Here is a 144,179-nt window from a genome sequence, read left to right on the forward strand (position 1 = left end):
CACGGAGCCCTTACACTCCCCGATCCCAGCAACCAATCCCACTGACCAAGCACCCATCCCAACAAAATCCCAGGGCACCCTTCCCCACAAGCTCAACCACTCCAGGCTCCCATTGAAACCAACAGCCTCCCCACAGGCCTGGCGTTACGTTGGACTTCAGCTGAAATTCCCAGCTGGAAACATTCAGCTTAGTATGTTTGTTTACAAAGAAGCAGGAGCAGAGCAACAAACCCAGCTGTAATCGTCACTTCTTAGAATATCAAGACCAATCTGTTCCAACAGCTGGGCACGTCTAGTGTAAACAGCCCAAGTCTGCGCGATTCTGGTTATCGAATCCCAGAGCCGTTGGAATTGTAGGCAACTGGAGCAGGATCACACCAACCACTGGATGTTAAGTACGTGAATGTGCCACTGTGTGCATGTTGGGGCTCCCTTGTGGATCCGATACACATCAGCCATGAAATGTGAGGTGCAGGTCCTCTCAGGCTAGTGGAAGATTTAGGCTAAGAACTCGTTATAATCATGCTGCTGTTTGTAGGATCTTCAAAAAGTATCTAATTAATTGGCTGCCCAGCCCATTACTTCATACTGAAATTATAAACCATTAAAAATCCTTTAGTTTAGGATCTAGATTGATTTTCTGGTGCGAGGATATGAGTAGAGTAATACAGTCATAGAGATGTACAGCATGGAAACAGACCCTTCGGTCCAACTCATCCATGCCAGCCAGATATCCTAAATTAATCTAGGCCTATTTGCCAGCATGTCGCCCATATCCCTCTAAACTCTTCCTATTAATGTACCTATCCAGATGCCTCGTAAATGTTGTAATTGTACCAGCCTCCATCACTTCCTCTGGCAGTTCATTCCATACAAGCAGCACCTTCCGTGTGAAAAAGTTGCCCCTTAGGTCCCTTTTAAATGTTTCCCATCTTACATTAAACTGGTGCCCGCTAGTTTTGAACATCCTTTACCCTGGGGAGAAGACTTTATCTATTTATCCTAACCAACTCTCTCACAATTTTATAAACCTTTATAGGTCACCCCTCAGCCTCTGTCACTCCAGCCGATTCAGCCTCTCCCTATACCTCAAACCCTCGAAACCTGGTAAATCTTTTTCTGTAGAGATAGTAGGAACCGCAGATGCTGGAGAACCTGAGATAACAAGGTGTAGAGCTGGATGAACACAGCAGGCCAAGCAGCATCAGAGGAGCAGGAAGGCTGACATTTCAGGACTAAACCCTTCTTCAGAAATCTTTTCTGCACCCTTTCATGTTTCACAACATCTTTCCTATAGCGGGGAGACCAGAATTGAACTGAGTGTTCCAAAAGTACTTGGGAATGAACAATTTCCCCAGTGTCAGAGATCACTGTGTACACTGTGCAACAGCCAATGCCAGAGTTCACTGTGTGTACTCAGTAGTTGATACTGCATGATAATGAGTGCCTGTGTTCACTATGTATACAATTATCCATACTGAACAAAACCAATGCCAGAGTTCACTGTCTATAGAGTCTACACTGTACAATAAGCAGTAATGTTCACTGTATGGATATAGTTGTCTGTACTGTACAATAGGCAGTGGCAGTGTTCTCCTTGTGTATACAGCCATCTATACTTCTGCCTCAAACTCTGCATAACATTTTGTCTCAACCCCTGTCTCAGAGCTCTTTCTTCCACTGGCAACAACCATCCCCAATCTTCCTGCTGGCTACCGCTGTTTGCCTTGTGTTGATCAGTGAGCCTGCCACATCATTACTGGAAGGATTGCAATCCAGAGGGCAAACACTTTGTGCAGTGGCAGAAGCAATGGCAACACACGTAAGAACTTTCTCACACAACAAGTGGTTAGGTTGGATTGTACTGTCCATAAGCATGGCCAAGGCAAGGAGGGCTGAAGTTTGGGAAAGAGAATTCACTCATTCTATGGAAAAAAAACATCTGCAGGGCTATAGGGAAAAGGTAGGGGCATAGGCACAATGGGATAAGTGGGTTCCTCCTGTGCTGTAATTGTTCTATAATATTAATTAGAAACTTATTTTGTCCAAACTTTCGATTCAAATCCAAGTCACAGAAATGAAAGTACAGCATGCAACTCAACACATCATTCAGTTCCCGATGTACCTTACTTAAATGGCCATTGTCATGGCAGATGGCAATGAAGCACTGATGCAATGAAATCATTTTCACATTGGCTCGGCAACAGACGCTGTTGTTTCTTTGTAGGTAAAGTGACCCTCAGTTATATTAGACAGTCATCTCAGGTGGGTACAATAGGTCCTATTAAGCAATTTCAAAGAACAGGGGGTGTACTCCCTAAACTGATGACATAGCCAAAATCCGCACCAACAGCCCTGCCGATGGGTTAAATAATCTTCCTTAGTTGGAGACATACCTAGCCAAAAGGAAGATGGATTGTGGTTGTTGGAGGTCTATCATCTCAGCTCCGAGATATATCAGCAGGAGTTCCTCAGGGTAGTATCTTTGGCCCAACCATCTTCAGCTGCTGCATCAATTGCCTTCCCTCCATCATAAGGTCAGAAGTGGGGGTGTTCGCCAATGATTACACAACGTTCAGCACCGTTTGTGACTCCTTAGATACTGAAGCAGTCCATTCCAAATGCAGCAAGACCCACAGAACATCTGGATTTGGGATGAGAAGTGCCAAGCAATGACAACCTCCAACCACAGAGAATGACATTCAACAGTGCTAGCATAGCTGAATCCTGGGAATTACTACTCGCCAGAATATCGACTGGATAAGCCCTAATAACGCAGTAGCTACAAGAGCAGGTCAGGCCAGGAATCTTGTGGCAAGCCCCTCACTTCCAAACTAAAGCCCACCCACCATTTATAAGGTGCAAGTCAGGATTGTGGCCGAATACTCCCCACCTGCCTGGATGGACACAGATCCAACAACACTTGAGAGGCTTTGATACCATACACACCAAATGGACTGCAGTGGTTCAAGTAGCAGCTCACCACCAGCTTCAAGTGCATGTAGGGATGGGCAATAAATGCTGGCCCGGCCAAAAACATCCACATAGTGTGAATGAACAAATAAAGCAACTTCATCACATTGCTGGTCATGGGAGCTTACTTTGTGCAAAAGGCTGCCATGCTTCCTACGTTACAAGTTTCCACACTCCAAAAGCAGCTGATTGGCTGTGAAATGGACTTTGTTTAGGAAAAGTGCTCCAGAAGTGCACGTTCTTTCTCTCATTTTCATTCTGTAGAGGAGCTTAATGAGAAAGTTGACCTTCCAATACCATCGTTTAAAAAAAAGTGTGGGGAAACGGAGCATGCTGTAACTAAACAACTTGCACCATCCACAAAGATAACAGCCCAATTAAAGGGATTCAGTGTGTTGCAAGGAAAGTGGGTTGGAGCCAAAGTGGAATAGTTAGGAATGGTGTAGCAAAGTTTATTTTGAGGTGAATCTTAAAGAGGCTGGTTACGAAAGAAACGAACAGGGAACTCAGTGATTGACTTCACATTCACGAGAATGAGGTAGGGCAAGGTGGAGTTTAAGTTAATACACGAGAAACAGGGAATGTTTAACAGATGACACAAAAATAAAACATAATAGCTCTTTTAAAGGGGAAACATTATCACCTTTTTTATTCTTTCATGGAATGTGAATATTGCAGGTAAAGCCTACAGTTTTTGCCCATCCCTAATTGCCCTTGAGCTCAGCAGCTTACTAGATTTTTCTGCAGAGGGCAGTTGAAAAATCAATATTCCTGTAGAGACACATGTAGGCCAGACCAGGTAAGGAGGGCAGATTTCCTTCCCTAAAGAACATTAAAGAACCATTCGGGTTTTTACAACAATCGAAGATGGTTCCATGGTCACCATGCTAAGGACTAGCTTTCAAATCCAGATCTATTCATTGAATTTAAACTCCCCCCCAATGCCATGGTGACCCTAACGCATTAGTCTGGGTCTCTCGATTACTCAGTGACATTACCATTACTCCGCCATCTTCCCATCTCAGATGTATTCAAAGTTTACCAGAAAGTGGCACCAGGCCCAACCAGGATGATTGTATCCTGAGGTCTGAAATAACCTCCTTGTAATGCTTGAATGTATGTCTACTCCATCCAGACACCCGCTGTTTAATTCTCTTTGGTACAACTTACTGCCTCATTGAAAGCAGTCCTTGTCAGATACACACCATCTCAGTGAACATGGTGTTTTAATCCTCCTGCAGCACTCTGCCTCCTCCAGCACCTCTCCTCGATTGTCCATTGGCTCGTCTTCCCTCTTGGCAATGCAGCCAGTACACCTCCAGGAGCTGTTTCTCTCCCAGCAACCCATTGCAATCAGCTACAGAGACAGCAGAGGTATCCTGGGATCTTGATCTTCATGTTCGATCTCAGGAACATCATTCACCATGATAGCATCAGCTTCTATCTTTAAATGCTGATCTAATCCTCACCACATCTCCGAGCTCCGCCTTAACTCTATCAGACTTACATTGTACAGTAAGACATGAAGACTTACTCTGACTGAGGTCATTGTTTTAGTTCTTTCACTGCCAAATCATTCATTATGGCTGAGCTCTTTTAACAACTTTCTTAACTCGGATGATTTCAAACCCCACATCCTGGGCCCATTATTAACTAGAAAAAAAATCTAGTAAGCTGATGAGTTAAGGGCAATTAGGAATGGGCGAAAAATATAGGCTTTACCTACGTCTAGGAATTAGGAATAGGAGTCAGCATTCAGCCCTTTGAGTCCACTCCACTATCTAATATGATTGTGATCTCAACTCCACTCTCCTGCCTGGTCTCCATAGCCCTTTATTCATCTTTTCATCAGAAACCCATCTATTTCTTTCTTGAATCTGTTGATAGATTCTGCCTCCACTGCGCTCTGGACAGTGAGTTCCACAGATTCACAACCCTCATCTCAGTGTTGAACCTACCTCCGCTCACTCTTTATCTATGACCTCTTGTTCGAGACTGTCCCACAAGGGGGAACATCAGTTCAATGTCCACCTTACCAAGCCCCTTTAATACTTTATATACCTCAAATTGGATCCCACATGCCTCATTCTTCTGAATTTCAGCTCCTACTAGCCCAACTGCTGCTCAATATGATAGCCCTTTCATCCCTGGAATGTGTCTGGTGTATCTCCTCTGAACTGCCTCCAATGCCACCACATCCTACCACAAGTAAGGAGACCAAAATTGGACACAATATTACAGATTATATAATTGTTACAACGCTTCTTTACTTTTACTCAGTGTCTAATATTACATGCTTTACTTCATTCTCATCTCTACAATCCATTTCTCCAAATTCTTGGTCAGTCGTAGTTTCATGATAACAATTCTTACCAGAGTCAGAAAGCGATGCAAAGTCCCACACCAGCGCATCTAATACAGAACTGCAGAAAAGCTACAAAAACCTCACCCCAAGACCAGGCCCCACTCATCCCCACCTTCTTGACCTGTCTGTCTTCTCTTCCAACACCCACTTGCTACCTACACGCACCTCGACTAGCTTCATCCCTCCCACCTACCCACCCCTCCCTTTTCACTGACCAACATCCATCCCAACTTCCTACCTACACTCACCTTTACTAGCTTCATCCCCACCTCCTTGACCTGTCTTCTCTCCATCTTACTGCCCCCCACCACCTCTCTATTTATTCCAGAGCCCCATTCCCCTCCTCCGTTTCTGAAGAAGGGTCCAGACCCGAAACGTCAGCTTTCCTGCTCCTGTGATGCTGCTCGGCCTGCTGTGTTCATCTAGCTCCTCACCTTGTTATCTTCAGATTCTCCAGCAGCTGCCGTTCCTAATATCTCAAAGGCAGCATTCTAATCTTTTGGATATTAAACTGCTATCCTTGATATCCTCACATGAAAGATCCCACTGGACAATGTATGTCTTCTTTTTTGCTAGCCTCCCATCTTCTACTGCAATCCTTAACATCTATATGTGCAATTACTGTACTGATCACTAACAGGCGCAATGGGACATTTCCAATAGTCTCTCTCCCTCTCATTTTCACTTTGACTATGCTGGACACAAATGTCTCACTTCCAATTCATATTGGTCATAGTTTAAAAAAACCACAGCAATTCACACAGCATCGGCCATTCACCCCATTGTGTCACTGTGCTAGCTCTGGATTCGTATTGGTAAAGGAAAGCAGTGAAAGTTTAAGGCGCGACAGCAAGCTGCTGGTTTTGGGTGCACTGCTCACATGGACACAGACAATGAATGGAATAATCTCCTTCTGTACAGTAATCATTGTGATCCCTGTGCCCACTTCCCATAGCCTGGCTACCTTAATGCCAAAATCTTCAATTCTTCCCTAAAATGATCTCAATTGCTGCCTGTGACAAAGCATTCAATTCTATGCACAAAATAATTTCTCCTAACACTTTTGATTCTTATTTCCAACTTTGGAAAATCATCGATCCCTACCCATTTTTAAAGTTTAGATGAAATTGCCCTAACTAACCTCTGGGACAATAGAGAAAGTCCCCTTCTCTCATCATTACCATTAGGATTATGTCAGGGTGGCTCAGAGGTTAGCACTGCTGCCTTACAGTGCCAGGGACCAGAGTTCGATCCCAGCTTTGGGTGACTAAGTGGAGTTTCCACAAACGCCCCCTGTCTGTGTGGGTTTCCTCCCACACACCAAAGATGTGCAGGGTAGGTGGATTGGCCAGGCTAAACAGCCCATAGTGTCTACGGTGGGAAAGGTAGGGACAGGATAGAGGTGGAGTCTGGGTGGGATGCTGTCTGGGCATTCAACGGCTCGTATGGCCTGCTCCTGCACTGTAGGGATTCTATGATTTCCTAACTGACCTGCTCAGATGTTATAACACCTCTGGAACAGGTGAAATGTGAACCTCAGGCCTGCTGGCTCAGAAGTCGGGTCATGATCACTGTGCCACAAAGAACCCTCGATGTTATGATGTTACCACCTGGTTCAAACTGAAGCCTTCGTGTGTGTGCGCGCGCTACGTGGTTACATGATAGTCTGTACATCATAGATTTGCCAATAGCTGAAAAAACTTGCGAAAAACAATATTAACTTGGTTAATGCTAAGACAGTTAAAATGCTTTAACTTAATACAGCAGTTTTCGAAAGCAAGCTTAGAAACACCTGGTTTATAATACCCATTGCAAACAACTGAATCAGAATCAGAACTTCCACTTGTTCCAACTTTACAAAGACACAAATGAGCATTGTTCACCTTTCATAACTAATTGTGGAAGTGACTTTTAAAGAAAACATTCCCAAGCTGCATGAAAGATGCCCCTGCCCGAGAACTGAAAGATTTATTTTAGTGCTTTGGCAGGCTAAATGGATGATGTTTTTGGTCCTTGGGAATGCCGTTCCTACTATCTCGGCAGTTGGAAACTGATGGTTGATTTTTGTTTTGAAGCTCAATAGCTCCCTCTAGTGTATAACTAATTAAAATCCATAAGACTGAAGAGGTCATTTGGCCCATCCAGCTTGCACTACAAAAAATGTTGCCCCCTGTGCTATCCATCACTAGGCCCATTGCCTTGACTGTTATGACATTTCAAGTGCTTATCCAAGTATTTTTAAAATGTTGTTAAGTTTCCTTCCTCCACAGCCCTCTAAACTACCTAGCTATCACTTGAAAATTATGGCACCTTGTCATTGATCCTTCGACTAAGGGAAAAGATCTGCCTTCCATTCACCCTGTGTGTGCCCCTCAATCTTATATACCTGCATTAGATCCTCCTTCAGCATTCCCTGCTCCAAATGTTTCTCTCTTCAACCTGCTGAGCACCTTGGGGTACAGGTTCATAATTCCTTGAATTAGTTGCAGGTAGCGAGGATAGCAAGGTTGGTGTTTGTTAGGCTTGCCTTTGTGGGTCAGCACATCGAGTGTAGGAGTTGGTACATCATGTCGCAGCTATACAGGACATTAGTTAGGCCACTATTGAAATACTGTACTGTATGTAATTCTGGTCACCCTGCTAGAGGAAGGATACTGTGAAACGTGAAATGGTTCAGAAAAGATTGAGCCAGGGGTTGGAGGGCTTGAGCTGAATAAGCTGGAGCTATTTTCTCTGGAGCCTCAGAGGCAGAGGGGTAACTTTATAAAGATTTTAAAATCATGAGGGACAGTGGTACGGTAGACAGACAAGGTATTTTACCCAGGGTGGTGAAATCCACAAGTAGAGGGAATAGGTTTAAGGTGAGAGGGGTAAGGTTTAAAAGGGAACTAAGGTGTAACTTTTTTGTGCAAGAGGTTGGAACGAGCTGCCGGAGGAAGTGGGTGAGGACTCGTACAATCACAGTATTTAAAAGGCATCTGGATGAGTACATGAATAAGAAGGGTTGAGAGGTATATGGGCCAAATGCTGGGAAATTTACTAGATTTACCTGGGATATCTGGGCGGCCTGGATGAGTTAGACCAAATGGTCTGTTTCCATGCCGTACATCACTAAAACTTATGCTCGAATGAAGTGACCAGATCCCCAAAATACTGTGCCACAAAACAAAATCAAGCTGAATAACTAGCACAAAGCAAGCCCCTCCTCATGACAGCATTTAGCACTGTCCCCAATCTTGTAATCCTCTTAAATAACCTAAATTAACAGGCCACGTCCTCTCACATATGTCCCGACGTGCTTCACAACCGATAAGGTACTTTTGATGCATATAGTCATCAGGGTGACCAATTGCAACTTTGGGGAACAGAGCCTCATCATTACAGCCGGGGGGCGGGGGGGAGGTTTGCAGGGGGATGCTATAAAAGACTTTGTAACAGTGTTGTGGTGGGTGACCAGACCGGCTTCTGATGGTGTCAGTTCATATCCAACTGCCTGGGCACCCAGACTTACCCAAAATCACCAACACGTCCCACACACAACAGATACACGCATCAGGCAGAAGAAATCTGGAAGAAAACAGCTCCTGACCCAGGATAAAAGGCTCACTTGTGGGGCAGGACAGTGGATCAAAAGTCCTGGACAATCTAGGACAGTGAGTCAGCTAGGTTACATAGCAGCCAATTTGAGTTTAGCAAGGGCTTTCAAACAATTAGGAAAGAAATAAACAACAATGTTGGTCAAAAACTAGGAAATATCCCCTTCCCCTGTTCATAGAAGCACCTTCATAATCTCTATTCAAAATGACAAAGAGAGCCTCAGATCAACAATGCCAGTAAAAGGAGGCACCCAGAGCACTGGAAGCTGAGGGATGACCTTGTAGAGGTTTATAAATTCATGAGGGGTAGCGATAGGATGAAAAGCCAAGGTCTTTCTCCCAGGATAGGAATTGAAAACCAGACGGCATAGGTTTAAGGTGCATGGGGAAAGATTTAAAAGGAATCCAGCATAATTTTTTCACACACAGGGTGGTAAGTGTACAGAACAAGCTGCCAGAAGAGGCAGGCATAATTACAAAACTTAAAAGGCATATGGATGGGTATGTGAATTGGAGAAGTTTATACTGATACAGGCCAAATGCTGGCAAATGGAAGTAGGTAAGATTGGGGTATCTAGCTGGCACTGACAGTCTGTTTCCATGCTGTATAACTAAGACTCAGCAATGCACTGGAGCATACTGTGGTCTCAAGCACGGGGTTTCTAACTCTGTCTTGGTTACATTAGTGAGGCTTGGCAGGTAGACATACACTCATCTTGTGGGACTGTGGACATTTAAACAGGACAGAGAGAGCGCGAGCGCGAGCGAGCGAGAGAGAGAGCGCGAGCGAGAGAGAGAGCGCGAGCGAGAGAGAGAGCGCGAGCGAGAGAGAGAGCGCGAGCGAGAGAGAGAGCGCGAGCGAGAGAGAGAGCGCGAGCGAGAGAGAGAGCGCGAGCGAGAGAGAGAGCACAATAATGGAAAAGTACACCTCAAAACAAAATAATGCTCCATATGAAAGAGTTAGTTTATTGGCCTTGAAGCTCCTTTCTAAGATATTGTTTCATGTGTAATATTGATGGAACATTTTGGTGTTTTAACTTTCATCCTCAAAATTCTACACAGGATAGAATAAACATAAAAGAGGTGCAGAATGTGTTAACCAATTCTCAAAACAAACCCATTATCTCATCCTTCAAATTGCTCATAGGTTGCCCCCAGTGGATCAGTTAACAAAACGACATGTCTGAGCTTCACAACAGAAGGTAGCAACTTTGATTCCTCACCCTATTTCAGTTCGGTGGTACAGGAGGAAAACCACCCTAGGTGCCTCAACTAGGTGTCAGGAAGCGAATCAAAAGTTAGGAAATAACTAAAAGGCTTGGTCAGAGGTGGTTTAAGAAGATAGAGCGCTTTATAAATAGAGGACCACTTTGAAAAAAGGAACACAAGAGTAAGGGGAAGATTGCTAAATGCTTCATTATTAAAATTACAAAAGGGAAAGGATAATCAAATGGCAGAAGAACACTGCTCAATGTTACAGGTACAAATGATGGAATGCAATTGCGAGATGTGCCTGAGGATAGTTATGAAGTCTTAAGAACGAAATGGAACAGTGCAGACAGTTTTAGCTCAGCCAGTGGTAATTTCCTACTGAACCTAAGGTCAAACCATACCCCTGACACTTACGTGCACACTTCAGAAAGAGGTGTTAAACTAGAGCCCCAGCTGGATCTTTCACATCCACCTGGAAACAGTGATATTACTTTAAAGAGCAAGGGAGTTATTCCTGGTGTTCTCATCATTTATCCAGACAGTATCATTGAGCAGTTTGTGGGACTTTTTGGTGCTGAAAAGAGCTGCAACATTTCCCAAGGTGGATTCCCCAAATGCTTCCTAACTCAAGGCTGTAAAAAGTTTACATGAATCTAAAGTCATTCAGTGAAAAAAAGGAATGTGTGCAGAAGGGGTTAAATGATAAGGAAAAGGAGAATTCTGTACATTATTAAGAGAAAGTAGTGATTAGGAGGCAGTTAAGTTTGTACCAGGGCTGAGAATCCCCATCAGTATTTGATGTCTTTTGGCTGAGAAGTACAACACAATTGGCAGTTAAAAGTTGGAATATTAAGTTATGGACTTCCAGACCTAGCTATATATAGGCAGTGAAGTTAACAGCAAATTCATCCCAGCTGAGAGTAAAAAGTAAAATAAGTAAAAGGAAGTTCTTTTTACTTGTAAAAAGAGCACTGATGCAACTTCGATTAAATAAAACAATGCCTTCACCAATCCTGCCACAAGGCAGAGTTAAAATTACAGGTACTTTCTCTTGAGACAGCTTTCTCACATGAACTCAGATTGTACTTTAGGAGTAAAAGAGACGGTAGTGAAGTTCGAAGTATATTGACGGTGGTGCACGCCACAAATTTATTGCAAATGGATCACAGCTTCTCACAAGAGAAGCAGGCCTTACTACAATAATGAAAAAGCCAGGGAGGGAAAGAAAGGGCAGATTCAGAAGATGAACAAAATTCAGGAACATTAAAAATACAAATCCGCTTGCGGAAACAGAACGGTGTTTTTAAAGTTTTAATCATACCTAACTTCCAGTCCGTAGAGAGACAGCAGAGTTTAAAACACATGGCAATAACTAACCCTCTGATTGGGATAAAGAGTGGAAGGTAGGGTCGAGAGAGTCTATTTTTCACAAAATTGAAGAGAATCCTACAGGCATCAAGCAGCTCAAGGAGCTTCAAATGCAATCATTAATTTGCTTTTTTAAAAAAAAAATCAACTTTCAACTAAATATACAAATCAAAAAAACCTCCCCAATACACCTTTCCGACACCTATAAAGATCTCCATCAACTCTCCAGGCTATTTTGCGACAGAACTGGGAGGAGTCCAGCTAACATACATTTTACTCGAAAGCTACAAATATTGTGCTCATCAAGGAAAGATGTAAACACAATGGCAGGGAATACAGTGTGTTTAACATTAGAACAAAACAGATTCTGATCAGACACAGCACAGTAAGATACTGATTGAGATTTCCATCCAGGCCTCTTTCATAATTTCACACAAGCACCAACAGTGCATTAAGAGTGATGCTTCCCACAATTCCTCCCTGTCCTGGCTTCTTAAGGTGGCTATCCAGTGGGCGAGGCCAGATTATTGCCCAGTAACTAATTTAACACTGAGCAGACTTTTCAAAGCTTAAGTCAGTGTTATAACCTTGCAACTGTGCAAGTGAATACTGAACATGCAGAGACATGGCTATTCAGAGAGGGTACTGCTTCATTGGCAGTCACATATTCAGAATAAATAGATTAACACTTAAAAGAAAATATAGTTGCCTGTAAATAGTTGGTATTAAAATAGACCATGATCTTAACTTTAAGGAACTTGGTCATTACTAAAGAAAATCCAGTAGGGGCTGATATCACCAGTGGAATGATCTATTATAATATTCCACAAGTGATTTTCAGACACACCATTAACCACTTTTGCAGACAGGGATAAAAGACCAGATATGAAAATTCAAAGTTTATAGTTATTTTGAGAAAATATTTAAAAATGGGGCACCATCCACAGATCTACCCTGTCTTGCCTGACCCATCTTCATACGACAGGATTTCCTTACCACCCACAAGGCTCCCACTGCTCCTGGATTCCCCAAACCCAAATATGTTTAAGTGGGAAGGCGAGGATGAATCAGGAATAGGTTTTGAAATTCTGTGGTATGAACTCTAACATGATGCATTTATCACAAATGCAAAAAACAATGATGCCTGACAATATCCTTTAGTTACACAGCAAACTCTTATAAGCTAGTGATGCTGCACTTATGACACCACAATGACCTGTTTAAATTATAAACACATGCCAGTGCTGACTTACAAGGGGAAAAGACCTATAACACCGATGAGGAAGGTATTTCAGCTCATCTTACTGCATCCATTCAGCAAAGCCTATTTTTCTGTGTCACTTCACAGTATATCTTCATGCCCTAAACGTTGAAGGTTCCTACTCTATCAGGGTTCCATTCCAAGATCTAACACTCAATCACAAAATCCACAGTATGCAAACAGGCCATTTGACCCAACAAGTCCACACTGCCCCACTGAAGAGCAGCCCACTCAGATCCACCCCCCTACACTTTCCTTGTAACTCTGTATTTCACCTAACTTACACACCCCTGGACGCTATGAACAATTTACCAATCGCCAATTTACCTAATCTGCACATCTCTGGACCATGGGCAGTAACCAGAGCACTCGGCTGAACCCATGCAGACATGGGGAGAATGTGCAAATTCCACAAACAGGTAGCCCCAACAGTGGGATCAAAACCGGGTACCCGGCGCTGTGAGACAGCAGCGCTAACCAGTGAGCCACCATGTTGCCCTCCAAGCACAAAGTACACAAGGGGTGCAATATAAAGAAAATTCAATGATCAGCACACAGAAAGGGCAAACAAAATCCCTGTGGCCCTGCAAGGTGCCCTTAATTAATCAAAGTCTCACTGGGCAGGGATGCATCTAGTCAGATGTTAATATCAGAACTCCTGCCATGTGCTCCCTCTGCAGGCCAAGAGGCATATAAACAGACATGTGTAAATATGGAAAACCTTAAAAGAAAAGCTGGGCCTAAACCAGGGATGGAAAAAAAAGCTCAAAGTCTTTTGCAAAATGGAAGAAAAAAAAAACAGGATTTTTTTTCTACATTAGCTTGATACACATGGTGGCAGCAGTGGAGTCTTTATGCTGGCTACCCAGAACAGATTATGAATTTCTCCAACAGCTCACTGCATTAAAGGACACACCTGTGATATGTTGAGACAGACTGAGATGCAAGATCAGAAGAGTTTTGCAGGTTGAAAACAACTTATATTCCAGGACATGCTTTTAATCCAGTTCCAATAGACAAAAGCATCTTGATGCCGATCAGCGCACGAGAGCCTGAGCTAGAACCTGCAGAAATGGATATCAAGAGAGTGGGGCTCAGGCTGACTCCAATACCAACCCTCCCCACCCCTCTTCCACCATTCACCATTCAGGCGTACATACACTTCAGTCACTTGGTACAGGTACAGGAGGGACCAGTCAGTCAGTGTCTTCTTGTGCCTGAGACAAACTGAACTCAAGAGCAAGATAAAACTACCACATGTACTGCATCAGACTCTGGCTTTCTATAAGCCACAAACACTTCTACAGACATGATATTAACACACACATTCAGCAAACATACATGTTTGTTTTAACCCCATGGTGAAAGCTTATGTTGTATGAGTCACAATCAGACAGATATCACATCATTGGCTAGTACATATATATTCATAGTTCATATTTATGCTGTTTGTGAGAATCAAAGCTACAAAGGATTTTTCTTTTAAACTGCTGTTTACAATCTGTGCATCTCATCTGCTGCCACTGTAAAAACGGAGCTCAGATCATCTTTTGTTTGCAAAACAAATGCAGAAAAAAAATTAAGATTGTCTATTAGTTTAAACAAAACAACAGTTCCAGCAAATAGTTTATCTATAAAACTATAGTATGTATAAGCACATAATCCCTTATTTTCTGATTAAACAGTCCAAATGGGTGTCCTATGTGCACAAGATAATGCGCTATAAAATTTGCCATTAGTCACCGTGTTGAAAAAGGTGGTGTATGTAAACCCCAAATTCATTTTTAAAAACAGTTTACTAGCCAAAGCAATCATGTAAAAAAACAACAGCTGAGGTATTTTTTTCATTAAAATACACATTATACAACATGGACTAGTGTATAGCTGTTTTAAAAACTTCAGTTTTCTGCATTTGTTTGTAAAACAAAACAAAATACTGGCAACCTTTGAATTCAAAAAGTCATGATCAATTTAATTTATTCAAAATAAATTAAAAAATACAGATAGGCACTGGTGCAACCCCTCAGGTTTTTTTCCTCTTAAAAACAAATCAGTTGGCACATTCATAGAAAACACTCAAGGAGAACTGAATAACTAGCACTCTAGCATGATGTAATAAAATACTTTTGTTTCCCCATAATTTGCCAGGGATGCAAGACACATGACCATGTCAGTACAATATGGTATCTGCACGAAATGAACATAAAGCAGGCAGTTTGGAGTGAGGACTTTTTTTTTGAAGAAATTGATTGATCCACGGCCTCTCCAGTTACTGCTCCTTCTTGCTTTCTTTCAAATCGTCCAAGGCTTCATCCAAAGACTCTTTGTCACAGAGGGCAGTCTTTTCTTCATACCTACATTTGAAACAAAATAGAAGTTAAATGCATTTGGAAGATTATCAAAAGCAATGCATGTAGTTTGAAAGCATTTCATTTTCTTTTTTCCCAATATTCTTTACAGCACTGGTTTCCAGGAGTTAAAATTACTGATGCAGTATGATCCCTAGTTATCCTAACTTTGTCTCTTCTGATGAAGTGCTTTGGCTTGCATTTTATAACTAGCTGCCCTGAATAACACACCAAGAATTGACCTGGAAGGAGGAACAACATGATGCTCAAAAGAAACTGATGTTATTAAAAAAGAACAAAACATAAGAAAAGAACTCTTCTCATTGAGGCTTTAAGTGCAGAGGTTGAGGATTTGATTTCTGTTTAGTATTCCACATTATCAAACCAGTTATGGAGCACCGACGTACATGTCTGAGCAGCCACGGGCTCAGGAAGGGAACAGGATACAAATGTGGGACCAAACTACTGCAGATGCTGGAATATGTGCTGAAAACATGAAATGCTGGAAATCACATCGGATCAGACAGCATCTGTGGAGACAGAACAAGCTAACATGTCAAATCTAGATGGCTCTTCAGATCTCTAATGACTTCCAGCATTTCATTTCCAGGATACAAATATGTTCTCTGTGACAAACGGAAAGAGATGAGATCAACATGTCAAATGAACCTCCTCCAATGTTCAATTTAGAGTTTACCTCTGAACCTGGATATTACTACTTATGATCATCACAAATTTCCTCCAGTAATCCTGCAGATATATCTATTCTGTATTTCTCTGTTCAACATTAGCCAATTTCTCCTTAAAAGACATCAATACCAAATGCTTTTACTGCCCTTTGGTTTGAATGTGAGTCTTTTAATCACAATCTTTGAGTAAAGTAGTTTGAGTAAATTTTGTTTTTGGATTTATTGGTCACTAATTAGTCAAAGTTGTTGGAAGATCCAATTGTGAAAAGTTCAGGGTTTCAATACGGTACAAACTGACACTCTCTCTCCCGACACCCCTTGAGCATGTTTTCCACCTTCAACTGCGTGAACAATTTTAAAAGCATTACAAAAATAGTGTTCACAGTGCGGATAAGGTTTGGGAAGTACAAGGTTTAAGATCTCCATCATTGAGCTCTCTGTAAGAAGGAGATACATTTGATTTTAAAAGGTAATTTACAAATGTAGCCATCAACTTTTCTGAAGGGGCAGGTTGGCAACAGGCGTAGGAGAGACAGATATGGGGAAGTTGAGATGCAAGTCTCAGGAAGATATAATTAGTGCTATTCAAAGAAGAGGCAAGTTTTCTCTAGTGTTCAGGCAATGGTTAGCCCTCACTGAACATCATCAAATGGTGTATACTTGAAACCATCTTAATGCTGTCTGTGGGACTTGGATGGTGGCAATGATAACTCTTTTTTGGACTCCTTCAGTAGAACTCCACAGGTCTTCACCAACCCTCACACAAGAAGCTCTCTCTCACTCATCTTTCACAGAAAAGTACAGCAGGCAAGGAGCCCATTTAGCCCATTATGTACTGGCAGCTGTTACAAATAACTAGCTAGTCAATGCCATTCCTCACACCTTGATAAACATTTGAAGGAGATGATTTTCAACTCCCTTCTAAATACTATTTCGAATCAGTTTTGACAAATCCTTCTAGAGTATGCTCCAGACCATAACATTCAGCAGAAAAGGAGTTCTGATCTCACCAAACATTCTTTTGTCCCATCATACTGACTTCTCTTTTCTGCTGCACACTGAATTGCTTCAGTCAATTCTACTTTGACATCATTGGACAAGAGGGCTTCATGCAAATAGCACACGGCGCAACAATCAAATGGGCTTTTTATTCCCCTCTCAGAGCAGCAAATGATTTACTGAGCAGACTGGTTACAAGTTCAATAAGTCAATGGTGGGAAGTATTAACAAAGGAACCACAAGAGATGGGATTCCTTTGATACTCAATGACAGTTTCAGTTAGTGGTTTGCTGTTTGCCCAAGGTAAACTATCCACATAAAGGCTATTGGTTTCACTTCAAGACAATGTCAAGTTACAAAGCCACAATGAGAAGACCACTATTACCTAGCAATCATGCAAATGTTAGATTTACACTGCTTTACTCCCCCAAGATAAGTCAAAAAGATTTTAATCCAATGGATGTTGTAAACAGCCTTTTCCTGAAAAAAAGTGTAACTAACGTTGTGCTAAGACACAGGTAAACAGCCAATAGGAAATGCTTAAAAAGACAGAGATAATGGGAACTGCAGATGCTGGAGAATTCCAAGACAATACAATGTGAGGCTGGATGAACACAGCAGGCCAAGCAGCATCCCAGGAGCACAAAAGCTGACGTTTCGGGCCTAGACCCTTCATCAGAGAGGGGGATGGGGAGAGGGAACTGGAATAAATAGGGAGAGAGGGGGAGGCGGACCGAAGATGGAGAGTAAAGAAGATAGGTGGAGAGAGTGTAGGTGGGGAGGTAGGGAGGGGATAGGTCAGTCCAGGGAAGACGGACAGGTCAAGGAGGTGGGATGAGGTTAGTAGGTAGCTGGGGGTGCGGCTTGGGGTGGGAGGAAGGGATGGGTGAGAGGAAGAACCAGTTAGGAAGGCAGAGACAGGTTGGACTGGTTTTGGGATGCAGTGGGTGGGGGGGGAAGAGCTGGGCTGGTTGTGTGGTGCAGTGGGGGGAGGGGACGAACTGGGCTGGTTTAGGGATGCAGTAGGAGAAGGGGAGATTTTGAAACTGGTGAAGTCCACATTGATACCATATGGCTGCAGGGTTCCCAGGCGGAATATGAGTTGCTGTTCCTGCAACCTTCGGGTGGCATCATTGTGGCACTGCAGGAGGCCCATGATGGACACGTCCTCTAGAGAATGGGAGGGGGAGTGGAAATGGTTTGCGACTGGGAAGTGCAGTTGTTTGTTGCGGACTGAGCGGAGGTGTTCTGCAAATGGGCCTCCTGCAGTGCCACAATGATGCCACCCGAAGGTTGCAGGAACAGCAACTCATATTCCGCCTGGGAACCCTGCAGCCATATGGTATCAATGTGGACTTCACCAGTTTCAAAATCTCCCCTTCTCCTACTGCATCCCTAAACCAGCCCAGTTCGTCCCCTCCCCCCACTGCACCACACAACCAGCCCAGCTCTTCCCCCCCCACCCACTGCATCCCAAAACCAGTCCAACCTGTCTCTGCCTCCCTAACCGGTTCTTCCTCTCACCCATCCCTTCCTCCCACCCCAAGCCGCACCCCCAGCTACCTACTAACCTCATCCCACCTCCTTGACCTGTCCGTCTTCCCTGGACTGACCTATCCCCTCCCTACCTCCCCACCTACACTCTCTCCACCTATCTTCTTTACTCTCCATCTTCGGTCCGCCTCCCCCTCTCTCCCTATTTATTCCAGTTCCCTCTCCCCATCCCCCTCTCTGATGAAGGGTCTAGGCCCAAAACGTCAGCTTTTGTGCTCCTGAGATGCTGCTTGGCCTGCTGTGTTCATCCAGCCTCACATTTTATTTGCTTAAAAAGACAGACCATTTCAGTTTCAACTCCCATCTTACATTTTAACCTGCTTATTCACAACCACTTGAATTGCTAATGAACCTTACTGTACATTCCCCACTTTCCTCAGTTGCATTTCAGCTAACATTTACAGCATTTGCTTTAGTGTCAGAAGTATCACTGTAGTGTCAATTTCTCAATGGTAACTGTGATACTGCTTGATGCTTAATGGCTTAAGGCTAGACTTGATTTTTTCTTTCAGTTAAGTGCTGCAGACAACGTATGCGTTGTTAACTGCTTGGGTATGAAAGCAAATAGTACAAGGAGACACCAACAAAACTGAAAATTTAAAAGTTGTCAAAGAGGATACAGCAATTAGATGACTCTGAAGGTGGATTTTTAAAAGCATGAAGATGAATGGAAGAAAGGTATTGATGAACGAAAGAATGAGCATGCACAATTGTGCAAGTGAGATGCAAATAGTCAAAAAATATCTGTGACCATCTTTTGGAGTTGAAACTTCAAAAGGCAGGAATGATCTTTGTAGCAGTGATGGGGAGTGAGAGTTTACAGACAAGGCGGGGAATGCAGGAGGGGCTGCGGGGAGGAGAGCAATGTAGAGCACACATGACCCCAGCTGACGGTACTACTGGGTAAGTCACCGATTTCAAAATGAAATCCAAGCTAATAAATCAAGTTCTTTTAAAGAAAACGATCTAATGTGGTCAATGACTGAAAGGTAGCTCACGGCTGCAGAACAAGAGAAGAGAAGAGGTTTATATCCCAGTGAGGAAGCAGGATTCTAGGAAGAGGATCAATCGACCACAGCTAACCAAGGAAAGAGGAGGGGGGATAAATGGCAAAAAGTAGAGGATTGGGAAAGTTTAAAAACAATTTTAAAAAATGATCAAAGAGAGAAAATAAACTAAGATTATCGAGCAAGTAGTATTAATATTAAACAAACGGTAAGAGCTGTTTTCTATATATTAAGAGGAAGGTCAAAGTGCACTCAGGCCCCTTAAAGATCAAAGCTGGGGAAGTAATCATTAGGAATCAGAAAATGGCAGAAAAGCTAACAGCTATCCAAAGATACCAAATAATTGGAGGAGCAGAGGAGGAGGAAATACAATAACATACCACTAGAGAAAAGGTGCTAGGGAAGCTAAAGATCTATATACGGATAAGTCCCTTAGATTTGATGGATGCATCCTAGAATTTTCAAGTAAGTAGCTCCAGTGATAGCGGTAATCTTTCAAGAATCTTTAGATTCTGCAAACATCCCAGTACAAAGGAAAACTGTCAATATAACACCTTTATTTAAAATGGGAGATAAAGAAGGTAACTATAGGCCTTTCTGAAGAAGGGTCCAGACTTCAAACATCAGCTTTCCTGCTCCTCGGATGCTGCTTGGCCTGCTGTGTTCATCCAGCTCTACACCTTGTTATCTTAAATTACAGGCCAGTTAGCTTAACATCTGGTTATTGGGGAATATGTTACAATCTATTTAATAATGCATAATACAGTCAAGCATAATCAGAATGGCTAAATGAAGGGGAAAATCATGATTGAGCCATTTATTGTAATTCTAATAAGGGGTAAAAAGCAGGCAAAAGGACAACCAGTACATATAATATATACAGATTCCCAAAAAGCATTTGATAAAGGTACTATACATGTAAGGCTAATTTGTCAGGTTAAGAGCTCAGTGATTGAGAGAGTGTATTAGCATGGATATGGGACTGTCTTCCATTGGGACGGAGGTGGGGGTGGGAGAGAAAAGGCATTTTCAGACTGGCAGCCTACAACAAGTGCCAAAAGGATCAATGCTGGGGCCACAACAGTTCACAAGATATATTAGTGAATTGTGAGAACAAAGTGAACGCACAAGAGTCAAGTTTGTGGCTAACACAAAAACAGATGGGAAGGCAAGTAGGGAGGCTGACAAAATAAGTTTACAAAGGGAGGTCAAAAAGGTAAAGTTGGGGGAAAAGGCTATTTGTCAGATGGGATGTGAGAAAATGTGAAGTTAAGTACTATGGCAGGAAGAGAAGGAGAGCTGAATATTATTTAAATGGAGGGAGATTACAGAAAGCTGTAGCACAGAGGGATTTGCGGATCTCTGAGCATGAATCACAAAATAACTAGCATTTAAGTTTTGTTGGTAACAAGGCAGGCAAATGGAATGTTAGCCTTTATTTTGAGGGGAATGCAATATAAGAATAGGAAACATTGCTAAAACTACACAATCTGTTAGACCACAACTGGAATACAGGGAGCAGTTTTGCTTCTTTTAAGGGAAGAATTATTTACTTGGTTAATCCTGGGCATGCAGGAATTTTCCTTGAGCAGGTAGAGTAGATTGGGCATGAATGCATTGTAGTTTAAAAAAAGGGTACTTTACTGAAATGTGTAAGATTTTTACAGGACATGATAGAGTGGATGTGGAGGGGTTGTTTCCTCTTTTATGGAGAGCCTAAGATCAAATGGTATAACTGTGGAGTAAGGGGTTGCCCATTTAGGATAGAGATGAGGAAGAATAGCTTCTCTCAGAAGTGTGGAGGTGGCAGTGGTCGTTGGGGGTGAAGAAGAGAACAGATGAGAACAAATTGGAAACTAAAAGACTTTTGCTCCATTCTGTTCTTTGTACTGGAACAATCCACAATTCATCACACTGTCAAGCTCTTCCATAATTCTACACTTTAGTGTTTCAAATATTAACCCCTTAAAAGATGTGACATCATCACTGTTTCAATCAATCCATCTTGCACAATAAAAAACAAAAGAACTGCGGAGGCTGTAAATCAGGAACAAAAACAAAGTTGCTGGAAAAATTCAGCAGGTCTGGCAGCATCTGTGAAGGGAAAAACAGAGTTAATGTTTTGGGTGTGGTGACCCTTCCTCAGAACAGTTCCAGACCCGAAACGTTAACTCTGTTTTTTCCTTCACTGATGCTGCCAGACCATCTTATGCGATATTGCATGATGTAGCAACCCTGTTTGTAAGGAAATTTGCCCTAATTGTTCTGCACAATTCTAACTCCTGAGCAACTGGAGACAAAAGGGACAGCAATTTCCATCACAGAAGATCACAAAGGATTATTAATTCACCCGGCTCCTTCACGTATTCCACATGACCCAAGGCTGGATCTGGTTGAAGTACAAGATAGAAAGATTTGGCAAGCAGACCCCCTCAGCTGGTTAACAAAGTGTGGAGCTGGATGAACACAGCATGCCAGGAACACAAAAGCTGACGTTTCAGACCTAGAGAAGGGTCTAGGCCCAAAATGTCAGCTTTTGTGCTCCTAAGATGCTGCTTGGTCTGCTGTGTTTATCCAGCTCCTCACTTAGCTATCTCAGATTCTGCAGCATCTGCAGGTCCCATTATCTCTAATACAATTCCGCCTCAGCAGGTTGGAAGGGTAACCTAGCAGGGAAGATGGTCAAACAACAATGAGTTTCTGGGCGAAATTCGATATGCACAGCAGTAATTCAACCCAAGGAGGAAGAAACATACTAAAGGGGAGGAGAAGGCAACCATGGATGAAGGGAATGGCAGAGACTGCATAAAAACAAAAGAAAAAGCGTACAATGTGGTGAAGATTAGTGGGAAGTCAGAGGATCGGAAAGCCTTTAAAAACTTGTAGAGGAGAACCAGAAGAGCATTAAGAGGGTAACGACTAGCTACTGATTTAAAAGAAGATTGCAAGAGTTTTTTTTGAAAAGATACATGAAGCAATACAGAGGCAACAGCAAATATTGGACCACTGTAAATTGAGGCTAGTAATGGAAAACAAAGAAATGGCAGAGAAACAGAATAGATACTTTGCATCAGTCTTCACGATAGAAGACACCAACAGCATACCAGAACTTCGAGAGAGTCAGGGGACAGAGGTGAATGCAGGTGGTGGTGCTGGGGGACGCTGAAAGGTCTGAAAGTGGATAAATCACCCAGACCAGATAGACTACCTCCCAGGGTCCTAAAGGAAATAGCTAGAGAGATTCTGGAGGTATTGGTGGTGATTTTTCAGGAGTCACTGAAGTCAAGGAGGGTCCAGAAGGCTGGAAAATGATAAACGCACTTCCCTGTTTAAGAAGGGAGAAAGGCAGAAGACGGGAACTTACAGACAGGTTAGCTTGGCCTCAGTTGCTGCTAAAGTTTTAAGAGTTCATTATTAAAGATTAGACTGCAGAGTACTTGGAAGCACATTAGTAAAACAGGGCTGAATCAGGACAGCTCAGTCAAGGTGAAATCATACCTGACAAATCAACAGTGGCATTGTGGTTAGCACTGCTGCCTCAGTGCCAGGGAGGTGGGTTTAATTCCACCCTCAGGCAACAATGTAGAGTTTTCACATTCTGCCCGTGTTTGTGGGGCTTTCCTCCAGGTGCTCCGGCTTCCTTCGAAAGGTACAACTATGTGCGGGTTAGGTGGATTAGCCGTGGGAAGTACAGGGAAAGGCAAAGGCCAGGGGGATGGGTCTGGGTGGGATGCTCTTTAGAGGATTGGTGTGAACTCGATGAGCCGAATGGCCTGCTTCCACATTGTAAGGATTGTCTGATTCTACAAAATCTAATAGAATTCTTAGAGGATATTACAAGAAAGTTAGACAAAGATCGACTTGGATTTACAGAAGGCCTTTGACAAGGTGCTGCACAGGAGGCTGCAAATAAGACAACAGCGCATGGTGTTAAGGCAAAGTACTGGTATGGATAGAGGGCTGACTGACTGGCAGAAGGCAGAGAGGTGATAAAGGGGTTTTTTTTCAGGATGACAGACACTGACTAAATGGATAACAGTGTGGAGGTGGGTGAACACTGCAGGTTTGCAGCAGAGGAGCAGGAAAGCTGACGTTTCAGGTCAGGACCCTTCTTCAGAAATGGAAGGGAGGAAGGGGGCTCAAATAAATGGGGGGGGTGCAACGATAGCTGGTAAATAGTGGAGCAGATAGATGGGAGAGAAGATGGACAGGTCAAGGAGGTGGGGTTGGTCAGTGAGGTGGGAGGAGCGATTGGTGGAAGAGAAGATGGATAGGTCAAGGAGGCGGGGACGTGGGGTGCTGGTCTTCAGATGAGGAGCGGCTGAGGACTCTGGGTCTGTACTCAAATGGAGTTTAGAGCAGCTGGTGGTAGTGGAGGAGTACCTGGCTGTGACTTACAGAATACTCAGAGGCTTGGATAGAGTGGATGCAGACAAGATGTTTCCAGTAAGAAGAGAGACCAGGGTCAGAGGACTGGCTCAGAATAAAGGGGTGACCCTTTTAAAACAGATATTAAGAGGATTTTCTTCATCCAGAGAGTGGTTAATCTGTAAAATTCACTGCTGCAGAAGGCTGTGGAGGCCAAGTCATTGATAATATCCAAGACAGAGATAGACAGGTTCTTCATTAGCAAGGGGATCAAGGGTTACGGGGAGAAACAATGAGAATGGGATTGAGGAATAGATCATCCATGATCAAATGGTGGAGCAGACTTGATCTTGGCATTTCTCTTCACGTTAGCAGAAAGTCCTGTAACCCTACACTCAAAGTTTATAACTATACAGTGTCCCTCAAAGGCAATACTTCTGCTTCACTAATTTTTCACTCGGAATTCATTTGAAAGGTCAAAAATTCCAGTTTTTCCAAACTCAACATAAAATCATTTCATGACAAAAAATGCACAAAGTCCAGTTAAATGCATGACCTGCTTTGCAAGTGCTGAATTAGTCAGTCTTGGTGTACGTTGAAATTAAGTCACAGAGCAAATTTCATAAAAAGTACACATGCTAGAAATTCAAACAGAAACAGAAAATGCTGGAAATACACAGTTGGCTGACAGCATCCATGATCAGAGAAAGAGATAACAATTTCACCAATGTTAATTACTTTGCCCATCACAGATGCCATAGAAGGGACTGGAGGCTGGCCCGCTGAATATGTTACAGTCTGAATTCGGGATATTTTGATTAAGAGAAACCAGGTTACGAGGAACAGGCAGGAGAGTCGAGTTAAGGTCACAATCAGATCAGAATGGCAGAGCAGACTGAATGGCCTGCTCATGCTATTTCTGATGATCTCATGCTCCCCAACCTGCTGAGAATTTCCAGCATTTCATTTTCATTGAGAACAACTTTGAAGTTCAATGCCATACACAGCTGGGGTCTCAATCATAACCCTGAATCTGGGGACAAAGAAAGTGGAGCACGTTTAAATCATTTCACTTCCTGGCATTGGCACGAACGGATTCAAATGGTCATCTGTCTACTTTTTCATACAAGAAAGACTCTTTGAAGACTAAAATAACTTTCTGCACCAGTGTATTAGCCGCAAAGCAGCAACAATAATTTCAAATTGAATAGGCACTTCACGGAAATAAAATTCGCAGTGTTATGGAATAGAGCAGGGAAATGGGATTACTGTATTGTTCTACTTGAACTGACGAAATGGCTTGTGTTGTAATGCCTCCCACTCTACTCAAACATCTACACGCAAGAGTATGTTCATTGCCATTGATCAGATGCATCGTTATAAGAACTGTTATGGATTCTGATGATCAAGTGATTTTCCATCTGCTGAAGATCAAATCCAACACTTACGGAGCAGACCCTATGGAGATGAACAGAAAGTGTCTGGAAAAAGAGACTTTTGGCACTGGTCAAGCACATGGTTATTTGGTATAAACTGAACACTGGCGTTTATAAAGACGGATTTAAAAACTTTCTACAATTAAACTAAATGCATCTGAATATTTCAAATTTTGATATTAATAGTACACCCAATTCCATTTTCAATGGCAGTTTTATCATTTCTAATTATTCAGCACATAGAACGGCCATTAGAGGTGTTGTGGCCTTGAAATGTCAGAGACTAAGGCAATGAAAAAGTTAAACACATCTTGAATCAGATAGATGAACCAAAGAAGGAGCGCAGACTATTGACTATGTTAGGTTCTCATCTAAAATATACAGCAGAGCTTAAAAGACAAAAAGGACTGCAGATGTTGGAAATCTGACAAAAACAAATAGCTGGAGAAACTCAGGAGATTCGGCAGCATCTGTGGAGAGAAAGCAGAGTTAATGTTTCAGGTCCAGTGACCCCTTTTCAGAATTGATTGTAGCTAGGAAAAGGTTGGTATATATGCTGAAGACAGTCACTGGAGTTGAGTTTTCCCTCAGCCAATAAATCCTCACCACTCTGGCTGACAGGGCCCTCAGCTTTGTCTGGCTCATTTCTCGCACTTCTACCCTCCCAGTTTCTCTTCCTTCCCACAATATTGAAAGGATACCCAGTCTTCAATTTCCAACATTCACGTCCAAAGGATCATTAGCTACCATTTCTGACTCGTGGAATGCCACCACCAGACACATTCCACTCCCTTCCTTTGTCAGTCTTCCACAGGGACCGTTCCCTCCAGGACACCTTGGTACACTCCTCCTCTTCCAGTCCCACGGCACCGTCCCAAGCAATTGCAGAAGGTGCAACTCCTGCCCATTTACTTCCTTTCTCCTCACCATCCAAGGCCCTAGATACACCTTCCAGGTGAAGCAGCAATTCACCTGCACTCCACTCAATCTAATCTACTGTATTCACTACACAATGTGGTGTCTACACTGGGAGATGGAACTAGGTGGCAGCTTTGTGGGACACCTATGTTCTATCCACAAAAATGACCCAAGCTTCCTACTGCCTGCCACTTCAACCTACCATTGGATTCCAGTAAAGCTTGGTGCAAGCTGGAATAACAATATTTCATTTTCTGTCTGGGGACCCTGAAGCCTTCAGGACTCTATGGAATACAATAATTTTAGGGCATGAGCACCTTTCTCCATATCCTTCCCTCAAGCCCATATACCAGGCCTTGCCATCACATGGGCTGATTTCACCATAGCCAACTTATTTTCACCCAGTAATGGTTCCCATTTGGGGCTTTTCTTTCTCCTGGCTCACCACTAGCCATTCCTGTGTCTGGCAAACTGTTGTTCTTACTCTCTCGGCTCCATTAACACCTAACATTTACTCCTTCCCCACGAGCTACCCCACCCCTCCAACCCCACCCTTATTCTCCTCTTCAGCATACATACCAGCATTTTCCTAGTTACAATTAGTCGAAGAAGGGTCACTGGACCTGAAACACTGATACTGCTTTCACTCCACAGATTCTGCCAAACCTGCCGAGTTTCTCCAGTGATTCGTTTTTGTGAAACAAGAGAGCTTATGGAAGTGGCTTGGTGAATATATGGTCTTTCACTTTCATGATCTGCTTGCAAAGTACTGGAGTCAACGTTAAAATAAAGCCAACCAGCCCAGTGGATGCACAGAGATGCCATGCTGAACAGTTAGCAACTGCGACACACACCACATGAGTAGAAGCACGGCAGCTAAGCTTTGCTAAGGGTCATGTTAACGACATGCATTTGAAGCTGCTCAGTAATGCATTAACAGGTCAACCTTCAATGAGAAATTTCTTAAAAACTGAAACTACGCACAAAGAGAAAAGGAAACAAACACACAGAAGTTAAATAGACTTGCTTTGCAGCAACATGCTGGAAATAATACACAGGCAAAGCTCAGCAAGAAGTCCGTGTACCTGACCCGTTGATGGCTCCTGAAGCCTGGTCACATGACTACATGGGGCTCGGGTTCGTCCGCCTGCGGCGGGGGGAGTTGGGCTTTTGCTGCATAGAGTTGACCAGACTAGCAGGGGAGCCCGAGACAGTGGGGAAGTGGGTGAGTCTTGGCGTGTGTGGCATGATCTCAGCTGAAGACTCGTAGCTGATAGAGTAACAGAAAGTGAAAGAGACAGGAATAGGGAAAGAAGAGAACAAATAAAAAGGTATGTTTAGTAAAGAAAGAGTGCACAAACAAACTTTTAAAAAAAGTAAATGCAAATGTGGAGATATCTCAAAACTCCCATCAATACAAACCTGGCATTAAGAATTCCTTTATAAATTTAGAACCAAGCAAAAATATACAGAAGGACTTTCCTTCATTTGAGGTTTCAAAACTTCCTTGTCTGAATAAGGACAGCCATGCATACAAATTTGTACTTAGTAACTGAATTTTCCATCCTGGAAATCAAAAATTATCCACCTTTTAGTTGGAATGGTGAACAAGTAAATTTCAAAGACTATCCTTCATTCCTTTTTTTGTTTACAGTCACAGATGTAGAAAGCTTTCTTTGAACTCCAATTTGCTACTGATTAGGCAAAAGTACAGTGAAAGCATAATAGCCACACAGGTCCATATAACGGGTCACTGACACATCAGTTATTGAATGGACCTGAAAACCAAATCTGTTTCTGAATAAGTCTCAAATCCTTTTGCCTACAGACTGGACTCCTCTGACAACCACATTAAGACCGATTTAACTAATTGGGCATAGAATAGATATACAATCAAACTTTCTCATCTGTAACAATAAATTGTTGAGGTTTTGCAATTTGGCAAGAAGGGAAGTGAAAAGTTCAAGTTTCTGATCCTGCTTACATTATTCAACAACCCTCGAGTGCATCTTTGCAGCCAGCATCAAGCTCGAGTTATGAAACCTCCCAGTGAATAATCAAGTTGAGATCATACAAACATGAAAAATCAGCTGTCTGGAGAAAGCAAAGGGAATGTAACTTTTTAAAAACTTATTCACAAGATGTGGGCATTTCCAGCTAGGCCAGCATTTATTGCCCACCTCTAACTGCCCAGAGGGCAGCTGAGAGTCAACTACAATGCTGTGGTTCAGGAGTCAGATGAAGGCCAGAGCAGGTAAGGATGGCAGTTTCATTGCTCAAGGGACATTAGTGAACCAGAAGCGTTTTTCCAACAATCAACAATTAGACTCTTTGTTCCAGATTTTTATTAGATTCTAATTCCACCATCTGCCACGGTAGGATTTGAAGCCAGGACCCCTGGACATCACCTGGGTTTCTGGATAAACAGACCAGTGATAATACCTTTAGGCCATTACCTCCTCACAAGGCAGTGTCTGTGCCTTACCACGTGTCAACACATTTCAGATCAGGAAGAATCAAATTCAGCAGAGACAAAAGGAGAACCCTCGTTTTGGAACTTGCTTCCCATGAGCACTTTACACCTTTTCATTACGTATCATTCTGCTCTTTGAAAATGTGCAAAAGAAAACATTTTCTAGACATCTGTCAAGCTAGTGTGTGAAAATAACATGGGCTAATAATAGTCTTTTATTGGGCAAGTTGAGGGGTGAAACAATAAAGGCCCCCCAGCTTCATTGAAACCAAACTCACCAACGTCGAGGCTTCACAAAGAAAACCTATCAGTCTTAATTTATCCATTATAAATCTATTGGAAACGCTGACTAGATACTGAGTGCTGCAACTGGATGATCAGCTTCTCTTTCCATTTTTATCTGCTCTTTGGAAGGGGTAGCAAGATATCCAACAGCTTAAGACAACAAACCAAATCAGTCAAGGTTAGGGAAAGCTCACCTATACAAGTGACATCCAAACAATTCCTTAATTAAAAATAGCTGACTTGTACGATTTTTCAGTACATCGCTTCACTTCATTTGTTTCCAAACTCTCCAAGGGAATGCTTCATCAGATGGGTTTGTCAGCCAATTGTTTAGGAGTGTTAAACCATGGATTTCCATAATTCCACAGAGCTCTAACTGGTGGGTTAAGCAGATAAAAGACTTACCGAATTTCCCACTACTCAAACTTTTGCCGGAAAATAAAGGTGTTTCTGGGATTGAACTGAAGTGGACATGGCCATGTTGCTTTCCACAATGGTTAAAAAATGACGATCCTATCCATACCTAGGTGAGACACGTGAACAGTGTCCATCTGGGCACAAAATCTGATTCCTCAAAAGAATATTGCACTAACAGTCAGCTCTTCAGATACCAGGAGAAAACATCAGAGTGCAATAAGATCTTGTTTAGATAGACCAATGGGCCAAGGAGTGGCAGGTGGCATTTAATTTAGATAAACGTGAGGTGCTGTATTTTGGAAAGGGCAAACAAGGACAGGACTTACACACTTAATGGCAAGGTCCTGGGGAGGGTTCCTGAACAGAGACCTTGGAGTGCAGGTACATAGCTCCTTGAAAGTGGAGTCACAGGTAGATAGGTTAGGTGAAGGCAGTGTTTGGTATGCTTCCCTTAATTGGTCATTGCATCAAGTATAGGAATTGGAGGGTCATGCTGCTGCTGTACAGGACATTGGTCAGGCCACTATTGCAATACTGCATGCAATTCTGGTCTCCCTGCTATAGGAAGGATGCTGTGAAATTTGAAAGGGTTCAGAAAGGATTTACAAAGATGTTGCCAGAGTTGGAAGGTTTGAGCTATAGGGAGAGGCTGAATGGGCCAGGGATATTTTCTCTGGAGTGTTGGGGCTGAGAGATGACCTTATAGATGTTTATAAAATCATGAGGGGCATAGATAGCCTATATAGATATGGTCTTTTCTGCAGGGTGGTGACATAGGTTTAAGGTGAGATGGGAAAAGATTTAAAAGGGACCTAAGGGGCGGCTTGTGTATGGAATGAGCTGCCAGAGGAAGTAGGTGGGTACAATTACGACGTTTAAAATGGGATCTGGATGGGTATGTAAATAGGAAGGGTTTAGAGGGATATGGGCCAAATGCTGACATGTGGGACTATATTTATTAAGGATATATGGTTGGCATGAACAAGTTAGATAAAGGGTCTGTTTCCATGCTGTACATCTCTATGACTGTCTGCAAGGAAGAAAGTTTGTCCTCTGAACCTATTCAGGTCAGTATAAACATTTCTGCTTTAAAATAACTTACCTCCCACAGCATTACAAAGCAAAACAGGATCAGTGCAGTGACAAAAGGTTCACATACATATACTAAATGATTTGCTGTGCAATGCCACAACCTGATTTGAGAGACAAAAAGGTTTGTCTGAAGTAGTGTGGTGGCAGAGAAGAACTGATTCAAGACTACATTTATATAGCATCTATCATGTAGAAATCAGCTCCTACCACCCTCCGGTGCCATATTTCAGAATTTAACACAAATAAAAACACTTCAATTCCTCTTAGTTCTTTTGCCAACTACAGTAAATCTCTGATCTCTGGCAACAGACCTTCTGCTCAAAGGGAACAGTTTCACCTTAATTGCTTGATTAAAACCCTTGGTTTCTTTGTGCTAAGGTCAACAATCGCAACTTTTGAAAAGTTTCCACCCAAATCAAATCAGCCACAACGACATCCCAGTGAACCAGCTTTTCCACCATCCCGAAAGCCTTAACATGCTTCCGAAAGTGTGGCACCCAATGTTATAAATAATACTCCAGCTGAGTTCTAACCAGGGATTTGTAAAGATTTAGCATGACTGGTTAAACGTTTGATGCCCCATTTACAAAGCCGAGTACCGTTACACTTTGCAGATTGGCCCAAATGTGAAAATAAACTTTTACTTTTAAACGTAGAGGCAGATTTTGGCATTTCTCTTTTGCCTTTTCCTGTAGATACTGAATATTGTTGTAGCCTGCTTTCACAGGTCCGTCTTTATACGAAGCCAAGTTACAAAGTGGTTATGACGGTCAATGGATAATAACTACAATTGGGAACACTGGCTCCTTTTTTTCCCACGTTAGAGTTAATTTTAGCATCTCAATTTATGTCTCAGCTGAAATTAGACAATGTAGTTGCCCAAAAATCATCTGGAATGCATGACTTAATATTTCAAAGGAGCAAGGTGAGTTTAACCATTTGATAGTCAAATACTTAGACTCTGGTATTCAATTTATTAAGAAATCAGCAAATTAAAATTAATCCCTATTATTGAACCGCAAGAAATGTAGAAATTCTTGCCATGTCCCATTCTAGGAAGGAAACTCCAGAAAGACATGCAAATAAATTAGATTACGCCAATTTTAAAACAAAAGTTGAGGATACCATATCAAAACACTCCCATCCAACAAAAGAAAAAAATTACATTGGCTTATTACTCAAAATCTCAACACATTCCAATGTATTTAATAGCCCGAATTATTTTTGATAAGTAGCTACATTTATGGGAAAGAGATATCAACGTGGAGACAGTCCAGTCTCAAAACAGAAGTGATAAATAACCAGTTAAACTATTATGGTGATGTTGGTTGAGGGATTAAAGCTGGCCAGGGCATCAGAAAACTTCATGAATCTTGAAATATCGCCAAAGGTCTTATATGACTGTAAAACTGACCTTACAGAGTCTTGGTTCAAGGTCTGACTCTCAAAAAAAAAGCCTTGAAAGGAGATGGGAGAGAAAAATTCTGAGCCACACAAGTTGTCAAGGGGTATCGACAAAGGGAATAGTTGATAATAACCGACAGTTTAACAGTGTTACAGAGGTTCAAAATTATGAACAACAGATTGAGAGAGAAAATAAACAAAGAATAATAAACACTCAGAATATAGTTCCACGTAGGGTAGAAGGACATGATAAAAATTCAGCATTGGCTGGTTGTGACTGGCAAAGAGAAGATACAAACAAGCCAGTTTTTAGAAAATAAATTAAAATAGTTGAACCAAATAATGTTCTCACATTTGAGGAATTAAAGCAAACCCCAGATATCAAATTAGACAAGATACAGTTATTCAAAAGTTACGCAGTCCACCACCTGTTCCGACAGGCTGGCCAAGTTGGCAAGTCATGCCGAGTTTGAAATATGGGTGTTACCAACAAATTTCTCAAAATAATCAGGATCCAAAAGTAATGTAGAGGAACCATATGTGAACGAAGGCGTATAATGGAAAAGGTGATTCCTCAAGATAGCTAAAATCACCAATCAATCCAAGTTAAAACTCAGAACCAAATGCAAGCAAACTACTTGGTTCTCACTTTTAAACCATGACTACAGAGTTTCTGGGTCAGTGATGCAGACTCCTGCTGACTTATAAACCCTGACTGTGATTTCAATTTCTCTCTTCCAAAGCAGAAAAAATATTTTGCTCAGCTGTTGCAATGCAGTTTGAGAACCAAAACAAAAGTGCCTTCTTGTTTTACATCTGCAAACAGCTGTATATTGAATTCCAGGTATTCACTACAGGATCAGAATATGGTTGCCTTCAGTGTGTGACTGTGTCTGTGGATTAATTAAACATCAAAGCAAAAAGCAGGTGCTCATTTGGCGTTAGAGCGCCTCGATTCCCTGGGAACACAAGAGTACAAATTTCTCCATGCAGCTGGCCTACTGAGTACTAATGATCAACAATCTAAGGAATTCTTTGCTGCTGTGGCCTTTCACATTATGTTAGACTGGCTCAATAGGCTATTAACTCTTACAGATTCACCCAGAGAATGATCTTCTCCTCTAAGTACCAAATGTCCTTTAAATCATATTACTTTATTTTTGTGGTACCGACTCACTGGAATATAAACTTCAAAAGGGAACAAGTAGCTCACAAAAGTGATTTTCATTCACACAAAGCCGTTACTGTATGTGCCAGCAATATGACCATGAGGATCCTGGCACCCAGATTGCTGAAATTTTTGTTTGGCATCTAAATGACCACACTTCCTGTGGACAAACTGCTGTAAGCTGATTAAGGTCAGGCAGGCAGAGAGGGAGCGGATGACCATTAGCCAGTCTAGAAAGTCCAGGCCAGTTCAGCAGAGTGCAGCAATCCCATTACACTCACGAGCCAGTTTTCCACTTTGATGGCCACCATGGCCCCAAGTTCAGAGACATGTAGCAAGGGGAAGCTTGCACTATAACAAGTGGGTCAGCTGTACAAGTCTCAGGGTGGGGAGGGGAGACAGTAATTCCAGAGTAAGGAAAGGTGGAACATTCAACCCTGGCACCAGGGAGGCAATGCCATAGACCAACTGCAGGAATTTTTTTTTGGGGGGGGGGGGGGTGTGGGGAAAGAAAGTGGGAGGAGGAAAAATCCAGAAGTCTTGGCCCACACTGGCAAACTGACATTGGTAGAAAGGAGGAACAAGGTTGAGAAAGTGGAATTATGGGACCTTGGCAAAAGATTGAAAAGGAGGATCTCTGAGGCAGTAATGTCAGAATTGCTCCCATATGATGTTCTCGCATGCATAGAAACTCAGGAGATTGAGCAAATGAACATATGGTTGCTAAAATGGTTCAGGAGACCACTTTAAATTGCTAGGATACTGGGATCTGTAGAAAGAGGGTGGATCACACCGTTGCAGGAATGTCCAACATTCAGGACTATGGGTCTAGTACTAGAAAGTGGGACTAGTGTAGATTTAGCATAATTTTGGTGGTACAGACTTGATGGGCCAAAGGGCTTCTTCTGTGTTGTATGTTTGTACGACTGGGACTAATATCTTTGTGGGCAGACTAGCTAGTACTTTTGTTGAAGGGTTAAAATAGGTTATCGGGGTGGGATCTCAAAAAGGGAATTCAGATAATATTGAAAAAAATGCTGGTTATGGGAAATGAAAAAGTTTTAAAATCAAAACCTGGAATTAATCTGGGTCAAATGATAGCAAGCACTAAAAAAGCAGAATTAAAAGCACTTCATCAGCAAGTACAAAGAATTCCACCAAGATAGGTGAACGACAGGACGCAACAGTGGCTCAGTGGGGTGCACTGCTGCTTCACAGTGCCAGGGACCCAAGTTGATACCACACTCAGGTGACTGTCCGTGTGGAATTTGCACATTCTCCTGTGCCTGAGAGAGTTTCCTCTGGGTGCTCTGGTTTCCTCCCACAGTCCAAAGATGTGCAAGTTAGGTGGATTGGCCATGCTAAATTTCCCACAGAGTTCAAGGATGGGTAGATTAGGTGGGATATAGGGAGGGGGGAAATGGATCTGGGTGACATGGTCTGAGGGTTGGTGTGGGCTTGTCAAGCCGAAGGGCAGGTTTCCACACTGTAGGGGTTCTATGATAGATATCTATCTATGATAGTACAAGAAGTAAAAGGGTAGGATTTAATTGTCATAACGGATATATGGTGACCAAGACAAGGAATGGACAATGAAAGAATACCTGACATTCAGGGGACATTGACATAAAAGGAAAAGGAGATGGGATACTAGTGATAATTAGAGACAGAATCAGTGTATTAGTGACAGAGGATCTCTGATCAGATCAGGAGGATTATAGAATCAGCTTCACTAGAGTTAAGAAATAACAAGGAGCAGCAAACATTAATTTATAGGCCTAACAGTAGGTTACTGTGTAGATCAGAATATCAGAGGTACACGTAGCAAAGGGACTGTAGTAATCATAGGTGACTGGAATTGACAAAATGGGCAAGTCTAAGGAGGACCAATGCCTTTCCTGGAATGTGGCTGTGACAGCTTTCAGGACCAAATGTTTCAGAACCAAAACGAGGCACAGGCTATTTTACAAACAGTATTATGCAATGACAATGCTAATTAATAATCTTGTTGCAAATGATCATTGAGGGAATGGTGACCATAGTATGACAGAACTTTCCATCAAAACGATGTGTGTCAATCTGACGCTCTATCTTAAATCTAAACAAGGGCAGTTATGAAGGCATGAGGAGGATGCTAGCTGTAATGGATGGTAAAAATACATTAAGGTTTGGCTGGCTTTTTTCTAAAAGAATTAATGCTTGGTTTTCAAAAATATACATTATTTTAAGGTAAAAATACCCAACAGGAAAAGTGCATGCGCCATGGTTAACAAACAAAGTTAAAGATTATTCAAAGAAGCTTATGTAATTCTGTCAAAAAAAGGAAGTTGCTTGAAGATTGAAAAATTTGAGCTCAGCAAAGGAAGGCCAAAAACCTGATAAAAGTGTAGGACTTGAATGTAAAACAGCAAGACAAGAAAGATTGTAGAAGCTTCCATAGGCACATAGGAGGAACAAATTAGCAAAGACAAATATGGGCACATTAAAAGCAGAAATAGGACCATTTGTAATAGGAAACATAGAAGTGGCAGAGAAACTAAAGTACTTGGCATCTGACAGAGGAAGATTCAAAAGTCTCTTTGAAATAACTAAGAGTCTAGTGAGGGTGGAGAACCAAAAAGAAATTATTATTAACAAGTAACATTGGAGAAATCAACAAGGCTGCAAACTGAGAGATCTTCGGACTTACTGACCTCTACTATAAAAGACATGTCTGCTAGATATTTAGAAATTAATTGCCTAATTGCAGAGTGTCGACATGCATTTATGAAGGGTAAATTATGTTCGCCAAACCTGAGCTTTCTTTTTGAGGAGTTACTAGTAGAGTCAATAAGGCAGAACCAATGGATTTGGTATATTCGAATTTGCAGAAGGCTTTTGATACAGTCCCCCACAGGAGGTTAGAAAACAAAACCAAAGCATATGGATTGGAGGTATTATACTAGTGTACAATGATGGTTACTTAATAATGATAAATTGCCATAGTCCCAGAGGACCAGAGGCTGTTCTCTCGTTAGAGATGACGGGTGGAGAGTTTAACCAGAGGGTCACCATATCTTAGGTACAGGATGAAGTTGAGAAGGTGGGACCTTCATGGTGACCTCAGCCAGCGTGGGAATTGTGCCCGTGCTGTTGGCATCAGTGCATGGCAAACCAGCCATCCAGCCAACTGCGCTAACTGACCCGTGCATTGATTAATAGGTGGAAAATAAGATTAGATATATATGGGTCATTTTCAAAGGTTGTGACCAGTTGGGTACTGCAAAGATCAGTGCTTGGGCCCCAGTGTATCAGTGATTTGGACGTAGGGGCCAGTTGTAATAGTTCCAAGTTTGTAGCTGATACAGAACTTGATGACAATCAGAATGAGGAAGATGCAAAGACTTCAAAGTCAAGTGGGCAAAGAGCACGATAGACGGAAGTGAAGGTGGATAAGTGCGAGGTAATTGACTTTGGTAGGAGAGACAAAGTTACAAAGTCTTTCTTAAATGGTGAGAGATTGGAAAGTGCTTAAATCTAAAGGGTTCCAGTTGTCCTTGTTCTGAAAGCGTGCAGGTTCAGCAAGCAATTTAGAAGGTAAACTGAATGTTAGCCTGTACTTGAATCCTGTTAAGATAAAGGAGCAAAGAAATCTTGCTTCAATCAAATAAAATACTGGAGACCAACTGGAGTACCATATGCAGTTCTGGTCCACTTTTCTAAGGAATGATATACTTTTTGGAAAAAGAGTGCAGTGGGGATTTACCAGGCTGATTTGTGGTGTGGTAGGACTGCCCTACTAGGTGCTCTTGAGGATGCTGAGCCTGCATTTGGAGGGCACCTGATGATGACATGATAGAAATGGTGTGCAGGGATAGCAGGAAAAGACAGGAGATTGGCACGAGGTAACAGAACCAGTGCAGAAACAGTGGGCCGAATGGCTTTCTTCCGTTCCGTAACAGTTCTATGATTCTCTATTCTTTGTTTCGAAGAATGAGAGATGATCTCAGCCACTTAAATACTTAAAAGGGACAGACATAATGGATACAGAAAAGATCTTTCCCCTTGCTGTAGATTCTAGAGCTAGGAGAACAGTTTCTGAATAAGGGCAAAGCATTTAAAAGGCCAAGATGAAGAGAAACCTCTTCACTCAGGTGGTGGGGAGTCTTTGGAATTCTTTATATAATACAGCTCAGGTTGTTGAATATATCCAAGTCAGAGACTGGGTTTTGGAATTACCGATAACATCATTTAAACACGACTTCCCTGCTTTTGTAACCTATGCCTTGATTGATAAAAGCAAAAACCCAATATGCCATTTTCATCACCCTACTAACATGGCCATGGCACAGAATATTCAAGGAATATAGAATGAGCACAAGATAACTGCACTGAGATGGATAATCAGGTGGAAGGTGGAGCAGACTTGAGAAATTACTTGAGAAGGGATATACTAGCACTGGGGGGGTGGTGAAGAGGAGATTCACTTGGTTGATTCCAGAGTTGAGAGGGTTGGATTATGAGGAGAAACTGAGATTATACTCATTGGAATTCAGAAGAATGAGGGAAGATCTTATAGAAACATAAGATTATGAAGGGAGTAGATAAGGTGGAGGCAATGAAGTTGTTTCTGCTAGCAGGTGAAACTAGGACTAGGGGTCATAGCCTCAAAATAAAGGGAAGCAGATGTAGGTCTGAGATCAGGAGGAACTTCTCCACCCAAAAGGTTGTGAATCTGTGGAATTCCCTGCCCAGTGAAACGGTTGAAGCTACCTCGCTGAATGTGTTTAAGGCAAGGCTAGATAAATTTTTGAACAGTAAAGGAATTAAGGGTTATGGTGAGCAGGTGGATAAGTGGAGCTGAGTCTCAAAAAGATCATCCATGATCTTATTAAATGGTGGGGCAGGCTCAAGGGGCCAGATGCCCTACTCCTGCTCCTAGTTCTCATGTACTTACGTAAGTAGTCTACTCCTACTCCTATGTAAATTGCAGAGGCAACTCTCACCACCGAAACATGTGCTAATTCTGGACATAGTGGAGAAAACACACAGTGCCCCGACAAGTTACAAGACTCAAGGTTAGAATTCTTCATTTTGGTGCGAGCGGCCACCAGATTTTAAATTCTCAATAGAACAAGGTTAACTTGAAATGAGTCAGCATGCAGGTACAGCAAATACTCAGGAAGACAAATGGAATCTTGGTCTTTATTGCAGAGGGATCTAAGTAGGGGCATCTTGCTACAAACATAAAAGGTATTGGTGGGACTGCACTTGGAGTACAGTGTGCAGATGTGGTCATCTTCCCCAAGAAAGGAAGAAGGCTGAGCAGGGTGACCCTGTGTTTAAGTTTTGAAGAATGAGACGTGACCATATTGGAACACCAGATTCTGAAGGGGCTTGAGAGGGTGGACTTTGACAGGATGTTCTCTCTCCTGGGTAATATAAGATGAAGGGCAGAGTTTTAAAATAAAGGCTTGTCTCAATCATAGTTGAGGACGAGGATTTTCTTCCGAGAGTCATTACTCCATGGAATTCTCTTCTTCAGACAGACATGTCATTAAATATATTCAGGCAGTTGAGTGCGAGACATTTTTAAATCAATAGGGAATCAAAAAGTTACAGGAGCAACAGGAACGTGGAAGGAAGGAAAGTCTATGGCAAAGACAAAAAAAAAGTATTTTCTATTCTAAATGTTTTCCATCTGTTTGTTTTTAAAAACAAAAAAATGCACAAAAATCTGGTACCTGGATTGAAGCATTAAACACGTTGCCACACGGAGACCTGCCACTGATTCTGCTTCTTACAACTTCACACTGGCTTGAGAGCTAGTCAGGAGTCTAATCTCAGAAAAAGCATTACTGCAGAAAAACACTATCGGCTGGGCACACAGAGTCTGTGGTGAGCTCTGCAAGGCAACAAATTTGATGATATTTCAGTATAAGCAGCCCATATTTTTAAAACCATTAAAAGTTGAGAAAGACATACAGCAAGCAATTTGAGAAGAAAGTACTCCTCTGCTTTGTCTGATCTCACACACGCAGGCTGAAGTTGAACCATTTTAATCTTGGGAATTTAGCATTTTACAAATGTAGCCTGTTTCATGTGCCAGGTGTGCAGAAAACTCATTGGTGATCATTAAACGTTTTATATGCACACCACCTTGCTGCTTTTTTTATTGGCAGGGAAGTAAATCATGGCAGAGCTAAATGGATGGCATTAGATGGACAAAAAATACAGCAATTCAGCATGCTTTTAGTGTGATTTTGCCTAGAAACAGTAGCATATCTAAGCAGAGCAGAACAAATTCAGTGTATTTAACGTAAGTAGCAATATATCCCACCCTCTCCATTGCCAGATTGTTCACCACATTATCACAGTTAGATTTGTCAAAGAGGGTCAACATCTCCTCAGTAACTTCACCAACCAACACAACACAGTTATCCTGCTCGTTGTTCAAAAATTGAAAGAAAACCCAATATTCTACATTGGGACAGCCTCAGTTTAATGAATGAATGCCTCCAGGTAGGACATGGAGGCTGATGCCCTTAATCAATGCTGCACTTTATAATGCTCCTTTGCCTCCCTCAAATACAGCCCACCCAAATAATTTTAATAAACAGACCAAAATAGATACTCTTGATCCAGAGATTAAGTTGCATGCGAGTACCCTTTGGTCAACTTCTCAAATGCCAAGGCCTGGAATGAAACAATTAAATAAAGAAGCTGCAACAATACCAATATTCCACTAGTTATGTTTTAGAAGTACAGGAGTGACAATTACTTACCAGTGCCACTTATCGTCCTTTCTACTCAATTATGAATATTGGCACTTGTCAATGACAAGGAGCTAAAGTGCTGCATTTCCCCCTTGAACTGTCCTTTAAGTCATCTGGAACAGGTTCAGCATTCATTGGTTGGCCATTTGACTGAAGAGGAGATCCCAGTTAGGCCTGACTCAATCTTCATCCAGCACACTACACCTCAAGCAATTTTAAGTGAAATAGGATTGATAGTGGAATCCCTGGATGTCTCCAACCCAAACCTCAAAACTTCAGGAGGGTCTAAGGTCATTCCTGTCATGTTAAAAACCTAAAATTTGAATATGAAGCAGCAACCCTAGTTTGTTTAGGTAACACCTCAGCAACTGCATATGGTTCACTGGATTGCTGAAGAAGTATTACTTATCAAGTTTAGTATTGCACAACTTTGTTCCAATGTTTGATGCATGGAGATATGCTCTATTAAACAATGCAGACTGCCCCAAACAGAGGCAAAGATATCATACATTTGGCTTCAGATCTGCCAAAAGAAACCACCTGGTCCAATTTTTGGTTTAACAACATAATGGACCCAAAGGCCTCCTTCTGTGATATATATGTCTATGAATGTATCAGAAGTATCTGCTTTATGGTACAAGATTGGCTCAGAGGATATTCTGTACAGAGCCATAGTTCACAAAGGATTGTTGCCAAATCTCTTCATTAGAGAGGGACAATTAGTTCTGTATCATTTGAGGTAATCACTCCACAAGCATGAGTTAAGACGAAGAGTCAGTACTCCATGAACTATCACAGCTGGTGTGGGGATAGAATCCGTGTTGTTGACTTTATTTGGCACCAAGCTCTAGTCATTTAGCTAACTGAACTGATCAATCCCCTCATTACAGGATAATGCTTTTGCAAAAGCTCCATAAATGAAGTGATTTAAGTAAAATCCATTTTGTCATGATTCTACCATGACAGTTTGTAAATTATTTGCATTGACAGACAGGATAGTCACTCAGAAGCATTAAGTAGTAAGGGTATTTAAGTAAATTTCGACAGGGAGTGCGAAATTCAAATATGCATCAAAATCTGCAGCTACACTGCTTTGAAACTCTTAATATTCTTTACATCTGTGATAAAATTCTGGGTATCGTCCACAAATGAAAGTGAAATATGCTACAGTTTTAGTAAAACAGAAGTAAGTTTTCCATTTGTACATAACACAATCGTGCCTTGTGTGCATACAATATCAAAATGTTGTGTCACACAGAAATCAAAACCAACTAGTTTTGCTCAAGAGAATGCAGGAAAGCGCAGAAATGAAATGTGGACATTTAGTGCACACCAGACACCAATCTGTGAATACTGCATTACTTAGCTACTACAGTACAATGCAAGTTCTTACCTGAACATTTCAGTAAGTTCTCCCTTAACCAGAGCAACAGTGACTGGGAATCCAATGCAGGCAGGTACCAGGTACAGTAGAGCAGGCTGATAAGTAAAAGCAAAAAAGAAAATATTATATCCTTTATGTCAATTATTTAAACCAAACAGGAACACATACAAAATAAAGTGCTCTTTAGTGAGGTCTACTTTGTTGCATTACGAGTGGGGTTCGCACAAATATTTTTAAACCAATTCAGATTCAGTCACATTTCTTGATGACAGCAGTTCATTTTCCTAGAAAGCAGGTCTTGCAAAACAAAACTGCACAACATTTATTGACACTTGGGATTTTATCCCTCGCTATTGCTTCCTGCGTGCAGTTGAAGGAGTTTGGCTCAACGTGATACTGCTTCTCAAACAAAACAAAAAAAAACTTTCTATTAGGACAGAGACGCTTAAAGTCAATTTTTCACTAGATAAATTCTTAAGCAATTTCTAGGTAGCAAACAGGTACTGAAATTAAAAACTGCTTCTCCCATAGTAGGAAAGAGATCACTCTTATGACCAAAAAATTAGGTGCAAAAAAATGTGCACCAACTGTCTGGGATATATACAGAAGAGGTGTTAGAAGACTACTATCGTGTTATTAACAAGACAAGAGATGAAATAGCATTTAAACAAGCATACTTAAAGATAAAATTGTTGCATAACTGTTAGCCTACACAGTAGCAATCTGTAAAAAAATGCAACAAATACATAATTTCCAAAGAATAACTTGAGCAGTCAACATTCTGTGGCATGCTGCCCATTTACAAACATAGAAGATCTTTACTACTTAAATGGCTCAACAGGATATTGAAACAGTGAAAACCCACTTGTTTAAAATGACTAAGTACACTAAAAATGACATCTTAATCTGTAAATAATCATGGTTTTGTCATTTCATTAGCCCAGTTAGTTTCTTGCTTGCTCTCACACAATTTAATTAGCGAGTTGAGAAGATTTGTAGCTCAGGTTGAGGTTCTGGATGTGAGTTTGCTAGCTGAGCTGGAAGGTTAGTTTTCAGACGTTTCGTCACCATTCTAGGTAATATCATCATCAGTGAGCCTCCGACGAAGCACTGGTGTTATGTCCCACTTTCTATTTATCTGTTTAGGTTTCCTTGGGTTGGTAATGTCACTTTGTGCAAAGAACAGGAAATGACATCACCAACCCAAGGAAACCTAAACAGAAATAGAAAGCGGGACATAACACCAGTGCTTCGTCGGAGGCTCACTGATGATGTTACCTAGAATGGTGACGAAACGTCTGAAAACTAACCTTCCAGCTCAGCGAGCAAACTCATATCCAGAACAATTTAATTAATTAAATGTCACCCCCAACCCAACAATATGTTGCAGTTTTGGTCCAATTTTCAGGCCAAAAAAACTAAAACAAAAATGTTCTTAAAGTGGGAATAAACTGTATACCCAAGGTTTTGCCCTTAAAGATCTTTTAAAACTAAGTATCCCAGAAGTGATTTTAAAGTTTATTTTTTAGCCTTCTCTTAGATTGGACAGAGTGATATTACAAAGAAGTCAGAAAATTTCAGAAACACTCAGAATCTGGTATAGATTTAGAGTAATTCGGTGTGTGCAAACTGTATAGGCTAAAAGGGCCTCTTCTGTACTGTATGGTTGTAGAATTTGTAAAAGGATAAAACCAAGATGTCAGACTTAGACCCTACAACTGATTTTTCAGAAGAGTCGCCAAAGAATCCAAGTTTCAGCAAGAAGTTTGCAATGACAACATAGAGTTAGTTAATGAAGGCACTAAATTAATAGCAAAAATATGAACAGACACCATAATTTATCTAAATGACTCATGGAATTACAGCAAAGATTTAAGTGGAGAGAGATTGTTTTCACAGGACCAACATGACAGAGGTTGCTTAGGAGGTACACATGCTTTCTACCAGATAGCACAAGGTTGCAGAAAATTTGAACAATGGGAAGTAAACACATCTGGTTTCATACTGCCAACAGGTAAAACAAAATAATTAAAACTATCCAAGGGAAGGAAGAATCGACATATGCAAAAAACTAGTCCATCGGATAAACAGGGCTTGGCAAATGCATGTCTTCTATTCTTTCTGGCAGCATGCAAGATACAGATACAGTTACAGTTACACAGCACGGAAACGGACCCTTCAGCCCAACTCATCCATGCTAACCAGGTTTCCTAAACTGAACTAGTACCATTTGCCTGTGTTTGGCCAATATCAACCCTTCCCGTTCAAATACCAGCTCAAATTTTTAACGTTCCAACTGTCCTCACTTCTACCACTTCTTGTGGCAACTTGTTCCATATACACACACACACACACACACACACACACACACCATCTGAATGAAACAGGCCCTTTTAAATCTTTCCCTTCTCACCTATGTTCCCTAGTTTGAGACTACACTAATCTCGGGAAAACACTCTTGTTATTCATCTTGTCTATGTCCCTCATGACTTTATAAACCTCTACAAGTTTACCCCTCAGCCTCCAACAATCCAGGGGGAAAAATGTCAGTCTATCCAGCCTTTCCTTATAACTAAACCCTTCAGCCTCAGTAACTTCCTTGTAAATGTTCTAAATGCTGCTAAGAATATCAATGCACTTCAAAAATTGTGATACAGGCTCACTTGAACACCTAACAAGAAAGTAACATGGAAAACAAATTTTATATCTTGAATCCAGATTGACAACCGTGTACAAAAAAAAATGAAACCCATGAAGTGGAAACATGAATCCAAAATGGGAATATTGTTTATTATAGTTGTTCGCAACTTTTACACTCCATCTAATAACATTAGCCGAGAAAGACCGATAACTCGAGTAGCAAGATTTCAAATAAAATCAGCACTGACACACTGTAACAAGATGTGTTAGTGATATTTCATAGGATGAGTATAAAAGTCAAAGCAAAGCTAACAATACAGCAACCAACACAGGATTCAAAAATTTGTAAACAACTGAGATTATGCAACTAGAATCGAAAGGTATAAAACAAAAGGCCATTAAGCACATCTCACCTGAGCATGCTTGAAAGTGTGCATCACATAAATGGTAAGGCCAAGACCAAAGACATAAGCGAAGAAGCTGGTATAGAAGTATGTTCGGCTGTTCTTCTTCAAACTGGGCCAGAAGGACCGGGTGGAGGACCGACAAAACAAAAAGATTAGCAAATCCTGCAAGGTATACAGCGGGTATTCAGCAGCATGTTGACCTCACAACACACAATTAGTACGAAATTCTCATTGGCAAACTAGTAGACAGCCTGTAAGCATAAAATAAAGAATAAGCCACATTTAAAAATGTATGGTGGCACAATGGTGAGCACTCCTGCCTCAGTGGTAGGGACCCAGGTTCGATTCCAGCCTTGGGTGACTGTGCAAACTTCATACATTCTCCCCATGTCTGCGTGAGATTCCTCTTAAAGTCAAAAGATTTGCAGGTTAAGACTTTCCCCATAGTGTCCAGGGATGTGTTGGCTAGGTCGATTAGCCCACAAACATACACACAAACTCCTAAACACTCATTCTCTCTCTACAGTTGCAGTGAAAACACTACTACTTTTGGTAATTTCTACTTCTTTTAAACCTAAACTCTTTCCTTCTTGCTTCACTACTTTATGTGTATGGTAACTGACAGAGTAGCTCAGTTTTATGAAGATTAACAAATTGAATCCAACATTAACTAAAATTAGGGCAGATCTCTTCCATTCTGAATGGAAGGGAATTTCGACCATATTCCATTCTGTTTATTCAAGCACTTGCACAGCTTACCTCACATCAAAACGAAGTAGCAGAGCAATGAAGATGCCTAAGGTTAAGAAAAACAACAGTTAGATTCTGCTCACAAAGTAGAATTGAGATGTGATTAAAGTTAACTTCAAACTTGGAAAGAACTTTACATTAAAGGGTTACCAAATACTTGATCCATCTACAGCAGGCTTAAATACGCAAGACACTTCAGATACACGAGTGCTCAAGTGGCTAGAGCAGCGTCTCATTATCCCCAACAAGTGGACTTGAAGTTAGTTAGGCATATAATTTTCCTTGGGCTCAACTTCTTGCATATTTGGGGACACATTTGACTTTAAATGAATTAGAGGCTTCCTGCTACCTCCCACTAGAGGCAATTCTTCATCCTTCAGCCAAAAGGGTGCACACAACTGCAGAGAACATTTCAAATAAGAGCAATCCCCCCAGCAACCGATGCATCCTTGTAACCTCTATGGGAATCACTGAACAAGATCAGGGGAAGGAAAAATGGGATCATTTTCCCAGCTCCACACTCAAGTACAATACTACTACTGTACTACCGTGGCCCCAGTGGAATAGAAAATTGCTTTTCTATGGCTCACAGCACTACAGTCTAACAGGTCCTTGCAACTTAATTATTAGCTTCTATCTTAAAAAGTTTATCTCACACCTTCAAAGATCATCTGTCTTTACATAACTAAGTCCATGATTTTAATCTCCACTGTACCGAGTGGAGAAACTGGTATCTGGTGACTTCTGACTTTATCCACCTTAGTCCAACACAGGCAGCTCCACATCGTGGCTACCATCAACACCACAAACTGCTGGCTCAGAGTGGACAGGAACTCCAAGATCTCACGTATTGATGCTGACATCAAGTTTCAGCAGAGATGATCCCAAAAGAACTACAGATCACGAATACACAAGTCAACCACTTCACCTGACGAAGCGGCAGCGCTTCAAGAACTTGTGATTTCAAATAAATCTGTTGGACTATAACCTGGTGTCATGTGACTTCTGACTTTGTCATATTTATGTTCTAGAGTTCTGTTACATCCATGAATGGTAGTTCTCAAGGATGGAGGAGCTCAGTAAATTAAAAACAACAATGTTTACCCATTTACAACCATCTTCAGCCAGAAGTGCCAGGTAGATGATTCAACTTTGCTTCCTCCTGAAATCCCCAGTATCACAGATTCCAGTCTTCAGCCAGTTTGATTTATCTCACATCCAAGGAGAAAAGTTGAAGGCACCAGACACTGCAAAAACAAATGGGCCCTGACAACATGCCAACATTAGCACCCAAGATGTGTGCTCCAGAATCAGCCGTGCCCCTTTGATGAGCTGTACCAGTACAACAACATTCGTATCCACTCCGTAATGGGAACACTGCCCAGGTGTGCCCTGTGCACAAAAACCTAAAATGTTTGCCACCAGTAAAGTGAAGCAAGATGCCATTGACAGTACTATCAAGTAACTCATACACAGCGATAACCTGCTCACTGAATTTGAGCTTGAGTTCCCCTGGAGCCTCAGCTCCTGAACTTATTACAGCCTAAGACCAAACACGGAGCTGAAGTCTACAGGTAAGGCAAGATGAGTAACTGCCCTTGACTTCAAGACACATTTAACACCGTGTAATATCAAGGAGCCCCAGAAAAACTCTTCAGATACTGAAACAATCAGTGTTCATGCGAGGCAACAGCTGGACACTGACTGACTGAGAAGTAGAAGGTAACATGTGTGTTGTTACAGAAGTGCCAGGCAACGACCATGCTCGAGAATTTAAACAATCACTCTCTATCAATGGCATTATCATCCCTAAATCCCCCACTTCCAGCATCCAGGGGTTAACTGTTGGCTAGAAACTGGCTACTTTAAAAAACAGCTTCACTCACTGATTTGGTACCACCAGCTAAGCTAGCATTTCATTGCCAATCCTTATTGCCTGAGCAAGAGGGACAGTAAGCTTGCTTCTTGAACTGAAGTCAAATGGGGAAGTAGTAGGTATACCCACAGTCTGATGGGTTACTCACAAATAACAATGAAAGGATGACTGTATAGCTGCAAGTCAGGAAGTGAGAGGCTTGAAGGAGAACCTACAACAGGTGGCAGCATACACTTATATCTGCCGCCATTGCCCTTCTAGGTGGGAGAGGTTGTGGGTTTGGAAAGTGCTGTCCAAAACCAAAGATTGGTAATTTATTGAAGTGCATCATGCAGATGGCATAATCTGCTTCCACTACACCCACGGTGGAGTGAATGAATGAGAAAACTGGTGGATAGGGTGCCAATCTAGTGGCCTGCTTTATCTTGGATGATGCAGAACTTCTCAAATGTTCTTGGAGATAAACGGAGTCAGGAGTTTAATGGAATATTCGCTACTTGCCTGGATGGATGCCGTTCCAGCAACACTCAAGAAGCTTGACGCTATCGAGATCAAAGCAGTCTGCTTGAACAGTACCCTAATCTAAGCCTTTAATATTGACACCCTCCATCAGGGACACAGTTCACATTGTTAGCACCATCTAGAAAATACAATGCAGCAACTCAAAAGTTCCTTTGATAGCACTTGCATACACATGCCCTGCTCTACTGAGGAGGGTAACAGATCACAGAAACACCAACCAAGGATTGTTTCAGGCCACGCACCAACTTGACATGGAACATCACTGTTTGCTCACTGTCATTGGGTCAAAATCCTGGAGCTCACTTCCCAACATTATGTAACCACAACAGATGGACTACAGCAATTCAAGAAGGTGTCTCACCATCGCATAGTCAAAGGCAATTAGGAATGAACAATACATGATCACCCAGTCAGTGACACCCACATCCTGTGAAAGAATGCAAGAAAAAGAGTCCTGTACATGAGATAATGCAACAATTCTATTATGTATTCATTTTCTGGGCATGAATGATGTCCATTTTGATGTGGACATTTGCATTCCCAAATATACTCACTACCGGCCTCCAACAAGTCCAAGTTATTGTTGCATTTTTATCAGCAAAGATTACGAGTCACAAAGTCTTCTATCAGCTCCACTCTTAGCTACTTCAACACCATTAAGTCCAGTTACCAATTCCCATTTTTTTGAAGTTTTGTACACAATCATATACATAAAATTTAACTGGCAACCGTTTCCCCCACTTGGACATTCGGACCAAACCACAATGCCTCCTCAGTTTCTACTGCATTTCCAGGTTATCACACAGATAGATAGGGTGGTAAAGAAAGCGCATGGCATGCTTGACTTTATTGATTAGGGAACTGAGCACAAGAATCAAGATGTCACGTTACAGCTCTAAGACCTTGGTTAGGCCACTTAGAGTACTGCATTCAATTCTAGGTGCCACATGACAGGAAGGATGTGGGGGCTCTGGAGAGGGTGCAGAAGAGGTTTAACAGGATACTGCCTGGATTAAAGGGTATGAGCTCAGGTTGTTTTCTCTGGAGTGATGGAGGCTGAGGGGTGACTTGATAGAAGTCTACAACATTATGAGATACATAGATGGGGTTGATGGCAACAATATTTCTCCAGCCCCAAGAGTTGAAATGTCTAATCCTAGGAGGCATGCTTTTAAGGCGGTAAAACGAAGTTCAAAGGAGATGTGAGGGGCAAGATTTTGTTTTAAAAACAGTGGTAGGAGTCTGGAATGAGTTGCCAGTGTTGGTGGTGGAGGAGATAGATACGATACGGGCATTTAAGGGACTTGTAGAGAAGCACATGAATCTGCAAGGAATGGAGGGATACAGACACAGGGCAGGCAGACTCAATTAGCTTGATTTGATGTGCGGCACAACATTATGGGCTGCACCGTGCTATGTTCTATCATTTGCAAATCTGATGACCTTGCACATTTTCTGAATCAGTACATCTGTGGAAATTAGAAAAAATGGCAGTCCCAGCATTAAGCCTCAAGGTATCACTTCTTCTCATCACTCAATGTCTCCTCCGCCAGCCCCCCTTTCAGCTGCTTCATCAATAGCCTTCCCTTCATTATAAAAGTTAGAAGAAGTGGGGATGCTCAGTCCCATTTGCAATTCCTCAGATATTGAATCAGTTCATGCCTAAAGTCAGCAAGACCTAAAATATTCAGGTTTGGGCTGGCCAGTGACAAATCACATTCATGACACACAAGTGGCAGGCAAACGTTCATCTCCAAAGAGAGGGCAAATCTCACTATCATATCCTGTCCTTCAATGGCATCACCCATTATTGAATACCCCACTAACATCATCCTAGGGGTTACCATTGACTAGAAACAGAAGTAGACTCGCCTTACATATAGTATCAGAGATAATGGGAACTGCAGATGCTGGAGAATTCCAAGATAATAAAATGTGAGGCTGGATGAACACAGCAGGCCAAGCAGCATCTCAGGAGCACAAAAGCTGACGTTTCGGGCCTAGACCCTTCATCAGAGAGCTCTCTGGTGAAGGGTCTAGGCCCGAAACGTCAGCTTTTGTGCTCCTGAGATGCTGCTTGGCCTGCTGTGTTCATCCAGCCTCACATTTTATTATCGCCTTATATATACACTGTAGCTACAACAGCAGGTCAGAGGTCAGGAATATTACAGCAAATAACTCGCCTCCTGACTTCCCAATGTCTGCTCACTATCCACATGTGACAGGTCAGGCTTGTGAGGGAATACTCGCCATTTGCAAATGCAGTTCCAGCAATCGGAAGTTTAAGACACCTCAGTATGAAGCAGCCCATTCAATGGCACTGTGTTCACTTCTTCACAACTGGCACAGCAGCAGCAGAGCATACCATCTACAAGGTGTATTGAAGTAATTTGCCAAGGCTCCATAAATAGCACCCTTCAAAACAATGACCACTGCAATCTAGAAAGACAAGTGCTGCAAATGCACAGAAACACCATCTGCAAGTTACTCTTCAAGCCACTCAACAGCCCATTTTTGAAATACACCGCCATTCTGTCAGTGTCACTGGGTTAAAAAACTGGAATTCCCTACTGGCACTGGAAATAAACTGTGGCACAAGACAGAGGCTTAACAACAGCCCAGGTGATTAATTTTTTCCACTCTAAAAGTAGCCAGGCCAAAGAGAAATTCTAACTTCAGTTTACAACCAATTGGAAACATCCTCACACATCGAACATGGTTCCAGAACAATGGGATCAAATGAAATCAGTTGTACTAGATTTTTATGCCCAGATTGAGCATCATTAACACCAGGTCCAGCTGGAGGAAAATAATGCTCAAGTGTAACCTCTTGAACCAAATTAGGAAACTTCAATTCCTGCCAGCACAGCACTGGATTGCAAGTCAAGAAGGCAGCATTTCAACACCCACCATTGATATGCAAAGGAGGATCCATTTTAGATAAAAGGACATGTCTGAGGGTTCCAACAGTGTCTGACAATCATGAAATGCAATGATTTTCTTTTGAAGGCATCTAGGCTAATAGACTAGACAGTGGTTAAAATAACAAAATCCACTCTGTTAAGGGGATAGTATTACTCTTAAGGATGATAATGAAATGCAAAGCCAAAACGAACATTATTCACAATTCCTTAACTGTGAAGCTAATATTCTACAGGATACACCCCAGTATCCTGCTGCAGAATCCATACGTGAATCAGCATTAATAGGAAAGCTGTAACCAAGAAATGAGAAACAAACCTTGTGCGGCTTCAATTGTTAAAACCGGCCGTCACAGGTCCATCAAGATACATCACATTTTGAGTCCAAATGTCATAACAATGAGGTACAGCAATGGCAGACGGAGGAGGGATATAAACGGTAGATCTTGCATTCCAAATCCTACTGCTGTGAGAAATTCTACCTATATACCTCAAGATTTCTGGGTCAAGAATTGGCCTGTTGAGTCACCTGAAGACCTGATGCAGAAAATTGTGGTCTAAGCAGATGTCACCCTCAATGGGTAGCTGCAGTAATCAATACAGGCATTGACTCAACAGGCTTGACCAAGACCAGCTTCGAAACTGTCAATAATATAACTTCCATAGCTACATAAAAGTAAAACTCTGGATTGCTGTTAAGGAGGAATACTTTTGTTTTAATTAATTCTTTCTCCTTGTAGTTATAACATAATCGGGCAGTATGCAAATAATTGTCCAATTCCCTGACAAAGTTTCCGTTGCAACAATTAACTATGATTGGAAACAGCACTTCGTGAACAGCAGTTTGTTTTTCAATCATCTGCATCCACACAGATTTCCAGGTAGGCAGTGAGTAATTAGAAGCAACACAGCTCCAGAGACAACACAATGAATGATTCATGTGCAAGGTTAAATACAGGCAGCCAATTACTTTAACTCAAATCACAACAAATGTTTTTTGGCAGCAAGTCGTGAAACGTGGAAATAGATCACAATTAATGTATCACTTGGAGGAGAAACACATGCCTGCAGCTTGTTTGATCAATGACATTTTTGGTCCACACTCTAAACTCCATTCCCTAACTTCAGACTCCATCCCTCGCCCTGGCAACAGTCTGGGATTAAGCCAGTCTGTTTACAATACTGTAGCTGATTCCAAGTTGAGCTTCAGACCCCCTGCACATGTCATCAATTACAACACTTATTTTCCAACATTAGAACATCATCCAACTTCCACTCCAATTTCAACTCAGCTGCTAAAAAAAATCTTCGTTTATGACTTTGTTACCTCTAGAGTCAAACTACTTAAACACGCGCTTTGGCAGTCTCCTAAACTCCTAAGCAAACCTGATATCAAAACAAAACTTTGCTCCAGATTACTAACTTGCAGCAAGCCTTCTTTCCCCATCACCCCTCAAACCATCTGAGGGAAAAGAGCAGTATACCAGCAATGTCAGTGGACTGGTAATCCAGAGACACAGGCTAAAGCTCTGGAGCCACGGACTCCACAGTACTGAATTGAATGTCATCTCAGCAAATGGTTTCAACTAGTGAAATCTGGAATTGAATGTTAGTCTCAGTGTTAGAGATCACAATACTATCATAAAAATTTCACCTGGTTCACTAATGTTCACTGAAGCAAACGTGCCTTCCCTTTTCAGTCTGGCTTAGGTGCAACTCCAGACCGACAGCAACACGGTCAACTCTTTACATGTCCAGTGAAATGGCCAAGCAAACCATTCAGTTAAGGATAATTAGGAATGGCCAAGAGATGTTGGCCTTGTAAGCAAAACCCACAAAGAATTTTTTAAAATCCTACACAAAGTAAAATAATTCCATAGCTTTAAGGCCTATACAAAGCATTAGATCAAGGGCCTTAGAAAACAGATTGAAGAAATAAAGTAGATTTCCACATCCTGACATCAGCAATCACTCCCCCGGCCCTGCCAGTGGGCCATCGTATTACCTGACCGGTGTTGCAATATCTACCAGGGAGTTACCTAAAAAGCCACTGATATCAGCAAGAATTTAAAGTTTTGGCAAAGGCCTGTAACTCGGATTGTGGAGGAGGGTGCTGACTTGTTAGCTGAGCTGGCTTGTTTTCGTTCAGATGTTTTGTCACCATGTTAGATGACATCATCAGTGGAGCCTCCAATGAAGCGATGTTACTCTATGCCACATGGAATTTATACTGTCAGGTCCATTATGGTGAATACTGTCATTTCTGGTTTTGTTCTGCATGGGTTTATATGTGGGGTCCAATTGTATATGTTTGTTAATTGAAGTATGGGTGGAGAACCATGCCTCTAGGAATTCCTGTGTGTGTGTCTATGTTTGGCTTGAGTTACCATAGTTACTTTGTCACAGTTAAACTAATGGCCTTCAATGCCTGGATGTACAGATATTAAGGAGAGTTCATCGTATCGTTTTGCTGCTAGCTGACGTTCATGTATTCTGATGGCTAGTTTCCTTCCTGTGTGTCCGATGTAACGTTTGTGGCAGTCATTGCATGGTATTTTGTAATTCCCCAAGAATTCTAGATTGCCTTCAAACTCATCCTACGTTCCATTTTCTCTTTTACTGGGAAGCATTGAACTCTAGAATGCATTAGGACAATAAACAAAATTCAATTAAACAAGAATTGGCACTCAAATATTGCCAGGGTGTGCAGCATGACCATCTCCTCAGTTCTGAAATGCAGAATCCATTCCCTCTCACGCAATTAGCTAATTTAAAAGGTTCATACCTGTGCAGCATGTTCCAAACTGTACATGCATCATTCTTTAGATTAGGGAATGGGAAAATTACCTATAGAATGTACAGTAAAGAGACAGGTCATTCTGCCTAACTGGTTCACATTCTATTTGAACCTGTTCTTTCAATTATTTTCTATTCCTTTCTCCCTTGTGCACTATTTAGCTTCGCCTTAAACGAAGCAGTGATACTTCGTTCCATATTCTAATCACTCTTCAGATAAAGAAGTTGCTTCTCCAAAGTAAACATCTGTCTACTCAGTCAAATTCCTTCAAATCTTAAACCTAACTTTTCTAGACGAACAAAAAAAAATCCCCAAGCTGTTCAATCTTTCCTCAAACATCAGTTCAGCTGTCAACGTTTACAATGTTGAGAAACGGATTGTGACATTATCTGGATACCCTTTGCACCAGACAGGAGCCATTTGACACTTGATGGAACCAACACCAAGCAATGCAAGATGGAACATGGTCTCCCATCCTTTGCTTTAATGCGCAAGTCGAATTGGCAATCAGGTTCAGAGTAGTAATTCCACTCTGACATTGGGTATCAATGCCAGGTGCCACAAATGGTAATATTAACCCTCCCAAGAAAATCTTGGAAGTTTCTGCAGAAACACAACTTTCAGGGTCATGAATTAAAATAGAGGGGCAATGACACTAACTGACCAGTCAGATAGAGAATCCGTTTGGTTGGGAGCTTCAAAGTATGAATACATTCTCTTACCTGGAATGACGATATCTCCCAAGCCAAGCATTGCAAAATTATTGGCTGCAAGTCCTTTCTCGAGAAGATCTTGAGGGAAAACCACTAAGAAAAACAACAGAAAATGAAACTGAGAAACAAAAAAGGACAAAATTTGCATCTACTTTTCAGCTTGGGAGTGGGGGCAGACCTACATTGTCAGAGCCCTGACAATGCCTTCCAGCCAATGAAATGTCGAAGGAAAACAACTAATTTCAGCACCCAATGTTATAACGACCAGATAACCCATTTCCTTGTGATGCCCCTTGAGGTCTAACTCCCCTGCTCTTCTTTGAAATATCCATCTGAAGACACAAATGGAACTTTAGTTCAAGTCACTTGTAAAAAAACTGAACCACCGACAGTGCAGCATTCCTTCATGGCTACACAGAAGCATCTGCCTTTATTTTTGTGCTAAAGCTTTTTGACAGGGCGCCTGAATTGAGAACTTGTGAAAAAGAGGTCAAGTCATGTGATTCACTCTTTCCCACGTTATCTTCCATCTGCTAAACCTTTTCCCACTCAGTAAAGCTGTCCATATCCATTCACAGCCTTTGTCTTCTCGTTTGCATCTAGCCATTCATTTTTGGTTAACCTGCACATTTTATTTGAATCCTTTTGTAGGTTGTGAGCAGATTCAGGGGGGTACTGGCAGCAGGATGCAGGAATTGAGGGTTCAAAAGTTTAAAAAAAAACCAGAAAAGCTGAAACCTTCTCCATTGGAGTGTGGGATGTTGAGGGATGACCTTCTACAAATTTATGAAATCGATAAGGTTTCCCACAATAGGCTATTGTACAAAATGCAGAGGAATGGAATTGTGGGAGATATAGCAGTTTGGATCGGAAATTGGCTTGCTGAAAGAAGACAGAGGGTGGTGGTTGATGGGAAATGTTCATCCTGGAGTCCAATTACGAGTGGTGTACCGCAAGGGTCGGTGTTGGGTCCACTGCTGTTTGTCATTTTTATAAATGACCTGGATGAAGGCCTACAAGGATGGGTTAGTAAATTTGCAGACGACACTAAGGTTGGAGGAGTTGTGGATAGTGACGAAGGATGCTGTAGGTTACAGAGAGACACAGACAAGCTGCAGAGCTGGGCTGAGGTGTGGCAAATGGCGTTTAATGCGGACAAGTGTGAAGTGATGCACTTTGGTAGGAGTAACCGGAATGCAAAGTACTGGGCTAATGGTAAGATTCTTGGTAGTGTAGATGAGCAGAGACATCTCGGTGTCCGTGTATACAGATCCTTGAAAGTTGCCACCCAGGTTGACAGGGCTATTAAGAAGGCATACAGTGTTTTAGCTTTTATTAAATAGAGGGATCGAGTTCTGGGACCAAGAGGTTTTGCTGCAGCTGTACAAAACTCTGGTGCGGCCGCACTTGGAGTATTGTGTACAGTTCTGGTCACTGCATTATAAGAAGGATGTGGAAGCTTTGGAAAGGGTGCAAAGGAGATTTACTGGGATGTTGCCTGGTATGGAGGGAAGGTCTTACGAGGAAAGGCTGAGGGACTTGAGGCTATTTTCGTTAGAGAGAAGGTGGTTGAGAGGTGACTTAATTGAGACATATAAAATAATCAGAGGGTTAGATAGGGTGGATAGGGACAGCCTTTTTCCTAGGATGGTGACAGCGAGCATGAGGGGTGAAAGGTATAGGACAGCTGTCAGAGGTAGTTTCTTTACTCAGAGTAGAGGGGGTATGGAACGCTTTGCCTGCAACAGTAGTAGATTTGCCAACTTTAAGTACATTAGGCATCATTGGACAAGCATATGGAATAGTGTAGGTTAGACGGGCTTCAGATTGGCATGGCAGGTCGGCACAACGAGGGCCAAAGGGCCTGTACTGTGCTGTAATGTTCTATGTTCCAAAATCGTGAAGGGCATAGATAAGATGAATGGCAAGGGTCTTTACCTAGGGTAGGGGAGTTCAAAACAAGGGGGCATATTTTTAATGAGAGAGGAGAAAGATTTATAAAGGACATGGGGCAACATTTTGTTAAAAACAGAGCGGTTCATATCTGGAATGAATGTCCAGAGGAAGTGGAGATGCAGGTACAGTTACAACATTTATAAGACATTCGGATGGTTTGATGGGATATGGGTCAAGTGCAGGAAGGTGGGACTAGTTTAGTTTGGGAGCATGGTCGATGTGGACTGGTTGGACCAGAAAGTCTGTTTCCTGGCTGTATAACTATTACTGTAGGTGATACTGTTACCACCCGAGCTACCATTGATACTGGGGAAGAAGTCTGAACATTTTCACTCACAGGCTATTTAGCAATCCTGCTGGAAATGGAGATCAGGCAACTGGTGGATTACATACTCAGATGATTCTCTCTCCCACCCCCATCACAAACAAACAGCCTGCCAATGCTCACCACTGCCATTAAATCAAAAAGAATTACCACTGTAGGCGAGTTAGTGCAGGGCTACTGGCGCCTGCGGATAACACTCAAACCGCGAGTCAGCATCTTTAATTCAGCCACTGAGAAATATGGTACGAGTGTTGGGGATGGCAGGGGGGAGAAACTCTTTATAAAAGGAACAAATTTTCACAAAATGCTATGTACATTCCTGTGCCAGACTGTATAAATACAGAGCAGTTGGGATATCCTGCAGGCTACAACAGGAATGTTTGCTTTTGACAATTTCATTCCAGTTCGTGCTGTGCACAGTGATACTGCCCAACCACAGGCCATCTGGAATCCAACCACCAGCTGGAATAATAACAGGCATTTTGCTGACAGTTTCTATTTCTGCCTTCTTGCAGCTGTATTGGTAAGCAGCAGGCTACCAGCCCAGCCAAACTGATCAAAAATAAAATATCTGTTTATAAACTCTCCCTTTCTTTTAGAGGAAGTAGGAGAGACAAGGGCTGCTAATAAAGCCACTAAGGCCCTGAATCTTAGAAGCAGTTTGTTAAATTATATTTTTAAAGCTTAGAGTATGTCAAATTCAAAATGAACATTTAAATCAAGTTGACTATATCCCTGCATCCTGAGGAACTAGGAGGGATTTAGAATGCAATATAAATATCCCCTGGCCCAGGTATGAATTACATGTGTTTAAGAGCTTATTTAAGAATTCTGTTTACAAACCAGTCCCACATACAGTCATTTCAAATTCACTTATCCATTCCTTTTTTGTCTTTTTTAAAAAAGTCAAATGCAAAGCTGTCCTGCATCAAAAAAAAACTGACAATGTGAAATAACTGCACAGAGGCTGGTATCCCATCACAATGTCACCCTTTATTTACTTGCGCACAGTACACTACCTCTGGCCAGCCAGTTCAGAGTAAATCCACTCAACTGAGGAGACGCTAATTTCCTGGTTATATTGGTCAGCCAGGGATTTCCTGATTGGCCCAGGTTAACTAGCCTAATGAGGGGCTTTGTAATCAACAAGGTCCACCCAACTCCAAATCACTACATTGTTAGATTCCACAAATTGGTCCCAAAAATCAAGCAAATCCTAGATTTTAAATTTCTCGTTTGCAAATCCCTCTATGGCCTTGTCCTTCACAATCTCTCATATCTTACAGTCCCATGATTTTCCAATCATAATATCACAGTTTGTTCCAAAACACTCCTATGGCTTTGCAACATTTTGTTACCTTAAAAAGATGATACATTGTTATCACATATTTTGAGAAACTGCACTCAATTTCAAAAGATTGCACATCATATAAAATGAGGCCATGAAATACTTCAACTGCAGGGATAAAATTAGAGGGATAAGATTTATAATGGCACACTTAACTGAATTTGGTACAGGGTACAACTTGGAATGGGTTGTGAAAGGGGGAAGTGAGTGTTCAGGTGCAGTTCTTGTGTTACAACTGCAGTGCCCCTACCTTTGAACCAGGAGGCTGGGCTCAATTTGCATATGTTCCAGAGGTAAGTAATAATATCTCCTAAAAAAAAATCCACGGATGCTGTAAATCAGGTACAAAAACAGAGGTTGCTAAAAAAGCTCAACATTAAGAAGGGAAAAAAAATCAGGGTTAATGTTTCAGGTCTGGTGACCCTTCCTCAGAGACATTAAGTCTGATTTTTTTTCTTTGCAGATGCTGCCAGACCTGCTGATTTTTTTTCCAGCAACTCCTGTTTTGTAACATCTCTGAAAGGTCGATTAGAAAATATCTTAATCATTAAGGTTCGATTTAAAAAGAAAAGCAGCCCCGTTGCTCACGAGCACAGAGAACTGTCTTTAGCAGGAATGTACCTTCAGTCTGTTTTTGCCATAAGCTACCATCATACCTTGGTGACAGGTGTACCACACTTTTAGCTGTGGAGAGAGTCTGTGGGCCAGAAGTAGTACTAAAGGGAGATTTTTTTTCTACACCACAGGTGGTGCTTTTACCAGCTGAGGAGCTGCAATAATTTAAGAGGGAGAAGTAGCTACAATTACACAACAATGTCATTTCTTATACACAAGCTGACATCAATTGCACCTATTTGTTCACAAATAGCCACATTTCTTTTAATCACCCCAAAATTCCATTAAGAGTTTTGGACAAATTTGATTACTTTAGTGAAGTACAGCACAGCCGTACATGCAAGTTTAAAATCCGGGAAGAGATGAATCTGGCAAATATGAAATTGAACCACATTGATTTGAGTACGGCACAGCTCCATCTACAGGATGTATGTTGTGTAGCTTTGATAATATTGCTCTGGAAACTGGATTTAGATACCACCTTGATGTGATTGTAAATGGAAACACAAATTAAAATAATGATATGTTAGAATTCACTGCCAAATGGCGATTGATATTATTAGAAACATACCATAGGTAATGCATTAATCCCATTAATCAAAAGATTCCATAAAATGAATTCATCACAAATGTCATCTGTAGCTCAATTCGTAGTAAGCTCACCTGAGCCAGATGGTTGTGGCTTGAAGTCCCACTCCAGAACTTGAACAAGACCTTGAGTGACACTTCACTGTTGTCCTTTGGATAACTGATTATAAACAAAGGCCTTATCTACCCTTCAGGTGGATGTAAAAAAACAACAGTATTATCATTAAGAGGGGATGGGGCGGGGGGGGTGAGTTCCTTTATTCATTCCTGGGATGAGGGCACCGCTGGCTAGGCAGCATTTGTTGCCCATTCCTAATTGCCCAGAGGGCAGTTCGGTCAAACACATTGCTGTGGGTCTGGAGTCACATGTAGGCCAGGCCAGGTAAGGATGGCAGTTTCCTTTCCTGAAGGACATTAGTGAACCAGATGGGTTTTTCCAGCAACAGACCATGGATTAATGGTCATCATAAGACTTCTAATTCCAGATGTTTATTGAATTCAAATTCCACCATCTGCCACGGCAGGACCCAGAGCATTATCCGAGTCTTTGGATTAACAGCCCAATGATAAAACCATGAGGCCATCACCTCCCCAGTGACCTGGCTAGATATGTTTTAATCAACCTGTTCAGAGATGTTATAACACATGGGTGACGGATATCCAGAATTTGCTGCCTAAATTAGTAGTGGAGGCAGACACCCTAAACTCTTTCAACAAGTACTTGCACCTGCATCTTAAGTGCTATCAACTGCAGGTCTATGGGCCATGTGCCGAAAGAGGCAATTAAAAAGGGCATCTGTGTGTCTGTGTCAACATAGACAAGATGGGCCAAATGGCTCCCCTCAGTGCTGTATCATTTCAATGGTTTCTACTTCTCAGGCAGGTGATCCTGAACCTGGGCCTCACAATTCAGAATAACACTGTCCCATAAGAATTCTAAATTAATCCCTCAATCGACATCAAAAGCGCTCAGGCTGTGGTATGTAAACTGGCTGCCAAAATTTCTTCAGTGAGTACATTTCATAAATAGTTAATTGGTTGAAAACACTTGGACGGTCTGTAGTTGTGAAAGGCACTATATAAATGCAAGCATTTCTTGTTAGTGGTTGTTGCACATTAGTAACCTGTTTGACTGTGTCCTTGCTAAATGGACACACCAAGACTAATATTTACTCAGAAGCAATACACAAGTCAGCATATAGTATACACACTTCTCAGAAGGGCAATACTCCACACTTTTGCAAATGTACATTTGACTGTTCAGTTAATACAGCAAAAACACAAGCCTTTTTAGTGTCACAGGACGGGGAGAAAGAAATGGAGGGAATAGAATTCATTGTTTGCATGAAAACCCCATATGCCAAGCTGCATCCTTTTAATATAATTGCCTGTAGTCTCACGTGAGAGAGATTAAATCACTCATGCCTGTGCTCATTTCTCTAATCTTTTCTTTTCCAAAATAATTCACTCACCCTCCTCTGAAAGCAATTATAATCTTAGTACATCTGATGCCACTCGCATTAGTGCCCTCCGAAATAGTTTACAGGTCACTCAGCTGTATCGAATAACCACACTTCCATCAGTTCAAAATAGGAGTTACGAGATCATGCTGCGGCTGTCCAAGACACTGGTTAGGCTACACTTGGAATACTGCGTTCAATTCAAGAAAGATGTTGCGAAACTTGAAAGAGCCCAGAAAAGATTTACAAGGATGATACCAGGGTTGGAGGGTTTTGAGCAAAGGGAAAGGCTGAATAAACTGGAGCTCTTTTCCCTGGAGGCTGAGGGGTGACCTTATAGAGGTTTATAAAATCATGAGGGACATGGATAAGGTGAAGAATCTTTTCCCCAGTCTCAGGCAGTCCAAAACAAGAAGGCATAGCTTTAAGATTTAAGGGGAAGGATTTAAAAAGGCACCTAAGGGGGCAACTTATTCACCCAGTGGGTGGCAAACATATGGAATAAGTTGCCAGTAGAACTGGTGGATGCTGATGCAATTACAACATTTAAAAGGTATCTGGATGGGCGTATGAACAGAAAGGGTTTAAGAGGGATATTGACCAAATGCTGGCAAATGAGACTAGATTAGTTTAGGATATCTGGTTGGCATACACAAGTTGGACCAAAGGGGTTATTTCTGTGCTGTACATCTCTATGGCAAACAGAGAATGGAAATAAATGTTGCAATGACACCCACAGCTTGTTAATGAACATAAACAAAAAAGGCTGAGGACAGCTTCCAATATGTTATGAGCCAATGCCAACGTCAGTGATGTTAAAGTGCATTAAATGAGAACAGATTCAGAACTTATTTCGAAGCTGAATAAGGTGATGAGGGATCACGGGCCAGTAACAGATCTGTAATCTCATTGCTTAGTAAAATTTTCACTTCACCATTACAACCAAGTTAGCAAACTAACCTGGGTCCAAAGAGTACAAAGAATGTAAGGTACAACAACAGGCAAAACCAAAAATGCATTACTAATGGCAGACAGGCCAAAAGAGAAACGGAGGAAGCTGAAGTGACTTTAACTGAAGAGGTTAAGTGCATGAACTAACTCTGCTCCATATGGAGGTCCCATTGAGCGGACCAAAACAAAAGGTTCCTGGGATGGTGGGACTGTCCTATGAAGAGAGTTTGGGTAATTTGGCACAAACAGAAGTTGCTTCAAAAGCTCAGAGGTCTGGTAGCATCCGTGAAGAAAAATCAGTTGACGTTTGGAGTCTGGTAACCCTTCCTCAGAACTGATGATAGCTAGGAAATGTTCTCTTAAATCAGAACGTAGACTGTGGGGAGGGGGTAAGGACTAAACAATAGGTTGAGATAGAGCTCAAAGAGTCAGCAGTTGGACGGACAAAGGAGTCGACAACGATCTGGCTAGGAGGGTATATAGCTGTTAATAGGGACTGTTAGTGACTAACAATAGATAGTGGGTAATGGCAGGCTATGTGATTACAAGGCCTGGTGTGTGGGGTAGGGGACTAGGACATGGGAGAGTTCAGGTCCTAAAATTATGGAACTCAGTATGGAGACTGGAGGACTGCAGGGTCTCCAAGCAGTAAATGAGGTGTTGTTCTTCCAGCTTGCGCTGAGCTTCACGAGATCATTACAACACTCCCCAGACAGAGATATTGGCCAGGGAACAGCGTGATGTGTTCCAAGTGGCAGGCAACTCGAAGCTCAGGGTCTTTTTCCTGTGCAGAATGTTGATGCTCGGCAAAGCAGCCCCCCAGTCTACGCTTTGTTTCCCCACGATAGAGGGAACCATATTGTAAGCAGTGAACACAGTAGACTAGATTCTGGGAATTGCAGGTAAAGTGCTTCTTAACCTGGAAGGTATGTTTGAGGCCCTTATACAGTGGAGAAGGAGGTGGTAAATGGGCAGGTGTTACATCTTCGCTGCGTGCAAGGGAAGGTGCCGTGGGGCTGTTGGGTTGGTGTTGGGAATTAAGGAAGAATGGATCAAGGTGTCCTGGAGGGAACAGTCCCTGCAGAAGGTGGTTAAGGGACGGAATGAGAATGTGTGTCTGGTGGTGGCATCTTACCGGACGTGTCAGAAATAACACATGATCTTCTGGATGTGGGTGCTGATGGGATGGTATCACCAGGCCTTGTTATCACATAGTCTGCTCTTCTCTTTGGGCTCTCGCCCCACCTCTCATTTACTCGTTGGCAAACAATCACACAGCTAAACCTCATCTTCTCTCTAGTTATGAAACAAAAGCACTTTTCTAGCAGTGTTGTTAGCTAACAAATGGTCAGAGGGACTTTGTCTGAAGTTGCTCCGTACTTTGCCTCAGGATGGCCTCCAGCTACGTTCAATGAGCCCAGAGAACAGTGTATTCAACATAAAGGCAGAAACTATTTTTGCTTCGTCTACTGGACATAAACCTCCCTCACTTTGCAATCTTTGTTCACCTACAATCGAGAGAATGGGGGATAGGGTTAACTTAGAATTCTGGTACAAATAATTACTGACAATTCGAGTGCTTGATCCTCAGAGCAACTCAATAGTCAGCCAGAAAACATTGGATATGAGCGCAATGGTATTTTCAGGATAATTCATTAGGTATCTGGGAAAAAAAACCCAATTAGGTTTATCCTTTGTAGCTATTCACAAAACAAACAAAAAAGTTGGAAGATTTCTTTCTCTACGTTCGTATCTACAAGAAATAAGTTAAATTAAAAAGACTGATGTTTAAACTAGTTCATTAAATATTTCAAAACCTCATTTCAGGTTTAAAAAGAAACAGTGACATCAGAAAAGTAATTTTTGAATGTAGTTGTCCATTTTATACACTGCAGCCCCCACTAGGAGTACTTACATTTAATTGGTGCTTCAAACGACTTGGCAACAGTTACCATGACGTTTGTGCCAAAGACCTATAAAAAAAAGGGGGAAAAAAAAACGCTATTATAGTATAAGCAGAGATAATGGGAACTGCAGATGCTGGAGAATCCAAGGTAGCAAAGTGTGAAGCTGGATGAATACAGCAGGCTAAGCAGCATCTCAGGAGCACAAAGGCTGACGTTTCGGGCCTAGACCCTTCTTCAGAGAGAGGGTCTAGGCCCGAAACATCAGCCTTTGTGCTCCTGAGATGCTGCTTGGCCTGCTGTGTTCATCCAGCTTCACACTTTGTTATCTTCTTATGAGAGTATAAGCATCTAGTTTAACAGAAGTTAAACCAAAAGAACTCCCAAGGACCAAATTATTACAGCTCTGCGTCTTAAAAGAGTTAACAGCCAAACAAGATCAAAATGAGAAACAATTAACATTGTGATTCAAAAGGTTCAGCTTCCATTAATATTCATTTTTACTTTGAATAAAAACATTGCAAATGTAGAAAACACATTTTCAATATGCGATTATCTCTAAGATGCAATACTAAAATAACATGGCTGGCACAAATTCTCTACCCTGGGGAAAAGACCTTGGCTATTCACCTTACCAATACTCCTCATGAATTTATAAGCCTCTATAAAAGGTCACGCCTTAGCCTCCTACAACCCAAGGAAAAGAAGTCAGTCTATGCAGCCTATCCTTATATCTCAAACTGTCCAATCTCAGAAATATCTTTATATATGTTTTGCACCCTTCCAGCCTAACAACATCCTTCTTAAAGCAGGGCAACCTGAACTGCATGCAGTGCTTCAACATGTGGCCTTACCAATCTCTTGTACAGCCAAAACATGATTTGAGTGATGAAGGCAAACGTGGCAAATGCTTTGTTCACCAGCCTGTGATGCCACTTTTGTGGAACAATATAACTGCACCCCTAGGTCTCGCTGTTCGACAACACTACCACAACCCTGCCATGAACGATGCAAGTCCTGCCCTGTTTGACATACAAAAATGCAACACCTCACATTTATCTAAAATTAAACACCACTTGGTCATTCCTCGGCCCACTGGCCAGGTTGATCAACATCCTAATTCTTAGACAACCTTCTTCACTGGACGCTATAATACCACCAATTTTAGGATCACCCACAAACTTAATAACCACATCTCCTACGTATGCAGTGACGGTAACAAGGTCAGCCAGGTGAATCTCAGAATAAATTCCCTGCTTGGTCCAGATTAACAGCCACAATTAGGAAGTTCTAGTCGACAGATACAAACAGGAGTATCAGAGATTCTGTTCACTCAGAGCTGGCTCTGAGGAAGCTGGATCAGTGTCAAGGACTCTCCACAAGCAAATAAAAGGTGTCTGGATGAAAGGATACTGGTCTCCATGGAGCTGTACATTTGTACTTTTAAATATTGCCCTCTAAGATGTTTGTTTGCCTTCCTGCAGAACAGGACGAATAAATCTTCCTTCCTAGGTATGCACATATTTCTGTATGATTTGTACTAAACTAATTGGTAGAATGGTATAATAGAGTCATGTTGCAAATACAGATGGTTAATCATAGAATTCCTCCAGTGTAGATGCAGGCTACTCAGCCAATCGAGTCTACACCGATCCTCTGAAGAGCATCCAACCCGGACCAAACCCTTTAACCCTGCATTTCCCACAGCTAGCCCACCTAAACTACACATCCCTCGACACTATGGACAATCCACCTAATCTGCACATCTTTGGCGTGTGGGAGGAAACTGGAGCATGTGGAGGAAACCCATGCAGAAATGGGGAGAACGTGCAAACTCCTAGCCACCCAAGGGTGGAATCAAATCTGGGTTAATTGCACTGTGATGTGGCAGTGTTAACCACTGAGCCAGTACAAAATGTTTCAATTCCATTCAGCCAAGTGAAATGCACGTTGTTAATAAAATTTACAGCAACTGAAACAGGCTATTTCATCCAACTGGTCCATGTCTATTAATGTTCAACATGTGCCTCAACACTGGTGGCCAAAAGTTCAAAAAATTTAGCAATCTTTCCTTTCACTTCCAATCATCATTCACGCAAGTGGCAGAAGTAAAACAGCACGTCACATGTCCGTAGTCTAAGAAAGATGCAGAAAAATATCCAGCTGGCATGAAAGAGAAACCACTTACCCAGAACACATCATAGATAAAAAGTCCACCAAGGAGAATACAGCCTGTGCTGACATTGTTAAGGTGCAGGAGCTCAACACCGTTAAGAGCAAATGCTAATCCAAACAGATTGTTGGCAATCCAATGCTGTAAGAGAATGCCCAATGAAGCATTAGAGAAAGACACTGACAATCACAACCCACTAAATGAAATAAACTTATTTAAGTTTTCCACTTACTGGAATACTGCGCTATGTTCCAATCACATCCTAATATTAATCCAACCACTGCCAGTCAGGAGCAGTAAGCAGTGTCATCAGTCAGGTTAAACTCAAACATGTGAAAGCTTTAACTACAAATAAAAACTTCAATAATTACAGTAGCATACTTGCTGCACTAGTGACGTCAAGATGTCATACAACAGCAGCTTTGGAAAAAGTGCAAAATCTTAATTTTTTTTAAGCAAGTTAGCTGTGCCTACAAACATATCCAACATCACAAAGCCTGACTTGGAAAGTTAAAATAGGTATAAACCACTGCCAGACCGTAGATTGCATTGCTGTGTCCAAAATCTTAAACTCTAGTTTGGCTCAACATGCTAGGCATATACATTTCAGTCCCATCTGCAGAGCAGAGCTACTACAGCAGATGGAGAAATTTAACTCGACATTTTTCACTCAAGCAAACATTGCTCAACACCAGTTTTTCCACCTGGAGTTCTCAATGAATAATTAATGCCAGGATAGGATTTTAATGCTGTTTTGTTCACATTTTTCATTCTGAGATATAGCATTGTACCCATATGTCAATTCATGTGTCAGTCATGAAGCTTTTGTTTTTAAACACTTCTATCCCAACCATCTGTCAAAGTGCAATCCTGGTGAAACTCCACTTCTTATTGTACTAGTTAAAATTTTGAACTGCTCCTTGAATATTTTATGATCACTTCAGTTGAACAAAAATGGTTAAAATACAATATTAAATTGCACATTGCAAGCAATCACCAGTTCCGAATGGCAGTTCCGAATGGATGTCTGCCACTTATTTTCTGTTAAATTCTCAAGTTCAACTACAGTCTAATAAAGTACACAATCCAAGGTTGAATGCACACATACATATATACTTAAATTTAATGGCTAGAAAATTAAGGACCTATAGTTAAGTTCATCACGTACCTTTAAACATTCACATCCTGGTTATATCGTTTTATCTGATTAGGCACAATACCAATTTTCTACATGCTGTTCCCCAGGCAGTTACAGTAATAAAGAGAGAGCAATTAGCAATAATGGCTTCTAGGTTTGCAGTAGATATTGGCAAATGACCCAAAAACCTAGTTTGATGCATGTTAACAACCTACTTTTACTTACTTCACTCCCCACTCCTATCTATTTGGATCTATTTAGAGATAAATCTCCCAGCAGTCTTTATCTCATAGGCATGCCTACATTGCCCAAGTAGCCAGTTTTTATGCTACAGTCCTGACAGAATGTCAAACTAATTGATTAGGAGAGGGGCAGTAAGAAGAGAAAACACACTGCCCAGGGATTAATAACTGTGAATGACAACTATAAGTAAAAGGTGACTATTCAGATAAGCCAAGGCCAGAAATGACATTGAGCCTGGGGGATTCTTGAGATTTTCTTGGTGGGTTAACAAAGATGGGCTAATTCCTGATAACAATTATAGGCACTAGTGGATGCCTAACCAATTCTTTCCATCATGCCTAATTTGGGGATATGGAGACCAATTCTGCCCTAAATGATCTCCTGCTCTGCTTCGCAACAACCACTGCATGTACTCACTTGACCAATCAGGACAGTGCCCTTAATGAGGATTAACTTCAAAAATGCATGTGGTCGCACCTGGTTATCTGTACACACAGTTCTGAACTGTTCTTACCTTCTTCAGCAAATACCAGACTCCAACCACACTGCTGAAAGCCAAGCACACGAGATCTTTTGTATCGAACTCGTAGTTGACTATTTCTGGGAACACATAATAAATTACATCCTGGTTAAATCAAGTGTTTACATTTTCTTTAATTGTTGTTCATCAGGTGGTCTAACTCTACATAGAAAACCTTTAAATACGTAATATTGTAGCAATGGGTCAGAAAAGCTCCAAAATCATCCTCTAGATAATCAAATGTTTTCTGCATTATCAAAACAGGCCACTGAACAGCACATCGGCAGAAAAATGATCAATGCAACATCTTCAGGTATGGATACCAGGTCTTGAATTCTAAAGGCTTATTCTAAATTTTACTCAGCAAATGAAATTTAAATAATTATTCAAATACAACCAAAGGAGATAGTTAAGCAGTGGAGTTAACAGTGGAGTTAACAGTGATCTTTCAGGACTAACTGGCATCAGGGAGGCTCTCGGAGGAATGAAAAATAGCTAATGTAACTCATTAAAAAGGCAGGAAGGCAGGAGACAGGAAACTATAGACTAGTTAGCCTGAACTAGGTCATTCGTGAGATTTGAGAATCCATTAGTAATAGAAGATTGCGAAGTATTTGGAAATGCATGGCTTGATCATAGGGAGGTCATGCCTGACAAATTCTCCGAGATGATGCTGAGAAAGTTAGACAAAGGAGAGCCAGTGATCTATTTGGATTTCTGGAAGGCTTTTGACAAGGTGCTTTAAAAAGGCAGCTGCTGAAACAGATAGGAGTTCATGGTGTTAGGGCAAAGTACCAGCGTGGATAGACGATTGACTGACTGGAATAAGGCAGTCTGAAGCACAAACGGACCAATGAATCCTTGCTCAGAATTCCCTAAAGGTGAACATGCAAACTCAGTTCGCAGTTTGGAAAGCAAATACAATGTTAGCATTCATTTGAAGACTACTAGAATACAGGAACAGAGATGTACTGCTAAGACTTTGGTCAGACTACATGTGGAATACTGAGAGCAGTTTTGGGCCTAGATTCTGATGAAGGATGTGCTGGCATATACAGAAGTCCAGAGGAGGTTCACAAGAACAATCCTGGGGTTCAAGGGCTTGTCATACGAGGAGTTGAGAACTCTGGGTTTGTACTTGATGGAATTTAGAAGGATGAGGGAGTATCTGATTAAGACTTACAGACTGAGAGGCCTAGGAGATGATGTTTCCAATAGGACAGTTTGGAACCCAAGTCCGAGTTCAGCCTGAGAGCGAAGGGACAACTCTTCAAAACTGAGATGAGGAGGAATTTTTTTCAGCCAGAAAATGGTTAATCTGCGGAATTCATTGCCACAAAGGGCTGTGGAGGCCAAGTCATTGAAGGTATTAGGACGATCAAGAGCCAGTCTATTTAACAAGGGGATCAGGGGTTAGGGGAGAGAAGGCAGGATAATGGGGTTGAGAAATACATCAACCATGATCAAAAGCCAAATACGTAATTTGGCTCTTATGTCTCATTTCCTCAAAAGCATCAGTTTAAAAAAAGTACATTTTGTTGAGCTAATTTTCACATCAATGCCTTGAATGGAAGTCAGTTGCAGGATTTTAAAAAAACATCATTTCAGTCATTCTGAATTTGCTTGTATCATTCCTAAATTTTTGGAAATTGGATTTGAAAGATTAAAGGGACTATTCCAAAGACAGTATTGTCGTATATTAAACAACTACTGAAAGATGATTGCAAATCTCAAGTAAGATTTAATGGAATTTAACTAAGGCTCTTCTCTGTACCATTCTTGCTCACAGCACTGACATGATCTGATTTCTAATCTGCACCTGGTTAGATAATTTTCACAATACAGCCCTTACAACCCCAAACTGGGATTGAAGAAAAAAAAAAGAGGTCAGCCATTCTTGCCTGTAACTGCTATCTCGTACCTCCTGTTTGTTGTAGTGTATGATTTTGGTAGCCATAGGTATGAGGCTGAAATCTGAATCATAGAAAGTTGTGAATGTCAACTGAATAGCTGTAGCAACTAACAGCCGAAAAGCAAGCCTGGGCACTTTCAGCCAGACAGTCATAAAAATTCAACTAATATTGCTTGAATAAGGTTTTTCCATCCAATGCAGGAATTTATTCCCACTTTATGTCAATCACTCAACGTCCTTCAAAGTTCAAGACGAAAATCAGACTTGATCGCTTCAACAACCCATCAAACCAAAAGACTTCAATAACTTCAATCTGGATAACTCAGCAAAATTCTTCTTACTAGCCCCCATTTGCAGAACTTTCCGAGTAAAGCAACAAGCCTGGCCAGTCTCATGTCAGCAACATCTATGTGTCAGCATTCAGGGTGCAGCAGTTTACTTGGTATTTGTTTCAACAGGCAGTTCAATAGCCACCCCCACCATGATCAGCACACTATTGCTACAAGATGTACAACTGGTGCAGCACAGTGACTCACCCAGATCCACACTGCCTTCCACCTGCAGAATCTCTCACATTTTAAACAGAAATTAATTCATGTAGGTGTTCCTGGCTAACCCAGTACTCAAATGTCTAGCACATGGTGGTGAGCTGCTGCAGTCCTTGTAGTCTTAAGTACACCTGAACAGCATTGCAAGTGGAAATATCACTTCCTTTGAATCAATACCAGCCTGATTTAAACATACAGAATATATCTAGTCAGCAAGTCAAAAAAATCTGGATTTAAAATGTACAGGTGTGAGAAATGTGAATTGCTTTAGCTGGAAGAGCCTCTCTGGTTGACTAACTTATCATCACTCACTATCCAGGTTATCTCAAGTGGCGGCTTGATATGCAATCCTTTGATACCTCAACACTGAGGTAAAGTGAGAAAAGATAGGGAAACAATTTAAATGCAGATGCACAGTCAGCTATGCCAGTTCTTTCTTTTTGTCAATCTATTACACAGCAAAAGATGAAGATAACCTTATATCACGCAGAGGGCGGTGCACATGTATGGAATGAGCTGCTGTAGAAGTGGTGGAGGCTGGTACAATTACAACATTTAAAAGGCATCTGGATGGGTATATGAATAGGAAGGATTGAGAGGAATCTGGGCTAAATGTTGGCAAATGGGACTAGATTTATTTAGGATATCTGGTCAGCATGAATGAATTGGAGGGAAGGGTGTGTTTCTATGCTGTACTGCTCTGTGACTCTATAACCAAACGCTCGAGTAAACATGGATGACAAGAAAACAAAACTAAAACAGCCCCTCAAAAGCAGGAGGCAGTTGCAAAGTATCCATCATATAGAATGGTATAACAGGAGTCCACATTTAAAAGGGGGGAAAAATCCAGTCACAACAGTCCAAGCAAGAACTCCTGAATTCGAGGTGATTGACAGTCTTTCACCCTCAAGTCACCCAGGGCTGAAAAGTTCCATATCAATGCAGCGTAGCAGTACACAATAATCCCAAATAAGACACTTGTCAACAGTGAAATTCCTTGCAAATGAGAGGTTATTTTATAGTAATGTTAGCACAGCAAAAAGACATACTACTTACCTTCCTTTGTTTCCCCTGTTCCCTGAGTGAACAGCAACTGATACTGTTTGTTTGGTAAATTGGTAGGAATAATTTTATTCATAGTTGGACTGAAACAAAAAAAGTATTATTAATGATCAAGATTTAAGAGTTCCATTTGTACATTAATAATTGAAGATTTATCATATCTTTGAAAACTAGAATATGGAACATGACAAATTCCCTTTCAGTTGCTATACACTTTGTGGCCAGCTCTGACTACACTGGGGAGTGGGCAAGTTTCCAAATCATCAACAATGCTGGGCACGCAAACAGCTATAGGAGAAGTACAACAATAGCTGATATACTACCCTACTGATCTGAAACCAAGCAACTATTCAGCAAAATATGCACATCTGCACAATACAGCTGGGAATGCATGTTCAAAATTACCAGTCTGTGCCAACTACACTACAGTTCCAACACATGACACTAGACTGGTTAGGAAGATGCAAATAGTACCTACTCTTGATACCTTAGTGACTTTGTAGCCATATAGACCGCAAAACTACCATGCTCAGTTAAGTGGAAGGCTGGGAATGCCTAGTGTTAATTGCTTGACAATACCATCGCCAGTTAGTCACAAGTCAGGTTTGGAACAGTAGGAAGCAAATGAAATTCAAGCCTGCAATTGTTCCTGCAAAAGGCTCAATCGTCCTGACATTTCATTAGAAATACGTGAACTCAGCTGCCACGTGCAGTAAATTGCTTGTCTATGTCATTGAGGTTTGTCTGTGTAGGGTGAGATAAACTGACAAAAAAGGGAAATGGATGATATGACTAAAAGCCTCCCTTTCAACACAAACAGATATAAACATCATTTCCTTCAATATTTTGGGTTAGTTAATGCAGCAGAGAGCAAACTTAAGGGTACAGACTAATGAAACACTGGCTACACTCCTGTCAGAATTTGTTCTTTTTTAAGGTTTCATTTAACGTGATCAAATGCTCTTCTCTCCCCGAAGCTCCGAGGACATTGCTAAACTCTCTTCCACTGTCACTCCAATGTGACAAAAGGTGGTTGAACTCTCTTCCACTAACACTTGATGCTATCTCAGTTGTTAAATTTAAGTCAGAGGTAGGCAATCTTTTAAGCAATGATACTGAGAAATATGGGCCAAAGGCACATATATGGAGCTTGGCCATAGATCAGCCATGATCTCACTGAATGGCAGAACAGGTTCGAGGGGCTGAATGCCTGCACCTGTTCCTACAATGCTTCAGAATGCTTGAAGTATCAAACCTGTGTGGGTCAGGGTGCATATACAGGAAAAGATTGATCTGTTCCATGTTTGTAAGTTCTTTTCTGCTGTATTTAATCCTGAGTACAAGAATAAAGGACAGAAAAGTTTGTGTAAATCCATGGGTAACAAGTATTTTTGAAGTGTAGTATTGGTTAAGCAAATACGACTGTTAACTTTAAGTCACGTGCCCTTAATCACCAAATGAGATAAACAGCAGCTTGGTTTTGTGGAAGATTGTGAAGCTTTAATCCTGTTCAGGCCACCAACAAAACCCTATTCTTCAAATACTGGCATGGGATCTTTTACATCTGTTTAACAGAAGAACAGGGCTGGAGTTTAAGGTATGCCAGAATACCACAGAGTCTTCTGATAGAAAGCAATGTTTTATTACAAGGGGACCTGAATGCAAGAATAGGGAGATTATGCTTCAATATACAGGGTGTTAGTGAGACCACTTCTGAAGTACTGCGCACAGTAATGTCACCATACTTATGGCAGGTTGACATTACTGGAAGCAGTGTGGGGAAATTTTAACTAGACTAACGTCTGGAATGAGTCAATGCGTAAAGAGGCAAGGCTAGGCAGCTAGATCTGTATCCTCTGGAGTTTAGAGGAGTGAAACGCAAGATCCCGAAGGGCATGACTAGGTGGATGTGGATGAATCTCTTGTGGGACAATCCAGCACTAGGGGTTGTCCATTTAAGACAGCGAAGAATATAATTTTTCTCAAGGTTGGCTATCTTTGGAATTTTCCTCATCAAAAGGCCATGGATGCTGAACCTTGAAGTATTTTTAAGGCAGAGGTAGAGAGATTTTTAATGACCAAGGGAATGAACAATAATCAAGGATACACACAAATGCAGAGTGGAGGTTGAACATCATGGCTGAACCAATTTTTTTTGAATGGCAGAGCAGGCTCAAAATGCCTACACTTGCTCCTTGTTTACTCCTTTAATATCACAACAACAATCTGGCTATAGGTCATGGGCTCAATTCCTGAGTTTAGAAATTAGCATATTTGCTTTTGAATCAAATTGTATGAACCAAACTAAAACAACACCTGGAACCAGAAAAGAACGCAGGACCTTTTACAATGATGGGACAAAGGGTCAACTTGGATCATTTGCTCCCCTGCAATGCTTTTCCTCACTGCATTTGCTACAACAAATGTAATGTGCATGGTTTGGTCTGGAAAATTACTTACCATTAGCAGCAATCTCATCTCAATACCAAAAAAATGTTAGAAGTTAAAACATTTTACATACTTCTTTCCAGATTAGCTTGTCTCTTATTCAAAAATGTCAGTTCACCTATTTCAAATTTCTTCGAACACTATAAGATCAGTTCATAAAACAAAAAGGACAATATATTGGCACATGAAGCCAATTCCATTGTCTAATAAGATCACTGATGACCTGACTTTGATCTCAACTCCCCTTTCCTATCTGCCTCCCACAACCTTCAATTCCTTGGTCAGTCAAAACCCTGAATATATTCAAGGCCGAGTTAGGCAATGAACCAGTCTCTGACATTCATTGTCATACAGAATGCCAAAGTCTAAAACATCACACAGAAGAAACTCTTTCGCATCTCTGCCTTAAATTGGAGACACCTTACTTTTGAACTATGTTGTCTATTTTAAGAACTCCCCCATGAGAGGAAATATTCTTTCAGAAGGTACCAGGGTGATAGACAGTCACACAGCAAAGAAATAGGACCTCAGTCCACCATATCTGTACCCAACTACACCCTACTTGACCCATAGCCTACCACTTTCTAGCATTTTAAGTGCTCATCCAGATTCTTCTTCAATGTTTTGAGAATACCTGCCTCTACCACTACCACTCTCTCAGGCAGCATGTTCCATATGTCTACCACTCACTGAGTGAAAAGTTTTTTCCTCAGATCCCCTCTAAACCACTTATTCCTCACCTTAAACTATGTTATCTGGTCATGGGTGAGTTGGCTATAGGGAAAAGATTCTCCTGATCTACTCTGTCTTTCATAATTTGGGTACCCCAGTCAGATCCCACACACCCCACCCAAACTCAGCGTCCACTGCTCCAAGGAAAACAAACTCAGCGTATCCAGTCTCTCCACAACTGAAGCCCTCCATCCCAGGCAACACCCTGGGGAATCTCTTCAACCTCTCCACTGCAATGACATCCTTCCAATAGTGTACAACCATTACTATACATAGTATTCCACCTGATACCTAACCAGCTTTTTATAAAACCTTGCTATATTCTAATTGCTCATTAAGGCTAGCATCCTGTTTGTCTTCGTCACCAAACTGTCTACATATGCTAACACCGTTAAGGAGCAAAGAGACCTTGGTTTACAAGTCCATTATTTCCAAGCACTCCCTAAAGACCTACATACATTGTGCATACCCTTCCATTATTAGACCTCCCAAAATGCATCTCTTTGCTTTTATCAGGTTGAAGTTCCACTTGCCACTACTTTGCCCAATTTAGCCAAGCGCATCCTTTCAAATTAACACCAATTTTCATGTCATCCGCTAACTCACTAATTATACCTTCTACATTCACATCTAAGTCACTGAATGTACACAACCCCAGCACCAAACCCTCTGGCACACCACTGGTCACAGGCTTCCAATTATATAAACAATCCTCCACGAACATCACTTTGGAGGGTCACTAATTTCCAAGGAATCGTTTGCCAGTTCAAGTCAGCTTACTGGGGAGAGGAAGAAAATCTGATAAATGTAAAATGCAGTTTCAGGAATAGGATGTTACACTGAAAATTGTTAAGTCCTAGGTATTCCATTGCATAAAATGTTGGTAAAGTCTCAGTTTTCTCTTAGCAGCTTACTAGGATGGGTGCAGGAGTCAGATTTCACTTCAGTTCAAAATTTCTGATTTCCTTTAACTTGTGTGCCAATCATTATTCCTTTCATTTTATTAAAAGCATGTTTTCTAAGTTTCTTTAATTTGTCGAATCATTGTTGCAACAAGTTCTCCAAAGTTACAGTTAGTTGCATTTAATAGTCGTGCTGGTGTTGTTCAGTTAATTTTTCAAAAAAGATGCTATCCAATACTAACTTCTGACATTTAAAATTAATAATTCAATTACTGTCGGCCAAAGAGGGTTCAAAATTTCTACCAGTTTGTGAGGACTGTTACAATCTTGGTAGAACCCAGTAATGTTTTAAAAAATGAAAGCCTGGGTATTTATGAATGAAACAAATCAGTTTAATGTAATTTTTAAAAACTATACAAGGAATAAAAGCAAACACCAGATACTATCTATCTATCCTGTGTCGACAGAATTCCTTCAGTGTGGAAACAAGTCCAACAAGTCCACACCAATCCTCCAAAAAGCATCCCACCCAGACCCATTCTCCCCCACCCGATGATCTTGCACTTCTCACAGCTAACGCACCTGCCAAAACACTACGGTAAGTTAGCATGGCCTACCCACCTAACTTGCATATCTTCGGACTCTGGGGTAAACCCACACAAACACCGAGAACATGCAAACTCCACACAGTCACCTGAGGTTAGAATAGCATCTGGGTCCCTGGCACTGAGAGGCAGTAGTGCTAACCGTTGAGCCATGTGCCACCCCTGTACTTTAACATCCAGAATATATGTAGTAAATGTAAATTAACAAGCAAATTCTAGTCAAACTTAAACTGTAAACCACACTAAATGACAGATGGAATAGAGGCAAATCTTATGAATTAGTTAAGCAGTCCACTCACATCTCAGTTACAAAGTACCTCCAACTTTGACTTCCTCAGGTGTAATTTCAGCTATTCTCCTTCTTGGAGCCCGTCTGAATCTCAGCCAATAGCAGCACACAATGGGTTCCAAGGACATCCACAGAATCTGCTCAACTCAGTTTAAATGACACTGATGCAATGTTACCTTCAAATAAAAAAATGCTGCAGCAATTTCTGTGATCTAGCCTGTACTTAGCCACTAAATACCCAGCTTGGGCTGATCAGTGTCCTCTTATGTATGTTTTAAACATGTTAAGTTTGCCAAGAGTAATGGTTCCTAAATTGCAGTTTGTCTTTGCTTCCTCAAAAACTGGCAGCGCTAGTTTTCTTTCTATTTTACCTATACACATTCACTTTACATTTTATTTAGGTAGAGCTTCCTTCAAAAAAGAATGAGTTAAAGTTAAAGATACATATCTCCTACAACTATGGATTCAGTGTAGTTTTGGCCGTACAGACTTGCTGGGGCAAACAGTCTCTCATGTACTGTATGATTCTATGTACTGAAAAGTACCTGCGACATTGAACAACTAGATTTTAAGAACACTACTTGGCACCATACAGACAATAAAATTCAGCTCTAATACAGCAACAATTTAAAACAACTGCTGGCATTCCTTGCCCAACTCTTTCCTCCCTCCTTCTCATGTACCCAGGATCACAAAACATTTCCACTCTAAGATGCCTGTCAACTAAATCAACCGGAGCTCTTTAATAAAGAATAGAGATTAACTATATGTTGCCATGCACAATAAGCCATAAGCATTTGCTACACAGCAAATGATTACCTTCTTCTCCACAGGACTCTTAGATCACATACCTTAAAGTGTGAGACAAAGCCAATATACCCAGTATGAAAAAATACATGGACAGCAGCAAGTTGATATATTCTTCAGAAAATATCTGAAAACAGAAAATGCTGCAGTTAGTTTCGTAGTTAGTGTGGTGATGTTGGTAAGGGAAAGGATGATGGAAATCAAGGCTACCACTTCAATTGGAGATATTTTAAGATTCAGCAATTCAACGGTTTTGGGTGGGGAGGTGAAAATAGAACAGGGGAGACTGAAAATTGAGGGACAATTTGATAAGTAATCTTACTTTGAAAAACAGATAAAGGCCAAACAGCGTGCAGCTGGCAATAATGGGGAACCTGGCTGCATCTCGACTTGTAATGGTCTCTGGCATATCGGAGGAATTCTGCAATAAAAAGAAATGGTAAGGCTCCAAGCATATTGTACTGTTAATTCAAGGTCAAGTTAAATATTTAATAGATGTTAAAGGCAAATTAAGCTGAAGCACAACACATTTTCCCTCATCACCAAATATGTTTCACTTATCTTGATAGGGCTTAAAACAATAGCATCCATTTATGGAAAACGTTTAATCCCAGTTAAGCAAATAATCTCAAACCCACTGTGTTTACAACATGGAAAAGAGAGAGGAAAAATAAAAATGCCAGATATCATTCATCCCTAGTGATTCCAAGGTTTTACATGCAAGTGCTAGAACACCACATAAAAGACCAGAAACAAAGCTGTATTACATCTAACATCAAGTCTTTCACAACTAGATAATAATCAAGGAATTTGTTTGCTATCTTAGTCTTCAGAGAAATGCTCCAAATTAAATGAATATAGTTACTGGCAGGGACAAAGGTCTGACTGGTAAAATGGTCAGTCTTTTCTACTTCTATAAAATTTACTTACATAGTTCCATCTGCAGCGATACTATGGGAATAATCATGTCAAGTTTATCTGAAATAATTACTCGAAGAGGACTGGAGATGCTACAACCTTGCCATTGCTCACGTTTTCCCAAATACATTGAGTAAACTCAAGAGGTCTAGTCTGGTTAAAAATAACCCAAAAAAACTGCAGATACTGTAAATCAGGAACAAAAACAGAAGTTGTTGGAAAAAAAACTCAGTAGGCCTGGCAGCATCTGAATAAAATTATAGTTAACATTTCAGGTCCGGTGACCCTTCCTCAGAACATCTAGTCTGGTGGTTGCTGTGGTAACAAACTATGAGGCACACCTAAACTGGAAAAAGGCTACAGAATAAGGAACTTGTCAAAATTATTTCAAAAGTGAACATATGGAAAACAATTTCACTGCACTTAATTTAGTTATCCTTTTCCATTCAAAATCTGTCAACTTGGAACATACCCAACAACTAAGCACCCACAGTCTGTTAGAAATAGAGAATTTCAAAATTTAGCAACAGTGAAGAACTGCATTGCCATCTCAATCTCAAATGAATGTCCTCTTATTACTGTATTCTGCAGTGTCATGATCTAAACAGTGAAAGTGATTTATTTCAATTATATTACTTCTGAACTTGTGAAATCCAGAGCAAACATATCTATTGGACTTAAATTTTTGCTCAAAGAGCAATCTGTAGCTAACCATATTGTCGTTTACAGATGGAAATCTGGTGGTGTACTTATTAGGTCTGGTGTGTAATTTAAAATTCACACATGGTCTTCTCAAACATATCTAATAAATCATTCAAATGCAACAAAAACTACAAACAGAAAGTCTAAAAATAGAAAATATTACCTGACACTGATAATAACAAAGTCACACACCCACCTGCAAATTCCTTAACATCCAGGGATGTGCCAAAATTAGGAGAACAGGCCAAAGAGGGTAACTCAACAACCCTACAGACCGAGCCTTCACAGACAATGCTACCTTTCACCTGTAGCCAGTTAGATAAATAACATATGAAAAATGTACTGGAGCTCAGTCTCACCATGCAACTCGTCGCAGATGCATCAACTTCCCTGAAGAAACAAAATCCCATCTGCACAATGAGGACACAATTCATTGTGTTACGTCGTATTTATCTTACATTAAATAGGTTGGATTTAAAACAGATCCAGCAGATCAACAAATACTGAATATACATGATGAACAGGCAGCTATGAGCAGTGGAACTGTATTCAACACAATCAACTTCATGGCAAGGTTAATCTTTCATTCTACTATTATTAATAAACTAGGGGCTTGATTATGTATCAATGAAGTGTGTAGGAGAGAATGCCAACAGCAGCACACGTATCTGTAAAACAGGCACCAGCCTGCTGAAACAAAAATGCTGCACTAAATGCGGAGAAACACTCCAACAACCAACCAGATTAAGACACTACAGTCCTGCCACATAGTTGTGAATGAAGGATGACAAATAACGAACCTGATGCAGCTCTTGGACTATCCCTATCCTCAATGCTAGCATTGCCACCAGATCAGTTAAAAGGAAGATGCTTAAGTATTTCCAACCATCATCTTCAGGTAGACATGTTGAGTAGATGATTCAATATAGCGTCCTCTTGTGATTACAGAAGCTAGATGACACCAGCTTGCTCGATCCAGACGACATCAAGAAATGGTTAGGTACACTGGATATAGCAAAGATGCACTCTGACCACAGCTGTGTGCATTACTGATGACTTGAGCTCCCCAATTAGCTATACACCTAACCAAGTTATTCCATTATAGCTACAACATCGGTATCAAACAGACAATGCAGAAACTGACTTAGAATTGTCCTGCCCACAAAACCCAGGACAAATCCAATCCACCCCATTACTGTCCGATCAGTCTGCTCTCAATCAAAGTGATGAGTACGGTTCCCACAGTTATATCAAGAGAGTCACTTAACAATAGCCAATGCACCAAAACTCCATTTGGGTTCTTCCAGGGCCAATCACCATCAGGCCTGATTACAAAAAGTTAAATTCTACAGGAAGGACAACAGTAATTGCCTTTGACATTGAGGGACCATTTAACTACATGTAGCATCAAGACCCTTAGTGATGGGTGGCACAGTCACTCAGTGGTTAGCACTGCTGCTTCACAGCGCCGGGGGCCTGGGTCCGATACCACCTTCAGGCCAGTATCTGTATGGAGTGTGCATATTCTCCGTCTGCATGGGAGTTCTGGTTTCCTCCCACATTCCATCGGTGTGCAGGTTAGATGGATTGGCCATGGTAAATTTCCAGGACATGTTCAGGGATATGCGGGGTTCCAGGGACAGGGGAGGGGGTGGGTCTAGGTGGGATGCTCTTTGGGTGTCGACTTAAAGAAGGCCCGTTTCCACACTGCAGGGATTCTATTATGATTCTGTGAAAATCAAAAAAAAATTTACAGGATAAAATATTTCTGGTTAGGAGCAAGATTATTTAGGAGACCAGTCATCTTCAACTCAGAACTTCACTACAGAAGTTCCTCAGGCAGCTCTAGGTTTATCCATGATGACGTCAATGATGATCTTTCCTCCATTATAATGACAGAAGTAAGGACATTCGATTCCAGCATCATTTGCAATTCTTGAGCTAGTGAAGCAATCAGCAGGCGTACACAATGAGATCTCGACAATATCCAGATTTGGACTGATAACTTGCAGGAAATATTTACATCATGTAAGTGCCAGACTGAGACCATCGCCAACAAGCAGTCTACCACCTTCTCTTAACATTGAACAGTATTCCAGCAGTCAACTCCTCCGCTGATGGGACTGGGAACAGCCATATAAATTCTGTGGCTACAAAGAATAGGTCCAAGATTGGGAATTCTGTGGAGTGTAACTTCTGACTCTCCATTGTGCATGCCCTCCACCTACAAAGCACAAAAGTTAGGAATTCAACTGAATACTCCACTTCCCTGGATGAATGCAGCTCAAACATCTAAAAGCTTGAAACCATCCATAACTGAGCAGTCCACTTCATCAGCATCTCATCCACCAACTACTACACTTAAGTAGTATTGCAGACAATGCTCCTCCAACACAGTACCTTCCAAACCCACAACCTGCATCACCTGGACGAATAAGGGCAGCAGATGCATAAGAAGATCTCCACTTGCAAGTTCCATCCAGGCCACAAACCAACCCAACTTGAAACTTTTTTTTCTGTTCCTTCATTGACACAGGATCAAAATCCACAAGTTTCCACGTAGCTACATCAGGACCACAGAGAAAAGCTTGCACCTTTGGATCAGCATCCCCACACAAATTACAAGTTTTAGTAATGGAAGAGAGACAGCTAAACAGGACATGAAAAAAGTGTCAAACATCAGGGTAGTACACCTTGAAGCTACGCTTTTATGAAAAGATAATTGATTAATGAGAGGAGATGAGGACACCTCCTCTTCTTATGCAGCAAATTATGATCAGGAATACACTGCATCAAACCCTAGTGGTAGTAGATTTAATAGTGAATTCCAAAGGGAATCAAACATGCTTTCAGAGCTGTAAATTTACAGAGCTATGGAGAGAGAACAGGAGAGGAGGACTAATTGAGCTGCTTTACAATAATTCCTTTGAACTCTATAATCAAAAACTTCAAAACGTATCTCCTTAAAATCTAACAGTAAACGTGCCATCAATTCTGAAAATAATCCAATTGTGCTTAATAGGTTAGCATCTCAACTGATGCCATCTATTTGATTTATTAATTACATCCTCAACTTTACAATTGAGCAGTAAGATGGATAATACAATAAAAGACATGGTAAGATGTACTGTTTAAAGACAGGAGAGATGAAGCACAGCAAGAATGGAAACAATATGGGAGGCAGCAAACCTGAACCAGCTCATCCCACATTCCCACCCTTACACCTGCGTCTCTGAAATGCTTCCTCTTGCAATTTGTTTTTGAAAACTAAAGCAGAATTTGTTCCTACCACACATTAGACAGTGCATTTTGAAATCAATCACCATATGTTAAAACCTTTCCTCATGTAATTTCCATTTCTTTTGCAATCACTTCATTTGTACCCTCCGATCTTTCATACATTGAAATCAATTTAATCTAAACTTTGGTCAATTTTAAACACATCCATTGAATCTGCTTCCAAGCTGTGTGTGCTCCAAGAAAAGTAAATAATCTCAGTTGTTCTAGTTTATTCAACTGCAATTTCTGAAATTATTTGAGCAAATCCCTTCTGCACACTCTCCAAAGTATTACCGTGAATGACACCACAATTTTGCAAGGGCCAAACTAGCAATTTGGAAAGTTCTGAAGGATGGTCACTGGATCTGAAATTTTACCTATGCTTTCTTTCCACAGATGCTGCCAGACCTATGGAGTTTTTCCAACTATTATTGTTTTTGTTAGCAATTTATTCACTAGAACTTCAAGCCCCTATGCATGGCATGCAGGATCCCGTATGCTTTATTGACGACTGCAACAGCCACTATACTTGGGATGGCTGTAAACATGTGCTTGGAAAGCTACCATATAAAGTCATCTTTAGACATCTGTTGTCTTACCAAAGATACACAGAATCAAAAGAAAAGTTAAAACAGAGAGCAAGGCCATTTGAGCTGGCTAGGATTATGCTGGTTCTCTGCAAGAGAACATCATTCGTTTCACTCCCCCACCTTATTTCCATCACCCCACAATTGTTTCTTCTTTTGAAAGCCTTCACCACACCCTCAGGCTGTGCATTCCATTTCACAACCACTCACCAGATAAGTTAAAAAAAAACTTGATGTCATTGTTACTTGTTAGCAAACCTTAAATCCGTGTCCTCCGGTTCATACCTTTTTGTCAATAGGAACAGTTTCACCCTAGTCTATTCTGACTTGACCCTTCACTATTCTCAACATGTCTAACATGTCTCATCACATTCATCTCTTCTTAGAGAGCAGCCCCCGCTTCTCCAATCTATCCTCATGATTGGAAGGTTCTTAGCTAGGCTGCTTCCCTTCAACTCTTTCCCGTACCCTCTCCAATACCTTCCTAAACATAAAATATTTAAGTATTTGATTATACAACACATATACATGCAACTTTAACTGAAACAAAGACATAGGTAACTTGCAACAGATCAAAGGCTACACTCCAGTAGTAAAGATAATAAAATGTGAGGCTGGATGAACACAGCAGGCCAAGCAGCATCTCAGGAGCACAAAAGCTGACGTTTCGGGCCTAGACCCTTCATCAGAGGCTCTGATGAAGGGTCTAGGCCCGAAACGTCAGCTTTTGTGCTCCTGAGATGCTGCTTGGCCTGCTGTGTTCATCCAGCCTCACATTTTATTATCTTGGAATCTCCAGCATCTGCAGTTCCCATTAACTCCAGTAGTAAATCCGGTTTGTGAACAGTGCAACAAAACTGCCAACTTCTTTTTCCTACCTGCTTTCTTAAGCTGTTGTGTCATCTCCCTAGAAGTATAACTAAAAATACAAACATACCGATGTCAAAATAAAAGACGACCTAGATGAAATTGATTTGAAGAGAAGCACAGAGGCAACCTAAGTCCAGCAGCATCAGTGAAAAGAAAATAAGTTAACGTTTCGATATAACACTGTGTGGAGCTGGAAGAACGCAGCGGGCCAGGCAGCAAAGTTGACGTTCCGAGTCCAGTGACCCTTCTTCAGTCACTGGACTCGAAGAGTTAAACTCTAGTTTCTCTCTTCACAGATGGCGGCAGACCAACAGTGCTTCTCCAGCAACGTGTGTGTTTGTTTGCTTAAGATCTCCAGCATCTTGCTCTTTGTTTTATTGTGAGCAATCAGCTTTTTTCTTGGGGTGGCGGGAGAAACAGGAGGAAACTTCAACCATCTGCCACTTGCTTCTGTAGGGTCTACAGGAAAGGAACGTGCATCGGCGGAGCCGGTTGTTTCTGCCTTCCTGCTGAGCCACAGCCATCCTACCCCCAGTAGTTACCTTAGACTTGGCACAGCTGACAGAGCGCAGGGCCCCGAAGAAGATGGGCAGCAGCGCCATCAACACCAGGCTTCCGTAAGCCACGGCCGAACCTTCCGGAGTCGCCACGAACCGGCCAGTGGCATTAGCGGCGATGGCTTCAGTGTCGTTGAGGGTCGCGTTGTTGGCGGCCAACGGACTCTCAATCTCCGCCATGTTGCCTCCCCGAGCAGAGCCTGAAAAAAGGCCACGTTTCCTTAACGGCCGGCGGCGGACGTGACGTCGCGCGAGGGAACCGGAAGGCGTCGTCGCCATAGCAACTGGCCATGAGAAGACCAGAAGGTAAAAGAGGACGGGAGGAGGCCGCTCAGCCCATTGAGCGTCCTTCTGTATGAAATGGGGACGGGAGGAGGCCACTCAGCGCCTCGAGCCTGCCTCTTAGGATATGGTGGGGGGGTGGCTTGAGGAGGCCACTCAGCCCCTCGAGCTTGTTCCTACAGTTCGTTCTGCTATAATGGTGTTCCGGCCGCACGAATTGGCTATAACACGACTGATGAGTAGGGGAGCGTTATGAAAACCCGAACTCGTGTTGGCTGTAATGCAATTCCGTTGGTCCGAGGAGGAAGACGTGTTGATATCATGTGATTGTGTCATGGGCTTTGTCCTAAATACACGCAATGTTCGCGCCAAAATTGTGCGTGCTGGCATGTGATCATTTTGCAGCTATTGTTGTGAAGTGCTTTCTGTTCGAGGTACAGTACTTCTTCATGTTTTTATTGCAAATTCTGCTGTGTTACCTACTAACATGCAAGGACAAAGTGGCAGAATGTCAGGAGGAAGTGTCCTGGTGATAAAATTGCGGGTGGTGAGTGCTATAACAGGCGATAACACTGGAAGAGAAGCTAGATGTTATAAAGTGTTTTCAGCGTAATGAGGGAACCTGTGAGATATAGTTCGCATTACAGGAAAAAAGGAGTCTACCTTACACACATCGGAGACAATGCAGAAAAGAATCAAGCCAGCTGTATTGCTGGAACAAGTCTGAGTGCTAGCAAATCTGAGAGGTCACAGACAAAGGAACTTGAGATGGAGCAGCTTTTAAGTGTGTCGATAGAAGATCAAATGAAAAAGCGACCTGGGACCATGTTTCTCTCCATAAAAGAGAAAACCTTATCAATTTATGAAGATCTAACAAAAAAGCTCAAAATCCTGCAGATGTGCCTGCCTTTAGAGCTTGCAGTGGCTGGTTTTGAGACACCTTTTGTAATGTAAAATTATGTGGCGAAGCTGCCAGTGCAGATAAGGAGCATGTGATGACATTTCTTCCTGTCCTAAAAATATTAATTGATAAAGATGGATGCAATTTGGATCACATTTTCAATTTGAATGAGACAGGTTTTGAAGAGCTGCTTGAATCCCACTGTGAAGACCTCGCTACAGTTGATCTATGACAACTTGTTGCTGAGGGTGAAGTGGAACCTCGAGATGAAGTAGTAGTCCAGGATGCAGCAGCTCAAGAGCTTTCCACTTCTCCTGTTTTGTCTCCTATGCTTAGAGAAATTGAGGAGCAGTTGCATCCCTTGGAGGACTTCAATACAATGCTGAAAGCAGCAGGATAGCAGTTTGTGGAATAAGATCTTATATGGCACCCTATGAATAGCTTCTTCATAAAAGAAGGAAAAGGACAAAGCAGCAAAAACTGGATGTCTTCTTTAAGCTAACCCCCAAGAAACGGTCAGAAAACAAGAACCACATCCATTCCATTTCTGGATTGGCTTTTTTGCCCTAACCCTGCAACCACATCTGCACCTGAAGGTGATGATGCCAACCCTCCGCTCCTGCATTAACAACAGAGCAGCCTCAAAATCTCTTCCCCATCAAATCATCTTGACATTTTTTTTCAAGATAAGGTGTTAAATTTACTTTTATTTCTTTATTAGATCTGAATTAAACATTTATTCAAACCGTGCTATCCTTTTGTGTTGGCTTTTGTATGATTTTGAGTGTTTTTTTTTGGTGGTTTGCCCCGAACTCCACTTTCCCATAGGCCCTGTTATTTCTATAACAAGGCCTATGGGACACAACTATTGCGTTATAGCAAAACTGACTATATAGGAAATAGGGACAGGAGCAGGCCATTCAGCTCCTCAAGCTTGTTTGTATATGATATAGGGACAGAGGTCATCCATCCCTTCCAACATGTTTCTATAATATATGGAGACTGAAGAAGGCCATTCAGCCCCCTCAAACCAGCTCCTGTAAGACAAAAGGTTCTGAAGAAAGGAGGCAGTTGTTCAACCCTGTGAGCCTGTTCCTATCTGATGTAGGGAGAGGAGGAGGACATTCATCCCCATGAGCCTGCTTTACCATAAGAGAAAAGAACAGAGGTAGGTGATTTAGCCCCTCAAGTTTGCTCCTATAAAATTATAAGAAAGGGGGCAGAAATCATTCATTCAGGTTCTTGAGCCTGTTTCACCATAACAAATAGGAACTGAGGTAGGTAGTTCAGCATCCTTGAGTCTGCTCTGTGATAATAAATAGGAGCAGGAGTAGGTTTACCAGCATCCGGTGTCTGCTCAGTCATTCACTGTTAGCGTGGCTGATCATCCTACTCAATAACCTGTTCCTGCTTTACCCCCATATCCTTTGATGCCTTCAGTCCCAAGTACTAAATTCAATTCTATATTGTGCAGAATTGACGGAAGAACCACTTAGGATCTCAAGGCAGGAAGACTTAACGTCAAGATCCTCCTCAAAGTCTCTGTCATCTATTTCCTATCAGTGGAACTTCTACTTAGTCGCTAACATACAATAGAGTATACCCAGTTCAAGACGAGAGCCCCTTATTAGACAGCCAAGTGATTTTCCTGCACAGCACCAGAATATGTGACCCTGTAGATCTCAATCTAAAAGAGGATTGTGTCAGCAAAGCGATCTGTGATGAGCAACAGTGCAAACAGTGTTGGATGCTGGAGTCTGAGATAACGCCGTGTAGAGCTGGAGGAACACAGCAGACCAGGCAGTATCTGAGGAGCCGGAAAGTTGACATTTTGGGTTGGGTGTGTGATGAAGATTGATCACGTAACATGGTGAGCAACAGTGCAGATTTTATTTAACTGCCTCATGCTGTATCCCGACAGCAGAGGTAGAGGTCTGACAAGTCATTTTTAAATGTCCTGCTCATGCAGACAGTCAGGAGCAGAAAGAACTGAACACTCAACAATGTTGCAGAAACAAACGATGGCAATATTCAGCAAGGCCGTATCTACAGTCAGTAGTAATACAATTCTCAGTCGGGTAAGATGGACTGCAGCAGGTGAATTAGAAACACTTGGAGTTAGAGTATTAGTCTCCATGGCATTTACAGATTATAAAGGGTGCTGATGTTTTGTAGGAGCAATCTGAAGTTGGGGTTCAGCTGGAGAGTGGAAGGGCATTGGAGCTCTTTCAATAAAGTTCAAATCCCTGAAGAATATGATAAAGCTTTTAAAAACTGGTATAAAATCCAAAGAAGAATCTTTGGACTTGAAGCATTAACATTTTGCCCTCCACAGATACTGCCTGACCTGTTGAGTTTCCCCAGCATTTTATGTTTTTATATGAGGCCAGTATTACAAGATAGGTCAGCTAGAATGTACCTATAGCTTGGACCAATTAGCACTGTCAAAGCAACACTATTAAGTGCACCTAAAGTAAGGATAGTCAGTGAGCACAAAAGCAATTCAAGACCTGGACACATCACAAAGCCAAAATTGTCATAATAAAGGGGTATATTCAAAATCTAAGCAAACAAGGTCTAACAGAAGGTGAAAGTTAGGAGATCCATTATAAAAACTTCTGTGAAGGTGGAAAGAATTTATTTTTATTCATTCACAGGATGTGGGAGTGCCAACTCCACAAATATATCTTTTTTATTCATTCACAGAATGTTTGTGTCGTAGAGATGGAAACAGACCCTTTGATCCAAGATATCCATGCCAACCAGATATCCTAAGCTAGCCTGGTCCCATTTGCCAGCATTTGGCCCATATCCCTATAATCTCATCTAAATCATTCCATACATGCACCACCCTCTGTGTGAATAAGTTGTCTGTAGGTCCCCTTTAAATCTTTCCTCTCTTGACTTAAACCCATGTCCTCTAGTTTTTCACTCCCCCCCCACGGCAGAGAAAAGACCATGTCCACTTACCCTAACCATGCCCTTCATGACTTTATAAATTTTTATAAGGTCACCCCTCAGCTATCGACACTTCAGAAAAAATAGCCCCAGCCGATTTGGCCTATCCCGGTCGCTTAACCCTCCACTGTGGCAACATCCATTTAAATCTTTTCTGAACCCTTCCAAGTTTCAGAACATTCTTTCTATAGCAGTCTGACCAGAATTAAACACAGTATTCCAAAAGTGGCCGAACTAATGTCATGTATAGCCACAACATAACCTCCCAATTCCTATTCTTGATGCACTGTCCAATAAAGGCAAGCCTACCAAATGCCTTCACTATCCTATTTACTTGCGACACTCCACTTTCAAGGAACTATGAATGTGCATGTCAAAGTTTCTTTGTTCAGCACACTTACCAGTTCTTACCATTAAGTGTGTAAATCCTGCCCTGATTTGCCTTTCCAAAATGCAGCACCTCACATTTATCTAAATTAAATACTATCTGCCACTCATTGGCCCATTTGATCAAGATCCCGTGTACTATGAGGTAATCTTCGTTGTCCATTACACCTCCAATTTTGTTGTCATCTGCAAACTTACTAACCATACCTCCTATGTTCACATCCAAATCATTTATATAAACAATAAAAAGCAGTGGACCTAACACAGATTCTTGTGGCACACTGCTGGTCACAGACTTCCAGTCCGAAAAAGAAAAACTGGCTCAGCCAGTATTTATTGCCCATCCCAAGGTGCTAAGAAGGCAGTTAAGAGTCAACCATGTTGCTGTGGGTCTGGACTTATATGTTGGTCAGATTAGATAAGAAGGGCAGATCTTTGTCTCTTTAGAACATGAGTGAACCAGATGGGTTTTTCATCGACAATCATTTCTCACTGGAATAGTTGGTGAATTCAATAAAATCTTGAAGTTAATTTGATGGGGTAGCAGAAATGTAATTGGACTTGCAATTCATAGGCTAATGTTCTGAGGTTGTGGGTTCAAATCCCATCTTGTCAGCTGGCAGAATTTAAATTTAAATAATAAAACTGGAATATGAAACCGTAGTGATTAGAACAAAGTCAGCCAGGTAGACTTCATAGAACATATGTTCCCTGATCAGGGCTGTTAACCTGGTATCCTGACTGATGTAAACAGGAGTTCTGGGTTCTGTTCACTCTAGGAGCTGGCTCTGAGCTAGCTGGGTCAGTGTCATGTACTATGCACATGTAAATAAAAGATGACTTGGTGATGCAAAACTGGCTTTCATGCAATTATTTCAGAAGCTAATCTAAGTGACAATGGCAACTTTCACAGGTGGTTATAAAAACAGAAAAAACTGCAGATACTGTAAATCAGGAACAAAAACAAAGCTGCTGGAAAAGCTCAGAGATAATGGGAACTGCAGATGCTGGAGAATCCAAGATAACAAAGTGTGAAGCTGGATGAACACAGCAGGCCAAGCAGCATCTCAGGAGCACAAAAGCTGACGTTTCGTGCCTAGACCGTTCATCAGAGTGCTCTGATGAAGGGTCTATACCGGAAACATCAGCTTTTGTGCTCCTGAGATGCTGCTTGGCCTGCTGTGTTCATCCAGCTTCACACTTTGTTATGCTGGAAAAGATCAGCAGGTCTCTTTCTGAGTTCTGAGGAAAGGTCATGTCTTCACAGATGCTGCCAGACCTGCTGAGCTTTTCCAGCAGCTTTGTTTTTGTTCCTTGTTATAAACACATATCTCGTTCACTGATATTCTTTAAGGAGGGAAATCTGTGGTTGACTCCTTACTAGCCTTTGAAATGGCTGAGTAAATCACTCATTACTAGAGCAGTTACGACAACAAATACCGCGAGCCCCGTGACCTATGAAAGAACAAAGAAAAATTGTTAAATTTTGGAAAGATGGAAACAATTTTCTTTGACCGATGTATGAGGAGAGATTGAATTGATCAAATTGTATTTAAGAATGAGCAGGGATCTCAATGGAAACTTACAAACTTCTAACACCACTGAACAGATTAGATGCAGGAAGGATGTTCTTGATGTTGGGGAGTCCAGTACCAAAGATCAGAGTTTAAGGATGAGGTGTAAATCTTTTAGGACTGAGATCAGAAGAAATTTCTTCACTCAGATTAGTGAGCCTATGGAATTTACAGCCACAGAAAGTGGTTGAGGCCAAAGCATTATGTGGTTTCAAGAAGGAGGTAGATGTAACTCCTGTGGCTAAAGGGATCAAGGGATATGGGGGATGGAAGGAATTAGGGTATTGAACTCAATGATCAGCCATCATCACATTGAATGCAGAGCAGACTCAAGGGGTTGAATGACCTACTTCTGCTCCTATCTTGTATGTTTCTGTGTTTCATGGTCATCATTAGACTCTTAATTCCAGATTTCTTATTGAACCCAGGCTCCCAGCATAAAACCTGTGTCACTAGATTATAAATCTAGCAATAATACCATTAGGCCATCGCCTCCTCAAAACATGTACTGAAACTGCAGACAGTGGGAATCATTCAGGAAAAATTTATAACATCAGAGAGTATTGCTGGAGCCACAAACAGTAAAAATCAGTCAGAAGAATTCATAAGTAAAACAGGCATTGTTCTTAATTTTACAGGCAGCACAATTCATTCAGTACAGCCATTAAGGAAACTGGAATCATTTACTTAGACTGCAAACAATGGGATTCATTGAGAGAAGCCTCTGAAAAGATAGAAGTTGTCCATTTTATTTGATTTGATTAAAAATGTATGTTTGGAGCTGGAGCCACACAGCAGGCCAGGCAACATGTCCATCCTGGGCCTCCTCCAGTGTCACAACGATACCACCTGGAGACTGGAGGAGCAGCACCTCATATTCCATCTTGGGAGTCTACAGCCCAATGGCCTAAACATGGAATTCACCAGTTTTAAAACCTCACCACCCCCCAGCCTCATCCCATGACCAACCCTCCTTCTCATCCCTGCCTCCTTGACCTGACACAACCTTTATGTCTTCTCTCCCACCTATCTGCTCCTCCACCTCACTGCCCAATCCCCACCACTGCCTATCTGCACTCACCTATCACCATCCCCAGCCCCACCTCTCCTCTCTTTATTTATTTCAGAGGTCTCTTCCCCTTCCCCAATTTCTGAAGAAGGGTCCTGATCCGAAATGTCAACTTTTCTGTTCCTCTGATGCTGCCTGGTCTGCTGTGTTTCTCCATCTCCATACAGTGTTATCTCTAACTCCAGCATCCAAAGTTCTTACTATCTTGCATTGTATATCAAGATTTGGATTTAAAAATAGAGACATATGTGTTTCCAGGTCAGAAAGTCATTGGACAGTGACCTAAATATATCAGTTCCAAGAGAGCATGTAGTTTGCTGGCAGGTGCCTGGAAGAATCCCTGGAATGCTAATGGATAAAATGTTTAAAATGCTGGTTTTTAAACAAGCAAGGTAAACTCATGAAATTAATTTAAATTTTGATAAAAAAGAAAATTTGCAGATGCTGGAAATCTGAAACAAAAACAGAAAGTGCTGGAGAAATTCAGCAGTTCTGGCAGCACCTTCACAGAGAGAAACTGTTAATGCTTCGAGCCCAGTGAGCCTTTGTTAGAACTGAGTTTAGTTTTGACTTCAGAACAGAAAGTTCAATGATTTAATTCAGTAGAACTCAGAGTTTAGTTCAGAATGTAGAATAGCTTCTCCCAATGAAGGAATCAAGTCAGTTCAGGTAAACCATTTGGCTCTGCAGAAGTGTTTCTAGTCTGCTGAACTTTCAAAGCAGGCAAGTTTGAATAGAAATCTCTGAGTTGTTAGATCTGAGAAGGCTTGGGCCATGAGAATTACGAAAGTTTCATGCCAGCAGTCTTGGCAAGGAATCATAAAATGGTCTCCACATTGCAAGAAAAAGAAACATGGGCAAGTCAGTTGAATAAATATTTTAAAAATCTGGGATAGGAGTTATATTTTTTCTGAGATTAAGCCTCAGTAATGGATGATGTTGGGAAACAAGTTGAAAGTTTGTTTTGTTATTTGTGATAGGATCTTTCGAAGTCTTTTATGGCTTCGTTTGTTTATTTCTTCTGTTAATCTGTAGTCTTGTATGAATACATTTAAGTGATTAATGACTATGTTAACCAACTGCAAAAAAATTGTCTAGTAAGCCAGGGTCCCTTCTGGAATCCAGGTTTTCCGTATTTACCATTAGCTGGGATCATAACACTGCAAAAGGCAGGAATCTTCCATTTTATAGAGTCATAGAGACATACAGAATGAAAACACTCTTTGGTTCAACTTATCCATGCCAACCAGATACCCCAATCGGACCTAGTCCCACTTGCCAGCATTTGGCCCATATCCTTCTAAATGCTTCCTATTCAAATAATCATCCGGACATCTTTCAAATGTTGTAATTGTACCAGCCTCCACCACTTCCTCTGGTAGATCATTCCATACACGCACCACCGTCTGCATGGAACAGATACCCCTCGGGTCCTTTTTAAATCTTTCCCTTTTTACCTCAAACCTAACCCCTCTTGTTTTGGCCTTCCCTACCCTAGGAAACAGGCCTGGGCTGGTCAACCTATCTATACCCCTCATGATTTTATAAATCCTAACCTCTTGTGCTCCAGGGAAAAAGTCCAGATTATTCAGGCTCTCCGTGGAGCTCAAAACTCCCAGTCCTGGCAATACCTTTCTAAGTCTTTTCTGTACCCTCTCAATTTTGACAATATCCTTCCTGTAGATGGATGACCAGAATTATACACGGCATTCTAAAAGTGCCCTCACCAATGCCCTGAACAGCCACAAAATGATGTCCCAACTCCTGTACTCAATGTTCTTACCAAAGGAGGCAAGCATGCCAAATGCCTTCTTCACCACTGGGGACACCTGCAAATCCACCTCCAAGGAACAATGCACCTGTACACCAGGTCTCTTTGTTCAGCAATGCTCCCCAGGCCCCGACTATTTTGACAAGAAAAATGCAGGAAGACCCTCCAGCAACAATAGAATCACAAATATGGCTGCAAAACTAAATACCTTTAAGCAATGGAAATAAGTAATCATATTAGGAAGACATAGCTTCAAAAATAATATTGCTAAGAAGATTTAATTTAAAAGATGTGCCAAATAAAACAGTGTTGGATACCTTGGAGAAATCAATTCTTAAGATATAGAATGGTTAAATCAGAAACTGAACAAAGTAATGCGCTTCTTTACGTAATTGGGAGTATGAGTGATAATGGTATTGTTTGCCGAGGTAGAAAAAACAACAGATACTTTTGAAGAAGTACTGAAAGACTTTAACGATTAGTTTAATCCCAGAACAAATAAAACTCTTGAAAGAAAGATATTTTAAAAAACGAGTTCAGTATCCAGTGAAATCCATTGATAGCTTCATTAATGATCTCTACAGATTGGCAGAGAAATTTGATAGTCGTGATTTAAAGTCACAGCTCATAAGAAACAAAGTTTTAAAATTGCTGATTCGTGTTTGTTAGACTCATGAGAGTCAAAAGTATATTCGTCTCTGAAGAAAGTGACACCACTGAAGAGTGATCCTATGTTAAAAAAAATCAACCTTATCAGAAGGGGACAACAGAATCCATTCAGTGCTTAAAATTCAAAACCACAACAGTTACAGGCTGAGGGTGACTTTATAGAGATTTATAAAATCATGAGGGGCATGAACAGGGTGAATAGCCAAGGTCTTTTTCCGAAGATAGTGGAATCTAAAACTAGAGGGCAAAGGCTGTAGGTGAGAGAGGAAAGATTTAAAAGGGACCTGAGGGAAAAGCTTTTCACAGCGTGGTATGTGTGTGGAACAAGCTGCCAGAGAAATTGTTGGAGACTAGAACAATTACAGCGTTTAAAAGGCATCTGGATGGGTTCATGAATAGGAAGGTTTTAGCTGGATATGGGCCAAATGCCAGGAAGTGAGACTAGGTCAGACTGGGATATCTGGTCAGCATGGACAAGTTGAGCCGAGGGGCCTGTTTTCATGCTGTACAACTCTAAGATTCTATAACATAGAGAACTGTTGATGCAGTACACGTGACAAACCAGCATAGTGTGTACAATAAAACCAGATGCGTAGAACCCTAATGATGCAGTAGTAGTATCCCTCGCAGTGAGCCAGGAGACCAGAGTTCAAATCCTACCTACTTCAGAGGTGTGTCATTATATCTCCTAACAGATTACTGAGAAAATATCTAAACACCAAATGCTAATTGCATTTATCAATTCTGTGGAACAAGGAAACTGCAGAAGTCGTTTTTTTAACACAGTATATAAATTTTGGGGCGGCATGGTGGCTCATTGGTTAACATTGCTGCCTCAAAGCGCCAGGCACCTGGGTTTGATTCCACCCTTGGGTAACTGTTCTCCTCATGTCAGCATGGGTTTCCTCCAAGTGCTTCAGTTTCCTCCCACAGTCCAAAGTGTGCGGGTTAGGTGGATTGGCCATGCTAAATTGCCCATAGGATCTGGGGATGGATCTGGGTGCGATACTCTTGAGGGTCGGTGTGGACTTGTTGGTCCGAAGGGCCTGTTTCTACACTGTAGGGATTCCGATGATTCTGACAACACATTACTTTCAGAAAATGTGCCAAAGTAGTACACAGTCATAAAAGCAAGAAGCCAGATTGCTGCTCATATGAAGAGGTTAATGAGCTAGAAGAGTGTATGATTGAAATGTTTAAATTATTCCTAGGGGAAATAGGTGATTCAGATCTACTATTTTGGTTAAAAAATTATGCCACTGGGCATCTCAGTAATTTCAATCTTGATACAATGTCACTCTGTTATCAGCTATTATGAAGAGACACTGATTGCATCTGATAACATACAATTCCATGGTCCAGGAGACACACCGGTTAAAATTAAAGGTATGCTACAAACAATTCTCCGATTCAAAGATATCAGTGCCTACAAAACATATACATACTCCACAATCAAGAATTCTTGCTCTTGAGTATGAATGCATGTCTTGATTCAATCTTCAAGTGGTGGAAGGAGTCAAACTAATTTCAGTGAACAAACCAGGAACAGCATGTAATGGAACAACAGGTTAGAGGACATTTGAATGAGTAACAGCCAGTCATGGAACAACCAGTCATAGGACAAATGGATTCAGAGATAGTAGGAACTGCAGACGCTGGAGAATTTCTGAAGAAGGGTCTAGGCCTGAAATGTCAGCCTTCCTGCCCCTCTGATGCTGCTTGGCCTGCTGTATTCATCCAACTCTACACCTTGTTATCTCATAGGACAAATGGAAATAGATTTCATTGTGTTCCCTCGACTCATGGCAGAAATATGAATACAGAATGATTAGCTTTGCTGGGATAAGAACTTTCATTCATATTGTCAGCAAGGTGGAAATATGCAACATGATTGTTTGGCAGAAATGTTTGCCACAGTAATCATCACAAAAGTGATTTCATGGTAAAGATCAGCAAAGTTTGTGAGCAAACAGTAGCAACCAGATAGCCATTGGTACCCGCTTCAGCTCACTGATTCATCTTCAACTGAGATAACAGCTTGGGGAACAAATTATTTTGATAGTTTGTAAGTTTAATGTCAGATGCTGATGTCTATCAGAAGATGCAAGTTCAAACAGTGAATTTCATTTCCAGGAAGACTCCTTAATAACAGTGAAGGAGGTCATGCCAAGTAAGAGGCAGTCCGCAAACAGCAGGAAGAGGTGGTGAACATGGTAGTTTCACCCAATTCTGCAGTCACTGAGGCTAAATAAAAGTGTCCAAGCAAATCAACAACTTTAAGAGTCCACACACTTCAAAACAGATTTACTGTCAGATTAAAATCAAAAATCTGCCAACACAGATTGAAGATGTGCTGCATATAACCCATAGAAGACACCACTGTGAAGGAGTGGCCAATGCCCAGAGATTCAGGATATGGTCAAGAAAGAATTGCCTGTTTCAGAGATCCAGGATACTAAACAAGAGAAATTACCCATATCAATCGGCCAATCATCCTCCATGAAAGAAACACTTGAGATTAAAGGTCCTCCAGATGTTGCAATGGAGTAATTTCCTGTTCCAGCAGGGGGAAAAAAAACAAAGGAGATTAAAGGTTATCCAGATCCAAGTGAACCTACAACCCACAGATTGCCGTAGTTCAAACAGGCAGCTCACCATCACCACCTCAAGGTCAATTAGGGACGGACATCAATTTCTGGCTTGGCCCCCAATACCAATATCCTATGAAAGAATAATTTAAGAAAAGGTGGAAACTAAGTTGATCAAGGGTCAGAATCTTGTTCAGGATAGCTGCGTGGATAGCTGGTGAGAACCTTATGCCACATCATTTTGAGAAGGCTCAGACCACTTTGCACCACCCAGCACTTTTTAAAATATATTCATTGGATGTGAGTAACACTAGCTAGGCCAGCTTTATTGCCCATTCTTAATTGCCCTGGGGGAGCTGATGGTGAAGTCCTTTAGGTGTAGGGACAATCTCAGTGCTTTTAGGAAGGGAGTTCCGGCTTTTAACACAACAACAGTGACGGAACAGCAATATAGTTCCATGCCAAGGCGGTGTGAGACTGGGGCGATCTTCCAAGTTGTGGTGTTTCTTTGCACCAGCTGTTGTGTCCTTCTAATTTGAAGAAATTGCAAGTTTGCAAGGTGCTATTGTTGGAACCTTTGTGAATCTGTACAGAGTTCTTCAAAAGTGTGCCACTGGTGAAGGGAGTGAATGTTAAAGGTGGTGAATGGATGCTAATCAAGCAGTCTGCATTGTCTTGGATCGTATCAAGCTTCTTGGGTGATGTTAGAGCTGTTCGCCTCCAGGCAAGTAAGGAGTATTTCATCATACTCCTGACTTGCACTTTGTAGATGATGGAGAGGAATTGGGAACACAGGAGGTAAGTTACACACCATAGAATTCCAACTGTCTGACTTGCTTTTGAGTCTACAGTATTTATATACCTAATCCAACTCCATTTCTGGCCAATGGATGATAATAGTGCAGGATTCATTGATGGTAATACCAGTGAGAATAAAGAGGCGATATTTAGATTCTCTATCATTAGATATTGCCATTGACTGGCTATTGTGCTGTGTCATTGTTACTTGTCACTTACCAGCCCAAGCCTGTCATGGATTGCTTTGGTATCTAAGGTGTTGTGAATGGTGATGAACATTTTGCAATCATCAGCTAACACACTACTTCTGACCTTATGATCAAGGGAAAGTCATTGATAAAGCAGCTGAAGATGGTTGCGCCTTGGACACTATTCCGAGGAACTCCTGCAGTAATGCCCTGGGTCTGAGGTGACCGACCTTCAACAACCAGAACCATTCCTATGCGTAAAAAACAAAGTACTGAGGATGCTGCCAACCCAAATTAAAAACAGAAAATACTGGAAAAACTCAGCAGATCTGGTAACTTATGTGGAGAAAGAAACAAAGTTAAAGCTTTTGGGTCCAGTATGACTCTTTTTTGGAAGTGGTTAATATTTGAAATACGCTAAAACACTGCCAATTTCTGCCCCCCCCCCCCGACTGCAACACACCACCTGCCCCAGGGCAGTGAAATTTGAATATATTCAAGGCCGTGATAGGCTGATTATTGATCCATAAGAGAGTAAATTGTTTTGGGGGATGGGAAGCAGACAAAAATTGAAATTGAGGACAACATCAGATCAACCATGATCATGTATGAGGGGCGAAGTGGCCTCATCCTTGTCCTATTACATTCTTTGGTGTCCTCTATTGATTGTTACTTTGACCATTGGAAACCGTTTCTCTTCATATATTAATGATCTACCTAAACCCTTTTTTGATATTAAACAATCCCCTTAGCCTTCATTTTGATCCTAGCAATTCTTTGATAGGCTCATTTGAAAGTACTCTGCAATAATTTTCAACAGGGCTCATAGTGCACACTGAGAGTTTTCACTGTTTCTCTCATAAAACCTGACAAAATTCTGCTGGAAAAATCAAAAGAATCACATTAGCCAATGCTGGGACTCTAAAAGCTCCAGCAGTTAATAAATAAAAGCCAAGTTGGGGGGAGGGGGCTGGGATGTGGTGGTGGTGGAGTCCCCGATTTATGAACATCCATCATATAAACACTATACTTAGGAATGTATAATGGTAAAGATCTGACATAGAAATATTTCCTGTACTTACAAATGGTTTCTTTATATTGTTTTGCATTGTGTTCTGACATGCCTACAAATTGACTTGCAAACAGACTGAAGAACAGGACCTCAGATAACAAAGTGTGAAGCTGGATGAACACAGCAGGCCGAGCAGCATCTCAGGAGCACAAAAGCTGACATTTCGGGCCTAGACCCTTCACGTCAGCTTTTGTGCTACTGAGATGCTGCTCAGCCTGCTGTGTTCATCCAGCTTCACACTTTCTTATCTTGGATTCTCCAGCATCTGCAGTTCCCATTATTTCTGAAGAACAGGACCTGTTTGCAATGCAGGGACTGCCTATAATGATATGTTTTGGAAGTAGAGCAAAACCTCTGCTACACGGAAGCATTCTTCCAAACTTATTTCAACTGATAACATGCAGTACTGCCTCTTGACTCAGAGGGTCACTGCAGTATTACAATCCTTTAACTTCAATTCTGATCCACAACCATAGAAATGCAAGAACTCAATTGCTTTTCCTAGTTCTTCAGGCATTGAGTCAGAACATCAGATTTGCACACAAATGAGGTGCATATAGTCAATAGAGAACTAGATTAAAATTCAAACTTTCTTTATTAATTTGCCCACCCCGAAGTATTGCCCTTTTTCTCTTGAAAGCAATGGCTCATGCTGAGGTATGGTGAAACTGTGAGGCCATAAAAATGTTTTAGACAGCTAATTTTGTTAAAACCAACAAGCCAGCCCATTTTTGGTGGTGGATGTTGCTTCCATCATTGGTATCAGTTGAGGCTGACTTTCATCAAGGCAAAATACTGCAGACACTGAAGTGTCATACTCGACTCAAAAGTGAAAGTCACTCTCCCACAGATGCTGTCAGACCTGCCGAGTTTCTCCAGCATTCCCTGTGTTTGTTTGTGGCTCACTCATCTGGGTTCAAGTTCAGGACTTGAACTCAAAAATCAATTCTGGCTGACCAATGCAGCACTGAGGCAGTCTTGACTGTCGGAGATGCTTCCTTTCAGATGTACTGAGACCGTGTCTGTCCCATTTCCTGGACCTAAGGGACCAGATTTTCAAATACTGATCAGTGCAGTCACGAATGAAAATTTCAGTATGATTCAGATATCCTAATGCCTCTTGAACAGTATGGAATTTCAAAGTTGGCAATGGGAGATCAACAGGGAACTTTCTTTCCTGTTGCATCCATACTTTTGAGACCAGGATATTTCTTCTTAATTGTGTCCTGATTCAATTGACATTGTTCTCGTTTCTATGAGTCACATGCCACACATCTCCATTTTGTTCAAGCAAGTCTTTAATCTCACTCTGTTGATGCACCAGTGTTGAGAAGATTGATAGTCTTAATTCACCCTGAATGGATGTCTTCCTGGTTCACTCCCCCTTGAAAGGTTAGCCATGGCCCACATCAACTCTAGCCTCCCAGCCTGCCCTGATCCCCTGCAATTTGCCTACCAGCGAAACAAGTCCACAGCAGATCCCATTTTCCTAGCCCTACATTTATCCCTGGAACATCTGGATAACAAGGACACCTACATCCAGCCTCCTACTCATTAACTGCAGCTCCACCTTCAACACCATAATCCCTGATAAAAGGAACTGCAGATGCTGGAGAATCCAAGATAACAAGGTGTGGAGCTGGATGAACACAGCAGGCCAAGCAGCATCTTAGGAGCACAAAAGCTGATGTTTTGGATCTAGACGGTCTGTGCCTGAAACGTCAGCTTTTGTACTCCTAAGGTGTTGCTTGGCCCGCTGTGTTCTTCCAGCTCCACACTTTGTTACACCATAATCCCTACCAGATTGAACTCAAAATTTCAACACCTAGTTCTTAGCTCTGCCCTCTGCAACTGGATCCTCAGATCTTGATTTACAGACTGTGAAAGACAACAGCACCTCCTGCACCATAATCCTTAACACTGATGACCTGCAAGGATACGTACTCAGCTCTCTGCTGTACTCCCTGTACATCCCCAACTGGAAAGCCAAATTTTGCACAAGCACCATCTACTAGTTTGCTGATGACATCATTGTTGTAGGCCACACATCAAACAATGACGAGTCAGAACACAGGAAGGAGAAACAGTGCTTGGTGTCATGGTGCAATGATAACAATCCCACTCTCAATATCAGCAAAACAAAAGAACTGGTCATCGACTTCAGGAAGAAAGGAGGAGGACACACCCCTATCTACATCATTGGAGCTGAGGTGGAGAGGGTCAAGAACATTAAGTCCTTAGGAGTGACGATCACCACCAATGTGTCCGGGACCTCCCACATAGATAGGACAGTCAAGAAGGCACAACTACGCCTCTTCTTCCTCAGGAGGCTTACGAAATTCAGCATGTCCATTTGGACCCTCACCAGCATTTATAGGTGCACAGGACCATACAGGAAAGCATTCTATTGGGCGTGGTACAGCAACTGCTCTGCCCACGATCATAAGAAACTACAGAAAGTTGTGTGTACAGCCCAGACCATCACGGAAGTGAACCTGCCATCTATGGACTCCATCTACACTTCTCATTACTGCGGAAAGGCTGCCAACATCATTAAAGCCACCTCCCACCCCGGTAATATTCTCTTCCAACCTCTTCTTTCAGGCATAAGATACAGAAGCTTGAACACATGCTCCAACAGATTCAAGAACAGCTTCTTCCTTGCCATTATTAGACTGCAGAGTGGACCCCTCTAATTTCAAATCAAATGTTGACCTTGTTTTTGTGCATTTTCTGTGCAGTCGTGACCTTATTTGCCTCACTCTGCCTATGTGCTGGTTTGCTACAATTTATTGCACTGTTTGCAAAACAAAACTTTTCACTGTACTTAGGTACATGTGACAATAATAAATCAAATCAAATCAGTTGCACTACTGGAGGATTACTGCTTTCTTAGCTTTGCCGCTGTCGCAGGGACTGAAATTTCCTCTTTGAAAGGTAAAGGATTGAAATGTTGCTCTTGAGCTTGTAGCTGGTAGTCATGTATCAAATTCAAATCTGCTGTAACAATTTCTTTGTCGTACTGTTTGCTGTATGGATAAATTCATGTAGAGATTCACCAATGAGCTGAAGTGGGTTATACTTCTGATTCTTGTTTGCAATATTTGCTTTTTCTAACAAACTTTACATTTAAATCAGGGCAGGACTTATCAAGTTAAAGGTAGGACCCTGGGAAGTGTTGCCAAACAAAGGGACCTAGGGATGCTGGTGCACAGCTCTTTGAAAATAGAGTCAAAGATGGACAGGATGGTGCAGAAGGTGTTTGGCACACTTGCCTTCATTGGTCAGTGCATTGAGTACAGGAGTTTGGAGGTCATGTTGTAGCCGTACACAATATTGGTTAAGCCACTTTTAGAAATACTGTATTCAATTCTGGCCTCCCCACAATAGAAAACTTGAAAGCGTTCAGAAAAGATTTACCAAGATGTTGCTGGAGTTGAAGGGTTTGAGAGGCTGAATAGGCCGGAGCTGTTTTCCCTGGAGCATCAGAGGCTGAGGGTGACATTATACAGGATCATAAAATCATCAGGGACATCGAAGGGTGAATAACCAAGGTCTTTTCCCAGGGTAGAGGAGTCCAAAACCAGAGGGCATAGGTTTAAGGTGAGAGGGAAAAGATTTAAAAGGGACCTGAGGGGCAATATTTTCATGCAGAGGGTGGTGCATGAATGGAACAAGCTGCCAGAAGAAGTGGTGGAGGCAGGTTCAATTCCAACAATTAAAAAGCATCTGGATGGGTACATGAATAGGAAGTGTTTAGAGGGATATGGGCCAAATGCTGGCAGATAAGACTATAGGACAAAATCAGTTTAGGATATCTGGTCAGCATGGATGAGTTGGACTGAAGGGTCTGTTTCCATGCTGTATAAGTTCATGGTATGTCTAAAGATCTCTCTTCAGTAATAATAGGAATGGGAAATATTTCCATAACTCCTGTAAAGGCCTATAATTTTATTCCCATTGTCAGTTTGAAATAATTGTCTTACGGCAACATAAGCAATGTCAATAACAAAGTGTGGAGCTGGATGAACACAGCAGGCCAAGCAGCATCTTAGGAGCACAAAAGCTGACGTTTTGGGCTTAGACCCTTCATCAGAAAAGGGGGATGAGGAGAGGATTCTGAAATAAATAGGGAGAGAGGGGGAGGCGGACGGAAGATGGATAGAGGAGAAGATAAGTGGAGAGGAGAGTATAGTTGGGGAGGTAGGGAGGGGATAGGTCAGTCCTGGGAGGACGGACAAGTCAAGGGGCGGGATGAGGTTAGTAGGTAGGAAATGGAGGTACGGCTTGAGGTGGGAGGAGGGGATAGGTGAGAGGAAAAACAGGTTAGGGAGGCGGGGATGAGCTGGGCTGGTTTTGGGATGCAGAGTGGGGAGGGGAGATTTTGGAGCTTGTGAAATCTACATTGATACCATTGGGCTGTAGGGTTCCCAAGCGGAATATGAGTTGCTGTTCCTGCAACCTTTGGGTGGCATCATTGTGGCACTGCAGGAGGCCCAGGATGGACATGTCATCTAAGGAGTGGGAGGGGGAGTTAAAATGGTTCACGACTGCAATCTCAATAATTTCAGTTTTGTGTTACACCACTTATGGGCTTCAGAGACAAAGCAAGCCATATGGTCAGAGTAAGACAGACTTTGCTGGAGTGACTAAGTGGAAACTTGGGTGTAAATGGAAATTCAGGACATCACTGGAAAAGTCATGCTTTCATTAAGCTTACTGCAGGAAGTCTCAAGGCCTAGCGCTAAGCAAGAGGATAAATAAGGTGTGGATTGTGAGGCCCAAATGCACTGAGACCATTAGTGGTGTGACATCAATAAAGAAGGGAAAGCTGCAAATGGGTGAATAGGTTTTGTCAGTACTTCTAATTTCCCAAGTGAAAGGTGGGTATTAGTTGGTCTTTAACCCTCCAGACTTTCTTTTTCTCACTTTTTGTAAGTTTTCATTACAAAGTCCTACAAATTCTAAGGCTACCAGATGGATTAAAGTTTTGGCAAAGATCCGTAGCTCGGGCTGTGGATGATGTTGTTGACTTGCTCACTGAGCTGGCTTGTTTTCATTCAGACATTTCATCACCATGCTAGATAACATCATCAGTGGAGCCTCTGATGAAGTGATGTTATGCTACTCCACTTGGAATTTATACTGTCCCAGTCCGTTATGATGAGTAGTGTCATTACTGGCTTTGTTCTGTGTGGGTTTGTATATGGGGTCCAATTCTATTTGTTTGTTGATTGAAGTATGTGGGGAGAACTCCATAATCAAAACCGGAAATGACATTACTCACCATAACTGACTGCACAGTATAAATTCCAGGTGGAGTAGAATAACATCGCTTCATCGGAGGCTCCATTGATGATGTCACCTGGCATGGTGACGAAACGTCTGAACAAAAATAAGCCAGCTCAGTGAGCAAGTCAACAACCTCATATCAGTTAGATTTTAGGGTTATGGAATGACAGGTCAGAAGGACCAAGTGGAGTGTACATTCAGCGTTATTTGTGGAGTTTTACAGTGCTATGATGTAAGCTATTGAGTCCAAGGGACTATCTGCCTGTAACATCATTAGTTTGTCTAATACTACTTCTCTCATGATGGTGATGGTACTTAGTTCCTCCCCCATATTCTCTAGTATTAATGGAATGTTCAAAGTATCTTCCACTGTAAACATTGATGCAAAATATCTGTTTAACTTATCTGATATTTCCTTGTTCCCCGTAACTATCTTCACAGATTTGTTTATTATGCTGCAAATGTTCAATTTGACCTCTCTGTTTCTTTTCATATGTTTGAAGAAACTCTTATTGTCAGTTTTTAAATTCCTTACGAGTCTGACTTCGTAGCTTTAATCTCTCTTTTATGATCTTTATAATCCTCCTTGCTGGATACTGAATTGATCCCAGTCTTTGGGGCTATTACTGACTTTGGCCTCTTCATATATTTTTCTTTCAAACTGATACTCTCCTTAACTTCCTTGGTTAGCCATTGTTGACTTAAGCCTTTTGTAGAATCTTTCCTACTTACTAATATGTATTTTTGCTGACAGTCATGAATTACCTCCTTAAATGTCTGCTATTGCTTACTCACTGTCATTCTTGATTATCTATCTGCCCGGTTATCTTAGGCTAACTTGATCCTCATTTCATTGCAAGTCCATTTATTTAAGTTAAATACAGTTGTTTCTGACCCAAGTTTATGTTCTACGTTCTAAGTTATTACTCTTGAGTTGAATTTTAAATTCTATCATGTAGTGATCATCGCTTCCTAGGAAATCTTTTATTGGGAGGTCATTGATTAAATCTGTATCATTATCCATTACTAGATCCAAGATAGTCTTCTCCCTTGTTGACTCCTCGACATATAGCTCTAGAATATTAAACCTCATGCTAAAATCTAAGAATTTGTTGTTATAGCTTCCCTTTCCATGTTGATTAGCATGAAAATTAAAGTCATCCATAATTAATGCTCTATTCTTTTTACATGCTATTCTTACTTAAGGGATGACTCGGTGACTGAGTGGTTAGCACTGCTGCCTCACAGCTCTAGGGACCTGGATTCAATTCCACCCTCAGGTGAATGTCTGTGTGGAGTTTGCACATTCTCCATGTGTCTGCAAGGGTTTCCACCAGGTGCTCCAGTTTCTTCCGACAGTCCAACAACATGTAGGTTAGGTGGATAGGCCATGCTAAATTGCCCATAGTGTCCAGGGATGTGCAGGCTGGTTGGAATGGTCATGGGAAATACCAGGGTTATGGGGATAGGGTAGGGGGGCGGGTCTGGGTGGGATGCTCTTCAGAGGGTCAGCGTGAATCCGATGGGTTGAGTGACCTGCTTCCACACTGTATGGATTCTATGCTACTATGATTTGTAGCATTTCCTACAGAGTGGTGACTGTTTAGGGGTATGTACATTGCTCCTACCATTGTCTTCTTTCCCTTGCTGTTTTTTAACTTCAGCCTAAATACAGTATTTGAGGTTCGATCACCACTCACAATTGTCTTCACTTCATCTCTTATTAGCAGTACCATTCCACCACCTTTTCATCCCTCCTGTCTTTTGCGAGATCAAATATCCTTGAAAATTAAATTCCCATTTTGATGTCCTTGTAACCGTATTTCATAATGGCTATGAGATTATTTTCATTTTCCTGAATTTGTGCCATCAGTCCTTCTGCCTTATTCTGAATGTTTCATGCATGAAGGTAGGCTTTAAGTTTGTTCAGTTATCAAATTTCCCTACACTTTTATGTTTCCTTGGTGCAATATGACATACGACCTGTTCCTGGAATGGCAGTTCTGTTTCTGTAGAGAGAGATCGGATAAACTGGGCCTGTATTCTTTAGAATTTTGAAGAATGAGAGATGATCTTATTGAAACTTACGAGGCATTGAAATGGATAGACAGAGGAGATCCAGGAAAGATATTTTCTTTAGTTGGTGAGTCTGGAACCAAGCGGACACAATTTTAAAATAAAGGGGATACCACTGAGGTCAGAGTTGAGAAGGAATTATTTTTAAAGACCGGTAATCATAAATCTGTCAATGGCATACAGCACTGTGGACCTGGGGTGGGTAAAACACATTGAAGTGTTCCATCAGTCATGCATGTACTGAATAATGGCTTACTCTTGTTCTTACGTTCCTTTTGCTCATTCTTCTTAATGTGGTTAATTTTGTTTCTTTAAATTCTGCAGTTTCTAAATGTTGCTTTGTTCCATTTCCCTCAAAGATGTATTTATTCTACATCTGATAAACCCTAATTTCTTTAAAGATTGCGATTTTGTTCGAAATCAATACTATTTAAATTTTTTAACCTTAAAATTTCTTCTAATTTTAATCCCAGTAATATCAACCTTGCACTATTTTTTGTCTGCTTTTACACAGTGGGTTATTGCAATGTCATTGTATTTTCTTCTAATAAAACTTTACGTTCAGCATTATGGTATTGCTATTGTGTTTTGCTTCTTTTAAGCTTCAAACTGTTTTTTTAATAGCTAGAGGATAGAATCCCTTGAGTGTGGAGGCAGGCTATTCTGCCCATTGAATCCACATGAACCTTCACAAGAGCATCCCACCCACACCCACCCCATTCCCTATCCCCATTAACCCATATTTCTCATGGCTAATCCACCTAGACTGCACATCCCTGGATGCTAAGGGCAATTTAGCATGGCCAGTCAACCTAACCTGCATATATTTGGACTGTGGGGATAAACTGGAGCACTCAGAGGAAATCATGCAGATAATGTACAGACTCCAAACAGACAGTCACCCAGGGGTGGGTTGAAGCTGTGAGGCAGCAGTGCTAACTACTGAGCCAACCATGCTATCTCAGAAATAGTAATGGTGTACTGCTTACTAGAGATTTTCCATCTTTTTTTCGAACAAAAGTTCCCCGATATCCTGGAGGATTTCCTACTTTCTACAGCTAAGTTGGCAGTTTCCCACTACTACATGGGTAAAATTAAGTCCCTCCTGCCTTTCATGGACTAAATATAATGAACACTTCTTTCCACAATATTGTAAACTTCTGTGGGCTGTAGTTTTAATAACTCCTCCCACTAAAATCAAGCTTTAAGTTGTGAATGTCTCAGTCTTATCACAATCTTTCGATTTTTCTATCTTCTTCCATTCAACTTGGTGTTCAAAATCTTTTAAATTGCCCTATAATTGCATTAAATGCACTTGTTAACTTTTATAATACTGTAGCGTAAGTAGAAATTAATATCCTTATCTTTGTTCTGTCTATTGTAACTGTACTCTATGCACCCAACTGGTGATGGTAGTGATGCTTGTTTTGAAGAGTAAGTAAATTTAAACAGTAAATCTCAAGCTGAACAAGTAAATATCGTACTGTGTCCAGTCAGATACATACTGGTTGATGTTAAAAATGCCAAATTTATAAAGAAGTCACAGATACCTTTGAATAAATTTTAATAGATGTTGATCATTACCCTGAGAATAAAAAAAGAGTACATGCTCTATCCTTCCCTGCCTACTCTGTTGCAGTTGTCATTTTAAAGATTTTCCCCCTTGGCCACAGAGGTTTCTAACTCCAGTCACAGATTTCCAAACCATTTCCACAGATTATTCTTCTCTAGGGACTGTGTCACTTCTCAGTGCGACTTGTCTTTCCTACCACTTTGCCCACAATGTTTTTCCTGCTTTTTGCTGTTTTTGCCTTGCTGCGTTTTTTGCAAATGCTGCTGACTGCTTCTTGTACTAAGTACAGTCAGTTACAACAATTCCTCGTTATGTGCTTCCAGCTGAGGACTGACTGACTGAGTGTTCTTGAAGCAGCAATGTTTTTAAGTTGGCAAACCTCTTCTGAAACATTTCTTTCCTGGACTGAATGATTCTTTCCACTATTGTTACCTCCCATAAATGATCCCACTGCAGATTAACATTGTTATATGCTGTAGTACCAGCCACTGACAGCTTGTGACTGGGGCAGAGTACTGCTTCTAATCCGAGTCCAGAGGGCTATCTAATTAAAAAGAATGGAAAATAAACCATAATTGAGTTTTAATGAGAAGAATCTCTTGTCTTACACAACATACTTTTGTTCTGTCTTCACATAAAACAGCACAAATAAACTTTCAAAAATGTTAGGGAACCAAAGGCTGAGTTACAGGTGAACTTGAAGGAAATTAGTATTATTAAGAAAATGGTGATGGTGAAATTAATGGGACTGACAAATCACCAGGACCTAATAATCTGCACAAGGTTGCAGCCTTGCTTGTTGAGCCTGTGTGTTTGTTTGCAGATGTTTCATCACCCTGCTAGGTAACATCATCAGTGCGCCTCCGGTGAAATGTTGGCATTCTGTCCCCCTTATTATTTGTATGCCTCAGTTTGTTGGGGTGGTTGACATTACTTCTGTTTTTCAGTGGTTTGTATATCAGGTCCAGTTCAATGTGTTTGTTGATGGAGTTCGAGTCAGAATTCCAGTTCTCCAGGAATTCCCTGGCAGGTTGCTGTTTGGCTTGTGCTATTATGGATGCGTAGTCCCAGTCAAATTCATGTCCTTTGTGTGTACTGAGAGAAGTGAGAATTGGTCATGTTTCTTGATGGCTAGTTGGGGTTCATGTATCCTTATTACCAGTTTTCTTCCAGTTTGGCCTATGTAATGTTTCTCTCAGTCCTTGTATGGTGTTTTGTGTGTTAGATCAGTTTTACTTGTTGTGGGTATGGGGTCCTTTACGTTCATCAGTAGCTGTCGCAGGGTGTTTGTTGGTTTGTGGGCTACCCTGATACCTAGGGGTCTGAGTAGTCTTGAGGTCATCTCTGCTATGTTCCTGATGTACAGTATGGTGACTAGCATGTCTGGTCATGTTGTGCCTTCTTGTTGTGGTCTGTCTTGGAGGTAATGGTAGATTATGCATTTTTGGGTAATATTCCTTTTAAAAACTCTGTATAAGCGCTCCTGTTCTGCTTTGCACAATTCTGGATTGCTGCAGTGTGTTGTGGTTCAATTGAATAATGTCCTGATTCAGCTCATTTATGGGTGTTGGGGTGTTTGTTGGAATAATTAAGCATCTGATCTGTATGTGTGTTTTTCTATATACGGTAGTCTGGAGTTCCCCGTTGTTCTTACATTCCACCATTATGTCCAAGAAGAGTGGTCGCTTGTTCTCCTTCTTTTATGAATTTTATTCCGGTGAGAATGTTTATGTGTTGGTGGGTTTCTTCTAGTCTTGTCCATTTGACAATCACGACAGTGTCATCTACATAGCGGACCCAGAGTTTGGGTTTGATAGTGGGGAGCACTACCGTTCTAATTTTTGCATCACCGCTTCTGCTATCAGTCCTGATATTGGGGATCCCACTGGTGTTCCATTTATTTGTTTAAGTGCATGGCCATTGAAGGTGAAGCGGGTTGTGAGGCACAGATCCAGCAGTTTCAGGGTCTGACCTTATTGATGCTGTTGGTGTTGTGGACTGTCTACCTTCCTGATTTGTTGAGTAGTGTGGCAATTGTCTTTTTGGCTAGGTCAATGTTTAGGGATGTAAATAGTGCTGTTACATCAAAGGGTACCATTATCTTGCTCTCTTCTTGTCTGGTGTTCTTGATGTTGAGGAATTCTTGGGAGGAGTGGATGGAATGGGTAGTGTCGTCAGCTAAGTATTTCAGTTTCTGTCGTTTTGGCAGGTCTATATGTTGGTATGCCTGGTAGTGAGACAATTGTTCTGAGGAGGCCCCTGGCTTGTATAGCTTAGGGAGTCTATTGAAGCGCTTCTTTGTCCATGACCTAAGCTACAAATCTTCTCAAAAACTTTAATAATCTGCATAGCAGAATACGGAAAGAAGAGGCCTTGGAAATATTGGATGCATTGGTGGGCATCTTCCAAAATTGTGTAGGCCCAGAAGCAGCTCTTACATATTGGAAGGTGGCAAATGTAACTCTACAATTTAAAAAGGGAGAGAGAAGAAACAGAAAGTTACAGACCAGTTAGCCAAACATCAGTCATGGGAACATGCTGGAGTCTATTATAAAAGATGTGATGACAGAATGTTTGGAAAGCACTAATGAGTTTGGACAAAGCCAGCTTCAGTTTTTGAAATGCAAATGATGCTTAACAAATCTACTGGAGTATTCTGAGGAGGTAACTAGTAGAATAGATATGGGAGAAGCAGCAGATGTGGCTTATCTACATTTTCAGAAAGGCTTTTGATAAGATTCCTCATAATAGGTTAGTGCATTGGATAGATTCAAGTAAGAGATAGATTCTTTTTAGATTTTAAAGGCATCACAGGGTATAGAAAAAAGGGGGAATATGACATTGAGTTTGAGAATCAGCTATGATCATATTGCATGGCAGCTCCACAAAAAAGCAAGCCTTTCTTTCCTTTCTGGGCTGATTCTCAAACTTTTCTGTCTCCAGAAGTGTTATTCATTGTCTTTTAAGCCCAGTTATAATTTGTACTCTGCAGTCTTTGCTTCATAAAATTTGAGAGTAAACCTTTACCAGATCAGCTGAATGTAAGATGTGCTGCTTTGATTCATGATGCCTGTTCTTACTCCCATCTTTGATGTGTTTCTGACTCAAACAGTGTCCTGTAGTTGAAAGGATATGACACACACTGGGAATAGGGCTGGGTGAAGTCTCAGCTATGACATAACCAGCTGTTGTGTGATACTGAAGACTGTAGGAAACATGGAGCTCAGAAAGACTCAGCAAAGTTAGAGCTTAATGGCTGAGTGCAAATGAATCCAGACGGGGTAAAAGAAGTGTTGGGCAAGTCAGTAAACTGACTTGCATTAGTAGACAATAATTAAGCTGAATAATTAAATAAACTCCCTAAGCATGTTGATGGTAATGACCCAATGAATGAAAAAAGTCTATTTAAAATCTCAACCAGCTCAAATTTATGTTATTAATTTAAGAATAGTTTCTAACACAAATTGAAGCTGAGCTTTCCAATTTGCATGCCTCAGTAATTGTGTGGTTAATAAGTTGAGTGGTATATGAGCATTTAACTTTAAATTAGATAGTTGCATGTTCTAATTCTTTAATACTTTATTGTTAATTTAACACATTTATTTCTCAGGATCTGCCATCGTAAGCCCGAAAAGGACTGAAGAGTAGATAAGTATTGGTGCTACAGTGAAATGACTCGGTCAAAAAAATTATTGATAATATTTACTAAAAATACTGTAACAGTTAATATGTGTGCATATGAATTAGGTGTTTGAAATGTTGAAAACTATTTGCAACATTTGGTTCTGCTTTGCATGTGTTTCACAGCCAGTGTTACACTGAGTGCTTGCTGACTGAATGTGAAAATTTAAATAATTCAAGTACATCTCACAGAACACGCCTTCAGTATAATTAATCATTTATAAAGCAAGCAAAATTTTGAAGAAACAACTTGTATTTATACAGTGCCAACCACCTTCTCAGGAAGTCCCAAAGCTAAGACATTACTTGTTGAAGTGCGTTTTTTAAAAAAGTTCTTTCTTGGGATGAGAAACACTGGCAAGGCAAGCATTTGTTCCCCATTCCCATTTGTCCCTGAGAAAGTGGTGAACATCTGCCCTCATCAATGGAGAGAAATCAGAGTTAATCTTTTGGTTCTGAAGAAGGGTCACTCGACCTGTAATGTTAACTCTGATTTCTCTCCACAGATGCTGCCAGATCTGCTGAGCTTTTCCAACTCTTTTGTTTCTAATCTTTCCTTTTCATGTTGTAATGAAGTGGACATGTATGGGATTCTTCCATTCCTGCACACGTGCTTTTGAGTAATGTTGCCATTTTATCAGGTTCAACCGTAAACAGTAACACTGATTGAGCTGTTTTAGCACTGCTTCTTCAAACAGCTGATTTGACTATATCATGAGTCCACTACTACACTTGATATTTGTGATATCAAAAATGTGAGATTGTCAGATTTTGAAGGTATGTCTGTAGTTGGAAGGCAACTGACCATTTGTCCTTCAGGGAAGGGAAATCTATTCTCCTTATCTAATCTGGCCTACCTGTGACTCCAGAGCTATAGCGATGTGGTTGACTCTCAATTGACCTCTGAAATGGCTTGGCAAGCCACTCAGTCATAACAATCACTACAAAGTCTCACATTCCCTCCCTAACTTCATTACAGGTCTATCTATTTGCACACAGACTGCAGCAGTCCACCACCACTTTCTCAAACACAACCAAGGACAGGCAAGAAATGCTGGGCCAGCCAGTGATGCCTATGTCCCGTGAGTGAATGCAAGAAAAATATCCCCAAACCTGTAAAACCAGTCATATCTTTCAATCTCTCAGTCATAAAGAATTGTCATACTTATACATAATCCATCTTGGATAGTGTATATTTCCCCTTAGGCTCGCAAATGTTCCTCTAAGACAGAGGTGGGGAACCTATTTACATTGGAAGGCCACAATTTATTTAACCAAGATCCTAATAGGCCGCATTCTGAGGATTTAACAAATACAACAAAATGTCAGATAACAACGTGTAGAGCTGGATGAGCACAGCAGGCCAAGCTGCATCAGAGGAGCAGGAAAGCTGATGTTTCAGGCCTAGACCCTTCTTCAGAAATGGGGGAGGGGCAGGGGGTTCTGAAATAAATAGGGAGAGAGAGGGGAGTCAGATAGAAGATGGATAGAGGAGAAGATAGGTGGAGAGGAGACAGACAGGTCAAAGAGGTAGGGATGGAGCCAGTAAAGGTGAGTGGAGGTGGGATGTTAGGGAGGGTGTTGGTCAGTCCAGGGAGGATGGACAGGTAAAAGGGGCAGGATGACGCTAGTAGGTAGGAGATGGGGGCTGGGGCTTGAGGTAGGAGGAGGGTATAGGTGGGATGAAGAACAGGTTAGCGAGGTGGAGACAAGCTGGGCTGGTTTTGGGATGTGGTAGGGAGAGGGGAGATTTTGAAGCTTGTAACATCCACATTGATACCATTGGGCTGTAGGGTTCCCAAGCGGAATATGAGGTGCTGTTCCTGCAACCTTTGGGTGGCATAGTTGTGGCACTGCAGGAGGCCCAGGATAGACTTGTCATCTGAAGAATGGGAGGGGGAGTTGAAATGGTTCGCGACTGGGAGGTGCAGTTATTTAGTGTGAACCGAGTGTAGGTGTTCCGCAAAGCAGTCCCCATGCCTCCACTTGGTTTCCCCAGTGTAGAGGAGGCCACAATGGGAACAGCCTATACAGTATACCACATTAGCAGATATGCAGGTGAACATCTGCTTGAAGTGGAAAGTCTTCTTGGGGCCTTGGATGGGGGTGAAGGGGGAGGTGTAGGGGCAGGTGTAGCATTTCCTGCAGTTGCAGGGAAAATGCCAGGTGTGGTGGGGCTGGAGCGGAGTGTGGAGTGGACAAGGGAGTCCCGGAGGGAGTGGTCCGTCCAGAAAGCAGATAAGGGTGGGGAGGGAAACATGTCTTTGGTGGTGGGGTCGGATTGCAGATGGCGGAAGTGTTGGAGGATAATGCGTTGGATCCGGAGGTTGGTGGGGTGGTATCTGAGGAGGATGTTATTGCAGAGAGGGGGTGTAAGGGAATGAGTTGTTGGACATGCGGGAGACACAGTTGAGGGCATTCTCGACCACTGAGTGGAGGAGTTTGCGGTACTTGAAAAATGAGGACATCTGAGATGTTCGGGAGTGGAATGCCTTATCCTGGGAGCAGATGCAGCGGAGATGAAGGAATTGAGAATAGGGGATGGCATTTTTGCAGGAAGCATATTTTTTATCAACATATTTAGTAATTTTAATTAAAGCCTGCTATTATATGAGGACTTCAAACAAAATAAAAATTCAGCAAAGACACATTTATTTGTTTGGCTAGGCTGACAATAGAACTAATAATAAGTGAGAAGCTTAGTCATTAAATGGTTTATGAGATAACAAGGTGTGGAGCTGGATGAACACAGCAGGCCAAGCAGCATCAGAGGATCAGGAAGGCCAACGTTTTGGACTGATACCTTTCTACAGAAAGGGTCTTGGCCCGAAATATCAGCTTTTGTGCTCCTAAGATGCTGCTTGGCCTGCTGTGTTCATCCAGCTCCACACTTTGTTATCTTACACACAACAGCAGGTTGTGCAAAAACAAGACAGCATTCAACAGGCGTGTAGATGTGGGTATTCAATGGCATTTTTCCATATTTCAATGGGATCCTTCTTCGCATCAAATAGAGACTTTAGAATTATCTTCTGAGAGCTCAATCAATTCCACCTGTTAGTCATCAGGTGCTTTGGAGACATCAACTTGGTGTGGTTGAAAAGCTAGTTTCAATGTGAGATCATATTTCTCAAAGTCTGCAAACCTTTCATTGTAATCTTCAATCAAGGAGTCTAGAACAGCTGTGTATTCTTTCACGTCACATTTCCATAAAGATTTGCTGGTATCCTGTTCATTAATTACCTTTGCCAGTTCAGGAAAGTGTTTCACTGAAAGTTCTGATTGGGTAAGGAGAGTTTTGAACAAGGCCAGCTTTTTCTGACATGCCTGGATTCTTGGCCACATATCATACATAGATTTAATTTTACCTTGCAAAAAAATTCAGATCATTTTGCTTTGACATTATATCACACAAAAACGCAGTATTTTGACTGAAATCCTCTTTTGACAATTCACATGGTTCATTCAGTCCCTTAAAAAAATCTTGTGATTTGTTTTCACAGAGGTAGAAGTTTTACAAGTATTTGTCCTTGTGACAACCAGCAAATTTTGGAATGAAATGGCAGATCCACACTGAATGTTTCATCACCAAGCTGATGCATGATGCAAAATTGGCAATGGCATGATGCATTTGCTTGAATGTCATTTAAAATACCTAGAACTTTATTTAATGTGATACTTAAAACAATAGTTTTGGTACAGAGAGCCTGTTGATGCAAAAACAATGAAAGGAAATCAAAGTATCTGGATCTGGCAATTCTTTTTGCAGTAATGCAACAAATCCTTCACACTTTCCTCTCATGGAAGGTGCACTGTCTGTGCATACACTTACTAAATTACATATATTCAGTTTTGCTTCATGCATATTTTTCATTGAAGATAGTGAAGATATCAATTCCACATGTCTACCCAAAGCCAGTAACTCCTCATGGTAATAAAATGCAATTATAATGCCAATAAAAAATAACACCTGCACTGAGTCAATAGTGTCAGTGGATTCATCCAAGCAATCCAAGTGGGGATGTTCGCCGATGATTGCACAATGTTCAGCTCCATTAATGACTCCTCAGATACCCAAGCAGTCCGTGTTCAAATGCAACAAGATCTGGACAATATCCAGGCTTGGGCTGACAAGTGGCAAGTGACATTTGCGCCACACAAATGCCAGGTTATGACCATCACCAATCAGAGACAATCTAACTGCCACCCCTTGACATGCAATGGTGTTCCCATCACTGAAATCCCCACTATCAACATCCTGGGGTTATCATTGACCAGTAACTCAACTGGATTCACCACATAAACACAGTGGCTAAAAGAGCAGGCCAGAAGCTCAGAATACTGCAGCAAGTAACTCACCTCCTGACTCCCCAAACCCCGTCAGGATTGTGATCAAATACTCCCCACTTGCCTGGATAAGTGCAACCTCAAGAACTCTCAAGAAGCTTAGCATCATCCAGGACAAAGCATCCCTCTCGATTGGCACTACACCTACAAGCATCCACTCCCTTCTGACCTTCAGTAGCAGCAATGTATATATCTACAAGATGCACTGCAGAAATTCACCAGAAATCCTCAGACAGCACCTTCCAAACCCACGACCATCTCCATCTAGAAGGACAAGGGCAGCAGACATATGGAAACACCACCACCTTCAAGTTTCTCCTCCAAGCCACTCATCATCCTGACTTGGAAATATACCACCATTCCTTCACTGCTGCTGGGTCAAAATCCTGGAATTCCCTCCCTAATGTCATGTGCGTCAACTTGCAGCAGGTGGACTGCAGCAGTTCAAGAAGGCAGCTCACCACCACTTTTGCAAGAGCAACTAGGGATGGGCAAGAAATGCTGGCCAGCCAGTGATGCCCCACATTCCGCAAATGAATAGAACAAAGGAATCGAATAAGAATTGTCTTCGCTTTGGCATTTTGTATGAAGTTGTTCTGTTACATTGGGGGCTAATTCATGATGCCAATCAGTTATGATCCTTCTTGAAAGAGGTAATTGTTTGTAATTATTAACTTTGTCTGAATCTAAATATCCTACAACTTCAACAATGCCTTCTTTTATGATTTCCGCATCACTAAATGGCATATCTCTTCTTCCAGTTGCTTCAAGTAGTGAAGTCCCTTGTCCTGACATCATTTTAAATACTTGCGGATTTCTTCATTGCAATTATTCACTGTTGCAATTATGGTTTCGTAGAATAAACACATCTGTTTATCTTTTGTAACAACGACGTAATCCCGCAATTCCCATTCTTCATTGAATACTCTGTTCTTTTCCTTTAATGTTCTTTTAGTTTTTGACGTGACTGGGTTACCAGTAAAAATTTTTAAAATGATACACAGATTTAAAAAGGCAGATTTAGTATTTGTGGACAAATAGGCAGAAGGCCACAACTAATACCCCAAAAGGCTGGATGTGGCCTTAATGCTGTGGGTTCCCTGAGATCACTGAAGTCATCCTTTTGTTGAGATGACTTGCCTTGATCACTGGTATTTTGTACTTCAAGCAATTACTAATTATTGAGAGCACACAGCTTACGTTTCTGTCCTGACGTGAGAAGTAGGTTTCTGATCTCATACACCTGTTAACCATAATGTTGAGCTCTGCATTTCTTCAATTTTAAGTGATTTTCTACCTGGCCCATGCAGTTCTCTGTCAGAAACATATCTTTTCACTCTCTTCAACCAATTGATTTTCTTTGATAACGCACTAACACTTCCCCATGTGTCACATTTAGTGATTTTAATTTTAATCACTTTAATGATCATTAACATGTATGATCTTTGTTATAAGTGGTTCAGATGAGCCACCAGTTACCCCTCGGAAAAATTAATTTCTCTCTTTCAAAGGTGAGATATTGTCATATTAAGTTTTTTTTAAAATTCATTCACAGGACAAGGGCATCGCTGGCTAGGCCATGATTTATTGCCTCTCTCTAATTACCCAGAGAGCAGTTGAGAGTCAACCACATTGCTGTGGGTCTGGAATCACATATAGCCCAGACCAGGTAAGGATAGCATTTTCCTTTCCTGAAGGACATCATTGAATCAGATGGATTTTCCCCAACAATGGATTCAAGGCCATCATTAGACTCTTAATTCCAAATTTTTAAAATTGAATTCAAACTTCACCATCTGCCAGAATGGGATTCGATGCTAGGTACCCAGAATAGTATCTTGGTTCCTAGATCAGTAGTCCTGCGACAATACCACTCAGCTAAATAAAAACTGAAAGAACTGAGGATGCTGTAAATCAAAACCAAAAACAGAACTTGCTGGAAAAGCTCAGCAGGTCTGGCAGCATCTGTGAAGAGGAATCGGAATTAACCTTTCAGGTCCAGTGGCCGGAGACATTCTGAGAAAGGGTCACTGGACCTGAAACGTTAATTCCAATTTCTCTTCACAAATGCTGCCAGACCTGCTAAGCTTTTCCAGCAACTTCTGTTTTTGTCTCTGATACCACTAGACTGTTGCCTCCCCTCAAAGGGTGTATTCTCATGAAGGTATGTCTTGGTATTTGGTGTTTAATTCCAAAGCTCCTTGCTGTAAAGTGTAAACCTCTTTCAGCAAATAAGCATTATTACTCCCACAGTTCAAACATTTACATTTTCCCTGAAAATGCCCCACTTCTTTATAGAAGTGAGATTGATGTGAAGTTGTCTTTGTCTACGTTTGCGTTTTGTTAGGATACATCAGGAAAAGTAACTTCTAGCATTAAAGGAATTATACATGTTTTGCATTGGCCTGTCATGTGATGTTTTAGACCTGAAGATTTAGGAGCCAGCGCTTCAACTATACCTGTAGCTACTTATTAAAAGATCCTCAGATGAAGTCCATTAGGTCCCAGGAACCCGTCAGGTCTAACAGTTTACTCTGTATCATTTTTCTGGCGATTATTATTTTCATGAATTCCAACTTCCATTCCATGTCCTGATTTATGGCTGTCCTGGGATTTTTTTTTAATCCTCCTTGGTGAAGCCTGGAACAAAATACCTGCTTAATTCATCTGTCATTTCCTTATTTTCATTATTAATTTTGCAGCCTCATAATCTCAAGGGTCAATGCTCACTTTCTAAATCCTTTTCTTATTTATGCATTTTTAGAAACATTATTATCTCCTTTTACATTCTGGCTAATTTCCTCTCATACTCTGTTTCCCTGCTTATTAATTTTTGATCATTCTTTGCTGTTTTTATATTCTGTCCAATCTTCTGACCTGTCACCAAGCTTTGCACAATTATAAGCTTTTTCTTTTTGTTTGACACTAACTTTAACATTTCCAGTTAACCACAAATAGTGGATCTGTCTCTTAAAACTTTTCTAATTTATTGGAATATATCTGTTCTGGCATTCTGAAGTACCCTTAAATGTCTACCATTGCATCCCTAGTGATCTCTTCCTTAATTTGATTTTCCAATTCACCTTGTCCAGTTCTGTTCATGGGAGGCCTCCTGCACTGCCACAATGATGCCACCCGAAAGTTGCAGGAACAGCAACTCATATTCCGCCTGGGAACCCTGCAGCCTAATGGTATCAATGTGGACTTCACCAGTTTCAAAATCTCCCCTTCCCCTACTGCATCCCTAAACCAGCCCAGTTCGTCCCCTCCCCCACTGCACCACACAAACCAGCCCAGCTCTTCCCCCCCACCCACTGCATCCCAAAACCAGTCCAACCTGTCTCTGCCTCCCTAACCGGTTCTTCCTCTCACCCATCCCTTCCTCCCACCCCAAGCCGCACCCCCATCCACCTACTAACCTCATCCCACCTCCTTGACCTGTCCGTCTTCCCTGGACTGACCTATCCCCTCCCTACCTCCTCACCTATACTCTCTCCACCTATCTTCTTTACTCTCCATCTTCAGTCCACCTCCCCCTCTCTCCCTATTTATTCCAATTCCCTCTCCCCATCCCCCTCTCTGATGAAGGGTCTAGGCCCAAAACGTCAGCTTTTGTGCTCCTGAGATGCTGCTGGGCCTGCTGTGTTCATCCAGCCTCACATTTTATTATCTTGGAATTCTCCAGCATCTGCAGTTCCCATTATCTCTATCCAAGTACCTGTCTACATGTCTTTTAAATGTTGTAGTTGCACTTGCCTCTACCACTTCCTCTGGCAGCTCATTCTGTATACACACCATCCTCTGTGTGAAAAAGTTGCCCCTCAGGCCCGTTTTAAAATTTTCTCCTCTTGCCTTAAACCTGGACTTCCCTATCCTGAAGAAAAGACCTTAGTTATTCACTTTATCTGTGCCCCTCAATATGTTATAAAGCTCTATAAGATCAACCCTCTGTCTCCTACACTCCAGGGAAAAATGTTATAGCCGAGCGAGCCTCTCCATATAACTCAAACCATCCAGTCTCAGTAACATCCTTGTAAATCTATTTTGCACCCTTTCCAGTTTAATACATCCTCCCTATAACAGAGCAACCCAAATTAGCCTTACCAATGTCTTGTACAGCCATAACATGATGTCCTCACTCCTATGCTCAATGCTGTGACCAATGAAGGCAAGTGTGCCAAACCCTGTCAACCTGTGACAAAAACAGAAGTTGTTGGAAAAGTTCAGCAGGTCTTGCTGCATCTGTGAAGAGAAAACCAGAGTTAATATTTCAGGTCCAATGACCCCTCTTTTCTGAGGATGGGTCAACGGACCCAAAATGTTAACTCTGATTTTTACTTCACAGATGCTGCCAGACCTGCTGAGCTTTTCCAGCAACTTCTGTTTTTGTTCCTGATTTACAGCATCCGCAGTTCTTGTGGTTTTTATTTAGCCGTCAACCTGTGACACCATTTTCAAGGTACTATGTATCTGCACCCTTGGCCCTTCTGTTCAGTTACACTCTCCAGAGGACTACTGTTAACTGTAAACCCTATGCTGGTTTGTCTTACCAATATGCAACGCCTTGCATTTACCTGGATTTAACTCTATCTGCCATTCCTCGGCCCACTGGTCCAGTAGATCAGGATCCTGTTGTACTCTTAGATAACTTTCTTCACTGTCCAATATGCCACCGATTTTGGTGTCATCCTCAAATGTGTTAACCATGCCTCCTATATTCTCATACAAATTGATTATATAAATGATGAATCACATTGAATCTAGCACTGATCCTTGTGGCACACCACTAGTCACAGACCTCCAATCCAAACCACAATCCTCTATCCATCATCAAGCCAATTTTATGTCTAATTAGCTAGCTGTCTTTGGATCCCCTGTGATCTTTCTTGCCAGTGTACCATGCGTAACCTTGTCGAGGGCCTTGGTAAAGTCCATGTAGACAACATTGACCATCCTGCCCTCATTTATCTTCTTGGTTACGTCTTCAAAAGACCCATTCAAGTTTGTGAGACACGATTTTCAATGCACAAAGCCTTGCTGACTATCCCCAATCAGTCCTTGTCTTTCCAAATGCATGTAGATTCTAACTGTCAGAATCTGCTCCAACAACTTACGTGCTGCTGATGTCAAGTCCACCATCTACAGTCCCCTGGCTTTTCCTTGCAGCCTATTTTAAATAATAGCACCACATTGGCCACCCTCCAGTCTTCTGGCACCTACCCCATGTCTGTTGATGATACAAATATCTCTGTCATGGGCCCTGTAATTTCTTCCGTAGCTTCCCACAAAGTCCTGAGATGGACTTGATCATGTCCGGGGGATTTATCCACCTTTTTGTTTTCAGACCTCCAGCACCTCCTCTACTATAATGTGGATTCTTTTCAAGATATATATTCCCTGAATTCCCTAGCTTCCACATCTTTTTTCACCGTAAATACTGACTTGAAATATCTGTTTAAGATCTCACCCATCTCCAGTGGTTCCGCAGATAGATGGCCTCGTTGATTTTTATGGGGCCCTATTTTCTCCCTAGTTATTCTTTTGCCCCTTATATACTTGTAGAATCTCTTTGGGTTCTTCCTGATCTTATCTGCTAAAGCTATCTCATGTCCCCTTTTCGCCCTATGATTTCCCTCTTAAGTGAACTCCTACACCCCCATACTACTCGAGGGATTTGCTTGATCCCAGCTGTTTATAACAAACATATGCCTCCTTCTTTCTCTTGACTAGAGCCTCAATTTCTCTAGTCATCCAGCTAGCCGTTCCCTTCACACTAACAGGAGCATGCTTTCCCTGAACACTTGTTATCTTGCTTTTGAAAGGCTTGCACTTGCCAGACATGCCTTTTTATGTGAACAGCATTCTTTAAGCAACTTTTGAAAGTTCCTGTCTAATACCACCAAAATTAGCCATGCTCAATTTAGAACTTTTAACTCGTGGAACAGGCCTATCATTTTCCATTACTATTCTAAAACTAATAGAATTATGTGCATTGGTCTTAAAGTGCTCCCCCACTAACACCTCGGTCACTAGCCCCACCTTTTTTCTCCAAGTGGAGGTCAAGTTTTCCCCTTCTCTCATAGGTCCATCTACATATTGATTAGGAAAGTTTTCTTGTGCACACTGAACAAATTCTTCTCCGTCCAACACCTCAATACTACGGCAGTCCCAGTCCACGTTTGGAAAGTTAACATCCCCTGCTATTATTCTTACTGCTATCTGCGATCTGCCTGCATATTTGTTTTTCGATTTCCCACTAACTGCTGGGTGGGCCTATAGTACAATCCCATCAAAGTGATCACCCCCTTCTTATTTCTCAGTTCAACCTATATAGCTTTACTGGATGATCCCAAGGAATACCATCTCTAAGTACTGCTGTGGTGTTTTCCCTCAGCAAAAGCGTCACTCATCCTCTTCCCTGCCTCCCCTTCTATCCTTCCTATAACATTCATACTGTGGCACATGGAACTGCCGGGCTTGCCCCTCCCTCAGCCATATTTCTATAATAGCTGTGATATCCCAGTCCCACGTTCCCATCCATGTCCTCAGTTCATCGACTTTACCTGTCAGGTCTCTTGCTTTGAAATAAATGCAGTTTAATTCATCAGTCTTCCCTCATTGCCTGCCACATTCTTGCCTGCCTTGTTTATTTAACCTATTTTCTTTCATTTCTATACCATCTCAGTCCTGCTTAGAGTCCCATGCCCCCTGTCAGACAAGTTTAAAACCTCCTGAGAAGTTCTCACAAATCTCCTTACCCAGATATTCATCTCCCTCTAGTTCAGGTGCAACCCGGCCGTCTTGTACAGGACACCTCTGTCCTAGAGGAGATTTCAATGATCCAAAACTCTGAATCCTTGTCCTCTGCACTCGCTCTTCAGCCACATATTCATCTGCCCTATCCTCTTATTCCTACTGTCTCCAGCACGTGACATTGGGAGTAATTCAGATATTGCTACCCTTTTGAGGTCCAGTTTCTTAGCCACCTGCCTACCTCCCCATGTTCCCTCTGCAGGACCTCACCCCTTTTTCTACCTGTGTCATTGGTACCTATGTGTACAATGACCTCCAGCTGCTCATGCTCACCTTTGAGAACTTACTCCAACCACTCCAAAAGTCCTTGATCCTGGTACCAGGGAGGCAACACGCCATCCTTGAGTCTTGCACGCAGCTGCAGAAATGCCTGTCTGTGCCCCTGATGACAGAGTCCCCTATCACAATAGCTCGCTTAGACTCTGCCGGACCCTGCTTTGCAGCAGAGCCAGTCATGGTACCAAAGATCTGGCTGCTGCAGCTATTTTCTCCTGAGAGGCTATACCCCCCAACACTATCCAAAACAATATACTTGTTTGAGGGGCGGTGGGGGGGGGGATAACCACAGGAGATTCCTGAACTATCAGCCTACCTCTCCTGGCAGTCACCCATTTACCTGACTATATCTGCAGTGTGACCACCTCCCCAAAGCTGTTATCTGTCACTCTCTGTCTCCCGAATGTTCATCAGTGCTTCTGACTGCCACTCCAACCTATCCATGCGGTCTGAGAGGAGCTGCAGCCAGACACACTTCCTGCAGACATAGTCACCAGGGATAGCCAAATGCTCCCTGATCTCCCACATCTAAAAGGATGGGCATACTACCTCTACCTTTAACAGCTAATGGGAACTGTAGACTAGTAGACTGTAGACTAGTAGACTGTAGACTTTTTCCCTTTAGTAGACTAATGGGAAAAAAGGGCTTACCTTGTTGCTGCTCATCCTCTTCAACAAAACCTGGTATTCACCTCAGCCCTCTCTTAGATCTAACCAGCAGCACCTCAACTATAAACCAACCGCCTACAAAAATCACTGAAACAAGATCCGGTGATGCCTCCCTCCCCCACTTGCCTAAACTCCCACACTTAGCTCAACTCTCAGCATTTTGCACTCATTTGCCGGCTGCACTTATTTAAGTTTTGAGGGAGGCAATGGCCTGGTGGTATTATTGCTGGACTGTTAATCCAGAGACTGCTATGATATTTTGGGGATTTGGGTTTGAATTCCACCATGGTAGGTGATGGAATTTGAATTTAATAAAATATCTGGGATTAAGAGTCTAATGATGACCATGAACTGATTATCCCAGGGTTCACTAATGTCCCTTAGGAAAGGAAATTGCCATCCTTACCTGGTCTGGCCAATTAGGGATGGGTAAGTAATGCCATCATCCCATGAATGAATTAACAGAGTTTTTAAAAATATTCTCAGACCCACTCCTCTCTCCCTCAAACTGAACATATAATTCAATCATGTTATATATCCATTACTACCTCAGGTGTTTCTTCACAATGAGATCATTAATTAATCCTATTTCATTGCAGAATATCAATTATCTGGTTGGTTGAAGATCCTTCTACTCAAAGAAGCTATCCAGAAAGCATGAGATACCAAGGTGTAGAGCTGGATGAACACAGCAGGCCAAGCAGCATAGGAGGAGCAGGAAGGCTGATGTTTCGGGCCGAGACCCTTCTTCAGAAATGAAACGTCAGCCTTACTGCTCCTCTGATGCTGCTTGGCCTGCTGTGTTCATCCAGCTCTACACCTTGTTATCTCAGATTCTCCAGCATCTGCAGTTCCTACTATCCTGAAAGCATTCTCTGAACTCTTCATTTAGGCTACCTTTGCCTAATAGCTTTACTTGTATATAGCTGCTCATATGTCAAAGGCTTGTTGCAGACATTCAGTGAAGAAAAATATCTGGAATTGAGACTCTAATGATGAGCACAAAACCATTCTTGATTGTCGGAAAAGCCGTATCGTTCACTAATGTCCTTTAGGGAAGGAAACTGCCATCCTTACCTAGTCTGGCCTACATGTGACTCCAGACCCACAGCAATGTGTTTGACTCTCAACTGCCGTCTGGACAATTAGGGACGGACAATAAATGCTGCCTAGCTAGCGACACTCTCGTCCTAAGAATGAACAAAAAAAATTTGGCCACCTAGCCCCTTGGGCCTGCTTGACCATTCAATGGGATCACGGTTTGCATCCACTTTCTTGCCCTTTCCCCATATCCTTTGAATCCCAACTGATTAACAATCTATCTATCTCAGCCTTAAACATACCCAAGGACTCTGCTCCCATCGTTCTCTGCGATAGAGATTTCCAAAGACTCAATCCTCTGAGAGAAGAAGTTGCTTCTTATCTCAGTCTAAAAATAGACATTTCTTCGAAGACTGTGCCCTCTGGTCCTATAATCTCATAAGGAGGGTAACATACTCTCATCATTTACCCTATCAAGCCCCTTAATAAGCTGATATGTTTCAATGAGATTACCTCTCATTCTTCTAAATTCCAGTGAATACAGTCCCAAACTGTTTAGCCTTTGCTCATAGGACAATCCCTCCATATCATAACATTCAAGGATATGAGACAAGTGCAGGAATTTTTGATTAGCCCACTTTTATTAGTAGTTACGTTAATGTAGCCCCGATGGGCCGAAGGGCCTTTTCTGTGCTATATGAATCTATGATTCTATGAATTTCACGATCCCACAGGTAACAATGTCACCTACATATCATCTGTTTCAGTGATGCTGATTAAGCTACGAGTATTTATAACTGCCCTTTTGGAAATAGTGTCATGGGACATTTCTCCAATGTTCACTTGAAAGTGTAGATGGGACATAGGATTAATGTACCTTCCAAAACAGAGAGCAGAAAGTTTTAGAAGTAAAAACTGTGGCATGCAGAGCATCAAGTGGCAGCAGAATCAGCAAGAAGGTTTAGAATTTAAATTCTCTCTTCTTATATTTGGTACTAGAGAACACCAACTGCAATAGTCTGGACCGGTAATGAAAAAGACGGTAGGAATGAGAAATAATCATTCATGCCATTTACTTGGCGCTGTTATTGGGGTCTGATTTCAGCAGCTGCCTCACTTCCCAAGCCTGCCTTGGCATTATCCTTAATTCTCCTTGGCTCCAGGCCTGGGTCTCTATGCTGCTTGTTAAATCTGGAATGTCTCCCATTTCCTTTTCAAATGTTTCAACTAAGTCCATAGCCCAGGCAGTTGCCTGTTTCTCATGTTTACAAGTCTTAAGTGTGAAGTTGCTATAGTTCACTTGTAGCTTGTGGTTTCCTTCATTTCAGCGTCATGCTCTGGATTACTTCTGATTCAGCACAAACAACGAATGCGCTGAATAAATCTTTCAAAATGCTTTAAACCTTTTCACCCAACAAGGACAGATTTTCCTTCTTTAGTTTCCCTGTGTAACCTAATATTACCTTTGTTTCCTGTCTTCATGTTATTTTCTGTTGGGTCATCTTGTCAGGACAATGTTAGTATTCTTATTGGCATTCTGTGATGTGGGTCTACTCCTATATCCTAACTGTCTACTCATCATAGGCCTCATTCTTCAGTCTGCCCTGATACTGTTCAGTGGAATAAAATGTGCTTTTACTTGGCCAGTTCCTGGGCTCAAATTCCTATCAGTGGTTTTTGAAAATGTCTGGAATTCATTTTGATGAGAAGCTAATTTCGCATACAACCTTGCAGTGCTGCATTATTACTGGACCACGAGCTTACAGTAAACGAATAAGTTAAATTCCATTTTATTGTAGAGGATTCTTTAGCCCTCTGTGATTCTACCTTTTTGCAATTAAAGTCATTGACTAAGCAGCGTCAAATATGTATAATTCCATTTTTATTGTGTGGGATTATGTTCTCACATTCATTCATTTTGGTGGTCTTTTATCATAGAAATGGGAGTTGGTTCCCTTTGCTCTCTGCCACTGTCCCATTGCTGTTTTGGTTAATTATATATAAGACACTTCTACATCACAAGAAACTAATGAAATTCACTAATACACTAATAACTAGACAGCTACTTTCGAACAAACTTAATAAACAATCTGAAAATTATTTGCAAATGGCCGATTGCCTATATTAAGTAACTGTGGTTCCAAATTCCAAAATCTAACAAATGTTACTTCTTTTTAGAAAATTCCAAATACATGTTCTTATGAGCCACTAAATTACTAAAAAAATGTCAACAGCAAAATTCCAAATGGTCTTCTGTCTTTGCAGTGGCATAAACAATGCTACAGATATTGCCTTGAAAGACTGGTGTGCCTTGTTGACATTCCAAATTATTAAATTGGAAACTGCTACAGTTTTGCTTGTCTTTAGAAAGAAAACTGGGAGTTGGGCAAAGAGGGAGGTGCCTATCTTGTCATCAGGGCCTGTCCTGCATTCGTTGGATAGAAGACTCAAGTGGGTGATTAACGTAACATAAAGTGCCAGTCCTTAAAAGTAGAGCATTAAACAAATGCTCAGCATCAAGGAGAAATCAGGTGGCAGTGCTCACCAGGCATCAGATGGAAGATGGATCCCCAGATGAAAGATGGATCAGAAAAGGGGGAGAAAGACCCAGGTAAGAGTTCCCTCACACTTCGACTTGAGAGCAGGATTTAGCCTTCACAGCTTCGCTGAGATCCATGCACTCTGTGCCAACCGTCTGTTCACCTTCTGGAATGAGTAAGCATTCTTAATTGTCATGGGTTACATAGACTTTCTGTCTAATTAGCCAATGTGTCATATCTGAAATGCTGCTTTTTAGTAAATGTCACAAACCATCTGAAAAACCATCCGAATGGCCCACTGCTGATCTTAAGCAACTGTGGACAAGAATCCCAAAATTTATCTTTGTATAAAATTCTGAGTTCACGTTTAGATGATGGATAAAAACCACTAAAAACTTCATCAGCAAACTTCTAAATGCATTAGGTGTAAGTATTATGTATCAATAAACACAATAAATTACATTTGTATGCAGCCTGTAAGATACTAAAACGTCCCAAGGTGCACTATTAAACTAAGTATGACGCTGAGCCATATAAAATATTAAGATAGATAACCAAAAGCTGAGTCAAAGATGCAAAGCTTAAAGGCTATCTTAAAGCAGGAAAGAGAACTGGAGAGGTGTAGAGAGGAGAGAGAGATAATGGGAACTGCAGATGCTGGAGAATTCCAAGATAATAAAATGTGAGGCTGGATGAACACAGCAGGCCAAGCAGCATCCCAGGAGCACAAAAGCTGACGTTTCGGGCCTAGACCCTTCATCAGAGTGTAGAGAGGATATCCCTGAGCCTGGGGCCGAAGCCACTGAAGACTATTAAAACTGGACTAGAATTAGGTTATGTACCTTGGAGTGTTGTTAAGCTAAAGGAGATTGTAGAAATAGTTTTGAACATTTTAAAATTAAGACTAGGATTAATTTGAACACTGGGTGAATAGGACTTGATGCAAATTAAGTCCTATCGGTAAGAGAGCTTTGGGTGACTTCAAGTTTATAGAGAGTGGAATGTGGAAGGCCAGCTTCCAATGTGTTCGGATAATCAAATCTAGAACAAAATAAACATAGATACAATGCAGCCCATCCTTGGAATGGACCATCATAGTGAAGACAATGGGCATCCAGAAGACAAGGCTCCCCAGCTTGGATTGGTCTGGGGAGGTCTGGGTACAATCTAAGCACAGATGCATGCTGTGTTCAACACACCTGGAGCAGGCAGAGAGGATATGGGTGCGAAAGAATTGGGAGATTGGGACAGCATTCTTCTGAGGAGAAAGTTGAGGACAATGAGCAGGTGGAGCATCACCATGAAAGAGTGGAGCAACATTCGGTGCACCTGCTTCCAAAACAGTGAAATCCTCTTGCATTCATTGTAAATTTGCTGGAGCTCACAAGACAAGTCGCTGTTTATTCCCAGAAATTTTTTGTTTGCTTTCTTCATTTCTCCTGTTACCAGAAGTTGATGTTAACAATTGTTTATAGGCTCTCCAACACATGCTGATCTTATATTCAACAATGAAAAGATGTGATACTATACTGAGTGTTCGGGAAAGAATAACACTCTCTGGAACAGGGTTCTAATACATTATTGTGCTAAGGACAGGTAACTTCTGGAGGTTAATTCTTGGAGCTGCAGTTAATATGACAGTCCATCTGACGGATGATGATGGCAGTGTATTTATGGATGTGAGTCCCTGTTGCCCATGAAGATTCACCCAAGGGTGGTTAAGAAGCTGTTTAGCACACATGTCTTCATTGCTCAGTTCTTTGAGTATAGGAGTTGGAAAGTCATGTTGAGGGTGTACAGGACACAGCATGGAAACTTTTGGTCCAACCAGCCTATGCTGACATAATCCCAAACTAAGATAATAAAATGTGAGGCTGCATGAACACAGCAGGCCAAGCAGCATCTCAGGAGCACAAAAGCTGACGTTTCGGGCCTAGACCCTTCATCAGAGAGCCTGCTCTCTCTGTGTTCATCCAGCCTCACATTTTATTATCTTGGAATTCTCCAGCATCTGCAGTTCCCATTATCTCTAATCCCAAACTAAACTAGTTCCACCTGCCTACTGTGGGCCTATATCCTTCCAAACCTTTCCTGTTCATGTACTTATCCAAATGTCTTTTAAACATTGTAATTGCACCTATATCCACCACTTCCTCAGAATGTTCATTCCAGACGCAAACTCTGTGTAAAAAAAATTTGCCCCTCATGCCTTTATTAAATCTCTCCCTTCTCACCTTAAAAAACGTGCCCACTAATTTTGAAATCCTCCATCCTAAGGGAAAGACAACTACCATTAACTCTATCTGTACCATGCATTATTTTATAAACTTCTATAAGGTCAACTCTCAACCTCCATGCTCCAGTGGATAAAGGTTCCAGCCTATTCAACTTCTCTTTATAACTCAAACCCTTCACTCGCAGCAGCATCCTGGTAAATCTTTCCTGAACCTACTCCAGCTTAATAATATCCTTCCCATAACAGGGCAACCTGAACTGGACACAGTACTCCAGAAAAGGTCTCACCAATGTCTTGTACAACCTTAGCATGACTTCCCAACTCCTATACTCAAAGGACTGAGCAAGACTCTATGATTCCATATGCCCTTTGAAGCTTTTCTTTATCATTGCCCTCCCGCTGCATCTGCTGTGAAGGTCTATTCATGGCTGTCAGTGATTGACCTGGTGCACATTTGGGCTTTAAATATGGCATGGGTGATGATAATCCCAGAAAGTTCTTGGATTGGGATGTTGCTTCCTGCCACTGTCCCCCACCCCCCGCCGCCTCCTCTGATGCTGAGCATGAGATGGTGCATGCGAGATGCTATAGAGGTGTAGTGCATATTTAATAAGGTAAGTGGCGGTGAATAGACTGAAATAACTTACCAGAGCTCACAATCAGAAATGTTCCATGAAATGTTTCGAATTTGACACTTTGCCAATTTTTGGTAAAATTGTTTCTGTATATTCAAGTAACGTTTTGGTGAATGTAAAATATGACCATATCTAGTCCTCATACAGCTATTACAACTTGGCTGTGTAGCTTAACGCTATAGTGTGCCATTTATCATCATGGATAGATATGTATCATTTAACACAGATGTCTGGCTGTTGTCCAGAATGATAGCTTCAGTAGCCAAGTGTTCTCCTTTCAGACTGATGATATGTAATTCAGATGTATTGTCAATTTCTTCACAGGACTTGACCATTACTCATTTCAACAGTATATGACTCAGGCTGGACAAAATGATTGTCTCGCTCCACATACCCATTTATTTGTGCAAAAGTCTCAAACTTGTATGTTTTCTCTTGATTCAAGTTCGGGGTACCTGCCTACATATTCATACCATTTGCTTGAACCATTTTCTGCCTTTTCATCAACGGTTCATCATGCACTTATTGTTGGGTGGTGGCTGTGAGAGACAGAAGAACTGGGTAGATATGTTTCTTGAATATGACAGCTGCTTGTGAGTGTAAACTGTTGCCTAAAGGAGTCACATGTAGATTTAACACTTAACTACCGGAAAATCTTAGTAAGTATCTTTGCAGCTAATGATCGCGGGTTTTACAATAACAGTGTCTGCATATCACCATTCAACTGAGGCTAATGAGGAAAAGAGGTCATGTGTTGTACGTTCCATTTCTTGCACATCTTGGAAGAGTACATTAATGTACTGTATGAAATCGATGTCGTGGTCTCTAATCTTTGGTGTTGCAACTGACAGATCTGTCACCCATGGACAGTGATAGTGTGTAGATCAATGCAAGCCGGTAGACCAATAATAGCCAGTCCATCTGTTCAATGCATTATGATTCCACCTGGTGGTAATACTCAGCAAGTTAGACCCCAGACACAACCCTGACTTGATAGACTACCAAAGTATTCTGCACAAAGAACATAAATTTATGACATAAAAGAAAAATAATGTGACATTTATAAAGATCCATGAATAAGTAACAAAAGGATTCAATCTTTTTTCCCAGCAATTATTTTACAGATACTCAACCCCAATGAAGTGTCACTGCTATCTTCACTCTTTAATTTCTTACTCAACTGATGACGTGCATGTTTCTCTTCGGTGCACATTCACCAGATGTGATCCTGTCTTTCTCTTCCCCACGCCCCCTTTCCCATTTAACTCTGAGAAAAGAGCAGCAGAGATAAGGTGAATGGCAAGAGTCTTTTGCCAAGGGTGGGCAGTTCAAAACTAGGAGGCATATTTTTAAGGTGAGAAGAGAAAGATTTAAAATGGACATGATGGCAACTTTTTTATACAGAGAAAGGTTTGTGTGTGGAATGAACTGCCAGAGGAAGTGATGGATGCAGGTACAGTTATAACGTTTAAAAGACAATTGGATAAGTTCATGAATAGGAAAGGTTTGGAGGGATTTGGGCCAAGATGGGATGTGTTTAATTTGAGAACATGGTCAGTGTGAACTGGTTAAACTGAAGGTCTATTTCCATACTGTATGATTCTAAGACTTTTTTTTAAAAAGCCGTTTTTCCAGTGTTTTGACTACTTTCAGGTTGCTAAACAGCACGTCTGCTGGTGTGGACGCTGTCTCCTGAATGGAACCATGCTTGTGGCATTTGGCCTTTTCATCTGTTTCTAGGTCATAGCTTAACTTAGTAAGCACTTCAACAATCTCACCAGGTAGCTTCTCGAGTCACTTAGCTTAAATCAGATGATTTATTGAAAATGCCATCTTTTCTGCTTAAAAAAAAGTTTCTGATTCATAAAAAAGATGTTACTTTGATTGAAGTAAAAACCAAAAACCTACTTACTTCTACTTTACAATTCTGTTGCCCAAATAATAATATATTAAATCCTTCATTGCACCTACCCCAGAAAAGAATGAAAAATTATCTTTTAGAGGCATTTGTAATTTCTATGGAAATTCCCACTTATCACTCATTGTATTTTACTTTGGTAACAAAAATGTATTTACTTTAAATAGACAACAATTATTATCATCATCATATTCTACACACGTCATGACATATGTTCATGACATATTTCCTACATATTTGCTTTTGACAAAGCATCTGGCATAATTTTAGAGATAATGGGAACTGCAGATGCTGGAGAATTCCAAGATAATAAAATGTGAGGCTGGATGAACACAGCAGGCCCAGCAGCATCTCAGGAGCACAAAAGCTGACGTTTCGGGCCTAGACCCTTCATCAGAGGGGTCTAGGCCCGAAACGTCAGCTTTTGTGCTCCTGAGATGCTGCTTGGCCTGCTGTGTTCATCCAGCCTCACATTTTATTATCTTGGCATAATTTTGTTGCTTCTTTCAAATATAGTCCCCAGGGAGCAAATGGATTTCACTCCTGCGTCTATTTGCAAGTTGATTTGTGTGCAGGTTGGAACACAACGCGGGACATTACAAAACAGCCATTTGCAAGCGTAGCAAATGTTTACATGTTGGATATTTAGAATTACAACGCTCTATTGGATCACATTTGTAAGTATGAGCGTTTGAAAGACAGGCATCCATAAGCTGGGGACTCCTTGTAATTCAGTTCTAGCATTATATGCCAATGAAATCATCTCAAATTTTTATTATGGGGTCGTTCAAGGAGGTTTACAGGATTGTGTGGTCCATATGAATAACAATCTCCACACAGTTGTTGCATATGTAGACTTCACAATGTTGCGGAGCCAACACCAGGCCCAGGGTCTCTTTCTCCACTGTTGAATATTTTTGTTGGTCTATATTCAGCTTTCAGGAAAAGTAACGGATTGATTGTTCAATCCCTTCCTGTAATGCCACAGCGGTACCACCAACATTGTTGGCATCAGCCGCCAGTTTTAATGGCTCGTCATAATTTGGTGCTGTACAGTGGCTGTAGTAATTTTCTCCCTGAGGTCACAAACCCAGGTTAAAACATTTGGCTTTTTTCATTGAACGCTAAGGAAAAAAATCTCAAGGGCTTTTTCCAGTTATTTCAACAACTTTGGACTGCTAAACCTCACATCTGCTGGAGTAGATCCTTCCTTCCAAATTAATTCTGCTACTGGCCTTTCCATCCGTCTCTGGGTCATCAAAGCTCAACCTAGCAAACATTTCAGCAATTTTCCCTCCAGACTGATTCTCTGGCCATTTCGCTTAAGTCACATGATTTCTTGAAAATGCAGTTTTTGTTTTGCTGAAAATAAATTTTTCACCCATTTTTTAAATAAGGAAATCTCTTCAATGGCAGACATGAACTGTATAAGAAAATGATTTGTACCTGAATTGGAAGAGGACCAATATCCTGGTAGGGAGATATGCTATTGCTATTCAGGAGACTTTAAACTAGTAAATTGGGAAGAGTGGGACAAAGGAGATAGGGATAAAAGAGATAGGTCTGAGGCTGGTACACATGAGAAGAGGAGAAATAAAATAGCCAAGGCAGGCAAGAGCAACGCAGAGAATGAGTTAGGACTGCTAAAGTAGACTGCATTTATTTCAAAGCAAGAGGCCTAACAGGTAAGGCAGATGAACTCAGGGCATGGTTGGGAACATGAAATTGAGATATCATAGCAATTACAGAAGCATGGCTCAAGGAAGGGCAAGACTAGCCCTTAGAAAGGGGAGCAAGAGAGCAGGGGGAATGGCATTTTTGATTTGGGATAACATTGCCGTGGTACTCAGGCAGGATGTTCCTGGGACTATGTCCAGGGGAGTTATTTGAGTGGAAATGAGAAATAAGAAAGGGATGATCACCTTATTGGGTTTGTACTAGAGACCACCCAATAGTCAGCAGGAAATTGAGAAACAAATTTATAAGGATATCTCAGTTATCTGTAGGAATAATAGGATGGTTATGTTCGGGAAGTTTAGTTTTGCAAACATAGACTTGGTCAGCAATTGGGCTAGGATGGAGAGGAATTTGTTAAGTGTGTACAAGAAAATTTTCCGATTCAGTATGTGGATGAACCTATTAGACAAGGAGAAAAAGTTGACCCAGTCTTGGGGAGTAAGGCAGGGCAAGTGACTGAGGTGTCAATGAGGGCGCACTTGGGGCCGGTGATCATAAGTGTATTTGTTTTAGAATAGTTATGGAAAAGGATATACCAGATCTAAAAGTTAAAGCTCTAAATTAAAGTAAGGCCAATTTTGGCAGTATTAGACAAGAACTTTCAAAAGCTAATTGAGCTAATTGAGGCTATTTGCAGGTGAGGGGTAGTTGGAAAGTTGGAGGCCTTCAAAAATGACATAATGAGAGTTCAGAGGCAGTATGTTCCTATTAGTGTAAAGGGCAAGCCTGGGAGGTGTAGGGAATGCTGGATGTTTAGAGACAGTGAACTCTGGCCAAGAAAAAGAAAGAGGCATGTGGCAGGTATAGACAGCTGGGATCAAGTGAATTCCACCAGGAATGTAAGAGCAATAGGAATATACTCAAGAGAGAAATCATGAGGGCAAAATGGGAACATGAGATAGCTTTAGCAAACAGGGTTAAGTAGAATCCAAAGAGATTCTACAAATACATTATTGGCAAAAATGAATAACTAGGGAGAGAATTGAGCCCCTCAACAATGGTTACTGCAGGAGATGGGCAAAATATTAATCGAGTATTTCCAATCAGCATTTACTGTGGAGAAGAATATGGAAGCTGGAGAACTTGGAGAAATAAAGAATGATATCTTGAAAAGTGTCCATGTAACAGAGGAGGAGATGCTAGATGTCTTATAATGGTGGATAAATCCCCAGGACCTGATCAGGTGTACCTAGAACTCTGAAGGAAACTAGGGAAGTGATTGCTGGGCCTCTTGCTGAAATATTTGTATCATCAATAGCCACAGCTGAGTTGCTGGAAGACTGGAGGTTGGCTACTTTGCGACTATTATTTAAGAAAGGTGGTAAGGAGAAACCAGTGAACTTTAGACCGGTGAGCCTGATGTCACTGGTGGGTAAGTTGTTGGAGGGGATTGTGAGACATAGGTTTTACATGTATTTGGAAAGGCAAGGACTGATCATAGATAGTCAACATGGCCTTGTGCGTTGGAAATCATGTCTCATTAACTTAGTCCAGTTTTTTAAAGAAGTGACAAAGAGGATTGATGAAGGCAAAGTAGTGGAAATTGTCGATATCGAGTTCAGCAAGGCCTTCAGCAAGAATCTGCATGGTAAACTGGTTAGCAAAGCTAGATCCTATGGAATCCAGGGAGAACCAGTCATTTGGATACAAAATTGACTTGAAGTAGGAGACGGAGGGTGGTGGTGGAGGGTTTGTTTTGGACTGGTGGCCTGGGCCTGTTGGTGTGTCGCAACGATCGGTGCTGGGTCCACTGCTTTTTGTTATTTATATAAATGAGTTGGATTGGAACATGGAAGGAATTGTTAGTAATTTTGCAGATGACACCCAACATTGGTGGTGTAGTGGACAGTGAAGAAGGTTACCTCAAAGTACAATGGGATCTTGATCCGATGTACTGATGGGCTAAGAAGTGGCAGATAGAGTTTAATTTAGATAATTGTGAGGTGTTGCATCTTGGAAGGGCAAATCAGGGCAGGACTTATACACTCAATGGTAAGTTCCTGGGGAGTGTTGCCGATCAAAGAGATCTTGAAGTGCAGGCTCGTTGTTCCTTAAAAGCAGAGTCGCAGGTAGACAGGGTAGTGAAGAAGGTGCTTGATACACTTGCTTTTATTAGTCAGAGCATTGAGTATAGAAATTGGGATGTCTTGTTTCGGCCGTACAGGACATTGGTTAGGCCAGTTTGGAACAGTGAGTTCAATTCTGTTCTCCCTCCTACAGGAAATATGTTGTTAAACTTAAAAGCTGCTTGGCCTGCTGTGTTCATCCATATCTACACCTTGTTATCTCACTGTAGTAATTGTAATGAGATCAGCCAAGTGGACCTCATAGAATATGAGTTCCCTGATTAGGGCTGTTAATCTGGTCCAATCAGGGAGTCCTGGCTGACAGACAAAAACAGGAATGTCAGAGGTTCTATTCACTCTAGCTGTGAGGAAGCTGGATCAATATCAAAGACTCTCCAGAGTGACTCGGTGACAGGATACCAGCCTCTGGGGAGACTTTTTAGTGGCTATGAGCGTAAAGCACATTCTTGAAGAAACTCGCTTCTAACAGTCGTCTTTGAGTTAGTGTAAACATTGCTAGCATCATGCTGTTATTTGGAAAACTTGACTTGTTGGATGCTGCCGAAGACTGGGCTCAGTATGTAGAAAGAATGCGCAATTTTTTCCAGGCAAATGACATTGGGGCAAATGAAAAGCAATGAGAAAGTCTCCTGACAGCTTGTGGATCTGCAGCTTTTTCATTTATTCTGAGCCACAATTCCCCTGAGGCACAAGATACTAAAACCTTTCATGACTTGATGGATTCAGTTAAGAAATATTACAACCCCAACCTTCCTTTAACTCTGAGACACTATCATTTTTATTTGGCAATTTGGGAACCAGAGAAATCCATATTGAGATTTTTGACTAGTTTGAGATGACTGGCAGAGGCATGTGACTTTGGTTTAACCCTTAATGAGATGTTGAGAGATCATTTGGTATGTGGGATTAAGGATGTGACCATGCAAAAGCGCCTTGTAGCCGAAGCCCAATTGGACCTTCAACAGGCACTACAACAAGCTTTATCATTGTAAATATGGCAAGTGGGGCATATGAGCTGCAGGGTATTCCAATGGAAGCGGACACCCTGATCAGTTCGCCTGAGCTTGGGGGACACCACTTGAGGGAAGGCAATTGCACAGCATCACTCAGGACATATCCTAAACAGAGGGACTTGAAGTCAACTCACAGCAAAACCCCAGAACAAAGCCAAGCCTCGGCCAAATGGTTAAAATTTTCTTAGGATGCAGGTCAGCAAGCCATTGCAGTTGCTGCCAGTATGCAGACTTAAGATAGCAAAGGAGTCCTACTAAGCCTAAATTAAGTAAGAGAACTCATAAGATGGTATCCAGGAGAGTGCAGAGTCTGGAAAGTCTACTTACACCTGGTTTGGAACAGTTAAATTGCTTAGCAACATCCAAATCCGAACCAGTCAAAAAAATAAGCGTCTGGTTAAATAGCCATATGGCTCTAATGGAAGTCGATACCAGTGCGGCTATTTCAGTGATCACAGAATCAGTTTTTAGCAAAATTCACTGTGGACTCTAGCCCTTACACTTGTGCAAGACCTTGGCCAGGTTTAGTAAGTATAACGAGGAAACATTACAGAGTTCAGTTCCGGTCTCTTTATGAGAAGTAAAAGGCTCAGGCGCAAGCTTGTTAAGGCAAAATTGGTTGACAGAGACTCATCCAGACAGGATCAACATTTTTTGATCAGAAAATGGCTGCCTGAGTATTGAACAAAGATTTTGTGTCTGTTTTTGCTGTGGAGAAAGAAGTGGAAGCAAGGGAACTCAAGAGTAATAAATATTGATGTCTTGAAAACAGTTCACATTACAGAAAAGGAAGTGCTGGAGGTTTAAAAAAGAACATACAGGTGAATAAATCTCCAGGACCCGATCCAGTGGATCCCAGGACATTGTGGGAAATTAGGGAAGAAATTGTGGAGCCCTTAGAAGAGATATTTGTATCATTAGCAGCCACAGGTGAGGTGCCAGAAGACTGGATGGTGGTTCATGTTGTGCCTTTAGAATCACAGAATGCCTACAATGTTGAAGCAGTCCGTTCAACTACTGAGTCCACACTAACCCTCAAATAGCAACCCACCCAGACCACCACCCCCCCACATATCCAATCCCTGTAACCTCATGTTTCCCTTGGCTAATCCACCTAGCCTGCACCTTCCTGGACACTATGGGCAATTTAGCACGGCCAATCCACCTAACCTGCATTTCTTGGACTGTGGGACAAAACCAGAGCACCCGGATGAAACCCACACAAATACAGGGAAAACATGCAAACTGCACACAGAACCAAACCCCAGTACTTGGTGATGTAGGGCAGCAGTACAAATGAATCAGCCACCGTATCCCATATATTTAAGAAAGGCTGCAAGGAAAAGTGAGGGAAGTACAGACCTATGAGTTTGATATCAGTGGTGGGTAAATTATTGGAGGGGAATCTGAGAGATATGATTTACATGCATTTGGAGGGGTGAGGAATGATTAGGGATAGCCAGTATGTATCTGTGTGAGGGAAATTGTGTCTCACGATTGAGTTTTTTGAGCACCTAAGATCGATGAGGGCAGAGTGGCAGATATTGTCCACAGGGACTTTAATAAAGCCTTTGACAGGTTCCACATGGTAAACCAATTAGTTGACTTAGATCACAAGGAATTCAAGGAGAGCTTGCCAATTGGATACAAAATGGGCTTGACTGTAGGAGACAGAGGATGGTGGTGTAGAATTGTGCTTTTAGACTGGACACTTGTGACCAGCAGTGTTCCGAAGGGATCGGTGCTAGGTTCACTTTTGTTTGTAGTTTATATAAATGATTTGGATGAGAATTTAGGAGGCATGGTTAGTAAGTTTGTGGTTGATACCAAAATTGGTGGTGTTTTTGACAGTGAAAAAGTTTACCTAAGATTACAAAGGGATCTTTGATCAATTGGGCCAATGGGCTGAAGAGGGGAAGATGGAGTTTTCTTTGGATAAATGCAAGGGGTTTCATTTTGGTAAAATGAACAAGGGCAGGACTTGTACAATTAATGATCAGGCCCTGGGTAGTGTTGTTGAACAGAGAGATCTAATGGTTCGGGTACATAACTCTTTGAAATTTGTGTCACAGCTATACAGGGTGGTTATGGAGGCACATAGTCAAAGAGTCCTACAGCACAGAGACAGAGTCTTCAACCCAAACTGGTCCATGCCAACTAAAATGTCCTTCCATGCTAACCTCATTTTGCTGCACTTGTCCCATATCCTTCTAAACCTTTCCTATCCGTATATTCGTCCAAATGCCTTTTAAATGTTGTTAATGTACCCACCTCAAGCACTGCGCTAGCAGCTCATTTCATATGCGTACCACCCTCTGTGTAAAAAGTTGTCCCTCAGGTTCTCAAGTATTCCTCCCACCCCTACTTCCAACTGATGCCCTCCTGTCGTCGATTCCCCAACCCTAAGAAAAACGCTGAGTGCATTCACCCTATGCATGTGCACCCTGACCCTCCGCAGATCATCCCACCCAGTACCATCCTCCTATGCTTTTCCTGTAACCCTGCATTTCCCATGGCTAACACACCTAACCTACACATCCCCGAACACTATGGGCAATTTAGCTTGGCCAATACACATAGCCTTGGAATTTTCTGGACGCGCTTCCAGTCACAGCTGACAGTATGAAACTTTAAATGCAGAAAGATCTGGTCCTGGCAAAACTGAAACAGTTCTTGGTGATGGGGGTAATGAAAGGGCCATCACAACCAGAATTGAAACTTTCTTGGACCCAGAGAGACCAGATTCCAGCAGATGACGACATATTATCGTGAGGAGCAAGAGTGATTGTTCCAAGCAAACGTCGCTGCCAGTTACTGGTTAAACTCCACCAGGGTTGTCCAGGGGTCTCCAAAACGAAGACGTTGGGGAGAAGCTATGTCTGGATTGGATGCAGACATTGTTGCATTGGGGGAACAGTGCCCAGAGTACCAACAAGCAAAAAAATTACTGCCAGCACCTCCCTCACACTTGAGGGAATGGCCGGGTAACCCTGGGCTCAGTTCCACATTGATGATGCGGGTCCTTTCACTCTGAGAGCTGGCTCTGAAGGTTCTGGACCAGTGTCAATGGCTCTCCACATATAAATAAAGGGTGTCTTGGTGATGGCATACTGGCCTCTGTGGAATTATTTCAGATACAAATGCTTGAATTTACGAGGAGGGGTCAGGGAAATGGGAACATTCTTTCCACACTGAACCTGCACACTGGATAAACTCACCCTCAGCTTTTTCGGGGGCGGGGGGAGGCAAAGTTTGACGGCAGACTCATTTCAGTATTTAATATTTCCATTCCTCAGTGTGAGTGAATTTTCATTGAGTCTGAGTCAGAGAACAGGTGATGCACACACCAGCAAGGTGTGATCAGCAGTTTTACTCATCCAGTAAGAGAGGCTCTTGGTTACCTCTTTAAAAGCAAAATGCACAGCTGCTCAGATGAATCTCTGTCCTATGATGTAAGTTTTTCACAAACAACTTTTATATTAAGATCACTTATATAGGATAATCTTCCATGTTTTCATCAATGAAACCCCCTTGACTTAACAGCATTCATTCAGTAATTTCTCACCAACTCAAGGCAAGTTAGGCAGTTATCGAGGAAAATGATTTTGTGCTGACTGCATTGTGATTAGCGACATTAGAACAATTTTTTTTTTGCCATGAGATGTGGGAGTTGCTGAATAAGCCAGGATTTATTGCCCATCCATAATTGCCTTTGAACTCCATGGCTTGCTGGGTCATTTCAGAGGAGCAGTTGAGAGTCAGCCACATTGCTGAGCATCTGGAGTTACATAAAGGCCCAGATTGGGTACGGATGGCAAATTTTCTTTCCTGAAGGAAATTAGTGAATCCAATGGGGTTTTTATGACAATTCAGAACAGTTGGCAGTCTGCGCTTGCCCTAGCTTTCAGTTCCAGATATTTACTGAGTCCAAAGATGTGCAGGTCAGGTGGATTGTCCGTGCTAAATTGCTCCTTATGTCCAGGATTGTGCAGGCTAGGTGGGTTAGTCATGGAAATGCAGGCTTAAAGAGATAGGGGAAGGGGGTGTGGGTCTCAGTGGGATGCTTTTCAGAGGATTCAGTGTGGACTCAATAGCTGATTGGCCTGCTTCCACACTGTAGAGATTCTATAAGTTTGAATTTCAGCATCAGTTACAATAGGATTTGCACACAGTTCTGAAGAAGGGTCAACTGGACTCAAAACATTAACTCTGCTTTCTAGGCTGCCAGACTTCTTGTGCCTGAAATTGATGATCTAATGCATCTGGGAGATAGTTTCTTGTAGGCCATACCATGGGGCACCAACTGTTGGAGTATGCATCTGAAGATGCATCATGGTAATATGTTGACACTCGCTCCTTGTTGATTTTTGGCTTTGACAGTAAATCACTCTTTTTTGGGCTAATTGTCAGAAAAGCTCTCATCACCTGATACTTTTGACCTGGTTTTGTAAGGTAGACAATGTGAAATACTTGGTCCTTATCCAAGCTTTATGTATTGCTCAGTTATTGTGCACTTCATTGATACATTTGTGTTTATGCATGTTTTTGAAACTTTCCTGACACCAGTGTTGTGGTGTATCAAATTTAATGGTTCCTTGGTCTTCTTTTGAATCCTGGCTTGGCCTTTGAAACCAGATTCTTTAGTACCTGAGGGGTTAGCACCGCTGTCTCACAGCACCAGAGACCTGTGTTCAATGCGACCCTTGGTTGTCTGCCTGTGTGGAGTTTGCACATTCTCCTTGTGTCTGCGTGGGTTAAATTCTTTGCTTAATCCGTAATTAAATGTTTGGGTTTTTTTGTTGTTGAAGGTTTTATTTTCTCCTGGAAGTAGAGCACAAGTATTGTTGTTCCTTTCTTTTACTTGGTCTACTATTCTGTTTTATTTTTCTGCTTTTTTTTTTGCTTCTTTCTTTATTTTTCAGTGTCGTCACTGCTTTAATGAATGATGTCTTTGGGATTGTCTTTTTAACAAATGCAGGTGTGTATTAGCAGCATTAGATGGTGTCCATGCCGAATGAGGAGAGATGATGTCACAGGAATTCCCCTCTTGGTACCAAATTGAAGAGACAAAATGGCGGAACCAACTGGCACGTCATGCTGCAAGTGGTCCCGGTAAGAAGGAGCGTGAGAGAGACCTTTGCGCCCTCCGATCCAGCACCATGATACAGTGGTAGGATTATGCATGTGTCTCTTAACGGTATATTGCATACGAGGTGTGAGATGTAACACAACAGTGACATGTATTGTCGATAAGTTATGATTACCTGAGTTATTCCTTCAGAGTCATAGAGTCATATAGCATGGAAATAGACCCTTCAGTCCAATGAGTCCGTGCCAACCACGTTCCCAAACTAAACTAGTTCCACCTGCTGCACTTGGTCCATATCACCGCAAACATTTCTTATTCATGTACTCATCCAAATTTCTTTTACATGTTGTAACTGTACCCGCACCCTCTGATTCTCGAGGAAATTTGTTCCTCACGCGAACCACTCTCTGTGTAAAAAAATTGCCCCTCGTCTTTTTTTAAATCTTTCTCCTCTCATCTTAAAAATATGCCCCCTAGTCTTGAAAGCGCCCACCTTAGAGAAAAGATCCCTGCCATTCACCTTATCCATGCCCCTCATGATTTTATAAACCTCTATTAGGTCACCCCTGAACCTCCTATGCTCCATGAAAAAAGTCCCAGCCTATTCAGGTTCTCCTAATAACTCAAATCCTCCATTCGCAGCAAAATCTGTGTAATCTTTCCTGAACCCTCTCCATCTTTATAACATCCTTCCTATAACAGAGAAACCACAACTGAACGCAGTATTCCAGAAGAGGCCTCACCAATGTCCTGTACAACCTCAACTTACATCCCAACTTTATTTATTATCACACATATCTCGAAAGATATGGTGATAAATATTTTGTTGCGACAATCCAGGACAGTTACAAATAGAATAATAAGAAATTACATAAATAGAGTTCATCTTCTGTACAAGAGGGTCTTCAAACACAGCTCCAGGACTTCTGCAAGGTGTCCCAGGACTCATGGTGTCCCCACTTACAGGGACACAAACGACAATCCTGCCGAGAGTCCATGTTGCAGGCATGCTGCAGTCAGGAGCCTCTGCCCCAGGCACCGCCTTCACCGCAGCCGGCGACCCACCAAGTCCCTGAATCCTCGCTCTGGGCCACACGCAGCAGGAGTCTCGCTCTGGGCACCGCCACAGCTGAAGACCTGCTGAAAACCGCCATAGCCAATGATGCGCCAAACACTCATCTTGCTTCCCCACCACATTAGAAGATTACAAAGAGGACAAAGGGAAAGCAAAAGATGAAAAGGGAGAGAAACAGAGGGATGCAGCTGGCCTCAAACAGACAAGCTCAAGAGCACAAACACTACTTATTGTGCCAGTGCCTCCAACTTTTAAATATTTTTATGACATCAACATAAGCTACATTGAAAAAAAAACTCTCGCAATTGTATTCTCTTCAATGCACTGTGCCAAACAAGAATTAGAGATTTTGATGGTTTTCATGTGTAATTTATCATAATATCAGTACAATAAAGAGGGACTCAGAGAAGGAAGATGATATATATTTCACAATCCCTTCAGGCTTCAATTACATGGACTTTGGCTTGTTTTACTTACTTTTTTGTGCCCCAGACTGAGCTAATGATATCATCAAGAACTTCTGGCATTTATTATTGTTTGCTTTTGCAGATTTTGCTGCAAGTTCAGTGCAATTGGATTGAGAAATTTCTGATCCAACATATTTGACTCCGAGCCCTGTTGCAGAAAAACTAATTTTATTGATATTGCTCTTGCTTTTCTTGATATGAAGGATTCCATGAATCATGTAAACTATTCTCCACACATTTTTGTGCATTAATCAGTGTATAAGGAGTAGATGTTAAGTGGGATATCCAATCCACTTTTGTTCAATGTATAGAACAGATTCTCCTCACATTCCTGCACTTATTAGTGATATCTCACTAAAAGGAAGTGTTTTGAGCATGCCTTTCAGATTGCAGCAAAAAGCAAATGTTTTTAATTCATTCACGGGATGTGGGTGTCTCTGGCTACAGCATTTATTGCCCATCCCTAGTTGCCCAGAGGGCAGTTAAGAGTCAACCACATTGCTGTGGGTCTGGTGTCACATGTAGGCCAGACCAGGTAAGGTTGGCAGTTTTCTTCCCTAATGGATATTAGTGAACCAGATGGGTTTTTCCTGACAGTCAACAATGGTTTCATGGCCAGCATTAGACTTCTTATTGCTATCTGCCATTGTGGGATTTGAATCTGGGTTCCCAGAATATTACCCAGGTCTCTGGATTAACAGTCCAGCTATAATACCCCAAGGCCTTCCCTGTTTATGATTGCTTTGGTTGATGACCATCAACAAACACATTGATTTGGAGCCAATCTACCATCCTCTGAGAAAAAGAACAGGAAATGACATCACCAATGCAGGAAATGACATCACCAACCCAAGGAAACCTAAACAGATAAATAGAAAGTGGGACATAACGCCGGCGCTTCATCGGAGGCTCACTGTTGATGTTACCTAGAATGGTGACGAAACATCTGGGAACAAACCTTCAAGCTCAGTGAACCAGCTTACATCTTGAATACAATAAAGACCCACTCTCTTGTGGACCGAGAGGAGGAGAGTGCTGTCTTGGAGGTGAAAGGAGAACGTCGGGTTGGCTGTGCACCCTTGCGACCAGTGGATCTTAATGCTGGCTTCGGCCTAACGCTGGTTCAGGGGAGCAGCCAACCTGCAACGATGGCTGCGGCAAGTGCTCGTGCCCCAGGTCAGGGGGTGCGGAACACCATTCGTGTTTCCGTGAAGAAGGTGGATGAAGGTGCACCTGTGGACCGCACCTTCTTCGTGAAGAGGGTCCTGTTAGACTGTTGTGGGTTCACTGCTGCGGACATTTACTGCCTGCAGGATTTCCCTGGAGGAGGTTTTTACGACGTCACCTTCAGGAGTGCCAAGCTTTGCGAGCGCTTCCTGGAGGTTTTCAAGGAGAAAGGAGGTGAGGGCCCCTTCTCTGTATTGACCGCTGTCCCGCTGTTTGTGATGCCAGCACAGAAGAGCCGTATGGCGACTGTGCATATGTACAACCCGCATGTGCCAGCAGTTGATGTCCTGACCTTCCTCGGAAGGTATGTGAAGGTGGAAGGGGACCTAACTGACATCGTGGACCCCTTTGGCATCTGGACGAGTAAGAGGCAGGTCAAGGTGACGCTGCGGATGGGCGCAGACGGAATGTCGCACACCCACCGTCCAGCTTCGCGATCGGCGGGAGCAGGGGCTACCTGACCTATGCAGGGCAACCTAAAGTCTGCCATGCCTGTGGTAGGTCAGGTCACGTGGTGGCCGACTGCAAAGCCACCATCTGCAGGAACTGCAGGGAGGAGGGACACCTTGCAAAGGATTGCCCACGAGAGAAAAGCTGCAACCTTTGCGCGGAAGCGGGCCACTTCTATAGGGCATGCCCGCGGCAGTGTACCACCTACGCCCAGGTTGCTGGCAGGGGAAATGCGGGGCCAGCCCCCCCGGAGGAGAGGAAGGCACCAGGGCCCAGCAAGGACCCCACTAATGTGCAGGAGGGCCAGGCCGTGCAGGAGGGCCCAGCCCTGCAGGATGGGCCCGAGGCCAGCAAAGCACCCCTACAGGCTCCGATCCCCCCCGACAACCCGGAGCCAATGGAGGCGGCGACAGGTGACCCAGGGGAGTGGACAACAGTCCGGAAAGCGAGAAGGAAGGTGCGTCGACGGGCCCAGGAACCGCAACCATCAGGCGGGAAGAGGCAGCTACAGGGGTGCTATAAGAGCTCCTCTGACGAGGAGGA

The 144,179-nt window shown here is 41.7% G+C and overlaps 1 protein-coding gene across 2 annotated transcripts; it reads right to left on the reverse strand.

The window, feature by feature from the left end:
• Positions 1 to 11,255: 11,255 nt before the first annotated feature.
• On the reverse strand, positions 11,256 to 83,431 carry hm13 (histocompatibility (minor) 13). Of its 2 annotated transcripts, XM_048549778.2 has the most exons (13): positions 83,123 to 83,431; positions 76,547 to 76,645; positions 76,269 to 76,351; positions 70,436 to 70,524; positions 66,914 to 66,999; positions 65,034 to 65,159; positions 62,857 to 62,914; positions 53,708 to 53,791; positions 44,879 to 44,915; positions 44,126 to 44,228; positions 41,082 to 41,167; positions 27,180 to 27,364; positions 11,256 to 15,129 (listed from the first exon to the last, which is right to left on the reverse strand). In XM_048549778.2, the coding sequence occupies exons 1-12, from the start codon at positions 83,414 to 83,416 to the stop codon at positions 27,217 to 27,219; spliced, it is 1,293 nt and encodes a 430-aa protein (XP_048405735.1). In that variant the 5' UTR covers positions 83,417 to 83,431; the 3' UTR covers positions 11,256 to 15,129; positions 27,180 to 27,216. The 2 variants fall into 2 exon arrangements, with proteins under 2 accessions (XP_048405735.1, XP_048405737.1); XM_048549780.2 differs by lacking the exon at positions 27,180 to 27,364.
• Positions 83,432 to 144,179: the final 60,748 nt, after the last annotated feature.

The sequence above is a fragment of the Stegostoma tigrinum genome, chromosome 19 (assembly GCF_030684315.1).
Source record: "Stegostoma tigrinum isolate sSteTig4 chromosome 19, sSteTig4.hap1, whole genome shotgun sequence".
In the NCBI taxonomy this organism is placed as follows: domain Eukaryota; kingdom Metazoa; phylum Chordata; class Chondrichthyes; order Orectolobiformes; family Stegostomatidae; genus Stegostoma; species Stegostoma tigrinum.

What these genes read in the sequence shown, in the direction of transcription:
- hm13 (XM_048549778.2), bottom strand. Translation starts at nt 83,416, where the DNA reads ATGGCGACGACGCCTTCCGGTTCCCTCGCGCGACGTCACGTCCGCCGC. An exon ending in GCCTTTATCTGTTTTTCAAA is followed by an intron (nt 76,352 to 76,546) that starts GTAAGATTACTT and finishes TTCTGTTTTCAG; the next exon opens with ATATTTTCTGAAGAATATAT. An exon ending in GCTTTGTCTCACACTTTAAG is followed by an intron (nt 70,525 to 76,268) that starts GTATGTGATCTA and finishes TTTTTGTTTCAG; the next exon opens with TCCAACTATGAATAAAATTA.